Source organism: Centrocercus urophasianus, unplaced genomic scaffold (assembly GCF_019232065.1).
Source record: "Centrocercus urophasianus isolate 14NV4802_14NV808 unplaced genomic scaffold, USGS_Curo_1.0 seq_10, whole genome shotgun sequence".
Lineage (NCBI taxonomy): Eukaryota > Metazoa > Chordata > Aves > Galliformes > Phasianidae > Centrocercus > Centrocercus urophasianus.
Genome location: NW_024884142.1, coordinates 26264092 through 26387503, shown reverse-complemented (window position 1 = coordinate 26387503; position 123412 = coordinate 26264092). Strand labels below are relative to the sequence as shown.

The 123412-nt window shown below is 39.6% G+C and overlaps 1 protein-coding gene and 2 long non-coding RNA genes across 3 annotated transcripts; all 3 read left to right on the top strand.

Moving 5' to 3' along the window:
* Positions 1–6153: 6153 nt before the first annotated feature.
* LOC122160342 lies at positions 6154–22586 on the top strand. The gene is made up of 3 exons (XR_006168788.1): positions 6154–6256; positions 19028–19092; positions 21437–22586. It is a non-coding gene; the product is annotated as an uncharacterized LOC122160342 (long non-coding RNA).
* Positions 22587–33000: 10414 nt separating this feature from the next.
* Positions 33001–39185, top strand: TENT5A (terminal nucleotidyltransferase 5A). Its single transcript, XM_042818779.1, has 2 exons — positions 33001–33440; positions 34300–39185. The coding sequence occupies exons 1-2, from the start codon at positions 33018–33020 to the stop codon at positions 35077–35079; spliced, it is 1203 nt and encodes a 400-aa protein (XP_042674713.1). The 5' UTR covers positions 33001–33017; the 3' UTR covers positions 35080–39185.
* A 2984-nt stretch (positions 39186–42169) lies between these two features.
* On the top strand, positions 42170–54102 carry LOC122165777. The gene is made up of 5 exons (XR_006170594.1): positions 42170–42365; positions 52455–52541; positions 52649–52704; positions 53280–53405; positions 53793–54102. It is a non-coding gene; the product is annotated as an uncharacterized LOC122165777 (long non-coding RNA).
* The last annotated feature ends 69310 nt before the right edge of the window (positions 54103–123412 follow it).

Sequence of the window (123412 nt, the reverse complement as noted above, 5' to 3'; positions counted from 1 at the left end):
TTACCTACCTAAATGTGATGGCTATGATCCTGACTAATATTTCCTCTCTTACTACTCCCTCACAGCTGTGAGAGGAATTTAAAGTTACTATTAAAAAAATCTGTAAAAAGCCTTTTCATGTGGAAAAATGCTGATAATGAATTACCCACATGTATGCTACCTTTGTACTGTCATGAATTGCCCTATCAAATACCACCCTATTAATGGGTGTGTCTTATTGGCTATAGAAAGGCTAAGACATGACATCAACAGTTAGCAGACGTCATCATATCTTGGTTGCATTCTGGATTACCCTGTTTGTGTGTGTACATAACCCTTGGAGGATGGTATGTATGTCCAAGAAGTACATAAAGTGTCCATAAATGTTGTTCTGCCATGCTCCAGGTGTCAGCTGGGCCCTCTGCCCTCCTCATGCACTGGTGCTCAGCCACCCCTAGAGCTTCTTCCAGGGTGGATGAGGTGTCCACTTCCTTCTGGCTGAAATCATGCCCTTAGCTGAGCATCCTGGGCTGTCCCTGGATGAAAAGTAATTAGTGTCCCCACACAATCAACAACGATTGGAGAAAAATGCTGTTAATTCAACAAATTCACCCAGTCTATCAGGTAAGCCATAAGGGTCATTAGGGAAGAGGATTTCTTGTGCTGTGTGCGGTAGCTGGTGGGATGGGCTTGTGATTACTGCAGGATTCCTGGCAATATAGTAGTACAAATAATAAAGGGATATAAAAATATAAACAATATGTGGCACTTTTGGCAAGCAGCGCTTTCATTTTCAAGGCACTATGAGAGGAAAAACAACTCAATTAAGTGTTAACTAGCAATGGTGCTCACCTCATGAGTCCAAAAATCATGAGCTGGCTCTCCACCAGACTGTATGGTAGAAGTATTGAGAGATTCTTTAAATAAACATAGTATGTTATCTCTTTTTTATTTTCACATTCTGATTTTTCGGCTTTATATTTTCAAGATTTTGTCTGCAGTGTTGAGGAGGGGGAAGGGGGAGCTAAAAATCCTTCTTACAATTGTATAGCTTCAAGGGCTGAATCTTTATTGAAGCATAAAATATTGCAATTAAATAATGAGAAATAGCTGCCGCATTGTAGTTAGGGAAAGAGTATGGTCCTGCCAGCTGTGTGAGACCAAAACTCATGAAGCATATCCTAAGAAGTCATTAAGCTTTAAGTTTTCATGAGAATCAACATAATTTTTCCCTTTTTAAGGGAAAAACCTCAAGGTTTCTGCACTCACTTCAGACTCTCCAGGGTCCTTCCAAAACCATGAAAGCTGGCAATTTGCCTCTTTATAATGAAAGATGATTCCAGTAGAAGGTTCTTCCTGAAAAACACTTATTATTGCAAAAGTTAGTGACAGTGAGATCACTGTGATTTGGTGGCTTCAAGCTGCTCACCCTGGGCCTATTTTCCCATAAATCACAGTGCCTTCAAAGTTGTTATGAAAGAATATCATGGAAAAGAAACAAGCTATTGCTTCAAAGGATGCTAAGAAAAAATTAATATATTGCAAATCTTTAGCAGGCTAGACATAATCTGTTTGTCAGATTGACGCTGCAGTTCAACAAGAAAGACGAAAACAAACACTATGGGTGTTTTTTAATTGAACTTTGAGCACATTCCTATGTATTTCTCTTTTGGATTTTAACGAGCTGGGTTTTTTAAATGGAAGTAGGAGCTTTTAGATGGTGACATCAACCTAACTACTGTACTTCACTGTCATGTACTGCTCCATTGATGTCGCATGAACTACTACAGGGGAGGCAGCTTCCAAAGAATTGGAAAAGGAGATTTTAGCTGCCCCTAAATTACTGGAAATGTTGTGTTTATATGCCATAATAAAAGGGTTTATATGCAGAAGATGTTTCTGCAATTGCAATCTGCTGCAATTATAGCAGATATGACTACACCAGGCGACCAATTTAAGTGAATGGCATTCAAAACAGAAAGCCAGACTGTCCGTGGGGAATTCAAGCTCTTTTCTTCTGTAAGGACTAGTTTTCTCAGATGTCTATGGCCCTTTCTCTCCCCTCTGGTATTTCATTTTGATCTTGGTGAACCTGTCCCTGCTTAGATACAAATTTAAAGTTAAGGACTTGGCTTCTTGTGGTTGCTGAAAATCACAAGGCATTTGTACTAAGAGCAGGGACACGTTTTGCTGTGAATAGTGGTGTCTGGGGGCCCTATGGGACACTTCTGAGGGCTGTCCAGGCCACCTCTGCCGCCTTCTACGACCTCACAGACGCAATTATTGACAAAAGGCTGTCTCTGTGCCCAGGTGCATCCTGTGCTCATAGCCACTGACATTTCCAGTTCAGCAGGAACAAGGAAAGGATCTCCAGATCTTACAACCTCCTTAAAAAAACTTTAATTTCAGTAGCATTGACAAGAGCCTGCTTTCAATGAATTGTATGTTATTTTGTGACTAGGTTACCAGCAAAATATTTTTTCAGTATTGACGCAGCCTGAAAACCTCAATATTTGAACATGACATTGTTTTTGAAAAGTGACTTTGTGATAGTCTTGCATTTTTTACTTTAAAAATGAGGTGTGCCGTGCTGGTCTTTCTGCTTATTTTACCTGCCTTTGTTTTATACATGAACAAAAATATTTCACTGTGGCCTCTCAGCAATGATGAACCTCTGGAAAAATGGATTTTCTGACATAGAAATCTTCTAAAATTACTAACTGCACATGGCAGTCATGACCATCGTTAACTTTGAATATTTCTAAAAGCTTCTCTGCTATACATGAAAAACTGTTTTCAAATTACTTACAAAGAGCTGATATGTTTCTCCATAAAAAGTCTATAGGCATAGCAGAGAACTCTGTTAAAAAATTAGTTTTAAGTTGTGAATGAAAAAAAAAGAAAATAAGAAAAACTTAAGTGTATGTTTTGACAGACATCTATGTATAATTCAGAAATACTTGACAGCATCTTGCTCAAGTTTCCAGAAATGTCTCTGGGCTGGAACGAGATTTAAAGAATTTTAGTCCCCAAAGTGAATTGTTTTTCCAGAAAGTTATATGAAAAAAAAAAAAAAAAAAAAAAAAAAAAGGATTTTTTAAAAAGTCCCTTTTTTAAAAAAAAAAAAAAACAAAACAACCCAAAATATATTGCTCCCTTAAGGGGAAAAAATCATATACTACATGGTTTTGCTGCTGTGTTTAACAGGTGCTAGGAAAGTATTGCAATACCATATATTCCATATTCCTTCCTTAGAGCGGCATTTTTTCTGATTTTTTTTCTGATTTTTTTGTAATTATTTTTTATTGCAGGATTATGTTTTCATTACTGAAATTTCCTGCTTGGTGATGCACAAGCCAGAATTTTCTTGGCAGTTACCAAATCATTTGATCTCATGTTGGAGAAGGACAGAGCAAATAGCAGTTATGGGCTGGAGATGGCCTGCTCATTCCGTTGCACTGCTTCCCTTACAAATTATTCTCTCCTTGGTACCATGGTGTGAGAAGAACGTCAGACTTTTCCTACTTTGAACTGTACGATTCTTTTTTCTTGTGAAATGCACAGTTTCTAGTTAAACCTTGTGATGTCATTCCCTTCATTCTGCATTTGAGGTTTAATTGCCTCTTAGGGATAAAAACGATCTCCAGTGAGATCAAAGACAAGTTCAGCAGTTCAGAGAAAAAAGGTAGTGCTCCTCCTTTGTTTTCTTCCATGTTTATTTTTCTGCCAGCACCCTTTGAAAATGGCCCTTTTTGCCAGGGCCACAGTTTTGCTAAATGACTTAGTGTTAATATTATGTCTTGTTTGTTTGCACAAGTGGAACATGAAAGATGGGAAATACTGAAGTGAAATAAATGCAGGAGATAAAAAAAAAACAGAACAGTGACAAGAAAAACGTGAAGAGTGGCTGAAGTATGATCACATGTTTCAGCCATTCATCAGCAAGGTGGCTCTCAAAAATCTCCCCAATGGACCCATTGAGATTGTGTACTCACTTTGTTGTATCTTTTAAGTTTGCCCTGCTTGCTGCATAGCTTTCATGCAAACGCATGAAATATGCACTGGGTATGTTAATCAGAAGACAGTCAGACGTGCCTCAAGTTCTGGGTCAAGGTATGGCTTCCTGAGAGGATGGAAGGACAGATATGGAATTCTGAGCTGAGAGTGGTGTGGCCAGACCAACTCCTCAGCCTTTGTTGCAGACCTGAAGGTCTTCCTGCTCCACACCACACTCCTTGTGGTGTTCCGAACTTTAGAAAGGTTTTGATGATTTGATCATTGTGATGATACTGCTATGGCTAAAGAGGTTGGGTGGTAGATCAGTTTTCTCAGGCTATGCCCAGAGCTTTGTGGGGGAGCAGGACGGACCAAGTGACGTATGTCCGTCTATTCCTCAATGAGATGTTGAAGTAGCTGAATTTCCTGTATTCTCATCTGAATATCTTTCATGTTTCAATGCTTTATTTCAAAATTTGTCATTTTCTCAGAAAAAGTGGAGTTTATATAAAGAGTTGAACATAACTACAATTTAATCAAGTTTACATCTCCTGCAGTGAATGTTTAATAGCTTTACACTTTCATTTTCTTCTAGGCATCTTTCTCATTATGCTACATCACCCGTTATGCAATTCTTACTGTGTATATTCTCCCCTTGTTGTAAGGGAGAAAATGGTTTATGGTGCTGAAGAACCTGACCATAAGTAGAAATGGAAATGCAAAAACTCTCTTAACAATGCTCATATGAAATTCTGGCACCAATGTAAATTTGGTCACTATGTTAGCCTATATCTGAAAGACTGTTAATTCACATGTTCTGTGTATGCATACACAGACACATATGAGTGGATTCATAGGCACAAATTGGCAGATGTACTTGCATAGGGTGCTTGTTGTGAGGTGGGGGTTGACCTCTTCTACCCATATAACTAGCAGTAGTACTGGAGGGAATGGCCTCTACTTGCAACAGGTTGGACATTAGGAAATACTTCTCCCACAGAATGATCAGGCACTGAGATGGGCTGCCCAGGGAAATGGTGGAGTTGCTGTACCTGAAGGTGTTCAAGAAACATTTAGGTGTTGTACTGAGGGATGTTGTTTAGTGGGAAAATATTGGTGATACGTGGCTGGGTTGGACTGGATGATCTTAGAGATCTTTTCCATCCCTGGTGATTCTATGATATATGTGGAAATACAGTTGCATACACATATGTATTATGTATTATGTAAAATGTTACCTTTTGGGGAGAAAAAAAAAAGTGCATTTTGCAGCTGGCTGCAAAGGGAAATTCTATTTTCTGATCTTTAGCATTATTTTCCCTACACTAATCATCTGACTAGATGCAGTGATACCATCCACGGTCTAACACCTTGGAATGATACATGTCCTGACAGGCTTGTTGCAGCTCTGGGCCCAGCAATTCTGTGTCTGTTTGGGCAGAGTAGTCCAGGCACCATGGGCAGGCACTGAAGGTGTTGACAACATGCTTATTTCTTTTTGGATATGGAATTCTTTAGTCCACCTGGCCCATCTAGGTAACCACACAAATTATGGTGTCAGCAGAAGTTGATGAGGAGGATGGAGTAGTCAGGGCAAAGACTGTACTGGCCACTGCTGCAGCCACACATACAAATGGGGACCTGGAGCCTTTGGGTTGGCAGCTGTCTGACAGAGGTGGGAGCCTGCCTTGAGGAAACAAGGAGAAGACCTTGCCCTGTGCTGCACAGAGAGCAGTTCCATGCTGGAAGGAGGGAGCAGGACTGTGTTGCTTCTATGCTTTCTTTTCTCCTTTTGCTTGTGTGTGAGCTACTGAAGCTCCTTCACCACCATTTTGAATTATCACTGTTCCTCAAGAATAAATTAGAACATCACCATTTTCCAAGAAGATTTATGCCAATTGTATTAGCTCAATCTGATAAACAAATAAGCGTCCATTTTTTCTCTTCACAGCTTTCAGTTGTTTCAGCCTGAGTATGTGCCAGAACTGGACACTGGTGTTAAAACCCTGTCTACCTATAACAGAAGCGCAAATGCTGTCCTCTTCAAGCTTTGCAAAATAGAAATAAATTCTGCTTTGTCATCACTTGATAGGTCACTTGGAAGAGGAATAAATTGGATTGAATAAGGACTGCTTTAATTCTGAACAACACTGTCTTTATTCTTTCCATCTAGGTAGATTCTTTCATAAGGCTAATTGAACTTCATCCCTTGGTTTGAAAACAGTAGCAAGTTTATTTCACATGACCTGCAGGCCTATAATGTCATAGTAGTCCATGGAAGGTAAGCTGATACCTATTATTTTTTGTGGTGTTGGATAATTCTGTTACACTGAAATGCTTAAAGAAGTTCCTTACCTCTGTCTTAAAGGACAGATAGCAACTTTCTCTAAAACTCATTATGGATGGCATGAAATAGCACTGCTACTCATCCAGAAAACTTTTACAGTTTAATTTCTGTGGTTGAAAGTTATAATGCAAGGAATTAATACTGTGTAACTGGGAGCACCATGTGGTCCTTTACAGAAGAATCTGGACTATTGTTTTTTTAGATTTATGCCTGTCCCAACTGCTGGCTGCTAGTTGTTTCTGTGTCTGTTGTTGCTCAAGGTTCCCTATTAATGCAAAATTTTTCTCAGTGAGTACTTGACAGCAGTAACCTAGATAAATATTTTCATTTACATAAACATTATTTTAACATTTCAGAAACTGTAATAAATAGCCTCAAATCCCAGAAGCCATCTAGACGTTGCAAGAATTACATTGTTTTTTGAAAAAGATTGATGTATTTTATTATTTCATTGGTCATGGTCCAAGACAAGAGGGTGGATCGATGAAAGAGATGCTTAATACATCCAGGGTTTCTGTTGCTTTTTTTCCCTCCTCCTGTGTTAATAGAAGAATTACCATATTTTAAAAAAATTATTATGTACCCTTATGCAATAAAAGATAATCTAACTGGACAGTAGCAAAGAGCAGAGACCAACTGGCTTTTAAAAGCAAATCCAAAGCCAAGAAACTTCTCCATAATTACTATGAAGCACTGAAAAGAAACTAAATTACTTTCTGCCAGCTTGCAAGTGTTTTATTCAAAATGGATGCCTGTCAGAGCTCAAAAGTTTGCATGTGAGCAGCTGCAATCTGTACTTTGTTGTACATGCTCTTTGTAGTGGAAATCTTGTCCTGTAAGCTGACTTGGACTTGGATAGATTTTTCATCTATGCAGTACTGCAGCACAGGCCTGTGCCAGAAACAATGAGACTCTACAAATTTCAGAAAGACTAAAGCTAACAACAAAAAAATACACTAAATTGTCTGCATTTGTTCTCTATAACAAATATCTTGTAATATCAAAGAAAGAGACCCTTTCTGTGTGCAGGCACTTTCATTCCCAGGATTTAGCATTTGTTTTTCAAAAAAGCACAAGTATGTGATCAGACGTAAAGGCCAGATGAAACACATGGTCACCTCTAAGGCAGTCCCTCCTTGTTGCACATGTAATGTGAGCCAACTGTTATTCTTCCCAACTGGACAGGGCCATCTCCTGCTTACTGCCCAGCCTGAAGTCCCATAGATACTGAGGTTTAGCTGAGGTACTTGTGGCTGAATATATATCTAGCATAGATTCACTGACATATTGTCTTCCAGGGTTGCCATATCAACCTAAGAAAGCATGTATCAAACATAACGGTGACTATCCCGTTACACATGTTACCAGCTTCCTGAGAGAGAAGAAATTCAGCATCCAGACATCAATTCCACTGCCTCTGCATGTATTTTCCATCTCTTCTGCCCTGTGTACATTTTGCAGTCACAACATGAGTGTGTATTGAAGTAGAGTGGTCTAAGTGGTTGCATTGCTTTTAGAATCTGTTTACTCCAAATCTCAACAGCTAATCCTTCTAATCCTCAAATAATTATTTTAGCCTATACTGTAGCTGTTCAGAATTAGAGGACAGTATTTGTGTAGTTCACAAAATTTTAATACCTATTTTCTTCTTATGAGTATCCCATGTGGCCAAATGACTTTTATCCATATGAGCAAGTTATAAATTCCCTCTAAGGATGAGTCTGCAAACACATGCCTGTATATGCAGTCATCTGTGCATGTGGTTGTTCCATGTGTTTACATTACAATTTAGAACCAGCCACTGGTGTTTGAAATTCAGCTTGGGCCATGCAAAAGTTTACTTTCAGAAAGGACAGATTGCCCTATGGAAATCAAGGCCCTCTGCAAGGAATTTTGCATCCAGATCTTCATTAGTCATTTCTAGAAATCTAGGGCAGATTTCCTTACAGCCAGAGGTCCTTCTGTGCTTTGTCATGGGAAATGGGATTGAACTGGGACCTTCAGGAGCTGGAGGTGACTTGGCTTTCCTCTTCCTACTGGATGGATGCTCACTGGTTAGCATTTATTAGTTATGGTGGAATTACGGGTCTCAGAAAACAGGACAGTCATTTTATAGATTACATATTCTGCTAGCAGAAAGAGGAAAAATGCATTTATTTTTGCTTCCTTAATCTATAGCATTAAAATTATGACTACTGGCCTTAACTTCCTGTCGAATTTTGAGAAGATTCTTTCTTTCCTCCATGAGAATGGGAACGTGGCAATTTCTGCTGAATTTCTGAAGAACTCCTGCCTCCCAATTATCTTTTCACTGGTTTGAAGCTGCAGCTTGTTAGTTCCTGAACAGCCTTGCATACAACCAGGAGCATGCAGCTTCTCCCAGAGCTGCCAGGCTTTCAGATTCCTTTGTTTCAACTGGACTTTGCACACTTACAAAGACAATACGATATAATTGGGTCTTTTCTGAGTATTCTTTGACTGCTGCAGGATTTTGACTGTCCAGTTACTATATGTTTGTCTGTATTAAAATGCAAGTACTTAAAAATGAAGCACTCCATTGTTCTTTATCCTTGTGTTTGTCACTATCTCCAGCTAGGAATGGAGCACACACCCAATCACAAAGCTAAACTAGCATGACTTGGCTGTGACAGTACTGCTGAGTACACTTCATGGAGTATCATCTTTTCTTTTTGCACAGTAATTTCCATTAAATTCAATTTCATGTGTCATTATATTGTAAAGAGAGAGGAATCTACTTCTTCACAAATTGCTTTGAAGTGTCTGAGTGCAGATGCAGTGAATTGCACTAATTAGATTGCTAGAGCCTAGCAGATAAAGAAGGCTCTTTCTTGTGCTTCAAAAATATTTTTATTGGTTTTATTTCACGTAGTAGTCCTTCCAGGTATCATCCATGTTGTGCAATGTAAACCAATAAAACAAATATTTAAGCAGAATTAGCTTAGGTGGGACAAGAAAAGGAACAAAGAAAGGATGAGTTGTTTCAAAATAGGGATTAGGATTTACAGAGAGAGCCCTACGCTGAATTTTTGAAAGTTAAGTAACATCGCACTTCTGTGCTTGGATGTCAGCATCTGTGTTCAGCGTGTGGCCAGGATAAGGACAGTTCTGTGTGGCTGAAAGGGAGCCTAAGTAAAGAACAGCATTTTATGGCCAGCTATGTGTTTGCACATGCCAGCAGCCGCACTGAACGGGTCCTCTGTCAGTGTCTCCGCGCAGGGCGAGGTGAGGCCCGGCCGAGCAGCTACTCCTGACAGCTCCACAGGCCATTGGAAGCGGGAAGTGAAACTGCTCAGGGCTGCCCTGTGCTGGGGGGAGGAGGCTGCTGGGTCTCACTTTCGATTCCCGAGGTTTGCACCCAGTGTCACTGGGTGTGTGCACGCGGAAGGGAGCTGGGTATTTTCGGATACAGGCTGTTCCTGCAGATTGCTTGGTATTACTGTTTGGTCAGACAGAGGGCTACCAAGCTTAGGAGATAGCGTGACGAAATGTAGAAATTCATTTGGGAATGGTGAAATACTTTTTAGCTTGAGGCTGTTGTGTTATTTCAGAGATGAGCCAGTCCCTTACATTCCCAGCATTCGTTATCTATCAGTGTCAGACAAATATTCAGAAAGGCCTCTTGGGCCTGCTGTCTAGCTAACATACCACACATACAGCTATAGCAATACATGTTCTGCTGACACCAGCTCTCTTTGGCCGGCTATTGTACTGCTCCTGCCCAAAATACTTAAATACCGATGCAGAAGCCTCACAGCTAAACTACCATGTTGCTCCAACCATGCTACATTGCATAGATTTTTCTGGCTGATTTAAAATTATTTGTCAGAAATATCTATTGGTCATTTTAGAATTATTTAGTCTAATATTTGCAATGGAAAGAGAAAAAGGGGAGTTAATTAATGGCAGCAAAAATCAGTTGAGAAGGGGCTCTGTTGTTCTGCATACTGAAACTGCCTATCAATTCCAAAAGAAATTATATCAATTACAGTCAAAATATTTGTACATTTACTGAAGTGTGTGAACTTTCATTAAGGCTGAAGTATGTCATAATTCTGTTTTCTACAGTGTCAGTATACTTCTAGAAACAAAATGATGTGAGACATTCAGCCCCTCAGGTCCCAGTCACAAACCTCAAGGCTATGCCAAGGGGAAAATGCTGGAGAGGTGCTGCCTCAAGGGCACCAAAAAGGCCATTGCAAGTGGCTTTGCAAAGAGGCACCTAAGGCTTGGACTGAAGGCATGCTGCTTCCATACCAGAACTTCTTCTCTGCCCACTGGGGAGCAGAAACACGTCTCCAGTACTGAAATTCAGGGCTCCTATTTAGCCAACTATTGCCTTGGTCCAGGTGTTTTTTTTTCCTCCATTTTCTGACAAAAATGCCATCTTGGAACTTCCTTTCCTTTTGAAACTGGCATATGCAGCTTCTGACAAGATAACTCTTTGTGAGCTCATTCTCAGCCAGCTCTGTTAGTGAAAACAACTCACACTATGAAAACTGCTCAGCCTTGTGCCTCAAGACAATCCTCACATTCTTTCCTGAGTCCTCGCTTGACAAAATCTCCCAAGAAACAGTAGGAGTTTTGACTATGTGGTTTCTAATGTTAAGCCAAAAGTAAATGGTGTATGTTGCCCTATAGTCCCACACAAATTATCTGATCATTGTAAAAATAGAAGTTAAGAATAAAACTGAGTAGGACAATAAATAATCATAATCCTATATGGAAAAAATACCAAGTGTCCAGATTTCCACTACAAAATTGCTTTTCTTTTGCTAGGATTTTCACAGTGGCCTGAAGCTTGGCTCTGAATGAGAAAATGTGCCCCATCAGGCAAGAGAACTCAATGCCTACATGTTCTTTTTTTGTTAAATTTGGCAAGGGGAGCCTACAGCCTTAATTAATGTCACTTGTGATAGTAAGAGGCAAATAATAGAGCAACAAGTCAAACTGCAAAAGTGAAGACAAAAAAGCAACGGGGAACACTAAAACAGTTGTGTCAGTTCCTATGGATTTTAATGAGACTTACAGGCAATGCTTTGAAAAATTGGAGAAGGAGAAAAGAGTTTTGAACTCTTGTTTTGTTTTCTTTGCCGAGTCATGGGCTAATTGTCCCATGTAAACAGTTCATCTGAGAGGGGAAGAAGTGAGGTGTGTTAAGTTGTTCAACAACTTTGGTACTGAATTTATCGCACTATGTTAAATAGATCTGCATGTTTCAGACAAAATACTTTCACATTTGAGATCAGTCCAACCATCCAAAATTGTTTTGTTACATATTTGAAATTCAGCTGAGTTTTGTTGAAAAGTTTATGAGCTTTTCTGTTCTCGAGAAAAGCTGAGCATTTGAGAGAGAACTAGAGTTTTCAACTTAGTCTCGGTCTGTATCCTAAAGATTTAGCTCAGTCAGTGCTGAACTATGAACCCTGGAACACAAAACTGATGAGATTCTCATAGCACAGGGTGCTTCCTCATTTCTGACCTCTCTCTCATTGAGTCAGACACAGTATTAGCCAAGCAGGGCTTAGTTCAGGTCAAACACAGTCACAATTAATTTCAGGAGAAGCAACAACAAAGTCCAAATTTCCAGTGCAGAGGCTATTGTCCGCCTGATGGCTTGTCTTCCCCTGAGCAAACCATATAATTTCCTTCTGATTCCCAAAAATGAGCATGAGTACAAACAGTCTGGAATTCACTGGAAGCTCTCTGTCTGCCTTGGAAGTTGTATCTTACTGGAGGTTAATGAGATTACTTAAGTGATGAGAAGCTTATCCATGTGAGAGGAGGTTTAGGAAGGCTATCCCTTAACTCAGCAATGACGTTCTGCATCTGCGTCTCTAACGACGCAACTTTTATTTCTCCTTCTCAACTGTTGTACGCTGTTAGACTACTAACAGGCTATTCTTGGAGCAAAGAAGTGCCTAAAAAAGCAGTGGCTTTTACTCTAGCCATATATCCCTTGGCTGTGTTGGAATGCTCATGTAGTGACAGTGTTGGAATCCTACTAAGCAGAAGTAGTTGTCATCTTTTTTGCCCCTGAACATCTGGTCACACTGGCTACAGCTGTAGATTTGGCATCCACAGAAAATTCTCAGGCTGAAATTTATGGTGTTTATTTTAGTATTTCAAAAAACAACCCTTTGTCTCTGAAAGACTCCAGAAATCAAGAGAAGAATGGATTTTTTCCTCAAGAGTCAGTAGGAAACAGCTTGGAAAAGAAAGGCAAAAAAACCAAACCAAACAAAAAAAAAAACAACACCCAAACCAGAATCTATATCTGACAGATAATTATGTTTCCTGTAAGAGAAGAATAAGAATGAATCAGAGTTTTATCCAGGTATTCCCATATAAAAGGATCTCCTCATGCACCAATGTAAGAAAGCAAAACAGAGGCATGTCTGATTTGTTTTCTGAGAACTGTCATTATTTTCCATGGTACAAGCCTTGCCATCCATTTTGCTGTGAACTGTTATTTTTTTTTTCCAGATCCCTAAAGTGTTAGGTTCTACTACGCAAAAGCAAATATTAGTGTTTTAAATAGATGGATCTAGTTATTTAATAAGTATCTGCTGTGCAAATATTTGTGTTTCATGGGATTTTAAGTATTTCAATTTTTTTAATACATTTTGTTTTCTTTCTGATATAATGTAGTAGGAACCAACTGCTCAGGTAGTATTATATAAATGTAAACTAGTTCAAAGCCTGCATCACAGCCTAAAACTGCCAAATACATGGGTGAGGTCTGGACAGCCCATTTGAGAACATTTACAGGAGACTGCCCTGTGTCAAAGGCCACCAACAAGGTGAATGTATCTCAAGAACAGCTCAGTGGCATCACTTTACTCCACTTTGAATGTCTCTCTAGCTCTTCTTCTCAGATGCAGAGGGGACAAATCACTGCTTGAGGCTACATTGAAGCCGGGCTCCTCACAGAGAGGGGAGGGCTGCAGCTACATTCCCTGAGAGTTTACTCAAATTACTGGTGGTTACTCATTATCTCACAGAACCACTTAACATTATTATTGCTGAAGTCTACAGGGAAGCAAACATGTTCTTGATTGAACTCAGGGGGTAGAGGAGATTAAACTTTCAGCATCCTCCAAATTCACATCTTGGCTAAAATTCTTGGCGAAGACCCAGCTTCCAAGCAGACGAACAGATGGACAACCAATGTGTCAGTCCAGTTCCCTTCTTTTCTATGGTTAGATACCATTGCTGCTCTTGATATTTACTGCCTGCGGGCAGATTAACACTTCCTCAGCATGGACACTGAGGAGGCAGTAAATAAGAGGTAAAGATGTGGATAATGATTAACATACAGCAGCTGTTGATACTGCATGATTTGATTATTACGGTTTCTCAGGTAAGATGAGGCTGCACCATTATAGAAGGAGGCAAGGCAAAATAAGCAGGGGCGGTTTAGCTGGAACATCCTCTTGAAACAGTGAATTGTACAGGTATTGTATTACAACTAATGTCTTTAAGAAGTAGTGTCCCTTTGAGAAGCCCTCTGTGTCTGATGCAGGAGGTGAGGCCAAGCAGACCCTGCAGTTGCCCACCCCTGTTGGGATGCGGGCTGTCACTGGAGGTAGCCCAAGTGGGCCACTGGTGCCAGCACTGCGTGGCTTGACTCTCCCTTGGACTGGAGCCATCTCTCCATTCTTTCTTCAGTCATTGCCAAGCAGCTGCTTTAGAACTGTTTCAGACAACCAAAGCAAACACTCTCTAGAGTGAGTGGTTTCATTCTCTTGGATCCCAGGGAACACGGGGTGAAAGTGAAGGACTTGGCTGCTACACTGAAGTTGCAGCGTTGCTGGCCAGACAAGGGCCTTGTGTCAGCTCTGAGCCCCAGTGTGTGACTGTTCTGCCTCACTATGTGACCAAGAGATCTGATAAAATCCTCTGCCAGACTCCATAGTCTGAAACAGATGAAGAATTTATTAATCTGCCGAAGACATGACTGCAGTACATCTCTCTCCAAGCCAATTACTCTCTATTTGGTTTTTATTTATTTATTTATTTATTTATTTATTTTGGAAGGGATTAGTCATACCATTAAGCAGAATACACAACGGTCCACCTATTTACATCTGATTATAGCTTTGCTTGCACCACCTGAAGCATGGAGTAATTGCCCTGAAGAGCATCTTCCTGATCAGCCATCTACTGCTTTTGCAAACTATAAAATTCTTATAAAGGAAAAAAACAAAACACACCAAAACAAAACAAAACAACCCAACAACCCAAAAACAAGAAAAAAAAAAAAACCAAAACCAAAAACAGAGCAGTAGGATTCATTTTTGTGCTGGCACTCTTCAATTCAACAGTTTGCCATTCTAACAGCCAGCCTAAGAGCTCCAATTCCAGTGCAAAGCTTTGAAGGAATTTTAGGTTTTTTTTGGTTCAAGACAGACCACTTTGATTTCTACTTCACAGCTCCTTTTGAATAAATAAATAAATAAGATATAACACAGAAACGTGGTTCTACAACCTTCATTATAACTGTCTCTGTTGTTGGCATGAAGTTACCTTTCCCCATCTGTGAAGAATGTTTTTTTTGCTTGCACACATACGCATACTAGAAAAAGCAGAAGGATGAAGTATGGTTTAGTGAGACAGGAAGTCAAGGCATTGTAAACATAAGAAAAAGAAGAAGAAGAAGAAGAAGAAGAAGAAGAAGAAGAAGAAGAAGAAGAAGAAAAAGAAAAAGAAAAAGAAAAAGAAAAAGAAAAAGAAAAAGAAAAAGAAAAAGAAAAAGAAAAAGAAAAAGAAAAAGAAAAAGAAAAAAAAGAAAAATGAAAGGCCTTAGCATAATAAAAGCAAGTGGTTTTTTTGTTTGTATTTTTTTTTTTAATTTATTTATTTATTTTCTTTAGTGACAATAAAAGGTTCTGACATGTGGCCTCTAGCCATGGGAACAAAAATACTTAGCTTGAAAAATCCCATAAAAGCCTGTGTGACCAATTTCAATGCAGATGAAAAAAAAAATCTTCGAGAAAATAAGCAAATGAGCTGTTTGCAGTGCAACAAATGCCTACAGTACTAACATGAATTGTGAAATCACTGGCTGTGACTGATCAGAGTTCATTAAAAATAAATCTTGGCCCAGCAGTTTTAATAAACGAAATGAGCTATCAAGCAGCAATGATTCGCTTTTTCTCATGCAGAAAACTGTCTGATTTTGCATTTTTCACTCAGCCAAAGAACTTTTGCTGAATTAAAACTAACGCTGGCATACAAAATAAAAATTCATGTCTCATCTTTCTGAGGATGAGAAGAAGATGGGATATAGCATTCAAACCTTCAGAGCCATTTCAATTTAACTTTTTCTAAAATTCCTTCCATTATTTAAGGCTTTGTGGGGAAAAAAAATAAAAATTGAGGCCATATTTTCTTCTCTGCCTGAGGAGGCAATGCTGAGAAGGCAGGCATAAAGGAGGGCTCTGCTCACCCTGCCAGGAACAGCACAAGAGCTGCCAGTTCTGTGCTGCTCAGTGACATGAACATCATCATGCCCCTGAAGATGACTGCTAAGGGGCTCCAGCCTCTGCATAGGGCTGAGCAATCTGAGTGGAAGAAGCTCCTACCAATGTTGGGCACAGGCCAGAAAGTACCAGCTTAGCCTGAACACATTACCTTCAGCAGGGCTGTGGGTCTGAGTTGGAACCTGAAATTACAATCCTGTTTTCTGGTTCAGGAAAGAGAGGAAACAGTGCCTATGCACAGCACATGGCTGATAGCATCACGTGTTTCCTCTGGATTTTCCCCGCTGTTTTCATTTTCTTCCTCATACGGCAGCAACAGCAAATGAACAGCTTTGGTCCCAGAACACAATAACGTCTTCATATTTATGGCACAACAAATAACACAAAACAAATGCATCATCTACTCATGCTTGCATTTTTCTGGCACTGGGACACACAGCACTGTGAGTGGGCTCACTGCTACAACAGAATTCCAGTTATGAAAAGGATGTTCAGAAAGCAATAAGGGGTATTAATATTTTTGCCTCCTCCTTTACCCTTCCTTCCTTCTTTCTCTATTGCTGCTTTCCCATAGCCCTCAGTCTTGTTGCACCCTTGAGGAGCCACAGTCCTTATTTCTGTTGTGTTCCTCTGATCCTGCTGTTTAGCTCAGAAAGCCAGCTCGTGAGGTTAATACTGTTCCTGACAGCAAACATTTATTGGTAAAAACCCCACCAATTGCAGGATCTATACTAAACTGAGCATATGGAACAAGCTGAATATCAATGTGACAAAGATGAGTACTTTAAGGCAGCACCAGGCAAGCTCCAAGTGCCTGTATCAATTTCCACTTTTGGATATGGTTACAGCTGAGTTCACAGGGGAGCCACAGGCAGAGGTGTGGGTATCCTGATCTAAAGCTCAGTGGAGTGGGTGAAAAGTCACACACTGATTTCAGTGTGTTTTGAATCATGTCTGTAAGTGGAGAGAAGCAAGCACAGAGTACTCTGTGGAACTACTGTAGTGGTTCTGGATTTTGGGGAAATTTCTCAAATCTAAACACAAACTGCACAAGTGCAAACTCTGAATGCATGCGGAAGAAGTGATGTCTGGAGGGTATTGGTCACTTATACCCTAAGGAAAGACAAGGAAAGATAAATGGTTTCAATAAAGCAATGATATTTACTTCTTCACTGCAGCAAAACACCTTCATGAAAGGTCCTAGAGGTTAAATAAATATTCTTAGTCAAATACTTCACAGTTAAAATCCAGAGTTGCCCCTACCCATGAGGTCTGATATATATATATTTTTCCTGGTTATCATAACTTGTGCAGCTTTTTTGTCTTGTTGCCCCTAATGTCTCTAATTAAAGAGGGCCAGCAAATGAAATAATAAAGCAAGACTGTTGCATGTTAGCTGATGTTTTAAGGCAGTTTTTCCTTACTGCAGTCTCTCACGTACAGGGTATTGGGCAAGAACTGACCCCACAGTCTGGCAGCACACACGCAAGGGATCATCACATAGCTATTTCAAGACCATCTCTCTGGAAACTTGATTTTCTTTACTATTTCCATTCATTTTCTCATTGGTGGCAATATGGTGACTAATAAATGAGGTTATGTCTTGGTGGATTTGATAGCAGCACCCTGCTGCTAGAATTTCTGCCCTTCAACCTAGCCAATACAGAGGGGGTTTTTTGGCATGCAATCCCATCAGTTGTGTGGCCTACTCCCTAAAATGTTCCCCCTCATTTTGATTTGATAAAGATTCCTGCTTACCCATTTTATAGGCCTTAGATGAAGGACAGTTCAGGTTTATCAAACCAGGAGAAGATTGCAGGGAGGAGAGAACAGCAGTATTGTGTTTTTCCACACAACCTGTTACGGTAACAAGCACTCCCCCACAATGTTTGTTGACAGATGGTCAAGGCTCAGGAGAAAAAAAAAAAATGCTTTCAACCAATGGCTGTAGCACCACTTCTGAAATAAGTGCGAGCTCCAGGCTGCTGAGCTCAGGAGATAAGGAAGCAGCAGGACAAGAATTGAATAGGGCAAAAAGGGGGAAGAACAAACGTGCAAAATAAACTCTTGGAGCCCACAAACATAGTATCTCCTGGATAGAGGAATGAAAGAATGAAAAAGAAGGGAATGATCTGGATCAGTGACCTTCAAACATATGTCTCTGGGCTTAAACCACCACAGAAGCTGGGTTCCTTGCTGAGTGTGGTCATGGATCCTTGTAGCTGCTGAGCACAAATGAAAGTGTTCAAGGATGAGACCAGCAGGAGCTCTCCCATTAGGTGATGCAGTTTAATAGCCCTGTTGTGTCTGTGGTATAATCCTTCCCTTCCCTTCCTTTCCCTTCCCTTCCCTTCCCTTCCCTTCCCTTCCCTTCCCTTCCCTTCCCTGTTCCCCTCATTTTGCCAGCTCAGATATCTATTAAACAGGGAAAAAACACTTATTTAATCTGAGTTTCAAAGTAAACTATCTGTGCTATCACCTTGAACATATCCCTATCTTCTCTCACAGCGTGGGAGTACTTGTTTACTCACTACAAATGTTGCAGTGATTGTATGTGTACTTGAAAAAAAAATAATGAATCAAAGCATTAATAATTTACCACCAAATAACACTAGTTTTTGCAAAGCTGCATCCACATCCCTAAATACTGCATGAAAGTACATTTCCTGAATATGTGAGCTGCAGATATGTAGTTTCTAAACTGATATGCTGAAAGATGATGGTGCAATAAGATTCAATAAAATTTAGCAAATGTTCTCTTTGTTTTCCTTTTTTTAAAATTTTTTCTTTTTTTTTCCTCTCTTCTCCTATGTGCAAAGTTTTCTCTCTCCTAATAAGTTTCCCTAAAGGACAAAGTTTAGATATTTTCCTTTGCTGCTGATGAATCATCTTGCCACTTGGATATACTCAGCTGATGGAAATTCCAGCAGAATGAGCTCTGGAAGTCAGAGAAAAAGAGAGGTGTGTAACACAATGCAGAGCGCATTGTGTGTGTGCATGCATTCCTCCCTCCACATTTATGTACAATTTTGACATTCTAAAGCAATAATAGACAGGAGAAGAAATGAGGAACTATTCATCCCTTTGGCGCTGTGACTGTAGAGGTAACAGAGATGAATAGTACTAGAAAAGTTTTGAAGTTTTGTGGATGTATTTTGACCCTATCTTTTTTTTTTTTTTTTTTTTTTAATTGAATCCTTAGCACCTTAACAAGGCAACAATGTTTTCTCAGGGAATACTGAGGAAGAATATCTCAAAATGGAAAAAGTAAGTACAATTTCCATGATTTATGCCATTTACTTTGCAAACATAATATGTAGAGCAGAAATTTGGCTGATGCTAATCAGTATATTTTTCTTTGCATCAGTAGAGCAATTTCAGCATATACCAGCTGAGAATCTGGCTCCATGTGTTAAATAAAAAAAGTGGGTCTGGCTTCCTGATCTTTTGTAGTAGACACACAAAACTATTCGTTATTGAGTTTGAAAAGAGATCTCACTTCCCCTTATTGGCAGCAGGCTGAAAAAATAGGGACATGGTGTGCTGAGCTCCTGGGTAGAAGAAATGTTTTCTTTCAAACTATAATGACCTTTTTGGCCATCTTAAGGAATATGTTCAAGCTTCCTTGGCAAGCATAGGTGGGACAGTAGCCAGTTACTACATGAAGGCTTTGAAGATGGAGGGAATCATAAATGAAAAAAGAAATTAAAGAGGAAAGTCTTTTTGTTTCCATATGGGTAGCTAAGGGGAACTGTTCATCCCCCTGCTTTGCAAGCAGAGCACTAATAGAATTGGTATATCAAAATCAATACTTTTTTTGACTGTTCTGTAGCTTGGATGTTGTGTGGTTTTTTACCTGACCACAGTGCTCAGAAACAGATGCATTTATCTGCTGAGAATGGCTTTGGGTGGTATTTATTTCTGATCTGTAAATGTCTCTGAACCTACCACTTTCGAAGATGATGTTTGCTGTAATCAACTGAAACCCGGCTTGATAATCCTGACTTTCAACATTGTGGGCAACAGAAAGGACATAATTTAGGGGGAAGAAATAAGAAATTCTTGGGTGAAAACAGGAACACTGCTTTGGCAAAAATGTTATATATCAATATGTGTATTAGTAAAAGAAACTGTAATTTGCAAACAGCTGCTGTCAGAAAAAACAAGTGGAAAAGTAGGTAGAAGCTGGAGGGAAATTGGGGAGCTATGGAAATATATGTACACTATTGTTTTCTGATCCTTAAACAAACTTCATTTGATCATGACTATTGCTCAGGATATGCACTGAGAGTACTGATTCTTGTGTGTTGAAACATGAAATAAGAGTCTCATAATGTGAAGATCTTGTGAGATATTAAGGTCATAGAAAAAGTGAGCTTTATATAACAGACTTAGGGGGAAGGGATACAAAAACTTGATGGGTTTGAATGTCAAAGTCTGGTGTCCACCAACTGAATGCTTAGATGTTGCAATTGTTTGTTTTGGAAGGAATAAACTTTTGAGTATACAGAGTGCACTGTTTTGAAGATTAGATCTGTCCTTAATAAGCAATGTTTCCTTACCTCCAAATTTTATTCTATCAGAGCGAGCTTTAGAAGATGATTTCTGTTATTGGAGTTTGCACTAAACTCCTAAATAGCTCTATTATGTCCGGTGACCTCATTCTTACTAGGCTTTACAGGTCAATGGTGAATTAAGCAGCCAGCTTCCTGCTAATTAATCCTATTTTGTTAAAGAACTGTTAGACTGCATTATCTTATCTCTGTTAAAAGGAAGCTTTTACAGGATTGGCACCAGATTACAGTTATGAATGGCAACCCTGCATCCAACTCTGCCAAGCAGAATCCAAGCAGAAAGGTGGAAGAGCAGAGCACGAGGCTGGCACACAAATGCCCTCTGCTTCCTTGCTGTCCCTCCACCAGATGAGCCCCAGGTGGTTTTGAAGTGATGCAGCCCCTGCAGCTGCAGTGTGTTTGGTGTGCAAGAGTCCTGACAGAAATCTAAGTCCCCACTTGGTGTGACTACACATGGGGGAGGCAAAGTCAGTGCAGTGTTTACATCCAAAATCTTGTTTTGCTGCAGATGAGCAGTGCCCCAACCAAAACTCATCCTGAGACAGCAAATCTCTATCAAAAGAGCTGCTGCTGTGATTGCACAGCTTGCTCAAATTGTGAAGCCTGGAGAGATCCTTTGGTGTCAAGTTTTGAAACCAATGGGTTGGCTTAAATATAATGGAAATTGAGCACCTGTGGAAAATGCCTGTGAATACATAAAAGGTTGGACACTCAATAACTGAAAGTCAGATAACAGAAATGTACTTCGGGGTTCTGGTCCTTGTTGGACAAGTTTTAAACCAACAGATATACCATTAGGTTTAAAACTGCTTCTCTTTTTTTTTTTTTTTTTTTTTGATTTATTTCTTAATTTTTCCTTTTGGCTTTAACTGCCCACCACCACTATACCTTTAATATTTCATTGTTTGCTCTGGAGCCATGTGGACTAAGCCTATGATATGCGAGGTTCACCCTGCCAAAAGGCATATCTCAGGAGCAGGGCAGGGAAGGAGAAGAGGAAGGAGGGGAAGTATTTATAAATGGCTTCATTTTTCTAGATATTTACGTATCAGATGAAATTTGCAGACCTACGTCTATGAAAAACACACATTTCATAGAACAGCACTGGCATGGGGGAAGGAGATTGGCTGCTCTGCAGGCTGCTAAACAATGAAGGCATTTTCAGCTGAGCTACCTGAAATGATCCCTCAAGCTCCTGTATCACCCCACAGCAGGACTCCTGTTCTGCATTTTTGATCCAAAGCTGGGAAGATGCTCAGGGAAGGGGAGCTTGGGGGCTGAGTGGAGCCCTTAAAAACTAAAGAATGAGAAATGGAATCACCTATGCTAAGTGTTCATGTAATATCAAGCTCTTCTTTGGGACATTGGCAAGCCGTATTTGTCTGTCAGGTACTATCAATCAGCACAACTCCTTGTGATTTGCGTCTCTTTGTTGTATTAAAACAGTGAAACCATGATGCTTTAGGTGCAGTGGCTGAAAACCTGCTGGGTGTTTAATGGTAGCATTTGTACTATTGGAGATTAATAGGAAGTTCTACTTTAAAACCTCTGGCATCTCAGCAACCAAAACAAGATGTTGTTAGCTAGCAAGAAGAATGAAAGAGTCAGCTGTTCAGAAGGACTAAACTGCACATGCCTTGTGATAAATTGCTAATGTATTCTAACGTGCACAGAATTACAGTCTCTTTTCAGCAGCACAGGAGATATGTGAAATAAATTTCCTTTTGCACTGTTTGCTTTGAAACTCCTATTTCTTTATGTGGGAATGAAAACACATCCACGCAAAAAAGAGACAACAAACAAGAAGGGATTAGGAGGTGTGAGCAGCTTCTGCTGTCATGTGACTGCAGACTGTCTGGCATGTAGTCCAGAGCAGCAAACCTGCTCTTCATTTGTAGTTACAGAAGAATTATGAGCTGCAGTTAGATGTATGGTGTTTTCCCAGTGATAAAAGGAAGAATTACATCCAGCCTGGAAAAAGTAAAAAATACTTTGAGAAACGAATATTTTTTTTTTAAATTTAAAATGATATATTTTGGAAGGAAGAAAGTGTATTAGCTTACCCTGGAGCTTTGCTTCCTTCCTTTTGGATGCCTGATTAAAATCTCTCCTTACTCAACTAATTCCCTAGCTAAAATTGCTAAGACTGGAGGCATTTTACAAAAACAAAACAAAACAACAACAAAAAAAAAACCCTTCACTCCTCCCCCCCAAACACACACAAAAAACAAACCTGTAGAACATTAGGTATTTTTAATTTTGCTTGCATGATTTCTACAAAGCTGAATTTAATCACTTCTGCCTTCGTGGGCCACACATTTGCTGTGCTGCGCTGTATGAGAGCATTGAACACATGCACAGAACAACTGCTTTGAGCTGAGCAGAGAGTCTACAAGTACTTGCTTTTATCACGTGCAGTTCAATCACCTAGCTAATTCATTCTGAAATCTGCCTCTTTTTTTTTTTTTCCTTTTTTTTTTTTTTTTTCCCGTGCCTCTACATCCTAAGCTGACTAGTGAAAAGAAATAAGTCAAATCTGTGCTTCACAGCTCCCTGCAGCACAGACTTACCAAGCAGCCTATTTTGGAACTCACGTACTTGCAAATGACACATAAACCTCTAACTAAGCCTTAGATCAAGTGACTTCACAGCTACCGGCAGGGCTATTTTTAATTCTCTACCTCATTTTGCACACTAGCAATAATCTCGTGCCTGGTAAATTGGGATGATCTGGCTTAAAAGTTCAGCTGCAGCCATGTTAAAAAGACTAGAGGAAATGGATAGCTCATCTCTGGAACTTGCAGCCCTTTGGAACACAGCCAGAACTTCTTAAAAACAAATCAGCTCGGGATTACATTTTGTTAGAGGCAGAATGGCAAAATCATTTCCCATCTATTTTTCAGTCTACTGCTTCCTTTTCGCTGTTAGGAGAGAGCAGTTCTGCTCACCCCCAGCTCAGGGCATTGGCTGGGTGTGGTGTTTTCAGGCACTGGATAATCTCGTGTCTTGGTGTGTGAGCACAGAAGACAGCTCACACAATCAGCAGCTGGCTCCATTGTGCAGAGAAGCTGTGGGGATGCGTTGGGGCTGCCTGTGCCTCTGCTTCTTTGGCCCATGAGTGCATCCAGGGGCGGTGCAGTTTGTGATAAAATGCTAAGGTATCATGAGAGCAAAGCAAGGATGATTAAGGCAGTGAGTGATGAAAAGCTGCATGCATCAATTCATAAGAAAATAGAACTACCTTGACTGCCGGTGTTCAGCCACTTTAAAGTTTGACCAGTGTACTTATCCAGATGACATAATCTAAGGCAAACCCTGGAATTATGTATAAAACAAGCACATTTCTAATGAAAGACATGTGTTACTTGACAGCCATCAAGGTGCCATTTTTCAGAGCAGTAAAGTGCTGTAAAATAAAGGCAGCAGATTTTTCCCATCCTAAAATTACAGAAGTGTATTATCTGCCTCAAGCGGGCACACAGTGTGACGTGATCAGCAGACGGAATCACGCTCTGCTGGTTCCTTGCAAGGAAATGCCATGTTTAATGGCTGGAGGAGCAGTGCCTCACGTAGGGAGCTTTCTAATAATAAGAAAGCTGCACAGTGTGCAGGCCAGAAATGCAAGGCTCCTTCCTAGAGGATACCCCAGGATGGTGGGGAAGAGACCAGTGAGGAATATCCTCCTGAACAGGGGACTTCTGCATACCACTCCAGCAACAATCCAGTGCTGTTTGTTCAGCCTTCCGTTCACAAGCACACATTGTCTCTTCCTAAAGTTCCATGTATTCAGAGCCAAACCCCTGCTCTGTTATTCTAGTCTGAATGAGAGCAGCATTTGGAATGGGAAGTATTAATCTTTCTTTGAAACTCTGCATTAGGACAACAGGTCTCCTGGGCAAAGTGTTCTTTGGAAATTAGTGGCAAATGAAGCAAATGTTATGCTGATAAATAAGAACCTCTGGGGATTAATCTGGATAATAGACTGGTCCTCAGCAGAGGAACAAGAAATGGCCTAGTAATATTGGCGTACCATTTCCTCTGCTGTCATTTACCAGGGCACCTCATAGGCCTGCTGACACCTCTGTGCTCTCACATGCTAAGTGGCATGTGCACAACAAAGTTGCTTAATGCCTGGGAAGGACAAGAGGAGGAGAGGGGAGTGCGCTCAGGATAAGATTAGGTTCGGGTATGAGTAGGAGGCAAGCTTGGGGCTCTGTTTCAAAAGGATGAAATTTCACAAACTGTTCTCCATATTTTGGCTCAGCATCATGTCAAATGAGCTGTCTTAAAGATTTCCACTGTGATGGGGAACATTCAAACATTTGAGTTGGAAAGAAAGGCTCCCATCCTGCTTTGGCTCCTTCCTACAATCCCACAGGTGGGCTGAGATTACTCTCTGGGGTGTTCCTTGCCTGAGGCCACCAGAAACTTTCCATGCCCAAGAAGTCTGTGTAGGAATAAATGAGAACTACAAGTGCCATGTAGTGCTGTGGCTGAAAGAGTATTTTTGCATTAGTCTCTGCTCCTTTGTATATCTGAGAGCTTCTCAGAGAAAAAGAATGGGTACGTGAGGATTACCCTTATTTCAGTGTAAAAGTTATTTGTGCCTTACTATTTTTATCCATGCACGAAGCCAGCTTATGGCTCAGACCTCAGCTGTGCTACTGCTGAGCTCAGCAGAGTTGGGTGGCCAAGGCTGCTCTGAGAAAGGGCAGTTAGCAGCTGGGCTTCAAATTTTGCCAGAGCAGGGGGCAGGAGCTGCTTTGGTGCCTTCCAGTTGAGGAAGGATTATACCTCTTAGGTCTGGCTGATTTCTGAGCTCTTCCACAGCCGTAACAGGTCAGAGAAAATAGCTATACTCCAGAATAGCTTTGCAGGGAAACAACTTTACCATCCTGAGCAGCAAGGGTTTGTAGCCCCTCTGAACAAAAAGTGGGCTGCAGTTGCTGTTGTGCAGCTGCCAATCTCTCCCAGCAGTAAATGGTACTGATGAGAGCATTGTAATAAGAATACTGAGGTGATGCTCAGCAGGGGCTGGAGTCCTGAGGACCTTGCCTGAAATTGGTGGCAGCCTGCAGCTGTGTGAGATGGAGGCTCTTGATGCAGCTGGCTCCACTTGGGATCCCACAGGATCTCAGGAAGAGCAGTGGTAACACAGCCTTGAGCTGTTTCCTCCCTGACCCTCCTATGAAGTGGAAGCTGGACACGGTGATGAATAATAATCCACTTCAGGTACTGATCTGTAGTATTTTCTTGTTTCAGGAGAAAAAAAATCATGCATGGGGAAAAATGCCTTACCATTTTTTGGCATATCTGATATATTTATCTTTCTATTTGAAAAAAAAAAAAAAAATATTACAAAATGCCTTACTTTTGCTTTTAAATGTAATTGATAAATTGACTATTTTCTTTCCTCTGTACTCTTGACTAAATGCTCTTCTCAGGCAGTTCTTGAATCTAGCACAGGGTGCTAGATTCCTCACCAAAGAAGCACAGGGTGTGGACGAGCAAGGTTTCTCATGCAGGAAAAGGAAATCCATGGAAGAAAAAGGAGTGCTGTGGGTGGATGCTTTGCTAAAGTACGTAATTGCATTCCTGTTTATGAGAGCAGAGCAGTGCTGAACCAGGTTCTTGCTGCAGCTGCTATCATCAGCACGTGGACAGCTGGAAACAATCTGTGTCAGGAGATGGAGAAAGTTAAGGATGAAGGAAACAAAACAGAAATTGGGTGTCCTCTTGCTTTTGGGTGACAGTATGGTTGGACACCGAGAAATACACAAAACAGATAAAGAGCATATCCCTACTGACTAACCTGCAATTATGCTGGGGGCCACCCAGCTGGAGCCTCTATCCTAAGAGATCTTCAAAAGCCACCTCGATGTGGGCCGGGGCACCCTGCTTTGGGTATCCCTACTTGGACTGGGCCAGAAGTCCCTGCCAACCTCAGCCTTGATGGGAACCTTGTGAACTTTGGAAATGCTAAGACATCATTAGGAGCTGGGTACGCTAGCAAGGCACACTGGTCCAGCACAGTGGCATCCCATGGACAACAGGAAGGTTATTTCTGGCTAGGGTGTTTGACACAATCTGTGGTTTGCAAATGGTAGCACACAGGGACCACCAGAAATCCTCTGTTTCTCCTATGATGCACAAATAGACTGTGGTAACTTCCAGTTGCTTGCTTCCTTGGATCAGGATTCTCATATCCTTTTGATCCATTACTGTTCAGTGTTTAGAATGTGCCCCTTCTTGCACAGCCCTAAGATACTGGGCTTCATTCATCTGTCTTCAAGACACTTTGATTCTGTGCTTCTAACCCAAAGGTCTGAAGCACTCCAGATGACCAGAAGCCACTCTACTCTGGTCTAGTATTAAACGGGGAGGTTGGTGACCCTGCAAGTGACAGGGGGGTTGGAGAGTCATGATCCTTGAGGTCCATTCCGACCCTGGTGATTGTGTGAAATCTGGTGACGACAATTTTGTGTTAGTTGTTGGTGTGTGTGCAGCTGTAAAAAGACCATTTTTGGCTCCTCCTTTCCACAGCAGCCCACTACTTGCAGTAGTCAGATTGGGCAAGGTATGGGATATTGCCTGGAAAATTTAGCAGCTTTAAACAGGAAGAACGCTGAATATGTGTATCTCACCTTTTGATAGCTGCCAAGAATTGCCTCCTCAGAAATATATATAATTTCAACGCGCACCAAGAAAATCAGTGTGAGCAAACCCATTCTATATAATAAGCATGCATCCCAACTAGAAACATCATATGCATTTGTAAAAGTAACAGTAACTAGGTAATGGAAGACATTTTCTGCAGGAGTTTCCTAAATTTATAAAACATTTATCAAGGCTGAAAGGTGCCCAAACTCCATCAGGAGACATATACTTAACATTGAAACTGTGTGGTAAGACAGCTTTTGTTTTGTAGCAGGTAAAACTAAATTATAGCTTTGAGTCTGCAAAACCAATTCTTTCTGAAAAAAATGCTAACCCTATCTTTGTTGCTTCGTGTTTTGTGTTTTCATGATGCATCTCACTGCTCCAAATGCAGAACAGTTTGTTTAAAAAGAAAATGACATTTTTCTCCATATCTCTTGAAGAAAATACAGAATGGTGAAATCCACTGGAGTATTCCCACAAGAGCATAATGCATTGTAGGATAAACAAAACCTGGAAAAGTAAAATCAGCATACAATCCTATCAGTCATATGCAACTGAGATTGCATGAATGCATGAGTCACGAAACATCGGGTTTTGCCTTTCCCATGGGGGCATAGAACTGAAGCTTTCAAGGCTCTCCCATAGTAATGAAAAATACAGCCACTTGAAGAGAAGAAAGGCTTATCCTTGGCTCCCAGCTGAACAGGTGCACCTGGATAACTCATTTTAATTGCATTCAGATCCCCAGGGGCCAGTATTTCCAAGCAACAGGTGATCCAAACGATTCTTTCTCTGGGAGCAAATTCTGGTGGTACTATGATAGAAGATATTGCTCTGTTTAGTCCATGAGCTCCTTAGGAGGAGACTTCTGTTAGATGAGTGGCTGGGTGCCCCAACCTCCGACTTGGCCTGTAGCTACTGCAACAATGCATGTGTTGAACACTGCTATTCCATTTAACAAGCACTTTCTCAGCAGAGTTGCAAAAAGCTTCTGGCAGGCTCATCAGAAAAATCTGCTAATTTGGCCTGCTCTAAACTGCACCTTTTCAAAACAACACAGCATTTAGTCCAAATGTTGACATTTTTCCCAGGATGAGTAAAACATCTTTCCAGTAAAAACTGGCAGAAGGAAAACAAAACTAACAGGGCTGCAGTACTTTCAAAGCACAAAAATTTCTTCTATTTAATTTTGAAAAGACTATTTCCTAGAGATCTAATTTTCATTGCATTCAAAGGGCTTTGGTGTTGAGTAGTCAATGCTAACTCCAGTACAAATTCTTACTATAGGTCATTGTGTTATAAGATGTAGTAATTTTTACTGGTATCACATATGGAAATAAATGTTGGCAATAAAATATATGGAACATTAAGGTATTAGAAATTTTTTTTATACAGTCTCTGAAAAGAATTTTAAAATCAGGCTTGAATGCTCTTCCAAAAATAAACTGAAGCAAAACCAAAACAAACCAGCTTTTGAATTCTGCCCCCACACCCATGCTCAAGCTTTACCTAGACTAGTTTTGGGAAAAGAGATGAACGAATAATGGTTTGGAAAGGCTTGCAGGTATGTCCATTATAGACACCCAGGTCTTAGAGCTTACTTTGAAAGTACGATGTCTTGTTCTATTGTCAAAGGTATGAATAGTCATTTTGCTAAGGAAAGTCTCTTCCCAGCCAAGTGTGCTTTGAACTCCTCATTCTGGTGGCTGATGTCCTCTTGGCATCTCCCCACACCTCTGCATGCTGCTGGCTGCCCACCTGTGCTATGGAGGCAATGGGATGGAAGCTGCCTCCCTTAGGGATGTGGAGAGGAGGACTTTGTGGCCTGAACTCTCCAGAAATCTGGAGGTGAGCTGAGAAATCCATATGTTGGCTGGATCAAGGATAGTTAGGAACAATCTTGTTTCCAGCAAGAAATTGGGAGCCAACACAACTAAGTTTGCAGGTGACTGCTGCCCAGCTCCACCTTTCCACCTTTTGGAAGCAGAAAACAATTTTTAATGCTTTAAGTGCCCCTGGGCTCTATATGAAATGATATTACAAAAGTTTTTGTGACACTGTAGGGATAACATTTTGCTGCATCTTCCTTCTAAACTTCTGAAAGAGGTTTTTAGACTTCTCTGACTCGTTCCGGATGTCTTTCTGCAAAATCATCCCCGGACTGTTAATACAGGGTGATGAGACTGATCTTAACGAAAGCAAATACCTCTGGCTGAATTAACACTAGTTCTGTGCCTGAAGTGGCACTGCTGTTCAGGGGTGAATTCCCTGACTGTCAATCCATCCATTTGTACCTTGGCTGCATTAACAGAGCAGCCATGGACTGCAAACCCTGTTCCTTCCACTTAAACCCATCAAGTGGGGGAATGTGCAGGATGGGGATGCTCAGTCCCAGACACAGGCAAAACTTGGATGTGCGAAACCAAAGCCTCTAGGCAGCTGCTTCCAACTCCAGCCCTGCTGCCACTGCTTCTGAGTAGAAGCTCTGGGAGACACAGATGAAGAGTCAAAAGTTTTTTGCTTTTTTTTTTTTTTTTTTTTTTTTTCCATCAAAAGAGTGCATGTTCCTGTTCTAGATGGCATGTAGTGGGCAAAATGGAACCAGGATGATGTTATGGGCAACTTGCATGGAGTTCAATCAGGAAAACACAGAGAATTCTTCAATTCAGCAGAATTTACCTGGAAAGTCTGTTTGGTTCTGTGCAGCAGTTCTCACACTGAAGACTTTCAGCCAAGCACACGCGAACACACACAGAAACACAGTATTGCTAATCTTACTTTGTTCTGGAGCGAGAAGGAGAACACTGCTGGGGTGAAGGGATTAACTGAGCAATTTGGTGTGGACTTACAGAAAGGTAGAGTTCATGCCGTGGATCTTACCTTCCCATTAACCACTTGGGCAATGCAAACTGCCTGCATGAGTAATCCCACCCAAATGCTGTCAAAGAATTTCTTCTCACATTGGCAATTAAAAGTAACAAAACCTTTTCCTTCAAAAAATACTTATTTGTCATTAAAAGCACAGTGCATTTTCATGAGCTGAATTAATGCTTTTATTAGCTGGAGAATGACCAGGATCAGTCATAATTAGAATGATTTCTGAAACTCATACAAATATTTCTGAATTTCCCACAACATAATGCACCCTAATTGCATTTCATTCTACAGTTTTCAATGACTTAACAAAAATTCCACATTCGAGTACAACATAAGAGTAACAAATACAGAACACTCCTCTACTCTAAAAAACAGCCTGCACTGGTAAAGATCTATTTCCACTTTATCCATGGTATGTAGGCAGCTTAATAAAGAAAATACAGCCTTGATCTAGTGTCCATTAACTAGGGGAAGAGATGTAAAAAGAATGTGACATAGATGCAAATAATTCATAGTTTATATATATATAAAAGAGCATGATGATGAATATCCTATGTACCTTTCTGAACTGAAAAGTGTTACTCCTACTATTCCTTCACCAGAGTGGTATTCTCCAGAATGAGCTTCTGCCTACTCTCCTTCTGAAGTTTGCAAGCGGTAACAACTTGAAAGAGAAAAGAAATAAGATGCATATAAAATAGCATCAAATCCTACCAGCCTACCTAATGCTCTGTGGCGCTGCTATAATTAATACTGCTAAAGTTTCACTGCCACATGCTGGGAAGTCAAATTAAACGCTGCCTCTCACTAGCCAGTCCTTGCTCGGACTCTCAGGGATGGCCTAGTTTAAATTGGAATAAAGAGGCAGCTCGGATCCCTTCTGGGTCAGCTCTCCAGCCACTGCCAGCTGGCCTGTGGCCAAGGGCAGCACTCACTCTAGCAGATGAACACAGGTGCCACTGAGCGCTTTGGTTCTCCTGGGCAAAGTACAGGGCCCTGACCAGCCTGGCGGTGCTGTGTCCCCCATGGTTCCCTCCATACGAGGCTGCCTTTGGACACTTGGGCCCAGGGAGGCCGTGGCTCCAAGTCCTTGGGGTGCTGGGAGGCCAGAAGCCTTCAGCAGGCTGCCGCTGCCCCTCTGAGCATGTTTATTTTAATGGCTGCCAGGCCCCGCCAGCGGATATGAGATACAGCACTCCTGCTTTCAGCCTGTGCTCATGTGTACACACATCCCGATTTTAAAAGCTTCCTGCTTCTTCTTTTTTTTTTTTTCTTTTTTTTTTTCTTTTTTTTTTTTCCTCTTAATAACCGCCTTGGCACAGGACTCTGCACCGTTCTCCTCGCCTCTCACTTTCCAGCAGGCACAGGGCTCCCCAGTACAGCAATGGCTCCGCGCGGTTCCCCGGGTGGGGACAGAAGGAGATTGAAGGAGATCGCGGGCTGCAACTCGTACTTTTCGAGTCCTTACTCCCAGAACACCCCCAAACCCTGCCGGGAAGCGAGGCCATTCTGCGCGGCGGTGCCCCCTGCAGCGCTCGCCGCCCGGGAGGGGGCGCCATTGTCACGCGGCAGCGAGCGGCGGCGGCGGGCGGTCGGCGGGGCCTTCCCCGTTGTACCGGGGGTCAGCGGCACCGGGCGCACCCTCGGGGCTTTTTTGGACGGGAGGCGCCGCATGTGCTCGCCCTGTTCGGTGCACGCACATTGCGGGTACGGCAGCACACAAACCCTACCCCCGCGGGGTGTGATGGGGTGATCTAAAATGAGAGGAGCTAAAGCTGAGGAGGGTCGCCGTACGCTCCATCTTCATCATCCCCCTCCTATCCCCCCCTTCCTCCCCCACGTTGGCGGAGCGCCCGCTCGGAGCGGCAGCGCGTCACAGCGCCGGGCGCCCTCATTGGCCCCACGCGCCGCGCGTCACGAAGCCCCGAGCGGTGACGCAACGCCCGCACTCTTCCCCCCCCGCCTCCCTCCGCAGCCGCTTTCTCCCCGCGCAACCTGCGCGTGCGCTGCGCGGGGGGGGGCGCAGGAGGCGCTGGGGCGCGTAGCAGCCGTGCAGCGCCGGTGGCTGCGCGCAGCGGGATCGGATAAGGTGTGCGCTATGGGCTCTCGGAGCAGGTGAAAACCAGGCAAATAACATTGTTCAAATTGAACATTAAAAAAAAAAAAAATTAAAATTACACGTATGTGTTAAATATTTCCCTCCCCTCCGCAATCACCGCACTTTTCAGGCAGCTTCTCCCTACGCACGGCGCTGCCCCGTTACAGCGCTTCGAGGGATCTCCTCCTCGCAAAGGCTCCGAAAATCGCGTCGGGCAGCGCGCAGCTCCGAGCCGCATTCCGGCGCTCTGCTACGGAGCCGGCTGCGCCTGGAGCGTAAGGGAACGCCGCGGGGGCGGTGAAGGGGGTTCAAAATCAGGAATCTAATAATAAGAAGGGAATGCCTGGCAGCCGTGGGCGCGCACCTTGCCCCGCGGAGGGGTACACTTGTTGCCTCCCCGCTCGGCCAGCAGCCAGAGCCAGCTGGGAGGGAGGCTGCGCAGCGCTTCGCCGCGCGGTGCCAAACCGCGCCGTGCCCGAGCCGTGCCGAGCTGCGGGCCGGCCCGTGGGTGCGCACGGGGTGGGCGTGCCGGGGGCACCGGCGAGGCCGGCCATGCAGATGGAGGGGGCGGGACGCGGGCGCCGTGACTCGGAGCCCCGGAAGAGCGGAGAAACCCCGTATAAAAACTACTGGGGACCTTCCCCGGGCAGAACTACGAAAGCTCCGGAGACGGCGGCGGCGAGCGGGGCGGCGCGGGGCGGCCTCACCGACAGCGCGGGGCGGCCTCAGCCCCAGCGGGGGGCGAGGGCAGCGGCGGCTCCGCAGGTCGGGCGCTCCCCCTGCCCGCACCGCGTCTCCCGCGTTCATTTCATTTTTATTTTTTCTTTCCCTTTTTTAACCGGAGCCGTGGGTGCGTGCCCCCGGCGCCTCGGGGGCGGGGGGGCTGCCAGCGCTGACCGCTCGCTTTTCCTCTCTTGCCAGGCGCGGAGAAAGGGCAGCGAGGAGTCGCAGCGGGGCCGGGCAGCCCGCGGAGGCCGCGCACCATGGCGGACGATGAGAAGGCCGGCGGGGGTTACGCGGGAGGCTGCGAGAGCGCGCACTGCAACGTACTGAGCTGGGAGCAAGTGCAGCGGCTGGATCGCATCCTCAGCGAGACCATCCCCATCCACGGCCGCGGCAACTTCCCCACGCTGGCCATGCAGCCCCGGCAGATCGTCAAAGTGGTGCGGAGCCGGCTGGAGGAGAAGGGCATCGGGCTGCGGGACGTGCGGCTCAACGGCTCGGCCGCCAGCCACGTCCTGCACCAAGACAGCGGCCTGGGCTACAAGGACTTGGACCTCATCTTCTGCGCCGACCTCAAAGGGGAAGCCGAGTTTCAGACTGTGAAGGACGTGGTCTTGGACTGCCTCTTGGATTTCTTGCCCGAGGGGGTGAATAAGGAGAAGATCACGCCGCTCACCCTCAAGGTAAGCCCACAGAGCTGCTCGTTGAGCGTGCGGAGCGCGCAGGTGTAGCGCCCGCTGCAAGCAGGGCGTGCGGGGCGCCCCGTCCGTGCCCACCCGACACCCGCTGGTGACGTTACCCCACCTTTGGAAGCTGAGCTTGCAGGAAGGTGCCCTGTCTGGTGCTCCTCGGCTCTCCTTCCTCGGAGCCATGTAGTTTGCCGGGAGCATTGACCCACCCGGCGTGCCCGGATGCCCCGGTGGTGCGGTGCCCGATGTCCCAAACCCGAAGTGGTGGGAGGCGAGCAGGAGGCTGCCGCTGGCTCTGCTCACATCGCTGTCTGTCTCAGTGCCCCGGCGGTGTTCCCTCTCCGCATAGACAGCTCGCTCCGGTTTATTAAGGCTGCGTGCCAAATGCCTTTGAGATTTTCAGAGGGGCAGTTTGGAATCTGCGCTGAAGGAACGGGGTTGAAGAGAGAGAACATTTGCCGAGTGTTTTTTTTATTATTATTATTATTATTAGTAATAGTATTTCGGGGGAGCTGAGAGGGTGGGAAGGGAAGTGGAAACTGTTTTTTTAAAAAAAGATATAATAGCAGTGACCTTTTGTGTGCGGATGCACAGCTGTTTGGCATGCGCACCCTCGGGTTTGCATGCATATGTATTTAGAAGTGCTTGAAAGAAGCAGAGGTGCCAAGGACTTCTCTTGCACGACAGCCCCAACAGGACATCCCCATGTCATCCCTGTGCAAGGACAGTGCTCCCATGCACTGCAGGCTCCCTCCGGTCCCTACCTGCAGGCTCCTTTCATGCACTGCTAGGGCTGGGTAGAGATGGCAAGTGGCTGCGAGGGGGTTTGCTCATATTCTCTTTGCACTTGTAGGAAGCTTACGTGCAGAAAATGGTCAAAGTATGCAATGATTCTGACCGGTGGAGTCTCATCTCCTTGTCCAACAACAGTGGCAAGAATGTGGAGCTGAAGTTCGTGGACTCTCTGAGGCGGCAGTTTGAATTCAGTGTTGATTCCTTCCAAATCAAGCTGGACTCCCTGCTGCTTTTTTATGAATGCTCAGAGAATCCGATGACTGAGACATTTCACCCGACCATCATCGGCGAGAGCGTCTATGGGGATTTCCAAGAAGCTTTTGATCACCTCTGCAACAAGATCATTGCTACCAGAAACCCCGAAGAGATCAGAGGAGGCGGTTTGCTGAAGTACTGCAACCTTTTGGTAAGGGGCTTTAGGGCTGCCTCTGAATCCGAGATTAAGTCCCTGCAGAGATACATGTGCTCGAGGTTTTTCATTGACTTCTCAGACATTGGAGAACAGCAGAGGAAGCTGGAGTCCTACTTGCAGAACCACTTTGTGGGATTAGAGGACCGCAAGTATGACTATCTCATGACCCTTCATGGTGTGGTGAACGAGAGCACAGTGTGCCTGATGGGACATGAGAGGAGACAGACGCTGAATCTGATCACCATGCTGGCCATCCGGGTCCTAGCCGAGCAGAATATCATCCCCAATGTGGCCAATGTCACCTGTTATTACCAGCCAGCCCCATACGTAGCAGATGCCAACTTCAGCAATTACTATATTGCCCAGGTGCAGACAGTGTTCCCATGCCAGCAGCACACGTACTCTACCTGGCTGCCCTGTAATTAAGGATCAAAATTAGTAGACCCAGTGGGGAGAACCTTTTCTAATGCGTAGAAAGGGGCAATGAGCCCCTTTGAAATGGGGTATTTTGTGCAATGATGATCTGCTCTGGTTTTCAAGCTTGGTGAAAGCTTGTGGTTCTTCTAATAAACAATGGGAGCATGATCTAGAAAGAACCCCAAAATAATTGGATCCTACCCAGAGCACAAGAGGCCTGTCATTAAAAGCAACCAGCTTCCCCTGAGATAAGTGAGGGAGGAATGCTTGATGACAATATGGGTTGGCAGTATCTGCTCCCATAGCTTTGGCATAGAGAAGATGGGAAAGCCTTATTTCTTTTGTTTTTATTCTTACTCTAGAATGGGATCTGCAAAAGGGAGAATATGAAAGAAACAAAAAAACCAACAAAAAAAAAAAACTCAAAAAAACAATTATATATATATATATTCAGGAATTAAAAGTAGAGGCATAAAGCAGAGATAAGCTGAATTAAAATGTATATTGGAATTACTGCATTTGGGGCTTGCAGCAAGTGCCGTCTATGGATTGACAGTGTAGAATGTATAGCTTGCTTGAATAGAGAATGCTTTATCAGAAACAGCTTGCTCCAAATGAACAGTAGTAGATTGGTACAGTTAGAAAAACGGAAACACGTATGATGGCAAAGTCCATTATTTCCAGCTGTGTGTGTGCCTCCCATTTTTAAAATGTGAGAATGCAGGGAGAACAGCTGTGGCAAACTAAGTATGCTCAAGGACCAAAGATTTCACAAATAAGTTATCTGAGCAAAGAAGACACAGTAGAGTATATATATAAATATATATATATATATATATATAAAACAAAACAGAAAAAAAAAGATGTTGCTATATTTGTACACACCAATAGTAATCAAAAGTGCCTGATGCCTTCATAAAATTTGAAGTGAGAAAAATCTAGTTTTGTGATTTAACCATGCATTTTGTTTTATCAGGGACACAAGGATTAAAAAGCAAAACAACCATAAGCTTGTGAATAAGTGGTGGAGGAAATGCCCTATTTTTTTTTCTTGGCAAATACTTGTATAGAGTAAATGTTATGTCGGTGTGCTATTATCCTAGGTACGTGTGTGTTTGTGTGTATATATGTTTGTGTGTGTATATATGTACATGTTATATGTGTATATCTATATATATACACACACAATATATATTAATGTGGTCTAGGAAAATGTAGCAATTAAGGAATGTTTAAATAAAGTACTATGTGTTTTCCAGTTTGCAACAGGATGTCATAGGACAGTGGGCACTTTGCAGTGGATTTTTAACCCACACCTGAGAAATTTGGAGTAAATGAACCAGTCAGGATTAAGGTGGGATTTGGATAATGTCTTTGGTGCAAGAACAAGGATTACAGTAATTCAGTGGATTGCTTGTGAGCCATAATTCCACAAACAGAAACATATGACTAGCTGATTTTTTTTTTAAAACTATTTTGTACTGTAATGCCATTTTGACATTTAACCCACTAATGTTGTGACTGCATACCTCCATTATGTGTAATTCAGTGGAACGTGGATCAAAGATAGGTTTATTTAAACCCCCTGACAGCTAAAGGATATTGTATTAGTTGGAGATTTGAACACTAATTGTTAATATTTAAAGGAGTATTTTAATAGAATGCGTGATGCATTCCAGGACCACTAGAATTTAGTAAATGTGAAGTGAACCCTTTTTAAGAGTTGCACGATTGCTTAAAATTATATTTTATATATATATTATATATATATATATATATTTTTATGCGAATATTAAACATCTTTGATCTGGTTGTCACACTGCATTTACAAGTTCAGTACTGTACTTTATTTAAATGGAATCACTTTACATTGGAACAATACCTATTCACTTTTATTTCCTCTCCCAAAAGACCAGCAGGGGGAAAATGAAACCTCTGCTGTTGTTTTCACTTCAGTGCCATCCCTGAAGGTGTTAGATTTTTGTTGGGCTTTGAAACCCCGATAACTCAATGACACTTGACTCTGATATTTTGCTATTTTTTACTGAGGGGGGGGGGAAAAAAGAAAAGGGAATTCAGGGTTTTGAGAGAAAACTGTGCATCTTTGCATGGTCTTGTGTGTGTGGAGGCAGGAGCTAGAGAGAACAGGGCTCGTGTCCCGGGTGTGTTTTCCCTACGGAGCTACTAAGGTACATCTATTTTTGTCGCGCTTTGTACTTTTAACTCTGAAGGCAATCTAGCGGGAACCTGATTTGTTTACAGAAGCACCTTCCCTGTGAATTCTTCAGGAAATGTACAATCTGTTTCATTGCCCTTCGCTGTGTTTGCTCGGAGACCTTGTCCCCGCCAACCCTTCCTCCCCCCTGAGGCCTTCCTCCTCTCTGAGGCCAGAGCAGGGCCCATGTTACAGGGGCTGGTGTCGGCTGGCAGAGCTGGAAGGTGCTGGCCAAAGCGTTGCACTGCCGGCAGCTCAGGGAAGGTTCCTAGCGGAAGCACGGGGAGGGCTGGGGAAATAGGATCAGCTGGTAATGTGGTATGTCTTCTCTCGCCGCAGCTATTTGCAGCAAATAAATGAGTCATCTGCTCTTCTGAGGGGGCTGAGAATCTATAGCTGTGCCACAACGACAGAATGCTGATAGTACATGACACAATGTATTTTTCCATCGAAGGACCCTTTTTCCATTGCTTAGAAGAAAGTTTTGATTTACTTCCTCTCCGCTCCAATTTTATTGTGTTTTTATGATTGACAGCAGCTAGTTACCTTATAGTGCATGCAGCAGGGCTCTGAGCTAAACTGCACCTTTCAGCGTTTGCATTTTGATACATATATAATATGTTTTTATATATATTATATAGGTATTCTGGATCTGTTTTGCATATGTTAATGAGCAAGTGGTGGAACTGGTGGAGCTTTGTTGTAACTGTGATGGGAGTTTAAAAGGTGCCTGGTGTTAGAGGTGGGAAGAAGGCGTGAGCTCAGGCCAAGAATTAAATAAGAACCCCTTTTCAAAGCTGGTTTATTCCTGCGGTTTGCACACCTTCCTCTCCATAAAGTCTGACTTTTTAAAACTGTTTCCCCCTCCTGCCCTTCATTACACTGATACTTTTAAAGTTAACAACCACATTCTTGCTTTGTAGACTTCATTTTTCTCATCCAATCAGCTGCAAGGCTACAACTTGCTGCAAGAGACAGTGTCCCTTTTAAAGTGCTGAACTGATTAAAAACATTGACCTGATTACAGTAAAACTGTTTGTGCTGCAGCTGAATCTATTGCTAACCGAGAGGGAGCTAAACTTGGTTCAGTAGAGCTATCGCGAAACAACCAAGAGCTTTGAAATTGGATTTTTTTTCTTAGGTGTAGCTGTCTCCCCAGTGCAAGAACACTTCCTCCAAAAATAGAAGGGCAGTTAAAAGACCAAAAAGATGATATTTTTATAGTTCTATTGCACTTACTTAAAATATTTTTGTTTTGTCTTGCACAAAGGCCTTCACACAAATCTTAGAAACACCTCTTACTTAGTGCTTGGTTTGCATTGTGTGAGAAGCTCCTACCAGTTTCAAAAAAAGCTTTTTTTTTTTTTTTTTTTTTTTTTTTTTAATTGAGAAAATGAAGTGTGTTAGATAAAACTGCACAGAAAAGGAAAAACTGTAATTGCATATTCAGCTCTATTTGAATATATTCTTTTGTATGGTTTTCTTTATGCAGAGAGTTTCCTTTACGAGAAGGAAAATCAGTGTACTGTTTTGCTGTTGTAATAATGGTTTGCTAACAAAATAAATAGTCTAAAAAAAAAAAAAAAAAAAAAAAAAAAAGCCTGCAAATTTCAAGACAGCTTGGCTGAAGCACTGCAGGCTCCTGCAGTCCGTAGGAGTCTGTGCAGATTTGCTTTCCCTCAGATTTCCATACAACTGTTGCCTTCTGCAAGGCATCCTGTTGCAGCAAACTGCTCCTTGGATTGCTCTTTTGGAACATTTTGACTATAGGCGTTGTCAGAGAAAGAAAAAGAGCTGATGGGAAACAGACTCTAGAGGGAACAGATTGTGAATTTTGTTTACAGCATCCAATATTTGGATTTTTTTTTGTAAATAAAAAGAAGTTATTTTTTTCTATTGATTTGTGTCTTCTGTCTTCCGTGTCTGAAATAGCTCTGGCTTGCTCCTGGTGAATACCAACTTGCTTCCATCAAAAAAGGGTGAGAGCAGCACTTTGCTGGGAAGAGCAGCATTGGGCTGCTTTCTGATGGGAGCACAGTCCATTATGGGAACTTTGCTCAATTCCAATGGGCTTAGTGAGCTGCAGAGAAACCTCCCCACCAGCACCAAAACCAGTGTAGTGCTTGTCAGGCTGTGTTAAAGCTCTGAAGCCTAGCAATACTCCCGCTGTCTTCGTGGTTTAGGCAGTGTGACCAAAATTTCCTAGTGGTGCCTGGTAGTTCAGGATGGTGAAGCACCCTGCTGGCAGCCACACAAAGGTCCTCGGTGTTTCAGCAGCCCTGTAGGGCTAGGGGTGCTGCTCCCTGAATAGAAATATGGGCCCTATTGTAGCAGAAGGCCGAACACGGCAACTTGGGAGCAGGGATTTGCCTACCCACTGGATACAGCTGCTGAATCAGTCCAATTCTTCCCCAGACTCAATGTTTGCTCTCCTTGCCTGCCCTACAGTGCTGTCCTTGTCAGCAGAGGTATTTGCTGTGTTTACAGGGGAGATGCTTCTGTAATGAAGGCTAATTTCCTCCAAAGGCACTTCAAGGGAATATAAAATATTAATTTACAATGCTCACGGCAACACTTTTTAAACCAGGGTGCCTCAGTCTGGCACTAATTTGAAAAACATCAACTAAGACTCTGCAGTATGCAGTTTTTACTGGCCTCATTCATTCAGGGCTCTGGGCTTGGAAGACTTAGCACCGGCTAAGTGCTCGCTTCAATGTGCTTATTGTAATGATGAGTGAACCTGTATTCCCCCAGAAAAACAAACAAATAAACAAGCTGCTAGACTGCTCATTTATCGCGGCACAGGAGCAGCCCCCTCACCCAGCACTGGGCACTTGCACAGTGTCTCCTTTGAGAAGCCAGCCGGCTGAGGCTGAGTGATGCAGCCGGAGGAGGACACGGTCGGCATCCTTACCGCCCTGTCCTTCCATGGTGCTGCCAGGAAGGCAGGAGGACGTGGCCCAATGCTTCCTCAGGCTAGCTTGCTCAGTTCTGAAGTATTTTAGGCAGTCTGGCAGAGGTGCCTGCAATGCCTGAAGACGCAAGTGGAAATTGGAGGCCTGGAAACCATCTAAATTCAAATGTCTTTTGACATTTGTCTCTCAAAGCCCAAGCCTGATTGGATACTCTTACCTTCAGAGTTTCTCCATGGCTTTTTTTTTCTCTCTCTCTCTTTCTTTTTTTTTTTTTTTTTTGTGAGGGGGAGGGGACATGAATGCCAGCTGAGTATTGAGAATGTGGAGACTCCACCTTTCCCAAACAGAGGAGGAATACGATATATGATGAAGACAGAGCCAGCTGAATGCTGTGCTTTAGTAGGTTGGATTTTTTTTAAGGAGGGAGGAGCACTGGTGACCGCAGAAGGGGGAAATCAGAATGAGGGTGTGAGACCCTTAATCACCTGACAAGCCACGTCAAAGGGAGACCATGTTAACAGATTAAATTAGGAGTCAAGAAATGGCTCAAATCTTTGTGCTCTGCTAAAATGAACATAATCAGAGAAGCTGTCACTTTGAAAGATAAGCAACGGTCTGCAGGGTTTTTTTTGGCTGAAGCAACACATTTTTATTTTATTGCTTTTGAAAAAGAAAAATCCCCAGGAACCTCTTTGCCCAGGAAAGAAGATGAGCATAGTCTAAATCAACCCTGCATCCTCTAGTAGATATATGTGGAATCCCTGAAAGGCAATAAGTAGATAATACTGAGTTCAGTACTATAAACCTGCTCTTGGGAAACCCCCATGAAACCTCTGCTGAGATTTTTGTAGTACAGTCGCATAAGCTTTGTTCCCAAGTGTTTTTATGGATCCAGACATACCTTCCTAAAACTGCCACAACTTCCTCCCTTTATATTATTTATTTTTAGTAAAATTAAATGCAAATGGTTACATGCTCTTAGATAGAGCACAGTCTATATCTGTGAGCTGTTGCACTGAGATAGTAGTATCCCTTCTTGGAGATCTTTAAAAACTGCCTCAACATATTCCTGAGTAGCCTGCTCTAGGTGTCCCTGTTTGAGCAGGTATTGGAGCAGGTGAACCCGGAGGACCATTTGAACCCAATCCATTCTGACATTCTGTGATTACAGCTAGTGTAGTTTTGTAGGAAAACCTTCAACTTCTACAGAAGCATGTTAGAAGCAGCTCTGTGTGCGGGACCCTAATCCTTACATATGGAGCAGGAGAACAAAATCAAAATCTGCATTTTTAGACAGGAAATGCTAACTCTTCAAAGGCCTACTAAAACATGAGGAACAGACTCATCTCCAGTATAGCCTTTGGCTACAAAAATGATTGTTTTATGGATGTGCAATTCCACCATTTCATGCTGGGCTATTTCACTAGGACATGCAATGCAAGTACACGTCAGAAAATCTTCCTTTTTTTGTTGTTTTGGTTGAAAAACTTCATCCCAAATACGCACTTAAATATTGTGCACAAAACAGTTATTCTTGAGGATTAAAAGTTCCCTTAGATTCCTGTAACAGCTTGACAGACATAAATCTCTTCTTGTCAAGAGAGTAGTAGGACTAAACATGCTCACCCTTCTTTTGGATTTGGAGGTTGATAACTCTTTTGGATGAACTGTTCTCCTGATTATTAAGTTTGTCTTTCTAAGCATGGAAAAATACAGAATGACCAGAGCTTTAAAAAATAGAAACCTCAGTGTCTAAACCTACACAGGCCTATCTCTCTTCAGCTTCTCCCATGCAAGATGTAGAACTGAGTCCTTTCCAAAGTCAAACTAATGCAAAGATAGTTGCTAACTTATAACTATGTTTTGGAGACATCTAGCTTATTGATTCTGGTGTGTATGTCTAGTTACCCTCCTGCCATTTGAACAAAGATGATGGGAGGGGCCTGAAACAGGAAGTCAGAGGTTCCTGATGGAGATGTATATAGCTCTGCAACACTCTTCTCTCATTTACCTTCATCAGCGAAGTACTTTAAGAGCACTCCTGTATCTGCAGTGATCACATGGCCTCCTTTTTCACTGTAATTCCCTTGATTGAGTCTTTCCCTCAATCCAGGGCATCCATGGAGTTCCTGCAGTGCTTTCTGATGTGGAAAAGTAATTGCAAGGTAATCTTTCTGTAATTCCAACTGTTCTTAATTCAACTCAAACTCTGAGGAAAAAAAGGTAAAAACACGTTTTTTTTTTTTAAGCTTGTTTTTCTTGAGTATTTTCTCTTGTTCTCCCTTCTCTGTTGCTGTTCTTTGCATGTTTCTATGTTGTCTTTTCATCCTGATTGTTGCATCAGAAATGGAGAGGCCAGCAGTGTGAGCTCTTCAACTTAGCAGTAGTTCAGCTGCTGCCTGGAATATTAGAGCCACTGACATAATGTCTATGCTATATGATTTGTTAGCTGAGATTCAGTAACAGGTGTGTAACATATCACTGTAAGTAGAGTTTCTGGGTATCCTGCGAAATGCTATTGAGACATATTTGAGATGAAGTTTTCAACTTAGTTCCTCGTAACACAGGGAGTTATGCATGCAGGCTTGTACAAGCAGTTCCTCGGTCATTTCAAGAAGTGCAGGGCAGGGTAACAGTTAAATGAATTAAAGATTTAGCAGATCAACAATTATGATTAATGGAGAAAAAAGTATGCTGCAAGGTACTTGTTGGAAATACCAATATTCAAACTAGAAGAAAGTACATTTCTTACTCAGCTTTAAAGATTCTCTCTGGGTTGTAGGAGGTTGTTCATGCACTGCAAAGCAAACACTGGGCTTTGTCTTAAAGTACATACTAGAGAAGCATATACATTTAATCCTCCTCACTCTGTGCTTTTTCATATAGAAAACAAAGAGTACATAATAATACTCTGCTTTGTGATAGTGATGTGAACTACGACTTGACTGATTTTCATAAAGGCTGTTTATAAATAATACTATAAATGTCAGCCAGTGGTGGAAGTGAAACTTAAGAGCTTGGGCCTTACCTCTTGCCAGCTGTGAAATGCTCTCTTTCCTTTTTTATGGAACTGTAAAATTGAATTGCACATTTTTTTTAGCTTTCCAACATGCTTTTCATTTCTTCCCAGCCCTCTGCCACCAATGATGTCAATTATTCAAGGCTGGGTTTTCTCATCTGCCAGATTCATTCTGTGTCTGTGTGAGCCAAAGTCACAGTCCCTTGTGGGGATTTGCAGAGACATTTGTCCTGTGTACCGGGAACTTGGGGAGTAGCATCTGCTTTCTTGCAGCCAACATGTGTCTTCATGTCTTTCACACTGCTTAAATTTATTCAAAAATCATAGAAATCCCATTAACTTGAAACTTGTCAAATTTCATCCACAACTGAGACAGCCTCATTTTTGTCTCCAGGGTCTTAGAGATGTCATTTGCCTTGTGCCATTTGCTGAGGGAGAATATCTATTTTATATCTGAATGAAGAATGCAGCATCTGCCTTGGATTGTGTTATTGCAGTCATTTGTATAAAGGCGACTCATTAGGCAGTGGAGACTTTGCAGGACTGGGCTGTTGGCCACCCCAGCGATGGCTTCTTCTCCTATGAGGAGAGGAAAAAGGGCTTTGGGTACTGATGAGGAACTACTGACCGTCTTTCTGGCACATGCTCTCACAGTATTGGAGAGGCTTTACACTGATCAGGATATACTTATTTTCTAATGATTTTGGAGTAGTCATGACTGCTGCAGGTCTCCTGATGTATTTACTTGTATTTTGGTTAGTTACAATACACATTACCGACCAATACGTATGTAAGTATTGTTTCAAACAGATCCTCTGTGATCAGGTGATATTTTGTATAAGAAGTAGAAAGGTGTTCAGCAGATGTTCTGTACTGCCAAAAGCTTGCTTTTCAAGCTCTGAGTCTTTCTTATTGGGTGGCAATCCTCTGTCCTCTCAGAAATGCCTTCCCACAGCAATAAGAGCATCGAGGAGTGATGGAATGATGGGAATGATCTGATGGAATTCAGACTGGTGCAACAGGCTCCTGAGCTAAAGCTGCTGGGACCAACAGAGTTTTGCTGCGGATGAGGTTGCAGCATCCACCCCAGCACTCATAGAGGCATGCACACAATGCAGATTCGGTAGCTGCTCTTGACCCTAGCACTACTTGCTACTTCTTTGTTGTTGAATGTTTGCACTGCAATAGCAACTAAAGGGCATAACCAGGTTAGGACCCATTGTACAAGGCACTGTGCAAACAGTCGTGTGCAAGTCCCTTTCCTTAGAGCTTCTCCATATGGGGATTTCAACATCCTCTGTATTTTTCTTTACATTTCTCACTGTAAGTCAACTTGTTTGCTTAAAGTAAGCTCTTGCTTCTCTAAAAAATGGGGCATAAGAAAAAATGTTTCCAAAAATGGGACATAACAAAGAATGTTTCCAAAAGAGTCAATTTTCATGGAATATTATTGATTTCTGTATGTTTGTTCACTTGCTAAGAGTATTGTATCAAAGTCTCAGCTTGCCTTTGCTCATGGCTGAAATAATTTGCTCTCTTCAAAAGCTGTGTTCTTGATGCAGTGTATCTGTATAACTGAGATCTGAAATCAGTCTTGTTTCCATATAGTCAGTGCTGAAACAGATACATTTTTTTTCCCAACTATTGACTGGCAATTTCTTCAGGAAGTGAAATGAAACAACTGTTGAGTAGCAGTGTGTAGCAGTATCGTATGACTCCAGAGCCATGAGTTACAAACGCGTTGAAGAAATGGAGCTTGTACATTGCACCTCTTGAAGCTGAGTTTCCAAAAAGTGAGTGGGTCTCCTGGCAGGAGATAATGCTTTTTCGTTTCTATGAAGGTATTACCAAACTATTATTATTATTATTATTTTAGGCTGTCTACCAGAAAAGTGCATCAGGCTCAGGGGTTTTCTTAACAAGATAAACTCCATGTTGCAGGGCTCCCTCCACTAGTTGGTCAGTGAATCCCCAGAATGTATACTGACGTAAATCCAGAGAGCCTCAGCCCTGACAGCAGGAAATCATTATCCTGGGACACAGTTTTACTCAAACTGTATTACCTCCTTAATATATCAAATTGCAACATTCAGAAAAAATCTTGATATACTAAGCAGTTTATAGACAAAAGTTGTCAGAAGATGGGTTTAATGGCAGCAAACCACTGTATATAATGAGGTTGAGGGGAGGGGAGCCTAATTACAGCTCTCTCTGTAATTCAATAGAATAATTTGAAACTCAGCTGTAGGCCTGTGACTGTAGTGGTGCCCGCAGGAGCCATGTGCTGTGGTTACTGAGCAGTCTATGTTTCCATCTTCTTTGCCTGTTCTCAGGGTCTTGGCTGTAAGTCACCCATCAGAAACTGGGTGAGTCCACATGTGGTTCAGACCCACAAAGAGCAGGAAAGTCAGAATTAGGGTTGGAATACCCCATTCTGCCTCCCCCGTGAGGCTCTTGATGGTGCTAGCAGGAAGGTCTCTGGCCTGCAGCGATCTTCATGCAAACTGTACATCTTCACAGTATGATTGCTAGTTAATATGAGGTCTTTCTGTGAGATGTAATTCCCTTTCTCTATCCCAAATAAAATATAATGTAGTAAGAGCACTGGCAAAAGTTTGGCTTATGTCTCTGATGTGATAAAGATTAATGGATATTTTTCCCTGAGAGCTTGGCAAAAAATATAGGAACATATTAGAATGAGAACTTTACTTACTTCCTGAAAGACGTATGTATTTCTAAATGAGTCCATTTGGTAGGTGTAGTTTAAATAACATGACAGGAAAGGCCAGAATGATAACCTTTCTGGAAAGTATTTCAGAAGTTGCTTACTTTGATTATGCAGTAGACAGAAACATTCACATTTATGAAGGCTGGGATTGTATATATTTAGTTTGCACCAATGATTTTAGATTTAAATTTCTTCTAAACATACTAAAAACAAAAACTGGCAAATCTAACCAAAACCCACTAATTTTCTGGGAAGCAACTGCTTTGCTAGTCATTAACATGGCTATTTCACCACAATGTCCTTCTCACACTAGTGTGAACTGACTGCCCCAAAGCACACAAATAGGGTTTGGTTCAGAAAATGTGCAGGCTGGGGATGTTGTCCATCCTGTCCCTTTTGGTTTGAAGGATGTGTGTAGTACAGAGTGCAGCTTGATTGGTTATTTTCCCCTGAAACCCCCCTGCTGTGTGGCCAGAATCCATCCTTGGTGTCAACAGCCTTTGCAGGACACTGGCAAGCAGTGCCTTGAGTAAGCATGTCCAGGCAAAGGGAGACCATGCCAACCTTTTGCTTACAAAGAGGAGCTGAATTTCAATGGATCTGTAGGAAGAAATTGGTTGTTACTTGGTGGAAGTATGGATATGGGATTTTGTACACTGCTGTTGATGAGACCTGAGGTGGCCAGGGATTTTAGTTAACCTGCCTGGGCTCTTTTATTGTAACGAACATATCAGAAATTTGTGATGGTCTTTGAAATTCCAAAACCTGTACTGAAGGGAAACTAGGATGTGTTCTAAGAAGAAGGTCAGAGACTGAGAGAGAATCAAAGGTTGCATCACATCTCCTCTTTGGTCTATGTTCTAGCAGATACATGGGATGCCCTGTAGCTTTATCTTCTTGTTTTCAGTTCTGCAACCATGTCCTAGATTGTGTCAGGCATAGTCCCAGGGACAGGCCTCCATCTGGCTGCTCATTTTTTTCAGCAGTCCTTTGATTTCTGAAGTAGGTCCTTTTTCTCCTTCAAAACTCCACTCCTTCATGCCTGGCTCACACTACTCTCCAGCAGCTGTCCTCATTTTTTCTGATCTTGGGTTGTCGAGGCAGGAGCTCCACCTGCTTTCAGATTAAGTGACTAGAGAAACTGAAAACCTAACATCTCCCTTTGACACTCAGCTAAGGTCTTCAAAGGAATTGGAATGTCCCCTAGCGTGCAGAGAAAGACAGCGACCAAAGGAGGCAGAGGTGGTCTGCAATGCTGCAGAGCCCAGGTTCTTAGATGCCCCTGAGTCCCCTTGATTGTGGCTGGCCCTTGCCAACAGTGTGGGTGGTAGAGATGAGTAAGTCTAGAGCTCAGCCAGAAAAGCCTATTTAGGTTCTGGACGAAATTTGTAAAAGTTGCTGGGGAAAGGAACTGGTTTGAATGGACACACTTGAAAATGAAAAGGGAGAGTCAGTGATGGGGAAATACAGCATTGAAACAGAGGATTTAATGATAATTACGCTGCTAATTTTGTTTAAGTTTTGTTTGAGATAGTTTATTCTATCTCAAGTAGAGCTAAGTATTTTAAATGTACTTCAACTGCTTTTTTTCATATATGTAGCAAATGCAGAAATAAAAAATGTGTTTTCCACAATGATAGTTTTATTGAGTGTTTTGACATTTCAACGTCCAAATATTTATCTGAAGCTGTGTGGTAAATTTGTTTAGAATAGCAAATTTTTCTGGTTTGCCTGAGAGTGTACATGTTTGTGTATGTGCACGTGCTTGTGGCTGTATGCGCATAAAAACTGGATAATGCATTTTAAGCTTTAAATCACTGTTTTTAATTTTGTGATTCTGAACACAGCTTAGTGAATGCCTATACACTGGCAGTTCAGGCTTCTGCACTGACTGTCTCATGCTTGAAGGAAGGAAGCATGTGCCAGCGAAGCTGTCTGCAAGAACTTCCCCCACTCATCACAAAAATCTGCAGATTTAGCAGGTTATCTGGACATCTAGGACTCTGAGAGGGGAAGGTCCAAGGAGGAGGGCTATGACTGAGGGCTATGACTCTTGGGAAGTCTCTTTACTATTCTGTTGCTTTCCATATACCTTAATACACATTGAGTACAATTGGGCCCATTTGTCTCAGGCAAAGCAAGAGCAAGTTTATATTCCTTATTAATCTCTTATGGCCCAAACTTCCTCACTATTTACTCTTCATATACTAATCCTATTTATTTCCTCCTTAATCTCTAGTGGCTTTATTTTATTTTATTTTATTTTTTGTAAGTAAGACGCCTGCTGGAAAAGTACTTTTCTCCTTGTAAATGAAGTCCAAGCATTTTGGCACCAAAACTTAATTTTATATATCAAATTGATTTTTTTTTCCAGTCTACCTTTCATTCATAAACACTTTATTATCTATTTATAAGGAAAAAAACAAAACCAAAACAACCCACACAAATAGGAAAACCACGTGAATAATCTGGCACTGATCCTTTATGCATAAGTTGATTTTCACAGCCATTCCTACAGTTTTTTTTTCTCCAACAGTTATTAACTTTTCATGAAAGGCATGGGGATTTCTTTCCCCGGTGAGCACTTCCCAAATTTCTTTTCAGATGTCTGATTTTTGGCAATTACCCTCAAAATGGTGACTGCTGTCAGAGCCCTGCTGTCAAAAAGACCACGTGGAGAGCTTTAGTTTCCCAGCAAAAGCCCATCATGTCACAGAGCCCTCCATTCACAGGCTCTGTAGTAGTGTCTACTGTACTTGCTCTGATGTCTTCCTCCAGGTTCACCTCCTCTTTCTCCTACCTAAGCTCCTCTCTTCCTCCATAATGTGTACTGACAAAACTGAAATGTTGTCAGAAAAGTTAGTAAAGCTTTGGACCCTTCCTGTGCAGCGCTGCTGACCGAGCAAAGCCCATGAAAATCAGATCCTCTCCTGATACTGCTATGAGTAGCTGGTGCAGCATCCAGGCGGCTCAGGTTCTCCTTAGACAGAGCCCAAGCCTATTGCTGCAAATATCCAAACCTGCTGTAGCATGTTGGGATGGGGAGTGGATAAAGTGAAGAAAGGCTTTTCAAGCTGTTTCTGGGGATGGGAGATGTGTGTCATTGCTGTTAATACTGTCAGTCCACACAATCCCTGTATCAGAAGAAATGGGTGGGAAGAGCCCACACATTTATTTTGCATTATCCCTTTGCCCAAAGGCAGGGTCAGCTGTCCATAAAATGTTCCTTATTGTGCACTTGCATCCAAAGCAAACAAATATATAGCATATTTTCCTGTAGAAAGCCCTTCGAGTGGGGTGGAAGAAAGTTGGTTTGCATTATCTCCTCGCCCCCAGAGTCCTCTGCCCTCCCTGGTTGGTCAGGCAGCTGCAAAGCAAATGTGTCACATATACACACTTGGACCACATGAGAGGAGACCCACTGCTTTCCAAAGCTGATAGATTAGCCTTTTGTATCCAAATCTAATTGGAAATGATGTGTGCTGAGGATGGGTGCAAGTGAGGGATTAGGATATCTGATAGGAGGGGAAAGATTTCTGTTTGAACTTGTAGCAGTGCTGACAGAGCCTGGTCACTCAATGAATTTGGTTTGCCTCATCCTTAGATGTTCAAGCAGAGTTTAAAGCTCAAGTTTATTGGAGCAGTTCACTTCTCTGTTGAAGTAGTTCACTTCTCCTGGCATGCACGGTATACATCTCATCTGATGGAGACTCTCTTTTAGCGTCCACTTTCCATTGCTTCTGTTAATGAGTGTCAGTTTGTATTTTACCTGAACTGGTTGTGTTCCCAGTCTGTCTCCTCCTGTTAGCCTAGTGGAAAGTGTGATACAGCTGATAATGGCAGTGTGTCATGTCACGAAGAAAAGTGCGAAAAACAAACTAAGCTGTAAGTATAAGCTGTGAGATAAAAGATAATAAACGCAAAACTGAAAGTAACACTGAGGCCAATATTTGATGCTGTAAACTGAACCACACATGATTGTAGAATTGTGTAGACATGACAAGTAACAGTAGCATGTTGATGAGGAATTAGAATATTGCTAAAAGGAATGCCCTTTTCTGGAAAGTGGAGAAAAGTTAATAGTAAGAAATGTAGATCTGTGGGGCCAAGTCCAATGATTTACTATTGGCCTCATCAGGATCAGGGTTTGTTTCTTGTTTTGTAGTTGGAGCAATTAAAAAGTTGTGGCAAAAGCACAGTGCCTTTGGCTTCTACCACTTCTTCTCCATTAGTGTTTGGCCTCCAGTGTTCCAGAGCACAATTATTTGCAGACTCTTAGTAATTTTAGTCTCTCCAAGATGCCCACAGTTTCTACTGTGAGAGGGGAAAAAAATGGTGTGCAAACAGCCTTGCAATCCAGATCTCAGTGTATTTTCTGCACAGTTGTTTCTGTTTGGTTGTCAAAATATTTTTGTGTTCTTCTACACTCCAGAGAAGCATGCATTTAATTTCACCACTGTTGAGTTGTTGTAGTCCACAGGATCCAAATATATGCCCCAAACCTGTTGAAGTCAATTGGTTTTGAGTGATGGTTTGCTACCTGGATACCAGATCCTATTTGCAATGCTCATGCCGTATAGAGCACATACTCCCTTACATGAGATCAGACTGGCTTGCATTTCTTCTGAGATCTGTTAGGAAGTACAGTCAGAGCAGTATGTGAATCTGTGGGCTTTCTGCTCTTTACTGAGTGAGACATTTACCATCACTTGCCTCTTAGATTGAGTTGAGCAGGTTTGGATTAGACTTGGCATCTCAAAATGTGGATCTTTATGTAGGATTTATCCTGGCTATGCTCAGTTTCTTTATGATCTCACTAACCTTGCAATCCTGCTAGGAAGAAAGATGCGGGGGGGGGTGAAGGGGGAGTGGTGGGGGAAAGGAGGGGGGAAGAGAAAGCAGACTTTATATGTTCCCCTAGGATATTCTCTTTAAACAGTAGCATTTCTAGGCTGGATTTTCCAGATATGTGTTCCACGTAGGTACCTAGAGTTCCACAATCTGAGAAGTTGAAATAAAAAGCTGAAGACTGCTCGTATAGACATTATTTTTACCCGTTAGTCACTGTTTTTTCCACATTAATCACAGGGTAAAGATATCGGGCTTCAATTCAGATTATGACAATATCTAATGTCTTTTCCACATACAACTTCATATTAGGAGAAGACTTCCTCTCTTGTTTTCACGGGAATTTTGTGAATTCCAGTATGTATATTTTTCCAGCTGTAATACATTATTTGCAATTGCAAATTGCTAGTTGAAATATCAGTTTTCCTACAGAACAACTGGTAATAGTAAATCTTAGAAATGTAAGCTTATTTCAAGCACTCAGGTTAGACAGTCTATGCACAAAATGGTGTCCTGTAATGATCTGGCATCGTTCTCTATAGGTGTCAGCAGCTGGATCTGGGCTTGGTTACTCATATAGGAATCTGCTGCTGCAAAGCAGATAGGCAGGAGGTAGTGGGTTACATCTTTAGTCTAAGGTCATTTGAGGTAAACCTTTCCTTTGTAAATCTGTCTTCTGACAGAAAATAGTCTTGTTGAAGAAGTCACCTTGTTTGTTTCCTTGGGAGGAACTGAATAAAAGCACCTACTGCTCCATTCATAAGGATGACTTACTATCCTCAGGCCCCAGACTGCAGCTGAGGATTCAGTGAACATAAAATAATGCACTATATGATACACTGTATACTATCTATATCAACATGCATTTCCTGTTATAGAAGATGGTAGTTATAGACCTGCAACAAGTAATCTAACAAAAATAAGTACTCTAAATTTGTATTAGGCATTTTCCTGCTCTGGAGACTCTAAAAGCACTAGATTTGTGACATTTGTTGTCTCTTGCACTTCCTTCATGAGGATTGCTCATTCTCCAGCTACTCTAGTCCCATAGCAGTAATCCAGCTGAGCTGTTTGCCCTTCCCAAAAGCCCTGGCTGGGCTGGCAAAGAAGTGGAAGATGTTTCCTCCTGCTTGCCAATATGCTGAAGATAAAGAACAGGCTTGATTTATCCAGGAGGATTAGTCTGGGGATTTGGTAGACTGCTCAGGAGGACTGTGCTTTGCTCTGGGTCACAACTGTCTGTTTGTTTGCACCCAAAAGATTGGCTGCTCTCGAACGTGCACTGCCTGCCTTTGAGAGGCAAAAACTTTATGAAGCTGTGGGCCTCAAAGGTAGGGTTTCTTCTCGACACTAAAACATTCTCAACAAAAGACGCATTGACAAACTACTGCCAAAGGTAGGAAAAATAATGTCAGATTTCCTATTTTATGGCCATTTCAGCACAAAAGCACTTTCCACCTACGACTTCTCCAGATGGCAAATATTTTTTGCGCATTCAGCATAGCATGTATGTGCAGTATATATATATATATATATACATATATATATATATACAGCAGTTTTTATTCTTGTTGGCAATGTTTCTAACTGTTCAAGCTTCGTATTTGCAAAGCATACACAGCATGGAAACTCCAAATGCTCTCCTGTTTATTCCTGAAGTTTTGCTGAATACAGGTACAAAATATCACAGAAAACTCCTGACCGAATTCTGTTGGAACTTTCTGTAGCTGCTACACACAACATCAAGTAAGTAATCATAATTACCAGTTTTTAATGATTACAGCAACAACAAAAGAAATCCTGAAGAGTTTGGTAAATCTTTGAAAATTCTACACTATTTTTCTCCCTCTCAGTTTTGTCACTGAAGAACCGTTTATGATGAACATTGCAATTCCACCAGTTCTTCTTGGTAAGGATAATCAACTCACATTTTTTTCCCCTCGTTTTGTCTATACAAGAAAAAGAGTACCCAAATGGGCACTTTGCTTTCCCGTAAAGCTGGGCTGTCGTATTTTGTTTATTAATTCTTCCACTGTTTCTGGCTTCTTTTAAAATATTTTGGAATTTTCATGATCAGCAGCTTGGACAAGACCTATTGAAAACCAAAAGGATTATATTAAATGCTAAGAATAAGATAATGTCTCATTTAAACAAACAAAGAAGACACTTTTTAGGGACCTTTTTGTATGATATAAAGCATCTTTGACTATTTTGGAATGAAAAGCAATCCCTGAATATAAGACATTAAAAACAGATAATTTAAAACTCAAAAATAAACTCACCCCTCCTATTGGAAACAATATCTGTCTTTACTCAAGCTAGACAATTTCGTAAGTTGTCTTCATTTTTTAAAAAAGACATCCTAGAACGGCTGGCAAATGCAAGGATGGGATGGAAAGAATTTCTGGATGTTCAGCCAGTCTGATCCATGTTTTGACATTTTATGCAAGAGAATAAAAGTTGTTTTTCCCCCCATTTCTCCAGGCTGCTACTACCCATCATTTCACACAGATCTGGTTACACACGCACAAAAAAGTCATCAATGTATTGGAAGAAGACAAAGAGAGAGACTGTTCCTGTTTATGCAGAACTTCTGGAGATGCAATACAGGTGATCCTGCATTTCATAATGCTCCATTTCATAACAGTTTTCCATGGATCCAACTTAGCAGTACAGCTCTGTGCAGCAAAGCCCTGACTGATGGCTGTGACCTGGAAGTTCAAATAGCACCAGACATATCAAATTTCTCCCTGAAGATTAGCAAAATGTATCCCCCATATTAGCCAGCTCAGGCACCATGTAGGAGAGTATGACTGAGAAATACGCATAAAAATCGTACATGTTCTACAGATATTTCAGAAATCATGTCTTTAGGTGAGCTCTTAAGAAGTTCACTGAATGTGAAACTTAAAGCCTGGAGAGGGTTTTGTTTAAGCAGTGTTTAATTGTGCTCTCATATCTGGACATACATGACATTATTATTTCTTTTTTCTTCAGAAGCCTTCACAGCAAGACCCATGATCCAATACACTCACTTGAAATTTCTGGCAATGTCATGGTTAGTGACTCTCCTTCTGATACCTTTTCTAGTAGCTTCTGACTTAGCTTGCAATAAGGCCTGTGAACTGACTTTGGTGAGATGTGGATAAAAAGCTCATAATACACTTAACCAACAGCAAAGTTTCACGGGGGAAAAACCCTTTGTTGTCTTACTTTCCCCCCCCCCCCTACAGCTTTTTGAGATGAAATTGTGAGTTGGAAGTAGAGGATCCAATGAAACTCAAGACTGAGGCTTTTATTCACAGCTTGGTGGCACAGAGATCAACTTGGCCCTCTTGGCCTTCATAGGGAATATGGAGAAAATCTGGAAAGTAGCAGGTCTTCCTTGCTGCTGAACAGCATAAGCTGAGGGAAAGGCTGGGAGCTACGGCAAGCTCAAACTTAAAAGATTACTGTGCCTCTACTTTATTGGCATTGTCTGCCCCAGGAAGGCAGTGGATGAGGGCAAATGTTTGCACATTCATTCCTCGCTGCAGAGTGTTTTGTATTCCTATTCTGTGCCTGGAGCTCTCTCATACTCAAGATTAAAATGCTGCTGACTCTCCTTTTCTGATGTTTTTTTCTGCTTGGGCTCTTAAAAGCACTGGTTAAAAGGGCTTTCTTCCTGGTCACATAGGTTAGTTTCTATTTTAAGAAAAAAATGATTGCAGGGTGATCTCGAGTTCCAAGTCTCCAATAAAGCTCTATTTGGTTCCCACAGTTAGTCCTGCAGAGCTGAGAGGATCTCTCAGTCATGCACCACACTATTGCATAAGTCACAGAATCATCACAGAATCACAGAATGAGCTGAGTTGAAAGGAAAGTTACAGATCGTCTATTTCCAACCCCCTGCCATGGGCAGGGACACATCCCACTTGGCTAGGTTCAAAGTCCGATCCAACATGTCCTTGGGCATTTCCAGGGATGGGGCATCCACAGTTTCTCCAAACATCTTATTGCCATGCCTCAACACCCTCCAGTGTTCACTGGAGTCGAATGACACTACCAGACACTTAAACTTCATCCAATCCTTCATGCTGAATGAGAGAGATTGCTAACCAATCAAAACACCTTTTGAAGTGTACAAGTATTTATTTGGTTAAAAACTATCTTGACGAAGATTTTCTATATTCACAAATAATTTAAGCTTTAGCTTTTAGTCTTGCTAGTACCATTTTATTTTATTTTATTTTTATTTTTAATTTTTGAGTACTAATCTTTTTGAAACAAGAATTTGGTTATTCCCAGGGCTTACAAGGTCTTTGGCTGGGTATAAAATTTTTAGAGTGACAGAGACAGAAAGGCATTTGGATGTCTTTGCTAACATATGTTCACTTACAGTGTTTTTTGTGTCTGTTAATGAAAGGGAAGTGTGCCAGTTTAGATAACTGAGGGAGTTCAAACAGGCTGAGGTTAATGTAGCCACACATTACATGCTAACATACAACTCAACTGAATTGATAATTAGATCTTTTATAGAAATTCCATGATTTTTGAAGTATGATTCTGCTTAATTATAAAACATATATCAAAGAAATATTAGCTCACTGTTTTTCTAAGTGCTGCTAAGTAGACCAGAAAAGAATGAGAGAGAAAAAGTAATAAAGCTTGTCTTCAGTAAATTTCAGTATTTTCTGTGTTCCGTATGCAACTCAATACAATTTCTTCTTCCTCAATAACTAGAGAATTACAAATAGAATCAAATTCCTGGAACTCTGGTGTAATGACATGTTGGGAGAAGGGAGTTCAGAGACCTGTCTTCTGTGTGACATGTGAATTTGAAATGCTTCAGCGGATGTGGGAAGAATACAGATATGAAGTTGATTTTCAGCTCTTTTGCAGACCAACAGCGCAAGTGATGTAGGTTCAAGATATCCTGGATATACAGCACTTTATAATAACTGCAGTGGTTTGTGCAGACTAAAAGTAATATCTAGGAAAACACAGTCCTCTCTATCTGGAAGAAATGTCTAGGTGGCAAAAAACGATACGGGTGAGCGAATCCAAATATGCATCTACCTGATATAGAGAGTTGTCTATGTAACGTATCAGCAAACTTTTGGTTTTCATTTTCATACAAACCCGCTCAGGAGCTGAACTCTTGTCACCATTTTTCTTGAAGGCATGGCTCTGCTAGGCAAAATTGTTTGACAAAATCCATCTCAGTGATGTGCAAACAATTTTTTTCATAGCCTTTTCCCACTGTTTCTTCTTTGTGTCAATATGTCTGAATTGCTTTTGCAGACTTTCATGACTTCTTCTGCCTCACACAGTCTTTGCAAGGAATCCCAGAATAAGTTTACTCCTGGTTTGAAAGTAAGAATTAAAATGTAGACATGCAGCCTCCCTTCCAGTTATGCTGCCTTCCCAATGGATTCCACTGTGCTTCATGCTTCGTTTCTTGTCCTATATGTCCACAGAGAATAGGAGCATGAGCAGATGACATATGTCACTTGTTTTGCTGAAGCTCTGCTCTTGCCAGCTGTGAGACTCTAATGGGGGTTCCCTAGGTGACTTCAGAGGGGCAACTTTGATTTCAAAGTGAAAGCTATGATTGCTGATGCCTTGGCTTTTACCCACAGCACATCCTGGTACAACTCATTGCCACTGCAGCAAGATGGGTCCTGGAGGAAAAGACCAACCTTTCAAGCATTAGCAGGCACTATGCCACCTCCTAGCATTTTCAGTCATCTTGAAGTCTACATTACTTCTTCCAACTAGCTGCAACATATCCACAATGAGAGTTAAACTGTAATTTTGGCCCTGGCCATCCTGACAAGAGTGGCTCAAAAAATGTACACTAAATAATGATGATGAAGATGTGACTCATCCCTGCAGACACCTATGTAAGAGCCCAGGATAGTCAGACACAGCAGTTTCTTGTCCCTTTGCCCCTTAGAGCAGTGTGAGAAGATGGCACAGGACCTCTGGTTCTCTGGCTGGAAGCAAACAGGAAGGGCTGGATCGATGGAGGTAATTACAGGGAGTGACAGCAAGTTTGTGATTTTGTCTGACAAAGGGATAAATTTGATTTCCTTTCTCCTTTATGCACATTTGTTGGTTACTATTTTGGCTTCAGCCCTGCTTTTCTGTTCCTTCCTTTCATTCGTTCATTCTACATTTTCTTCTCTGCTTATTTGGTACTGTGTGACTAACCATCTCTGACTTTGTTTTTAGGCATTAACGGCTTGGTCCTGATTTTGAAATGAAGCCTGAACATACTTGGTAATGTTTTCAAATGTGTTAGATGGTTTGAAAAATCACCTGAGACTCTGACAGTCTTCAGTCACCCAAATCCTAGGGGAAATTTGGCCTTTTTATGACACATTACATGCTAAGATAAAGCACCGTGTTAGTCTTCATTGAATTATAAGATAAATAACATGGTTTGGAAAAAACAGGAACTTTAATTTTTTCACCTTTGACCTCTATCCTTGATTAAAGTGTACAAAGTCAGCATTCAGGCAAGGCTACCCTCGTTACTCAGTTCAGTGGCAAAACAGCAGACTATTTAACAATAATCTACCTTCTCTTGTGCTAATATTTATCTAATTTAGGGCAGAAAGCAAAGGAGAAAAGGATTCTGCTTGATTCCACGTGAATGTAGAGCTAGGTTGAAATAGGTGCAGGTGTTATACTGGAAAGGAATTGAGTTTGCTTGTCTTTTATGGGAATAAAATGACCAATAGTAAACTGCACATTGAGTAAGACATTCTGACTGTATGCAGGTATCAGGGAAGTCTATTATCTGGAAATGTGTTCCAATTACAACTACAGTGACCACAGGTAGAAATCCATGTTCTGGTTCAGGACTTCTCCTGGAGGTTTCTGCCTTGCTGTGCAGAGGCTGGGCATTGGACTTCGAGGTAGTTGAAATAAATTGAGATAAATATACGCCACTGAAATTTTACAAATGTTTATCCTGAGATTCTATAAGCCTTAAGTAAGTAGTACTTGCTTACACAAGTGATGGTTCACGTTGTGCAGAATCTTAATTTCTGCTTCACACAGATGGTTCCTCTTTTGCTATGCTGCAGATTTTTAAATTTCATTTTACTTTCTTTTTTGAGTGAATTTGAACTTCTGTGTTTGCTGGAATGAAAGCCTAGTTTCAATTCTTATGATACCTTGTTCTCCCCACCTTCAGGCTAAATTTATGTACCTAGCTATTGCACATCATCACAACACCTCCATAGAACTGCTTGGGTACAACCATAACCACCTCCAGCCCTACTTAGGCAGCTCTAATGATACCTGAGTACATGTATTAATGTTTGTATAATTAGAGATGATTTCCTGAACTGGGACAGAAAAAAAGAGGAAGTTTCAATGGATGCAGTGAGCATTTGATCCTGGCAGGCAATAATCAGAGCAGTGTAGATCAGGAGTTGGGCTGCCAGATTATCTGTGTGGGTATGTTATCTGTCTTCCCCCTACACACTTGACTCAGCCCTTGTCAGACTCTCTTGGGTGTCTGAGGGGGTATTTATGCCTATGGAGACAAGCTGGCTCTGTCTGTCCAAGCTGTGGGAGAAGACACGGGGGAGCCATGCGGGGCAAGGTGGGTGTACTGCTCTGTGTGCCCATCTGTGTGTCATTTACTCTGTGGATTTGTGACTAGTACAGGCATTTAAGTACCCATCTCTTTTCCCAAGTGCCATAAAAGCACAATTCAGGGATGAGTATAACAGAAGTCTTCACATATATCTCCTACAGAAGTAAAATCAGCTAAACAGTATCTCAATTGTAAGGAATAAATAGCAGCCTATGTCTTGCTTTTGCCTTTTCTGTAAGCAGTATTTGCCGTGAAAGTGAGTAGATACAGGGTATTATAGCTCAAAGAAGTGGGATAAATCGCAAAGCCAAGGGACTGTCACAGTGTCATGATGGCAAGTCATTTTATTTTAGTCTGTGAGAACTTCAGTTTTTGTGGAGGACATAACCAGCATCCAAGCCATCCAGTATGTGGAGAAAAAAAATTAAATTTATGTTATTGGGCACTGGGAATCAAAGCATGATAAACATCAGTATTACCAGTAACTTCCACTTCAAGTTGAATTGGACTGTCACCAACTTACCCCAGTCAGACTCACAGTGTAACAGCCCAGCAGCAAGCAAGTACTGCAGGCTACGCATGCTTCGTTGTTAGACTGATTCGGTGTTTGAATAGGAGTAAGTCTCAGCTGGTAAGTAAGGAGTTTTAGAAGTCTTCTATGGAATACAAACAATTTAGCAGGGAAAATGTCAGAGGAGGAAAGGCCATAATATTCATGACAAATATGCCTGTGGAGGGGTCAACTAGGAAAAACATCACTGGTCTTTTAGGTGCCATAAAAGTTTGCTGTAGAAGAACTGTATGAGGTTGAAAAGACAGGACTGAACATAACAGATTTTCATTATTTTTTCAATAAATATCATCTCAGATGAAAGTGCAATCCACTAGTTTTTGTTAAAAATACCAGTTTTTCACAGTCTTCTCCAGAAGTAGTTCCTTCTATAAAGAACAAGGTGCACTGTCAGATGCAACTGGTTTTGTATCTTTTGGCCTCAATAGCCACTGATGGGAAGCTGCCATCAGTGAGTCAGATGGCTCACAAAGATACAGCTTGATGTTAATGTGCAGGTTTAATGTACATGTTTAATGTTTGTCATGCTGTAATTCATTATAATAAATGCACCAATACACACATATTCATCATGGATGCAACTGAAATTATTAAATAGTTCAAATGGGAGGATATGTACCTATCATGATGTTTTGCAACATCCTGGAAAAGTCCCTGACCCTCTACTGAGCACAGTCCACCTCTTGGAGCCCAGCAGAGCCCTGTCCAAAAGGGCTGATAGCCCAAAGTCATGGCAAAGAGGAAGAAGCTGGTCTAGAAAGTCCTTGCACAGAGTTCTGGGGCTGGCAGCCGTCCCGCTCCAGCAGACAGCAGTGGGAATGGAAGCTGGAGTGCAGGATCCTGAGAGCAGAGCCCGCAAGCCCAGGCCAGGGATGGACAGCAGGTCCATTGCAGCCAAACCCAACAGGCCCTGAGACGATGCACTGTCTTGACAACAGATGGATATGCATGTTTGCCCTCAGTCTGAAGTCTGGTTGTGGTCCTTGTCAAATCCCCAAAAATGTTTCCTTCTGCCAGCAAGCATTCCTACTGTTTTATCTGGATCAAACCAGAGTATCAGACTTCCATCCAGACACTGGGGGCCACTCTGGAGTTACACTGGAATTGCACCAAAGTTACTGAGATCAGAGTCTGGCAGCGAGTGAACAAAACCAAAAATAGCTGCATATCATGAAAAGAAGACAAGAAGACAAAGGCATTTGTGAATGACTGTTATGTGACAAATTAAGAAGGTTCATGAGAGTGGAAGGGCTTAAATTACGTTGTATTTTTGTAAAGCTATTTATGACTGGTGTAATTTAGTGCATGAAATATACATTCATAAGTACTTGTCACTGAATTGTTATGCAACAAAAGGGAGCCCAAGCTTCCTAGATTTAAAATCGGTATAAACCAAGGACACAAGCTAGGTATTCTTTAGAGGAATGTTACAACACCAGTGTTCTTACACTTTCCTGAAGTCCTAACACTGTGTAAATTTGGCATGATCTAGCTGATAAAAAATAAATGTGTGAGAGTAGAACCAGTAGAAAGAGCATCTCAGAGACTGTGCACAACAAACCATGACAAGAAATACACCATTTACATTCCTGCAAGATAAAAGCAAATGAAACTACGGATTGGCAAGGATTTCTCAGTTCAGCTCCAAGTTTTTTACAGTAAGAAATCTTCCCCCAGGCGGAAATTAGGAAAGAAATTAAGATTATGTTCAAAGTTTATTTTAAAAAGGAGAATTGAACATTAAAGGTTATGATCTCAAACGCAGAGACAGCTTTTGAAATGAAGCCAAAAATAAAACATTAGATTGTATTATTGTGCCAAAGTGACAACTTTATTTATTGTTGGACAAAGGATTCAATTCATTAAAAATTACTTAGGCAGAAGCTGATATTTCTGATATTTCATCCTTTACACTGGAGTGAAGATCATGATTTTCTACCTGATTTAAAAAATGAAAAAGGTGCTTTAATGACTGCATAGAAGATAAGTGAGAAGTTTAAATTAGAGCATAAGGCCAATAGCCTTTTTTGCTGCATTAGGCTGCCTTAGCTGGATGCCTAGAACATTTTCAGTGGCAGATCTTGAGTAGGAACAGCTCTGGGCCAAATGTAATTTTTTCTTCTGGACTGTAATTGCAGATAATTATGGTCCTTGCACTCACAAACAAAGGCAAAAGAAATGTAACAATCATCATCCTATGCCTACTGCTGAAAATGTGCCTCTCTTTTACAAAAACTCTCATGAACCCAGCAGTTCAGCACAGTTGTTTTACCAAGATAGATCTGGAAGATACTGTAGTGGTAACTAAAGGCAGCATCAAATTTTTTCTGACTGTAGCACCTCTTCAAGCTTCATCGTGGCTGGCTCTGCTGGTAAAAGTGTTTGCTAGGGAATTTGTTTCTGCCATCCATGAGCAGAACAGAGATCAGTGAGGGCCAAAGAGAATTACACCCAGGAAGGATGCTAGAAGTCCTTCTAGTGGTGCAACTGCACTCCAGGGTGCTGTAAAGCCCTTTGTAACTGCCCATTTACTGTATCTTCAGTCATTTCTGATGATAAGAACTGTGTCAGATGGGATAAATCCATCCTTCTCATTATTAGAAAAACGGCGAGGGATATCAAGTGCTTGTCCTACACTTGGAATTATTTTAAGCATAAACAATAAAACCAATGGAAACCAATGAGATCTGAAAAGGAGTATTCATAACCAAAGCAACATATGAAATCTACTGCTGTGTCTCCTTTCTGCATTTGTACTTCCTGTGAATTATTGCTAACATTTATACTGTATTTAATGACATGCAGATACATTTCTGCCTTCCTCTCACAATAATTTCCATACTGCTTTTAGTTCATACTAGCTTGTTACTGTAAAAATATTATCTTACAGAAACAGTTCGTGAGCACAGATGTTTCTAGTGCTAGCCCTTTAAATTTGGTGGCATTACCTGACAAAGCCTCAAATAGCTAATTGTAGTTTTCTACCTTCACCTCTGACAGCTGGCTGCCCTCACTGCTCTTATCTTCCTCTCCATCTACTTCCTGGGTCTTTGTGGATTACTTCTGTGAGTCTTTTTACAATAGAGTCCTATAATATGTGCCTCTGACTGTTTTCTGTTGATTTAGAGAACTCTCTATAACTATGTGTGCTTAGAAAATTTACTATGTAGTTATCTTCATCTCTGAAAACATGTGTGTCAACAAGCTTTCTTTAGTCTGTAGTGCTCAGAGTAAGTTAACTGCTGGGCACTATAAACTGATCATGTCTTTCACTTAGGTAAAAGGAACTACAAATGTTCTGTGAAATTACAGAATAGTTTAGGTTGGAAGGCAGCCTGCTGTCTATCATTATACTCCCTGATAAAGAGGCAGATTTGGGAGACTGAAGGTAGTTGAAGAGGAGTTGGTGTAAAGATTTAAGTAGGTCTGGAGGGAAGTTCTGATTTTCCTCCAGGTTGATGGGAGATAGTGGTTCAAGGTGAATAAGGAAGACAAACAGTAATGTTTTGTTGTGATTGCTGTTCCAGGCTATGTGAAAATATAACATGTTATCAATGTTAAATAAATTGACTAAGATAATGAAAAGTAGAAAATAATTGTATGGGGAAAATGATTTTTAAGCAATCAGAATTCTTATGATTTTTAGCTAAGGTGATCATTTCAAGAAATACAAAACCATTGGAAAATCTTTTTGAAATTTATGGATAAGTGAATAGAAAACTGTGAATACAGTGGAAAAAATTATCCACGTCTGATGGACAAGCAGCTAAAAAATGAGAAAAAAATGTTACTTAGTCTCCAGTTAGTGTTCTTAAATTTCTGTAATTAGTGTCTGAGACAGATTGTCAATGAAGTAATTGATAGTTCTTGTTTGCTAGACTGAATGCTTGATGAGACTTTGGCAGCAGGATATGTGGCTGAATGAGTATCCCTGCTCAGTTATGCCAGAAAGGTTTATGAAGCTCAATTTTCAGCATGGAGTATTTGCCTGGTAAAAGACCTGAGAGACTACAACCAAAACTTCTAGTTCTCCTATGCCAAATAGAGTTAATTATTCCTTTACAATTAGTCTCCCTCACTGCAGAGATTATCACTACTTCCAAGGATGAGGCCCTATATTGTGTTGAAATAGACAAAACTGTAAGAGGAAAGTGCTCCTGTTTGATGAAAAATAAAAGCAATATACTGAGAACAGCTATGGCCTTGAAGTCAGCAGCTCTCTGAAAGAATGAAATAGATTTGTAGCTTTTGTGGTACATCAAATACCCTAGGCAGTCCTGCAGACTAACTTGGAACAGTTATAAGATGTACAGGTGTTCCTCAATCCCAGCCCTACCTGTTATGTCAAAATCCACCAATTCCATTAATTTTAGGTCTGAAAAAATACTATTCTGGTAGCTTTAGGCCTAAGCAGGTGAAGGAGATAACCTGAAGTATTGAGGAAAAAAAAAAAAAGGATTTTATTAAGGAAAATGTGTCCAAAATTGTTGTTTACCATCCATTACTTGCTAAGTAGTAATAACATCTGTGGTAATGATGTACTGTTTCTTGCAGTTTCCAGTGGCACAGATAAGTTTTTTCCTGATTCTTAGAGCTAATTCTGCTGCAATGAAAAAAATGAAGTCTCAGGCCTTAGTTTTTTTCACAAGTACAGTAACTGCAGCCAAATGTGGCATTTTGTGTGTCAACAGGAGGAAGAAATATGTCTAAATGAAAACTTTGGATTCTTATAGTCACTGATTTTGGTGGTGAAAAGCACACACTGAGTCTAGATAGGATATACTGGAGGCTATATCAGTGGCTTTGGGTGTTTGTTTTTCTTTTACGTAGCTCTCCTTTTAAACCAGAGTGCTGGTTAGGGACACAGGATTTTCACTTTTTGTATAATATGAGGTGCTGATTGAATCTTCTCACAGTTCAGGGGTGCTGGATAAAGATCTGTAAACTAATGGTCTGGTTTTCTAAGACAGTTTAGTAACAATATTAGATGAATTCAGGGAAGTGTAGGTTGCAGAACGTGAATGCACTATCCGGAGATGCCTTACTTAATGGGGGTCTTATGAGTCTGGGAGATTTATCCTGGAGAAGAATTCAGCACATGCAGTTCAATTCCCAAGTGAACTGGTATGATAGACTTAATGTTATCCAGGAAATCGGAACAAATGACCAGAACCATCCTTCCTGGATGTGGAAGACATAAAGTTACAGCTAAAAGGAATTGCTGAAGAACTAAAAGGAAGTGATCCTGCTGGGACATCTGAGCGTAAAAGAAGGATTTGCTATTAAATTTTCACTTCATGCATATTTTGAGACAGGGATAAGGTTATGATGTCTAGAAGCTTTGCAGAGGTCCAAGTAGATATCGTTTCAAGCTTTTAATGTAAGTGGCTACTTACAAGGGGATCTGGAACTATGCTAGCAAAGTCAGGCTACAAGTGCTCGATGGTGCAGGCTTTTCCATAACATGTTCTTCTGTGACATCCCTTCTTCCTGTAAATACTCATCATCTATGTTCTCAGTCTGTAATTTTTACTCATGTAGGTGTCTTTCATCTCACTGGCTATCTCTAAATCAATCATGTTGCACTAAAGACAAAGATCTTTGCTACTCTGTTTGTACTCAGCGTATGGCCCGGTGCTGTTTGAATTGTATACTGTCATTTAAAGTTATCAGACTGCATAAGTACTTTTCCTGATTTCCTTCTGTCTTTCTAAAAATAATGTTACTTATATTTGCCAAATAAGTGAGGTGTGGCTAGTGAGACAGGAAAACATGAGTCAGTCTTCTCCACTTAAAAAAATAAAAATAAATTGGTATGTAAAATGGCCTATTTCAAGTGAAACCTCCCTCTCTAAGGAGTGGGGTAGCAGGTGTCTAAAGAAATGTTTGTATTCATTTTACATCAATATAATTTCACTGAGAAAACTGCAGAATACACCTTTGCACCACACTTTCCTTTCTACTCCGTGTTAGACTTCTAATGGCTAAACAGTCCTGCGTATGGAGTATGTTCACATCTCTCACTAAATTTTTAAGTGTGAAGTGGTGATGAGGCAGGGAAATTCTCATTTTTCTTTGTCCACACATGCATCGTTTTATGTATGATATTTATTCACTTCTGGATATTCTGGATATTGCTCCTGGGAAGAACCTTTGCCACCACATCTATGTGCATCTTAATTCCTTGATATTGCCTAAGCTGATGCTATTGGAAATCAAAGGTGAGAAATATCATGAACTACAGATATGAGTAAGGATTTAATTGTGTTTCCATTTCCTTCCCTGCCTTCCTTGAATATTGGAAAATATTACTAGGAAGATAACAAATGGGATGTCTGCCTTAAAATTAATTATTATTAGATGCAAAGTTGAATCCACATAATACGATTCTGAGATCTTGTGGTGCTCCTGCCCCTGATTTCTGTTCTGTTTTAGTAAAATTTAGGAGAGTATTTGAAAAGAAACAATTATTAATATGACACAGGTTAAGAGATTATTAATCCTGTGTAGATAACAATAAACTTATGTTAGTAAACTTCATTTTGAGTCTGGCACATCTAATATTCTGGACCTGAGACACTCCTTCCAGTAAAAGTTATGGTTCAATGAACAATACTATTTGAATCAAGCTTATCTTTGCTGTTTTGTATTTGATCCAAGATCTGAGAAGATGGAGAAAAAGTATACTAGAAATTCAAATGCCAAATTGGTAATTATTATATTTCTTCTTGAAAATAGTTCCAAATTCTTCCATCACACAACCTGCTTTCTACACCGTTGCTTGCAGGCTGTATCTGTATATGCTGTGGCAGGAATCCAAGTGACTTCAGTAGAAGGAGGCCCAAGAGGGAGAGGGTGGAGTGAAAGGTTACAAGTTCAACAAGAAGCGATTCAAATCAAATTGAATCATAGTATCTTAAAATAGTCACTTAACATAACCATGCTGTCTTAAATGAGTCACCCTGAGTAATAACGCGTTGATTCCCATGCTGACTTTTTCATTCCCTATCTTGATGGGAGTATTAATGTCTTAAATTCTGATATGCAAAGTGCATGAGAAGTTTCAACTTGGTAGTGGCTCTGTGAGGATTGCTTGAAAGAAACTGAAAAGGTTATATTCAAGCCACAGAGGGAAGACACTGTTGTAAATGCTGGAATAGACTACAGTATATGTTGTTTATTCCCTTTAGTATTGCCTGTGTCTTTTCCCTATCTCACATCTCAGCACTGTGGAGAACAGCTCATTGTCCATATATTTCACAAATGGCAAGGTTCGCTTGCTGTTTGCTATCTTCTTCCATCATCAGTGAATAGATTAAATACCTTGCAAAAATCATCTAAACTGTTCTGTTAAACGTATGAGAAAATAAAGTCTGCACCACAGAAGAAACAGGAAAATTTTGAAATGCAATTCTTACAATGCTTGATGCTACTCATCACTTGTGTATCTTTTTCTGCAAGGATCATATTTTTTTTCCTGATCCTGGATGTCTCCTGAAAATTGTAGTGTGCTTTTATTATTTAAAGTAAATACTACTAATAATAGTGAAATAATACTACAGCTTTTCTATTTGACCTCTTGTAAAGATGCGAACAGCTGTTCTGGAAGAAAGCATTTTCAATGGAGCAGGCCGGCAATGCAAAGTTCCTGATGTTCACAGAATGGGTTGTGGATCACTGTGTTGTGCTGTAGTCCTTGCCTTTTTCTGTGTCTCCTGTTCGCTAGATTAGAGTGCTTTCCTTCAGAGGAATATTTCTTTGTGTTGCTTCTGTTCACTTAGAAATCTTTATCAGCGAAGATCTGGTAAAAACCTGAGAGGCTAATCAGTATTTTGTGATACTTCTTTTGTTTTGACTGCAACCATACTGTGATGTTGTATAACAGGTACCTTAATTAGACCTTCCAGTACTGAAATGAGACTCCACATATTTCAGACTGTTGAGAAAGCCAAGTGTTGGCATCTGTTCAGTGGGAGAGCTGAGCTGTTTATTGTTCTTTTGAACTTTGATGCTATGGCAGGCAAGCTGACTGTGGCTTATGAGTGGGCCCACATTTAGGTTCCTACAAGATTTGCTGGTCATCATTCTTGGCTCTTATACATGGCTTGCCTGAAGGAAAGCTCCTTCTTCCTGATCACTTCTGGATTTTGGCCAATTAAAATTGTAAAGCTAATTTCAAACCTTATTTCTGGAATCAATATAGCAAGTGGAAGGTGGATTAGGTTGATTTATGGGATGTGTCAGGCGATATGTCTATGTCCTACTGCTGTGATGCTGTGGCTTGTTTGAGCACTGTCACTGTGACTGCAGTGCTATTATTCATTTATAATGGCAGAGGAGACAGTGATAGTTATGGTCATATCCCACTGATGTGATCAAGGGCAGATTTTAGTAGAGGGTATGAAACTCCCAGCACTCTTCGGATCAACTCTTCCATCAACATGATGGGTTTTATTCCTTTGAGACCAGTGAATGCAAAATATACTCTATTAGGCTGGGAAGAGTCTCTTACTAACAATTTGTCAGAGACAGGCAGAAAGGAAAAATGAAAAGTTAATTCCAATTGGGAAAGAAATTGGGACACTATGCAAGTCCACTTGGTGTACGTTAGGACCAGAAGTTCTAATCCTTCCCACTTCCCCTTGTGCATTATCCAGAAGCCAAGCTTTAGTACTGGAGGTAAGAACCCTACCCCCAGTGGCATCATATGTGAGCAGACATCAGCCTGCAGCATGTGAAATCTGAGGCTGGGGCTTTTCAAGGAAATGTTCATACTGGGGCATATCATGGTAAAAGAACAGTGTTTATTCAGTTAGCCAGGGTTGGGACTGCTGGTAAGAAGGAATTAAACTTAAAATCCCATGGAAGTTTGAAACCATTCATATTAAAAATATACACTTTGTGCTTATTTATCTTTTTATTTTTTTAATATTCCTGCCTGTAATTTCTTTCAGGCATTTTGTATATTTGTGTGCATGAATCTAAATAAAATGTATATTTAGAGAGTGTTTTCTTATCAAATGTTGAAGCTAATATTTGGAGCTGTGCTGTCAAACTGAATTCTGCTTGCCAGTTTTGGTGTAAAGAGAGACTTTGTTCAATTGGGGCAAATGAGTAAAAACTCAATTTTTTCGCTATTTTAATTGGCTTTCCAAAAACATAATTAAGAGCCTATTAATAATAACTGAATAAAACTTTTTATTTTGAAGTAAAGAGAACCCACAAAATGGAATACTAAACCATTTCCATTATTAAATTTGACAGAACTTTAAACGTCACTAAAAACCTTAGGCAAATTCTACTGAAGTTGGTTTAAAGTCCTACAAAGATCTTTCCCTATTGTCAGTTTATTAATTATTACTGAAGTAAATTAAAAAAATATATACATTATACGCTAAAAAGGTGGTAATAATCCATCCAAATTTATACAAATACTATGAATGGTACTTTAGAATTACTTTTCTGCACGTCAGAATTTGTAGGTAGAGATGTCACGATGCATTCCTTAATGTTCATTTACAGTGATGCAAATTTAATAATAACACGTGCCAAGAATGTGTTCTGATACTAAGGACTAATTCTTCCTATATTTGGCACTCTTTTATTGCTTCATTTTTATTATTAATCCCAACTTTTTCTTAGAGTCTGGATATGCAGTTACTTGTTATTTCTTTACTTAACCCTAAATTTGGTGGCACAATTTATTTATTTTATCATGAAACATGCACTGACATGAATTCAGTGAAGCAATTTAAATATCAGTTTGGTTTATACGCTGGAACTATCGTTGGTAATGCTAACTTCAAACAAGTTTTTCTTTTGTCTCTTTCTTTGTAATCTGTTTCTAGAATTTCCAGAGTTATTCTTTCTGTTGTTTTGACTCTTGGTGAGGAAAAATAAATGATTCTCTTTTTCACAAGTAAGCCTTTAGGGAATCCCATAGTATATTTGGCAAGATTTTAGGGGATTTGTTTTATTCATGGATTTCTTGATCTCTTCACTTATAAACTCACCAAACTTGAAGTCATGAATCCTTGGAAAGGAGTTTTGCCAGTAAATGTCAATTTTAGTAAAGACTGAAATGAGCACAGGAGCCCATTTAAGAATCCTGCCAGTACCATGGCTATTATCTATGCTTTCAGGAGTGAGGAGATGAAGAGTGTATAATTCCTAGAGAATTAATCTTGAAACAGTGGGAAAAACACATACTTATTATCTGCCACATTCAAGTAATGCCAAATATCTGATTGGATGAAATCAAAATTTTCAGACTTTGATCCTTAAAAATTGGTTTGATTTTCAGAGGTTAGGTGTTCTGAGTCTTCGTGTGGCTTTACTCTGTACACAGAAGAACTTATATTTCTTCATAGAGTTGCACGCTACCGTGGAAAGGAAGGGATATTATAGCAAATGCAATTTGACAATATTCTCCTGAATTTCTATGCATGTTTCCTGTTCTTCTATAACTTCTCTTTGGTTGATGCTAGCTATTCAAGGCTTGCATCTAGGGTGGCATCTGTTCTTTTTCAAACCACAGAACTTTCTTTCTCATATCTGTTTTGATCTAGTAGTTGAGAAATTGCGTTTCTTTTTCAGTGGTTGCAACATCTTTAACCTTGAAACTGTAGGTTAAACTTAAAAGAACTCAAAGCAAAATCCACATTGAATGTGCTCAGCAGAAGCCCTTGGAGAGGCCTCAGGCCAACTATTTGATATGCTGGAGGCAGATGGATCAGGTATGTAGTACTCAGGACAGGAGGACTAACCAGTGCTATAGCCATCTATGATGCTCAAATCTTGCTAACTCTGGCAACTGTTTTTCAGAGCCCTGTGCTCACAGGGATGTCACAGGCATATTGCTTCTCTGAAATTCCCCATAAATCTGTTGGCTTAGCTTTCGTTGAAGTGATCATATGAAGACACGGCACAATCATTCTGGTAGTCACTGCTCCCAGTAGAAGGCAGATTCTGTCTAAGGCACATCTTATTCTGTCTCTGTTTGCAGTGGAATTTTGATTTAATAAAGTTTGATTTTACAACAGAAATTTGTTTTTTTTTTTTTTTTTTTTTAAGGAAAGGATTTTATCCACTTAAAAAATGAATGAGCTTCCACGTTTTCTTACGCAAAAGATTTGCTCAAGGAATTTACAGGCTTTTCTGGCTTTCTAAGGTGGAAGATGCAAGTAATGAAACTGTTTTTGTTCTGCAGGAAGTCAGGAAGTCTGCAGTTTTTTCCTTGTTTGTTTTTGTTAACTGAGACAATAAAATATCTGTGTAAGAACTCTAGGCTAGCAAGCCTGCACAGACAAAATCATTGAGTCAGGACATAAGGCTGAGTCGTGTATTCCCTACAGTCTGCACCAGCTTGTCAGCAGCACGCACGGATCACTTGGTTTCTGACTATGTTGTAGCAATCTTTAGATTTGGAGAATGTAGGTAGAAGCCCAGGGATATGACTCAAGCAGTGATGTTCTATGGGTAAGAAAAGAAATTGAATTCATATCTGAGCATACCGCTTGCATGGTTGGCAGTCTGTGATGGAACATACTTTTATGGTACTGTGGGACCTACAAAAAGTCTAGCACAGTGAGGGGAAAAAAAGACAGGGGTTAAGATACCATTTGGAAATTTACATGAATAGTTTTTTATTTTATTTAAAATGCTTTTGCTATGATTAGATAAACCATGCATTCTTAAAACCTCTTATGTTTCTTCACTTATCTTTTTACTTTCCTCTTTTAAATGTTTCCAAGATCTTCAGCCAATGTATTTTTCATTTTTAAAATGTAATGCAATGTTCTTCTGCCTTTCTACACTTCAGTTAGGAAAAAGAATAGATTTTTAGAAGCAGTAGTTGGAATTTAAAAATGTTCCTTTACTATAAAAAAAACCACTTGTCAAACAAAAGTGACTGTTCCTGTAGCAAGAACAGAACTCTGTGACCTATTGGAAATACAGCAAAGCTGTGACGTCTTTGTGAACTTCCTTGAGACAGGCTTTTAAGTGCAGATTAATTCTGTGCCTTTTCCAATTTGTGTCTGAATTACTTCATGGCAATGGAATTGTTTTGTATGCAGCTTGACAAATATGACTAGATTTTAGCCCTTTATATGAGAGCCTAACAATGTGACCTGACATGTGTCAATGCCAGAACAGTGTGTCAGTTCATGAAACTTTAAAAAGTGCCTACAAGTCATGCAAATTGTATTAGTGAAAGATTATGTTGCATAGAGAAGAGAATGCTTTATGTTCCTTTTTTTTTTTTTTCCTAATGTTTTTGAACCCTAGATTTCTTAAATATTCTTTTCTGTATTCCTTTCTCTTTAAAAATACACAGAGTGCACTTGCTTCATAGCACAAAATTGGAGATGGGTTTCCCCACCAAGATAATCAAATAATGGGGCATTCTCCTTTCAAGAGGATAATTATCATGCTTACAGTCTGTCACATTAGTCTGCCTGCCTTTGCACTGAAACTATGTTATCCTTGTGGTCTTTGCTAAAGAAATATTAATTTATTCTTAGAGTCTGTTGGGGCATGAACAATGTGACTTCTCTGATGGGAAGATGATCTCTACCAGTGGATATACTATAACAAAGCCAAAACCTGTTCAGAGGATTTCTAGCCCTAAGATAGCACTATGCCTTGCCTTCAGCTGGATCTAAGACTAATGTGTGGCAGAAAAGAGCTTTGCACTTCTCCGCTTTCCATCATCTCTTTTACTGTCCCTTTTCATTTTTGTTAGTATTGGAAGATATGAATAGTTTGTAATTTGTAAATAGCTTTGTAGGTTATGGGAGGACATGGGTTTTATGCACTGATTTATTAGAGTAATGGCGACAGTAACAATTTTGAAACATATACTTTTTTCTTTCTTCCTTTCTTCATTTTTTTTTTTCTATTTTTTTTTTCTTTTCTTTTTTTTTAGGAACAACTTCCACAGACCTTGGGAGCTCTTGTAGATTACTGATGTGATTTCTTTTTCCCCTTTGAGAATTTATTATTCAACTTCTTAAAAACAGGGTTGATGTAGCTGGGTGAGCCTAGGCTGCTCTGTGGACCCTGTGGATCTGCTATGTTTTCAGATCATGTAATACAGCAGACGTGGAAAAAAATTATTGACACACCGAGTTAGAAAAATCCTCCAAGATTATCTAGTCCAACCATACACCTACCACCAGTATTTCCTCACTAAACCCTGTCCCTTACTACCATAATAATAATAAATAATCCATGTAGAGCAGATGTGAAAATCGGAACAAAATGCTGATTTTCAGCAACTGTTGAATGCTGAAGAATAAGTATCAGAAAGCAGGGTATAGCTACCTCCTTTGACTCTGGAGTCAGGAAAGATTTGTCCTTGAGGCATTTTCCTGTTGTGGAACAAATGGCACTACTTCAAGGATCGTACTGGTGCCAACTTGTTGTTCAGCTTAGATGAGCAGGCTTTCTTTTTTTCTTTTTTTTTTCCCTCCTCTAAATGTGTATGTGGGGTATTTACCATAAAGCATTTGTAGCTTCCTTCCTTGAGGCTTATTTTAGCCCGTGACTCAGGCGTTATAAACAGTGGTACTTGTATAGCTCCTACATAGTCTGGCTGGTGCACAACCTGTATTTAAATTGTCTTAATGAATAGCTTGCTACTGTTGTGGGAAGCTGATTACCCAATCCACCTCATTGTGCCGAAAGTGAGGAAAACAAGCAACACTGATGCAGATCGTTGGTATTCTCCTCTGGCAGTACACTGTCATTTGTGAACAATACTCTCCTTGCAAGAAGAGCAGAACTTTAATGGGCCTGAGAGCTGTTGTGCTCCACTTCTTTGACGGCAAGCCAGTATTCTTATGGGATTCTTGTCTGTCACTGGGTAAGGAAATATGTGTAAACGGGATGAGCTAGGAGTCTTGGTATTATGTGTTGCTTTCCATTTACTCCTCTTCTGTAGAGGATTTTTTCTCTCTACAGTATTAAAATCTTGGAGCCTCAGAAAGAACCACCGGAGTTTGTCCACTACTCAGAGCCTTGAGTACTGCAATGAGGAATTCTCTCCACTGCTATCATCACAGAAGATGCTATACCAATGCTTTTTATCACATAAAACTTGGATGCAAAGAGAGGAATCCAGTTACTCTTGAAGAGTTAATGGAATTAAGCCACATGTGCCATGCTTTCTCCTCTTGAGACAGTACAAAAAAAACAAGCTTTTGTTGTGGTTTGCCTTGCAGAAGTGATCAAGGAACTGAGAGCTGACAGTAGCAACAGGAAGTGGGGTTTGTGGTCATGTGTGAACTCAGAACACTATGTATTGTATCATAGCACTGGTGTTCCAAACACAGTAGTTATGTAGTTTAATAAAGATTAGATATATACTGAAGATGACATCTTGCCCCTGAACTTCTGTTGTACAGAATTCAATAATTGCAAATTGATGCACTGCTGCTATGGTATTAGCTAAGTATTTTACCTCAGATGGCTATTGCCTGATATGTGTACCTATACCTTTTAATATCTTGGCTTTTGAATTATTTCTTTATTTTGAAACAGAATGACAGCATGATAAGGATTCCTTTCTAGACATGTATTTCTTTACATTTTAGTTTGGTAGTCTTGTTGCCAAGTGAATGCCTTAACATTATGCTGCTTTTCCAGTGCGTGATCTTCTGACTGATTCATTGGGAAACTGCAAGCTCAACTTACCATACCATTTGCACATCTAACAATCACAGACTAAAAATAATATGGTTTCCTGATAGATTGAGGTCACCCTTTGAAGGAGTTGCTGCTTTCCAAGTGCTTAGAGAGTTGTTCCAAGTAAAAATTAACAGTAGTTGAGCAGCAAAGTTTTCATTTCAGCACATCAGATAGAGTTACTAAAACAGACAGAGCTCATTAGCAAAATAAAAGGCCCTGATATACTTGTCACAAGACAGAGAAATTGCTCTGTGCTGAGCTGTGCCAACATAGGTTCACCTGTGAGAGAGCGCTACCAGTATATTGAAAAAGGAGCTTGCATCTTGCCAGGTGTGTTCTAGAAAGGCTTCTCTGACAGAGATGCACTGAATTTGCTCATCCTGTAGTTTCTAGTCCTTTTACCTGCAAGCCAGGTAAGACAGTCAGGCTGTCTGACCCTTTATCTGGCTGTGCTAAGTATATAGGGCAAGCTCTCGGACATCCATATTTTCTTTCTATATCTGCTCCAGCAGAGTCCTTGCAGATCAGTTCTACTGGCAAAATCCAGTGTAATCAGGGGTGAATATAGTCCTACTAATGAATTTAAGCGAATAGAATGCCTACTTTTCTCCATTTTTGCTGCATAATCTGATTGTTAGAAATGTAATTAATTGATATAGGGGATATGCAGGGTGATCTTTGGCTATCACTGACAGATCATGAAATACGATAAAAGTTTATCTGAACCATAAAGAGAAAGTTTTTGTGTCTTATACTGTATATTTTCCATTAACATGTAGTCCATAGCAATAGAGAGATTGCTACTCTCCCTCTGTTTATTTTCCTTTACTTACTAACAGCAAATACCATTCATTCCATGAGCTTCTGATGAAGAACTAAGGGAGAAAGTAGTCCTTATTGTTTGAATAGTCCTTCTGTTTCACATCTAACAATTAGAAACTGTGACATAAGGACTATTAGATAGTCTGACAGTCATGATGAAAGAGTGAGGTTGAAGAAGACTGACTGGAAATTAATGCAAGGTGGGCAGCAATGCAATAACAGCAGTAGCAAAGAACCTTGTGTTCTGTATTGTCTAATGGCAAATAAATCCTCTGCACAAACATCTATGACATCTGAGGCCTAGCAACAGTTGCGACCCCTAAACGCATCTTGCAGCGACCGGGTTTCCCTATTTTGTTATATTTAAATGCTTAGTAATGCATAAGACCTATTTTTCTGTTCTAAAGTTAAGTTATCCCTTTGTTGTAAGTTAGGAACCCTAACCAGTTGAAAGCTGGGTTTTGGTCATGGCTTCAAATGTTTGTGCTCTATTTTTATTGGTACTGAAAATTTAACTATGTAAGCAAGGCTTTTTTATGTGTTTGCATGAGCATAAAATTTTTTATGGTTTGGGAATATAAAACCTCCGGAACTCAATGAACAGTAAAATTGCAATAGGCAAAGTTTTCTAGCATATTTAGAGTATGAACTGTATTTTGGTTCTATGAAACTCTAATGAGAAGGTGTTTTTTTTTTTTTTTTTTTTTTGAGGTGTGTAGGGCATCAATTATTGAAAAAAAAAAAAAATAAATCCAGCACATCATCACTTTTAAAAATAATCTTCCAGTAATTGCTAGTACACTCAATTTAACTTCCATGTCCCAGGCAGCGTTCATTGAAAACTGAGCATTACTACCCATTGTGGGAACTTAAAAATGTGTGTGAGAAGTATAATCTATAAGGGATTTCTAGAAATTATAAATTACTGTTTCCCAGAATTATTGTAGAATTTGTCTTGTATGCATTATAGAATTACCGCACAGAGCAGAAACTACTCCTTTGACCTCGGATAGCTTCTCCTGCCCTGGATCTGGGTACCAGATGAAGTGATCATGTACTCAAGGCTTGTTATTAAAGCAGTTTGCTGCCATATTATATGTGAATCTCCTGCTTGCAGGTCATGTTATTTGGGGACCTGTTTTAGTGGGGCTTTGGAATGATCATGTGAAATAAGCTCTGTTACCACACACCCAGAATTATAAACTGCAAAAGCCAGCACTGATGCTCAATATTATTAGCATCAGTATTCAAAAGCGGGCTCTTTCTTTAGGCAGAGTAGTGTTGCAGGCTTTTGATTGTACCAGTGAAGATTTTTTTTCTAGCAAGTTCTTTTCCAGGAAATGGAGAAGTGGCAATGTGTGATAGACACAGCATTTTTTACTAGTTTCTCTATATCTGTAGACTCCATGATGATATAGTGTAGAATAGGGGTAGTACTAAGTGCACTGACTCTGTAAATGAGTCTGAAGGCTGCAGAGCAATGCTAGGTAGATGATCTTTGTCTCTTGTACACTTTACTTCTGGACAATTAATTCCTAGTCCTGAAACTGAATAATTCTACAGTTAATATGAAAGCTAACAACATGAAAATTTGATACTGATATGGAAACAATTCAAAAAAGCAGATGATACTTATGTGGAACTTTTTTTGCATCTCAACACTTGTTACCTGTGATGGTATTCTTGCTTGAGCAATGTTGATGTAGGTCAGTACTACATCTTTGCTCTATCTTTTCTTGGAGATTATCCTAATTTTTCACTGCCTAGCTTTAGGTGTTAACTTCTAAGGCAAGGTGACAAACCACTGTATTCCAGTGGACATGCAAACAATGCCTATAGCATTACCTGCTACTCTTGTAGAAGATTTCTAATTTTTCTCACAAAAATATTATGCATTTCCTAAGTGGAAAATAAAAATACCCTTTTCTTCAACACCACTTTCTCTCTAATATGTCCCTCATTCTTCAACATAACCCATTTACCCATTCCTTTTTTTTTTTTTTTTTTTTTTTTGGAAATGTAGTCTCTCTGAAGCTTTATTCTGAAGTATCTCAGACTATATGATCTCAACCAGTTGATGTAAATCACCTTAGGAAACAATCCACATATGCCAGTATTATAACAACAACAAGGTATGACGTGCTGACTCTAAGTGGAAGAGGAAATTAATAGGAAATCTATCCAGGCATTTGTACTGTTAACTTTGTTAACTTCATAGGGTGCCATTTGCCATCACAACTATTTATCACGTGTGTGCTTTTGTGTACCCCTGATAATGCAGTGCTCATGTAATGTGTCCATAGTGCCATTCTGTAAATTCAGTTCTGAGTAAGACTGTTTTTTGTATATCCTGTTCCTTTAAGTTAATCTGAAGTATTTAATTTTTGTTTTTTGTTTTTTAATTGGTGCATATAGAGATGGAAAATAGGCGTGTTTATCCACAGCAGATTAAACTCATAAATGTGTTAAAAGTACATGCTGGAGTAATTATCTTCGAGTTTCTATTTCTAGTAATACATATTGAAATTGTTGATAAGTTATATTCGATATATGATGCTTCAGAGCTGATGGAAAAATATTTACTGGACTCTGGCAGATGAAAGAAAAAATGCTAAGAGTATGGATTTGGCTAGATTGTTAGGTTTTGATTCTCTTCCTTTTCAAAGCGTTTTCTTGTCTATAACTGCTTTTACTTTGCAAGTGGTTTCTCATGTAACATTGCCATTAATTGGCTACTGATAGAAGTATGATATTTTCTGACTTCAGCAAGACTCTTTATTATTATTTCTACATTATCCAATTTTAATAAAACTTAGCATTGCTAAAAGCACCTTCTCCACTGATTTCTGCAGATAGATTTCTTCTTCCCTTTCATGTTCTTGTTCCCTTTCATGTAGAAGACCACTATTCCAGGTTGTGCACCATCTCTGAACCCACAAAGACTGCCAAGAGCCTCTAAATCCCAGAGCCTAGCATCAGAAAGCATCTTTTCAGAAACCAACATAAACATCTGATGAGTTTTGTGGAATCATAGAATACACTCATTAATGTTGGAAAAGACTTCTAAGATCATCCCTGTGTCCACTATGTCTCTCAGTGCCACATCTATGCGTTTCTTGAATATCTCTATGGATGGTGAATCCATCACTTCCCTGTTCCAATGCCTCACCACTGTTTAACAGAAGAAATCTTTCCTAATACCCTACCTGAACCGCTGAGGGAACAGCATGAGGTCATTCCCTCTAGTCCTATCTTTAGTTTCCTGAGAGAAGACACCAACTCCCACATCACCACAACCTGCTTCCACGTAGTTGTAGAGAGAAGGTCCCTCCCTGAGCCTCCTCTTTTCCAGGCTGAACAATCCCAGCTCCCTCAGCTGCTCCTCAAAAGACTTGTGCTCCAGTTTCCTCACCAACTTTGTCACACTTTGCTGGAAATGCTTCAGGGACTCAAAGTCTTTCTTGCAGTGAAATGCTCAAAACTGAACACAGTACTCATGGTGTGAATATGTACACCTTTCACCTTTTGATAAATATCTACTCTTCTGTACTCTGAATTCAGGGGATAGACTACCTCTTGGTTTGAGATAGGGTTTAAAAATACTGCATTAAAACTACTGCCAGATGTTTCATTTCCGCTCCATACAGCAAGCAGTTCACGCATAACTAACAAAACCTAAGTTGGACTGAAAATAAAGAAAGGAGAAGGAAATAAAGGAAAAACTATTATCAGTCTTTTCAGTGATATAATACTGATTTTTGACTTTTTGACTGGCAAACAATGCCAGTATGGAATGTGCAGGGAAGCAGAAATAAAAAGTAAGGAGAGTGGAGTCAGAAGGAAACCTGTAGAGGCTCAGACTACTAACACTCAAACTCTGTAATCACATGCAGTAAAGCCAGCTCAAATCTCCTTAGCAGGACAAGTAAAAGTTGAAATAGTTGACTGTGTGGTAAAAGGTATCTGGGAATCCACAGTAAGCTGGTAGAGAGGCTAGTGTGTACAATGGCTGGAAGAAGGAGAAACTTCAGGAAGCTGGGACTGAGGTGGGCCAGAAGAACGTCCCTTTATTAATATCACACCCTCATCAGATCTAACAGTGAGCCATCATTCCCCTTAGCTGACAAAGATCCTCTCACTGTCTGTTAGTAATAAATGTGTTGCAATTAGAATAGGTGTCTTAGAGATTTAATAAGTCCAAGAGAAATTAATAACTCCATTCCCCTTGATGCTACCATCTCAGAGAACTGGGGAAGCTCAGTTCTCCAACAGTGAAGAACACTTTCCATTTTGGGGAGAAATCAGCTGTTTGGAATCATAATGTGATCATTCAAATTCAAATTTGAATATTTGGGTTTTTCTTTTGTATAGAAACAATGCTGAAGGGAACTGAACTTCTAACTTCTCCACAAATCCTTTCAAGACTTCTTCTGCAAGTAACTTGCAACCACAAAATTACCAAAGGAGATAAAAGCAACTGGTGATTTGAAGTGAGGGAGAACAGTGCCACAGAGAGAAACTGTATGATAATGAGTGATGTGTCAAAGCAGAAAATAATCCAGATACTAGAGATGCAGTCACCAAATTAAGTTGTTGGAAAACATAAAATTTGTAATAATGAGCAAGAGAGTTACAGTAATTAGTCTAAAACAAAAACACATCAGACTACTTACTCATGGAAACATTAGCACTACAGACCTGAACAAAATATGGTCTGAGGTCCTGTGGTATCTCACCCAGGTTCCTGTTTTGTATTTTGGGGGTTTATGTACCTGATGAGTTAGACTTCACATCGCTGAATGTAATTGGGTCACAGTTTGTAGTATTTTAAAGCACTTACTCAGAATATGGGAAATCTAGGAAAATATTTAATCAATTTTGTAAGGTAAATGCTAATTCTTATAGCCTGCATGTTATTTATAGCACAGCATAACATTGCGTAAAGGGAAATGTTTACAGTAACTATGGGGAAATGAAACTGCTCTGGCGTCTCAAGCATCAGTATTCTGAACTGTCACGTGTTAGAAAGAGCAGTGTGACTTTTAAACCCAGTTCTTGATGTCCTTGTATCTGCTAGTGGGCTTCCCTGAGTTCTCAAAAGCAAGGCAGAACACAACTCATTTTTGAACCTACTCAAATGTTTCTCTCAATTTTTCCCTTGGATTTGAATTAGCTCCACCTTTCTTAACTCTAAAAATTGAGAATGACCATCCCATTCTTGAGAAGAATGTCCACCAACCCAGATCTTACATTACCAGAATAAAGTGACAAAAAGTATAAAGACCAGAACAAAGAGGACTCAAAAGAAATGAGAAGCAATATACAAGTTACTTTCTGGAGGGAGAACAACGTATTATAACCATTGCATTATTAAAATGGCCTTTCCCCTTTCTCCCCCTCCCCTCCCAACCCAGCTGGAGAGATTAATGCAATATTAATGTGATAGAGTATTATTCTGTGAGCTGCTGCACAGACCAAGATAGCACATTTTAGTGTCCCACTTCTCAGCTGCATCATGCAAGGATTAAGAACGTGAGGAGGAAACATGGGCTAATCATCATGCTAGTAATTTCCATTTAATATACTTAACTGAGTTTAGCTGGAGTTTACTTTAAAATTAAAAAAAAATTAAAAAAAAAAAAAAAAAAGGAAGACTACTAAGGAACACACCCCAGTATGAGTAACTTCTCGAAAGTAGGTCAGCCAAATCTGCATTTCATGCTTTGACCTGTGCAGAAAATAAGTGAGATGCTTTCTTAGTGCAGATGCAAACATTGTTTTGGGACTTTAAGCCATTTTATATTTCTTTTCAGGGATTTTCCTAAAACTCTGACTGTTTCTTTGGAAGAGTTTTATTTTCATCAATATATAAATAATCTTTTTCTGAAACTGAAACTTTTTACAAGAGACATTCCAGCACAGAGCTTTTTAATTATGTGAGCCATGTCATCTGGATTAATTCTGGAACACTCTCTCTGATAAGCTTATTGCAACTGCAGTAGTTATGCACGGACAGGTAACAGCAAGAAGTAAGGCCCCAAATCATTCCGATCTTATGGATTATGCTGATTTATTGACAATTTAAATAAAACAGAGCAACAAAAAATTGTGTATTACATATGGGATGAATAACTTGTTCAGGACCTTGCTGGGCAGGTTCTCAGTCACAAGATGAGAAGAATTCCTGTGTCTTGTATGACTATTTATTTATTTGCTGCCAAACTATAATTTTGTTAACATCCAGATGACTATATTTAAATAACATTTTCATCAAAGAATCCAAGTAAAACTGGTTTCCATTTATTCTTCCTTAAAAAATTCTTATTCAATAGTACCTATTCTTTTCTTTGTCACTACATCAATCATATCCTCATTTGGCACTGTACTTTTATTTACAATAACCCATCAACAGCAATTGAGTGTGAACTAATTTCTATATCTTTGTATTGATACAGAATTGACGGGACAAAATGATGAAGAATGCAGTACAAGAGCTGCTCATTCAGTCAAAATAGCCAGTATGGACCAACTTCCAACACCCTATCACTTTGACTAATTCATACCAATGAAACCATTGTTTATTTACCACTTTAAGCAAAAAGCTTAAGACTTAGTTTTGGGGAAGTAAAAGTTCTGTACCTCATCTGTGTAGTTGGAAATCATCTCTCTTCGCTTGTAGGCTACTAGACAGAGTTAAATATGATATTTGTAGATAGAATATTCAAATATTACTTTAAAGAATTTATAGCAGATTTTGAAGTCAAAGGAGAGGAGACTTGCTTAATATAACAGAAATCTCTTTCCTAATGCAGTTGACAAGATCTTTTCCTAAAAATTGAAGAATATAAGTTTCTGTGACAAAAGAGGTAATGTCCTTATAAGGAGAAAAGCTGTTTAAAAGCTGTAAAAACTCATTTAATTCATGGATCCTTACAAAAATCTGTTCTATGATCTATTCTGTTCATACTAGTAAATGGTTTGGTAAATAGCAACGTGTCAAAGTGTGTTGATGGCACCAAATTACTTAGAGTAGTTAAGGGTCAATTGAAAAGAACACAGGAGCATCTGCTGATACTGAGGAATAAATAATAGGTGAAGCTGGATCCAGTTAATTTTGAAACAAAGTAGAAAGAGAAACAACCTAAATCTTGACTGCCCTGTGTTGTCCTCCTGGCCAATTTGAATTGCTCTCTGAGAACAGGATTTTGGAACAAAAACAGTCTCAACAACAGCATTAGTCCATTCCTTCTCAGGGAGGAGAGCAAACAGTGCTAAGAATTACTAATCAGTACAAAATGTTAAATAAATCAGTGTTACTTCTACTTATGAAACACTTTTTTTTTGCATCTGAAGTTGTCCGCTTTAAAAATATGTTTTATGGCTGGAATAGAGAGGGAAAGACAGATGGGCCAAAACTTGATGTCTTCAGTGAGGAGAAAGATGATAGAAAACTGTAAAGGCATAAGCATTATGTGCAGGACGAAACAGGAAAAACTGTTCCGGGACTTCCTCAGTGCAACGGCAAGGGAACAGTGGGTGAACTTGACCACTGAGACAATAATTTTGTATGTGTGGTAACTCTGAAGAACTCCTTACAGGAGGATCTCATAGATATTCATATTTTTGTCACAAAATTGAGCCAAGAAACCATTAAACATGCTGAGACTGTTTTGGTGGGTGCGATTTGCTTCCTGCTCCCTCAGTGTCTGTCTGAGACATGTGCAATTCGTTCCAGGTAATGACAAGATACTGGCTACTTGTGTGTGAACTGCTTTGTAGGTAGTAAAACAGTAAAGTAATACTTCAGATTGTTTCTATGTTTAATGATTTATCTTCTGGCTTATTTTTTCCTTTTTTTTTTTTTTCTTATGATACAGGAGGACAATTAAATCTTTGTCAATAGGTATGACTCTTACAACCAAAGGAATTTCTCTCTTGTCTGTCAACCTGAATGTACTCCATCAGAACCAGATACCTCAGAAAGGAAAGCGAAGCCACAGGGAATGAATGAATGAGTAAATAAATAAATTAATTAATTCAAAGCCAAGTCATTCATTCATGATCTTTTTATCTTCATAAAATACTGTTTTGTTTTAATTTAAAAAAAAAAAAAAAAAAAAAAAAAAAAAAAAAAAAAAAAGTAAGGGAATTGTTTTCCTGTATGCTTACAAACACTTCCAAAAATGTTATTTTAAAATACCCTTTTAAAATATTCTGACCATTTATGTCTTTCAGGATGATCCAAGAAATTTAATTCAATCTTATTTTGTTTAAATATTTGGACAACTTGAGAGAGAAGAAGAATATGTTAATGTTTTGAACCTGATGTTCTGACCGTTGTATTTATTTTTTGTTTGACTAATCTGAAATGCTGTTGATAGCAAAGGGAACCCAAGGGCATCGTGGAACAAAAGGAAATGCTTTGCGAAAGAACATAGAGCTTCTTTGTAAAGAACTTCTTAATTCTTCCGGAGAAAGCTCAGATGAGTAATCAGCATTAGAGTGTGACCTACTGACTGAAGCAATAGCCAACTTGTTTGTAAGAGCATTCCACCTAACTCTTGTCAAGACAGTTGTTTTTAGGCTAATTCTATTTTTCCCTCCTGTGTATTGTCATATGAAAGGGAAATGACAGATGACTGTGGGTGAAACAGTGGCTTGGAACTCTACATGAATAGGAAAAACTGGGAATACATTAAGTAATTTGGTATATAGCTGATTATCCACATACAAATGAGAAGTTAATGAACAGCCTACCCTAATAATAACTCAGGAATGAATAGCTATTTGGATGGCATGCATTTTCTGTTTATTCCACTGAAGCAAAACAGGAAGACTTTTTTTGTTAAAATATTTCAATAAAACATGGGAAAAATATACTTTTTCTAGAGGTTTACCCCTCTTTTTGTAGTCAAATAAGCTTAAAAGCAAAACCATTTATGTTTCCACTATTAGCTTTGCTATTTGTTTTTTATAAAATTTAGCTTGGTGGCTGCTTCTTGACACAGATGGTGTAAAAATAAAACAAAAGATAATAGTAGTTTATCTTCAGCTCATGATTTGTTAAATTAGTAGCTCTTGAAGATTTAATTTTCTGGAATGTCCTTATTATGAGAGAGAAGATAAAATGCAAAGTGCAAAGATCTCTGTTCAACATCAGCATCAGTGATGAGGCCAGTTTAACATTTACTCCATTGTGTGATTCCACAGTAAGTAAAGAATCAAATTTGGACTTGGAGTGAGTTGATGGTAGCTTCTACAAGTGTAAGCAGCCAACTAGTCATTCGCATTCTTCTCTGAGTCCTGTGCAGTCCCAGAGGGCTCTCTTCATTTAGCTGGGGAGCGTAGTGTGCGTTCTTAAGATGTCTGCATAAAAATGGCCAGGGACGTGTTAAACATTTAGCTTAAAAAGAATCTCAATTTAGTGTCTATGTGTTATTATATTATTGTGCTTCTTCTGCCAACCTTGTACAACCATAAACTGAGATTTTAAAATCTGTTAGGCCTACTCAAATCAACTACTAATAATCTACCACTTTTCCATGAAACAAGAGGGCAAAAATCTGATTTTTAGAAAACAGCTTATTTAATATAAAATGCACTGAACTAACATGTATGGGATTTACTGATAAGGTACCTCATTTGAAAACAAGGAGGATATGACTTAGGGTCTGTCTAGAATAAGAACCAAGAACTGTATTTCCATGTTGAAGCTAGACAGTGGTGATTAAGTGTGTATGTTTCCTACTTGTCAGGTCAGAAGTCCAAAAGTCCTAAAGCATGTCTCTCCTCTACATGAATTATAGCTGGTAGAGATTCTGTTTGATTACATACTTCCTTGCTCTTATACTTGCTAGTTCCTGTACAGATGGGATTTACAGAGTCTAATGATTGCATCTGTTCTGATAATTTCCAATGATTATTGTAAATCGTGACGATACACGTGACAGAGATTTGTTAAATCAGATTTTCAGTTAAGTATGAGATATGTATCCAGATATTCAGATAATTAATTTCCTAGGAACATTTATCTATGGCTTAAAATTTCATAACAGCAGCCTTACGCCTGCCTTACCTCATAGATATTACTAATACACAGCTCATCAATATTGATGTGTTTTTCTTCAGAGCTCAGTAACTTCAAATCCTGTTCCGTTCTGAAGAACCAATCTAAACTTTGTATTTTTCATTCAGCTCATGAATCTGGTATAAATTATTTTCTGCCAAGTGTTCATTAGTCAGTTGTTGTCAGATTCAAATTATTTAACAGATTAAAAAAGCTATTCCTAAGTCCCTGATATAATACAAATAATAATAAAAATGGCAAAATAGTTTCCAAAGACTTTTCATTCTGGATAAGGGACACCTTTATCAACAATGACTATAATCAGATATTTTTTATGAATGCCTTTTCTTTTACATTATTTTCCTTATATGTGGTATGGAGATGACTTCCTTGAAGAACATTGTGGAGCTATTTGCAAGTGTCCTCTGTTCAATAAAGATTGGAACCTAGGAAACAGCCTGAATTTAAATCAGCTGTAAGCAGAATTCTCTGCCTGCCTTCTCTTCTGAGTGAGTGAAAATCACTTTTGAGACGAGTTTGTCCAGTTGTTTGGCAGCTTTAAATATGCATAAGCAGTCATGCAGTACCAACATACAAACAGGCAAATTCCACAAAATAAAATGCTTTGCCAAAAATTTAGTAACCCTTTCATCATAAGGAAACCTTTTGCTTCTTATAAGTGAGACAAAAACATGACCCTTAATCAGTCTAAGAAGAATGGTACTACTAAATCCTGGTTTCCTAGAAGTTTACATTCTGCTTGATTTCTTTCTCTGTCCAGCCAGCTGGTTTCATTAACTTCCCTGTTTGATTTGCAAAGGGCTGTGAATCTTATTGCTGCTACGGTATTACATGTCTATTGATGGCAACCAATGGACACACAGTAGCAGTTTTTTATTATGCAAAAGGATTATTTCCTTGCCCTGAATTCTGGCAGCAATAAGGATATCTTTATAAATTTATTCTGTCCAGGCTGAACTTCTCTTTTCTTATTTATTTATTTTTGTTTGTTTGTTTGTTTGTTTGAATTTGAATGGTGGATTTGAAAACTAATGTTAATGCTAAGGAGAACACAATGCACTTGCCTAAATTGTGTCCACAAGAAACCAGCCTCTCCTTGTCCTTCCCTCTAAAATATATGATCAAATACATGAAATGCTAAGGCATCTATAACATATAGTTCTCTGTTTTAAAGTAAGAATTAAAAAATAGTATTTTTAACAATTTATTTATTTTAAAACTGTCTTTAATGTGCAAGTAAGTTCTTTAACATTATTTATTGGATATTTTAAAATGAGTGAAAGACTTATGATTTTTTCACCCTGTTATTTTACACAACAGATATAGGTCCTACATAATTCTTAGGATGTATATATCATTGACAAAAGTGTCCACCATCTGAAATAATGAAAGAAGTTGCCCCTCTTCTAACATTTAGTCTTTAGGAGGAAATCAAGCCTACTTCTGTAACCATGTGCAGCAAGCATATTATGCTGCAACAGTACAGTGCAAAGTGAGCTAGATTTTAATTTGAAAGAAAAAATGCTTGAGAAGAAAGATTCTTCTGAAGTTTTGTCTTGCACTTTTTTTCTCTGCAATTGCTAAATACAGTTGCAAGGACAGATGTTGCTCACTAGTACTGGTGTTTTCATTCTCCCTTTGTGTCAAATGAGTGGGAAGTGCATTTGGAAAAAAATGTGGCTGGGAGTATTGCCTGTACTGTTGGATGTGCTTCTTAGGTATCATTATCAAAAATTTATTAAAGCTCACAAACTTAATCGTACAAGTATGAAAAAAAGAGAAAGTACATTAGTACTGTAAGTAGAATAAATTTATTCTCAAACAGTGATACATAAATCATGTTATAATGTAAATTGCTTATGAGTCTAGGGAAAAAATATGGTTATCCTAATTTTACTCAGCTGTCAGCTGAGCCGAAGAAATTAATCGCATGTTTTAGACCTTGGTAAATGGTAGTTAAAGGCTTAAGTTCAGTTTAAGCAAAAAAGTAATTTATTTTATATTTGAAATAGGTTTTGTGTGTGCTTGGTTCATTACCATCTGTCAGATGATGCATGGTAATTTGTTAAGAGATGGTAATAAAAATGTTCACATGATTAAAAGCAATTAGCATAGCCTAATATATTGCTTTTTATCACTTTGATATATAAAAAATGTGTTCTCCTACTTTGCTGTGCCTGCAAATAATATCAGGCTATGCATATTAGCAAAACTACTCTTGCAATAAAATCATTGTCTAATGAGGTTTAAAATCTCCATTCTTGGTGGTCTTTTAAAAACAGGACAGAAAAACATCTGTTATAGATGACGTGAGTGAAGCTGATCCTGCCTGGGGACAGGGAATGGACTGGGTGACCTCTTGAGAGCCCTTCCGGTCCCAGGAGTCCATGATTTTAGTTTAAATAACTCAATGAAATGCCACACAAGGATTTGTGCTAATTGAATTAGGTTGGCTTTTAAACAAGTTAACAGATGTTTACACTTACAGATGTAAACATTTAAGGCCTAGAGTGTTCAGTCTATTCCAGGACTTCACTGTCATTACATTTAGAAAGCTTTTCAATGAATTTAGCTGTATTTTTCACACTACTTTTATGTTTCTTTTCTGTTACTTTTATCCTGTCCATAGAGAGATTCACCTTTACTATAGATTGTTTTTTATATACAGAGTCATATGCTCTCTTCTACACTTTGTTTACCCTTTTTGGTCTTTTCTCTGTAGTTTTAGCATTTTGCATTTATTTATTTATTTATTTTCCCTTTTTCTTCCTCCAGAAAATTCTCAGGTAAATTGTAACTTCCTAGAAATGTGGCTTCCCAAACTGCATCTCATGTTAAGCTGAGGTTTTATATGTACTGATAAAACTGAATGTTATTTCCACAAGTAGAACTCTTGGCTATACATACCAGTAAGTTTAAATTATAACAGCTGCTGTAAAAGTTGTGCTTCTTGTTTTATTATGTTGGCCCACAATGCCAGATGCGGATGTTGGTGGTACAGGAACAGAGGCTGAACCTTCCCGACAATACTCTGTTGCATTTTAATGCTGTGTGACAGATGGCATCAGAGGAGCAGTTTGACACAATGGTGTCTGACATGGAAGTACAGATGTAGCAAAGATGTGTCTCTGAATTCCTCCATCCACACAAATCAACTAATAGTGATGACTATGTTGAAAAATAGTGTTTTGTAGGAGAAAATTTGCTCTATCAAGTTAAGTTCTTGTGCTTTTTGTTGTAGTGTCCATGGAAATAGATAGGAGAAAATATTTTTGGAGCAACCTACATACCTACCAGTAAATTTAAGCTTAGTTTCAGATGCATCTAAACGATCTGGATGGAGATTTTCATGCTGAGTTCAAAATGACATTCTTCAATTCATCTTCTGCCATTTAGATGAGATGAAGAACTTTGTGAAAAGTTGACTCTTGAACTAAAAACTTAAGTTTTTAATTTTTATTTTTAATTAAAAAGAAGTTCTGCAAATTACAAGGGGAATTTCTTTAATGTTTTCTATTGAGGTGAATTTTCAAAGATTAAATCAGTGTTTCACTGATACTGGAGATGGGAAAGATGGTATCCTCCCACCTGTCTTGTGTCTATTTATATAGCTTCTAAAATGCAAATAACAATCAGCATAAACAACAGTAGGTGATTATTTATCACATGGTTTGAATTGTATCATTGTTTTCTGGAGTCAGTTTTATAACCCATTTGAGTCTTTGGCTATTTGGATTTATTCATGCTCTCAAGGGAGGACTGAAAGCAAACTTAGTCAGTGTTGGGTAATTGCACTTCTGTGCAAACAGTGGCCCTTGATGGGTGGTTGGTGGCAGGCAGACATCCTTCCTGCACTTCTTTAGTAATTTCTTGATACTTAACTTCACTTTAAAGTTGTGAATCTCAGATGCTTCGCCAGTAAATCTTTCAATTATATTGAGCAATAAGCTACCAGCTTAAAAAAAAAAGTTTCTTTTAAAATGATAGGAACTGTTGTTTGAGATTATTTTTTTTTTTGTTTGGTCGCTGTCCAATTCTTGAAGCTACTGAGAACTCTGACCCAGCAGGTGGGCAGCTTGCAAACAGCCCATACCTGGTTGCATTTTTCATGTAGGAGCAGAAACTCATAATGTCAGTAGGGATCCCAGAGCTGCAAAGGGTGCATTCTCTTGATCTCTGAGAATTTATTTTCACAGGAGTAATTGCCCACTACTGCAAGAATCTTCCTCCCTTCTTATGGCATACTTGTGTTTCTTTAAGGTTCTAATTTTGTATGTGAAAGTTTTTGATCTTATTATAGAGTGAATGGTATGCGTTTTGGTGAACCAAAGCTTTTAACTGGTCTAAAACTCTGCTGTGTGACTGAGTTTTGTGCTGGTGGACTAGGTTTGATAACCCTGATAAAATTAATAGGTGTCACAATCTTATTATTGTTATCTGTAATACTTAAGAACCATCCTCCTGACAGTGGAAAAGCAGGAAAATGTCTCAGTCATGACCTGAAGAATTGTAAAATACGAGACTGAAAGGTCATATAATCTGAACGTAATCCTAAATTTCTCCATGTTGTAGAGTGCTAAGATGTAGAGTGTTTCTAAACACTCAAAATTTAAATAAGCTACAGCACTACTCTAATTTTAGTACTCTTCCTTAATTTTGAATTTGTTGCTGAAATACATTTGTTTTGTTTCTTCCTCTTTTGTGAATGAATAAATTGAATACTTTTGTGATGGGACTTTTATTCATGTAGTATTTTCTCTAGCCAACCTTAAATCCTGACCTTACAAATTGGCCTATAAATTATATCTGGGCCCAAGCAGAATTTCAAGGACTTAATGGGAAGCTGAAAATCTAGACTTACAAGATCAGTAGTTTGGTGAAAGTTTTGATCTGGGACTGTTTCTGCTTTATTTATTTATTTTTAATCTTGTTTTTTTTTTTTTTCATGATCCCTCCCTGGTCATTTATTCCTGTTTGGAATTTTTATTTAATCCCTTTAAGTCCAAAGAGAAGTCAGTGTATTAAAGCAGAGAGAGATCTTCATAGAAGCTTACAGGCTCAGGAGCATTCTATGAGGCTGTGTATGCTTATATGTGTGTGTCAGCAAGAAAAAGGGAAGAGGAAGTAATCAAAATAAGGAAGCTTTCCTATGCATTCTCACACTGAAAGTGGCATGTTTTTGTCTTTTGGTTTCTTTCTTCAGTTGCTGCTTCTCAGAGTCTCTGTCTGTCTGTCTGCCTGCATCTCTCATACAATGGCAAATCCAGTCCTCAAAAGTCAGCATGCATTTTAAAGTTTCATACCAATCTCATGCATCAGTGAACCTTTTTTTAGCCTCTTTTCATCAAATCAGCAATAATAAACAACTGGAACTACTTTAAAAAAGCTTTACAATCATGATGACTAACTAGTTCCATGGTTTCTGCTTCTTCCCACAGAACCACTGAAAGAGATCTGGAAATGGATAGTTTAAAACTGCTGTTTGTATCAGTGGTGGATATACTTTTAATGGAATTCTGGCCCTCTTTCCCTCCACAAAAACAAACTTTATTTTGTTTTGGCCTAATTTTGGTTAGTTAAAATGGAGTAGGACATGAAGTTGGATTCAATTTTCCCTCTTGCTTCAACTGATTAAGTTTGATTTAGGAGATCTGCATTGGAGCTGAGATTGGAATAATTTCTCTTTCCTCTTTAAAACAGAGGATTTTAGACATATTTTTTAATTTAATTAAAATTACAATTATTAAATTTAAATAATTTAGACATTATTTCTATAATATTACAGCTATAGTTCCAACGATCTAACGCACCCATCTTGCCTTGAGTTTCCTAACTACATTTACTTATAGGGTCCTTTGAAAGACCAAGCATCCAGGAAAAAACCTCTATAGACTCTTTCAATATTCCTGTACAGAAAGCACAAAGGAAAGAATGAGAAGTGAGAAGTTTTTAATATCAGTCCTTCCAGCCTTGCCTACTCTGACAGTACATCAATGTCTGTACTATCTTCTGTACTATAATCTGATTTCATAAGATGATTTCTAACCATGCCATGCAATTTCTAGAAGATCCATCACAGAAACACGCACAACGTGACCTGAAGCAACAAATGACTAACTGTAACTTGCTCTGCACTGAGTCATGCAACCATAGACCAGCTAATTAAAGGCTAGATTTAGTTATTTGCATCAGAGATAATCTTTTTGAAATAAGGCATTTGTTCAGACATTATCAGGTGTAGTGGAAATGCTAAGTCATGGCCTGAAACACTGATTGAGCACCTACTGGGAAGGTAGGGCCAATCCGGGGGTGCTCAGGTGCATACAATGTACCTGAGTGATCAGAAGGGGTGGAGCCAGGATCTAACGCTTCCCAGACCTCATTTAAAGGTTGGCAGTGGAGGTGAGGGTATCTTTATGGAGATTCCTCCTTACTTGAGGCCTTCTAAAGGAAAGTGGTGGGGTTTTTTTGTTGTTTTTTTTTTGTTTGTTTGTTTTTAATGGGGGGGGGGGGGGGCGTATTTTTCTCCTTTGTTTCTGTGTCTATAGCTGCTGCATTTGGGTTTGTTCTCATTTGCTGTAGTCTAGGGTTGTGTCACTCCTTTATTGTGGCTGTATTTTCCATCACGTTACAGCATTCCATCAGACTACCTTGTGGAGCAGCCAGCACTGAAGGAGAAAGGCAGAAGACCATTCCTAAACCCTCTGAGACACTGGGAGGTATATGTGGTGGAGGTTAGTTCATCTTATGGAGGTTGTAATTATTTTACTTTGACAAATCAAAGACTGACAACAGCAGAACAGTTGGGATTGTTCTCTCTATCTTTCAGTTAGACTTCAAGTATATTAGCAGTAGAAAATAATTGGGAAAACTTACTATGCATTCTTAGCTTTGGTTTCCTCCCACCCAAACCAGAACATCTGAATTATATCTCTAGGTGTATGTGGCATCCTCTGTAGTTGATGGAAGACCTTTTAGTATGATCAATGAGGCAGACAGTGTCTGCTGCCTGAAAGCATATTTGGTGCTTCTGATACTGAAATTCAATAAGATGAATTGTCTTTGGAGGTCTCAAGGTCTGAACTCAAGGGAAATCTTTCAACTTCTACCATACACAGGAACTGCTAACAATAATAGTAATAATAAAAACAATCAAGTGATACATAACACTTTCTACATATGAGCACCCAATCAAAATTGCAGTTTGACCTTTGCTGTTTTCAGTTGGAAGGCAAACTTAGAGCTAAAGCCATTGTCTCTGATACATGCTTCTTGCTTCCCAATTGTCCTGGCTGTCATATGGGGAAGAAAAAGCAGCATGCTCCTCACTGAAATATTTAAGGATTTCTGTTTTGAAGCTGGAGAACAGATGGTTATTTTACTGAAACAAGCTAGCATGTCATCTTTTGGTTTTGATTCCCACAAACCCCTTAAGATGGTTCTTAGCTGAAAATGCAAAACAGTCAGCCACTGAGGAATCCTTGCCTCGAATTCAGTGGGTAACACATCCCTGCCCAAAACAGCAATATTAGGTGTAGATTTTTGATTAGCTATCTGACTATGCTCTTTTTTTTTCTGGGTTGACAGATTTTGGCTGTTTGATTATTAATGATAATCTTCTGTTGAACACTGAGGTGCTGGGATGAATTCAGGTGTAGGAGTTTGATTCCAAGTTTAATTTCAAAGTAAATTATGATAACATATGTAATGCTTGATTAATAATAATGTATCTCAAATTACAGTGGTTATGGAAATTTACTAGCTTATGCATTAATGTGTGCATTTATATGCATTCTTTTTAAATATTAAAGCATTAATTTACAAGTTTTAAAAAAACCTACCTTGAGAAGAATGTGTATGTGTGTATATATAAATATATGTACACATTTCCACTTGGACAGTAGGAAGTATTAAAATGCTTGTAGTCAAGCTCATTAACTGTACTGCATCCATGGTTGTTTTCTCTTCCTCTTTTGCTCTGGCTGTCTGTGGCAGATATGCACCTGAGAAGATCACAGGCCAACCTTCCCCCTCTTTTTCCCCCCTCCCTCCCCCCCCCCAATCTCATTCTCCATGTATACAAGTTAAGTGCTCGTTTGAACACAGAGAGGCTAACAGCAGACATACAGATGTAAAAAATCATTTTTGACATAGAAATTCTGAAGTGTGCAGCAGAAGGAAATAGAGTTGCACTCAGTCGCAACTCATTTCTTCTGGGTTCCTGAGTCTGTGGTAGGAGGGCAGCTCTGAAAGTAATGCCTCTTATTACGCTGGCCCACATTGTCAGAGGCAGTTGTTAGTGGTATGGCGGCAGATGATGCACCTTCCCACCAGTATTTCATTACACTTTGTTGCCGTATGACAGATGACCAAATAACATCTGAATTAGATGCACATATGAATCAAAAGTGCGTGACTGTGTTTCTCCATGTGGGGAGACAGAATGGCACTCATTGAGATTCATCAGTTCTAACTGGAAGTTTATGGAGATCAGTGGATGTGAGCACGGTGAGGTGGAGGGTGGTGTGCTTCAGCAGTGATGACAGTGACAGGAAAGACAATCCATGCTCTGAACAGCCATGTAGAGTTTTATAGTAGTGGCATGCAGGCTCTTGTTCATCACTGCTGAAAGTGCATAGTTAATGGTGATGACTGAAAAATGTTCTGTAGCTGAGAATTTGCTATACTGAATAGCCTTATTGCATCCTTTATATCTTCTGTATTTTCCATGGAAATAAATAAGATATTACTTTTGAAACAGTCAGTGTATATTTTTAAATATTTATGTGCCTGAGATAGCTTAAATAGTTGCTGCATATTTTTGGCCTGCCTTGCTTCTTCAGAACTACTCCACATCATCATCATTTCTGCATGGACACGGAAAAGATAGTTGCTAATTTTGCACTCTTGTCTCACACTTACAATAAAGTACCTATGTGAATACACTGAATGGTGAAGGAGAGACCTGCTTTTTTTTTTTTGTTACTTTTTCTCCATGGAGAAATGTTTTAAAGTAAGTTTGAGCAAGGTGATATTGGAGGTTATATTTCCGCTGCAGCTGAGAAGATAACTGAAAGATAAATGCAGCCTTACTCCCTCCGAAGTCAGTAAGGTCTAGGGCTCACAAAGAGCATTTCTGCTGGTTTTCCCCTAGTGTGGCAAAGAACTTGTTTCAGGATGCAAGGAGGCACAAGGTCTGGGAAAGAATTAATCATCTAAAAATATGCTATATTTATGAATGAAATTGATGGTCTAATGCAACATTCCCCACTATTTCAAAGAACAAACCACATATTTTGAGGAGACTTGTCTTGAGAACATGTTTTCTTTCCGTCCATGATGGCACCAATGTTCTCTTCCTCCAAACAGCTACAATCACGTTTCTTCCTACAGTGGTCTGTGTACATTACAACAAATATTAGGAAACCTGATCATTTAATACAATTTAGCAGTGGGAAATGAAAGATACAGCATTATATGACTACACTGTTCTTTGTGGACTGCAGGCAAGTGCTCCACAGAACCGGAGCTTCTTGACTAATGTATTTCCCAAGTGTTGTGCAGCCACTGCTAACCTTTCCTGCCACAGAGGGCTCTGAATGCCTGATTCTGTTCTTCACGTGAACTCATTGCGGTTAGCTATACCTAAGGCAGGTAGTTGCAGTTGTTTTCAATTTCTTATAACTTCTCAAATTGTGTTTATGGTTGGTTTTTTTTTTTTTGTTGTTGTTGTTGTTGCTTGTTTGTTTGCTGTGCTGTTTTAAAGCTTTCCACAAGTTTCAATGCGTCTCGAGGGTGACTGGAAGGGGGGAAGAGAATAAGGAATGACAGAGGAAAAACAAAAATGCTAAGATTTCTGTAATAAAATGGGGTCCAGGTTGCTTTTAGAAAAATGTGCATTTTTGTCCTGCCAATCTGGGGCAAGGACAGCGGAGGGTGTTTGTGGCATGGAGGGTGATTCCTTTATAAACATACCTATCATTGCATGTGTCCAACATTCTCTTTTTGGATGGTCAGTCTTGTGACTTCTGTAAGTTAATTTCTCTGATTTTTGTTGCGTGCAATGTATATGCTGCTACCCCTTGCCATCTCTTCACTGCCCTTGTAGCAACCATATCCCAGTGGCAGAGTATAGCTGAAGACCTCTCCTCTAAGGATAATAGAGTAACATGAGACTCATTGGGCCTCACCATGACTAAGAGCTACCAGAAACTCTTGATTCAAGGGTGTGAGAATACAGAAAGAGAGAAGACCAGGCTGCTGAAGGAGCAGGGAGTTGGTGCGAGGTGGGTATTAGCATCAAGAGGAAGCGAGTATGAAGAAGGGAGTCAGGAGATTGAGAAACTTGAAAACAAGGCAGCTTGAAGTCTTGCTTCAGTTGAAACTCTCTGAATGCTGCTATTATACACCTTCTAGAGGAGTTGCTCTTCTAGAGTGGTTGTGTATACCTATTGTATGGGAACTGCTGTCATGGCCTGAGCCTCTGATTGATCCCCTGAGGCGAGTAATGAGTCAGCCCTAGGAGCACAAATGAAGGAAATTCACCTGTGCTGCCGGAAGGGGTGGAGCCTGGCTCCACCTCTCCTAGACCTATTTAAGAGCTGGCTACCAGTGGGGAAGGGTCTCTTCTGAGTTTTGCAGCGAGCACAGGATGTGGGTAAGCTTTCTATCTATTCTCTTTTTGTTATTATAATCTGCTTTGCTAAACTCTCTTGTTTATTTCATAATTGTAACATCTAAATAATCATTCACTATACACCTATACGCACAGTTATATAGTTATACTGGTCAGGCCTCACCTGGAGTATCCAGTTCTGGGCTCCCCAGTACAAAAAAGACAGGGATCTCTTGGAAAGAGTCCAGTGGAGGGCCACAAAGATGATAGAGGGCCAGGAGTATCTCCTCTATTAAGAAAGACTGAGTGAACTGAGTCTGTTCAGCCTTGAGAAAAGAAGACTCAGAGGGGGTCTGATTATTGTTTATAAGTGTATTAAGTGTGGGAGTCAAAGAGACATGGCCAACCTCTTTTCAGCGGTCTGTGGGGACAGAGCAAGGGGAAACAACCATAAACTGGAGCATAGGAAGTTCCACATCAATATGCAAAAGAAGTTCTTCACAATGAGGGTGACAGAGTACTGCAACAGGCTGCCCAGGGAGGTTGTGGATTCTCCTCTGGAGATATTCAAGACCCACCTGAATACCTACCTGTGCAGCTTGTTGTGGGGGGCCTGCTCTGCAGGGGGTTGGACTTGTTGATTTCTAGAGGTCCCTTCCAGGTTCTACAGTTCTGTGATATGGTTCTTAACTGTAGGAGCACTAATCATCTTTTCCACTTTTTTCCATTTGATTTTCCAAGCATGCCCAGTGTTCAGAGGGTGAATCAGGGCTGCACAATGACGGCAGCTGCTCTCTTCTTCCTTTCTTCCTCATTTGTTATAGATGAAGTTCAGGGATGGGGGACTGCTGAAAGAGAGAAGGTTGCTTTTGTAGTTGGTTGTGAGCTTAAGCCCATGCTTTTATTTTTTCTAATTAATTGTTTGTTGTATGGATTTTCATTGTTGTTTAAATAATAACTGCTTAATATAAAATACTTATTGTGCTGATGAACTCCGTGGAAATAAGCTTTAATAAAAGTTACTTTGTCTTCAGAACAGATTTTCAGTAATGCTATAGTAAATAAGCCGTAAGCCTACATATTTAAACATTTAAATGTTTTTATCCTTTTTCATTAAGTGTTTTTTCATTGAGAACAGTCCATCCTGTGCATTTAAATGGATAGAGACCCTGTGGGGAAAAACAGATGTATGATTTGATACTGGAATGAAACTTTGTCTTGGCAAGGAGCAGAGAGAAGAAAAATATAAGGTTTTTTTTTGCGCAAACTTATTTGGATACTTTTTAGAAAGATTAACTGTGCTATCCTACTATTCTATTCAATTGAAATTGTTTGTTATTTAAACTAGTCTGGAAGTTGTTTCACTGAGCCGTTTTATGTATGTGTGTGCTCAAACATATATGTGTTTATGTAAGGTTTATTTATTAGGTATGTATAGAAGCATGTGAAGAGAGAGATGGTGGGCCAGAATTCTCTCATTCCTTATCTGCATTACAAGACTTTCAAAACAATGGTTTCCTGTTTAGTTGTTAATTCATCATTATAAAATCCAAATGTTGTTAGTGTTTCCAGTGTTCCTGGTGTATAACTGGAGTTTTAAGCATACCATTTGTTTTGAAAAATGAGATATATTACATTGATGTAACTTCTATAAAAGGAATGCAGGATGCATTAAAAAATCACTTTCCCATCATCTGAACAGTAACTACTGGGGACAGTCACTCTATATTTTGAAAAACAGTTTTTTAAACTGATCTTATACTCAGGATATTCACAAACAGTATATTTGAAAGCAAATCAATGTGTCACTTGATTTAGGTGTTATCAGTGATTTTGCAAGGTGAGGGGACGTGCTGAAAAAGGGGGGAAAATTTGGACTGCTTTGGTATTATAAAGGTTAAGAACAGTGTTCTGTATTTGCCACCCAGCATTCTTCCCAGGCTCTTCTGAGGGCATCTGTTAGATCTGCTGAGTCAGCCTTCTCTGAAGCTCACAGAGGATTTGAGACAATAGCAGTGATGAAATTAGATGTGGGCATTTCGGTTCTTCTCCCTCCAGATGTTCAGAAAAGCACAGGTTTGGGCGGCTTGACCTTGAAATTCACACAGAGCTAATGCTGGAAATTTCAGTTTTCTCCCATTGGAACAAGCACAGCTTCTATCCTGGAGGAGCCTCAGGCCATTCCCAGACATTGTTTATGGCAAGAGTTCAGGAGGATGTGAGCCAACTCTCTTTGCTATTTGTACCGTTTATCTCCCTGTCCTCCATGCAATCTTGACTTTTTCTACTGTTATGAGGGGGGGAAAAAAAAAAAAAAAGGTTTAACAGTCTCTCTGCTTATGTCCCCAGTAAGCATAGTCTTCTCAATATGATGTGATAAGTCAGTCCTAAAGGGGCTTTCAAGTATGTGATTAGTGACCAGCCTTGTCTGTGTTTCCTCTCCACATCTTTCATTTCCTCTCTGTATGTGTTCTGCCCTCAGACTGCAGTGAATACTTGGCTGGAACATATATGTTGGTGCAGACACTGATCCCCATTTCACACACAGAGTTTGACTAGCAGCAGTCCTTCCACTGAAGATGTCTTCTATGATAACCATTACAATGATTGTGTTTCATCACTGTTTTAGCTGGTTACTCTCATTTACAAAATCTGTCTTTCGAAAGCCTTCCATGTAAGGTACAGTTAGTTTACTAGTCTGTCTTCGCAGCTTTTTATTTTTTTTTAACCTTTGTGCAGCTGAAGATTTAACATTTTCATTTCTTTTTTTTTTTCTTTTTTTCTGGAATGTATCTGATCCTATGATGCAGCATCATTTTTAGGACAAAAATAAGGGTTTAACCATTTACCAATAATCTCTTTAGAGGTTTTTTTTAAACACTTTTCTGTACAAAACTGCTTGGCATTTTTACTTTTTTTTTTTTTTTTTTTTTTTTCCTACTTTCATAAACTTTAGTCGCAGATTTGTTATTCTGAGATTTCACTGGATAGCTGGGTATTGTTGCACACTGGATGCTTCTCACTTCTCATGTTTTGGTTACAAGGGAATGTCAGATCTCTGCTAGTACACTTGAATGCTTCTTTTGACGTTAACCACACTCTGCTCCTTGATGAAAAGAAGTGTTTCACAGATCCAGCTGGAAGTCTTCTATTCTTTTTTGGTCAGCGCCAAGTCCTCAGCTGCACATCATGTTCTTGTGTGTGAGCTGTAAGATAAGAAGGACTTTGAGGAATTGGATCTGTCCTGTTGCAGTACCTGGACATCAATTATTACTTCAGGTGATGATGCAATCTATCACTTACAGATTGTGTATCTTTGTCTTTGGCTGACACTAATGCCTCTGTGGTAGTTGTCCAAAATGAACATGAAGCATCTTGAATTCTTGTTGGAAATCACACGGCAATCTGTACTCATGTTTTCCTGTGAGCCAGTAGCCCACAGATGTCTAATGGGTAAAGTCTCTATATGTTTTTGTTAATGTTCTTCCTGCAAGACAAATTATTTGAAAGATTTGAAGGAACTCTTCTTTATAGAATGCTTTAATTTTATTAATTTTATGATCAAAGACATAAGAAAAATGTTTTCGTTTTTTTTAAAAAAAAAAAGCGGGGGAAAAAAAGAATTTCTATTCCTGTTCTGAAACAGTTGAAGTAGAATGGTGAGAAATGCAAGGATAATAAAGACAGAATGAATAAAATTAATTAAAAATAAATACCTGAATGCTTGAAAAATTAACTCCTCATCAATTCTCTCCTCTGGTCAAAAAAGAAAACATGCTTTATGCAAGTTCAGTGAAATTGAAATCTAGAGAACACAGAATAAGGCCTGAGAATCCTTTCATTCTGGGTACCAGCGTTTTGTGTTTAGACATGGAAATAGAAATGTTTTTGGTCACTGCACACACCATGTGCATACATGTTTTGGGCCTGATTCTCTTGACTTGGATTCCAGTACTAGAACTACTCATTTTTAAATAGCTCTTCATCCTGTTTAGCTGGGCTGTTTTCAGAGCACGTGCAGTAAATGGCTTTCTATATGAAGACTGAACCAGATGGCTTATTTTTCTTAAGCCCCAATGCAACTTCTTAAAGTACATATTGTCCATTTAATAAGCCAACTGTTAAAAACACAATTTGAAAGAGAACTTTAGTTTTGCCTTCCTCTCTTCAGAGAAGTATACTTTCTCATATCTCCTACTGCATTGTGTAGCTTAGTGGAGTCAGATTTTCCTGGAAGAAGGAGATGGTTCTGATGTGCCACATAAAGACTTGCAGCAGAGCCAGAATGTGAAGTCAAGTGGGCTTTGTTCAAGCACATTCACTGATTGCAATAATCCTTACACTGTGTTTTACCAGTGGGCAGTTCCTTAGCTATTTAAAACTGCAGAATGGGCCTCAAACCTCAGCTTTGACTGAGAGTAAAGAGCTATAATTAGAAGTTGAAAAGGAATCAGTTTTTTCTCCTGCTCACGAACTTGGAGAAAACAAAGAATACTAGTGGCGAGTCTGGACAATTTTGACAAAACCAAGCTGGAAATGTAAATATATGACTTATACTTAGAGGACTTTCTCAAAGGACAGATATATTGCTAGGCCAACAATCATACCTTCAAAAGAACTAAATATTCTTTCTTTTCATCTCCGCAAAGAAGATTGAGGCAGGTGTGCCCAAATGCAAGAAGTATTCTGCCCATGCTAGTTAACTTTTTATTTTTATTTACCAGTACATGAAAATATGGAATTGTTTAAATAAAAGAACAAATTGCGAGTCATCACTGAGTCTTAATCAAGCTGCATATCCTAACATGAGATATTTTCTGCTTATTCCTTGTGCTTAAGTCTAAGGGATTCTGCATAGTACAGAAACTACTGAGATTTTTCAATGGATTTTGTGGACTCCAAATTAGTCTGTCAGCAATACAGCTTAGAAAGCTATCTTTTCACCTTGAACTCTTTATATAGAAGGAGAGCCATTTCCCTTTGTTATTATTTTTTATTTGAATCCATGCTACAAAGAGACAAGAAGTGATGAAAAAAAAAAAAAAATAGAGAAAAAAAATCACAGCTAAATGCAGAAATAAGAGGAAAGAGCTGAATAAACTACAAGACCAACTTGCTAAGCAGCAATTTGTTGTTTTACTGCAAGATGTTGTAAACCAAGACAAAAATCTATCTCCACACCCTATTCAAACAATGGTAAAAATTTGTAAGTTCTTTTTGTGGCTTTTTTGTGTGATTAAAGTATTTTTATATTCATTTATATTTTCTAGATGTTATTTATATGTAATCTGTGCAAATCTACATATGCTTACTCAGGTTGTCAGCAACTATCTGACATCAGAAAGCTCTGAATAGTACTTATAATAATGGAGTATTCTATTTATTTTACTACCTTCAGCAAACACTGGCCTATAAATAAATATTATGAACTTGGTGTGGTGTAGGTGGAACTTGCTGCAGTGTTATCAAAGGTCTGAGTTGCTTGGGCCTGTAAGGCAGAAATGATTGAGGTTTTATGTGCAGACTAAATTAGAAAAATAAAAATACTTGAAATGTTTGAGAGGCAATGAGAAACAAAGCAAAACATATGACTGTCAGTGCTGCAGCGTTATATTTCAAGTTACTGATGACTTATGGAGATGTGACAGCTATTTGTGAATAAGGAGATGCTATGGCATGCTGTGTTACTTAGGAGCTAAGATAGGAAGTGAGAGAGGAGCTTGCAGACAATCGTGCGCATGCCTATTTTGTGCAATAGACTGCAGAAGATTGAGAACAAACAATTTATTTTATTAATCTTATTTTACATTCAAGATGTTTACAGACACTAGTTCTCTAAATTATTACAAATTTAGGTAAGTTTGCAAATTTTCTTCTCATTCTTTTTACGTGCCCTCTACTCTTCACTCTGGATATACTAGAATATATTTTTAACAGCTATTTTGTTCTCAAAGTGTTTATTGCAATTCTTTGAATTTCCATCTAATTTGACAATGTTTAATAATACATTCAAATTAATGTGAAGTATTCCGCTGATAATATTCTTTGAAATTTAGGAATCTTTACTAAATGAAAAGTCCATGGTTTCTCTTGTTTTTGTCATAGGGTGCCTTTCACATACAGTCCAGAAATTCCTTTGACTACTGTGACAACTAGAGAGGATCAGGAAACGTATAGTATCGTCTTGTCATGGCTTAATGAAGTTTGTAAGTGTATGCATGTCTTTCTGATTTTTATGCAGTTCATCTTTTATATTTTTTATTATTATTGTTATTATTTATAGGAATGTCTCTTTCTGTTAGAGTATCTATCTGTGTTATTCCAGAAGGAGAAGGAGTATTTTTTTTCTCCCCCCAAGGATGTGTTTAGACCACTGACTGAGAATAGGAGAATTGTACTTTTTGGGTCCTAATTATTACAGTTTCTTTCAGCTGCCTCCACACGGGGTATCTCATCATGCACTGTTCACCAGAGGTACCTGAACTGTTGCCCAGGGATAGCAGGAAGAAGTGAAGGCCTACAGAAGACCTTTGTACTTCTCATCTGTCAGCTGAAGACCAGATGGAATTATTTAAGCACTGGACACCTGTGTTTGGTTTGTTGCAGTCCAGTGACACGTTTCACTTGCTCAGAGCTTTTCTCTAGAACAGTCATGACGATGTTAAATCAGTTGGAAGACTTACTGTTCACAGCAGTATCTGTGCACCACCCACAGCATTGAACTTTTTTTCTAATTCTCATTTAGGTTACAAGAAGCAAAGAAACATTTTGCAGTGGAGTGATGCCAGTTTTCACCACCTGGATTTGTATGTTTAATATTAGTTAAACTAAGGTAAATAACACATTAGGAAAATGAACGCTGAGAAATTCACCCACTGATTGTTTCTGTGGGATTTCAGTATACAATTACCTATTGATGCTCATGCTACTAAGGGGTTGATACAAAAAAAATGATTTTAAGTTATTTGCCATCTTTCTAATGAAATACTTCAGTAAAACTGTGTAAATACTTCAGTAAAACTGAAAGCATTGCCTTGATCTTGGACTGAGCTCTGCGGCAAAAAGCATGGGTTTAATTTGAGGGCAATCAGATGCTAATTTTTAAGACTCATCTTGTTTATCTATGGTAATTTACAGCAAAAGAAATTTTGACGGTAGAAGGCAAGCAGGAAAAACAAAGCAGTTTGACTCAAATTTCACTCACACTCTTTGAATGGGGGCTGTACTGTAAATCAGATCAGTATCCTTATAGTAGTGCCGAGGGGTCTAAAAGGCTCTAAATGGATGTATGTCTTACTATCCTTGCATCATTCCCACAGTCCTGCTGGCTAATGGGACTGAATTTGGCCTCTTCCTGTGTTCTCTAATCTAGCTATAGTCTTGTTCTCTTCCTTTGTGTTTGATGTGAGGGGACAGAGACACGTTTGTCCTTCTGTTCAAAGCTTCCCCCTTTATTCTAGCCTGGCAACAATGCCAAGCAAGAAGAGGGCCATTTGCGACTTAACCATTCAAAAGGTAACCTGGCATTGAGGTGAATATGGGCATTGCTGCTCTTTTAAAAAACAAGGAGTTCTTTGAACAGCGAAGTTAACAAAACCTTGTTTCTTACAGCTTTAAACACTGTGATTTAACCTCACTTTCTTCATCTCCCCCTCCATTTTATGCTTCCTTCATTTATCCTCTCTTTTTTAATGCTGCTTCTCTCCATTCCTCTCCCCAGGAATTGCAATGGAGCAGTTCTCTACACTTTTTTGTGTGCTTTACATTTGTCCCCTATTTGGCATGCTATCCAGAAACTACTTGTACACTGGATGGCCAGATACGCGCAACCTGGTGTGAGGGAAAATGTTTTGGGATAACATTTTGGATATCTCTTAGGATATTTTCTTACCAGAGACTTTCTGGGGATTTTACAAGGCTCTTCTATGAGATTGCATTAACAGCTCGAAAATCTTACAATACTGAAGCAGCAGAAATCTTAAATACATTCAATTTTTTTTCTGTGTTTGGTGTTGTGATTTGGACCAATATTTACCAAGGTCGATTTACCAGTCACTAATATTTTTGTGTGGGAAATATCTGAAGCATTATTGATGGATCAAGGAAGTAATGTGTTACTGCTGCACAAAAACTTGCTTTTTCATTTCAACAGCAACAAAAGAGCTACTTCTATGTTGGTTTTATTTGTTGGTTGTTTTTTTTTTTTTTTCCTATGAAAACTGTATGTTTTTTTATTCAAATAAGTGTTAATTAATTTTTTAAGTTCTCCTTGTACTGTAATTTGAGTGGGTGTCTGCTTGATCACTAGGAAATATTAATTCACATTAATGTCTAGCCCTTGATAAAATCACTAGCCCTTGTTACATAAACATCCGAGTGACTTTTTTATTACTACAGTAATACAACATAGCACTGTTTCTGTTTTTGTCTACAGCTGCAGATTGACTTGAAAGCAGGACTCTTAAATTATGTATTACATTAAATACTTTGGTCATTGTATTAGTGTCTTACCACATGAAAAATGATCTGTTTCTAATTTATTTAGTGGAAAGGTCTTCCATTTTACAATACTCTGTGTAGAAATATTCTGAAAGAAGGCCAGATATTCTGAAAGAAGTATCAGAAGATTTACATTTGATATTCTGGTACAGATTTATTGGCTGTTCTGTTTAGCATGCTCAGAGTGATTTTGTTATCGCTATAAAATTTAAGATTCTAAGAGTGAAAGGGCAAAAGGAGTTATTCTATCATCTTGCTTGATTTGTGGTTTCTTCATAGATTCGTAGGAGTTGGAAGGGACCTTTAAAGGTCCAACTCTTCTGCAGTGAACAGCAAAAGCTACAGCTAGATCAGGTTGCGTAGAGCCTACTACAGCCTGACCTTGGGTGTCTTCATGAATGGGGCATCACCACCTCTCTGGGCAACCTGTTTCTCACCACCCTTACTGTAGACTTTCTTACATCCAATCTAAATCTCCCCTCCTTTAGTTTGAAACCATTTTGCATGTCTTGTCATGACAAACCCTAATAGTCTTTCCTCTTTTTTCTTACAGCCAATACAGAACTACAGGTGAGAGAACCTCATGTCAGTTCGTAGCAATATTATGGACTATGTTCTTTTTTAATTCATTTCCAAGTACATCAAAGACAAGGAGACAGTTTGAGGCATGCCTTCTATGGTCAAATACTTTCAGTGCTGGATGAGCAGGGAGTAGTAGATGCAATATTTTGACTTCAGTGAGGTTTTTATACTGCCTCTGTCAATATCTTCATTTAGAAGGTGAGGGTCATGAGGACTGGATGAATGGACTCTTGTGTGGCTTAAAACAGGCCAGGCTACGAGACCTTGATGAGTACTGTGATGGGTGAATAAATGCAATGGATGAACACTGAGGCCCATATTGTTCAATAGCTTTACCCAGACTCTGGAGGTTAAATAACCATAGACATTTTTATGGGAAAATTGAATGTGTAAAGGACAACATTAAATTGGTGTTGAGCTTGAGCTTAACATTTTCTTGTAGAAAGAAAATGAGTGGCCAGACACTCACAAACCCACAACTGACTTGGCTTTGCACTGTGGGTTACTGTATACTGGCCAAGAAACTGGAGTTGATAAGATCCAAGTATGACTTCCAACAATGATTCTGTGATGTATGGTTGTTTTTCTCTGTATCAAAGTAGCAAAACATCATACATAGTCATTCAGATCTCTGAATCGTTTAAGACTTCTTACTCTATCAGTAAACTTCATCACCAATCTGTAATATGTACTGTCAAGTTATTACTGATTATGCTGAATGCTCCCAATGAAATGATAAATTGTTACTTTTTTTACGTGTGATTTATCTATTTGTTAACTTGTATCACTGATGAGGTGTTTTTGTTTGGTAAACAGAAATGGTTTATGTTTTACATAAGTCTAAATATAAAAAGTATACAGATATCTTTCAAATATATAATTTCCCCTCGAAAATTAAAATCAGATCTGTTTCTTTGACCATTTTTCAATAATTAGTACAGATTAGTACTGATTATCTTCCAAACTTCTTGTTTGGCTTTAGTTTGTCATGAATACTATCCTATGTCAACTGTAGCTTCACTTTGCTTGATATTAATGCCAAGTGACCCTGAAACTTGTGCTGCTATTTTGGTAAATGGCCTGTAGTTTGTCATTCCTTTGAAATTTTTCTTGTGTTCCAGAGCTTAGTATACGTGAATATCAGTAGCTCTGATGAGTCTTAAGCTCAAGTTATCTGGGCTAACCGATCTTGAAAACGTTTAGTAGATACATCCTTAGTTTTGTGGAACTGGCACCATATGAAGTGCTTGCAAGCACACGGGCGTGCAACCTGTGGATACCCTTCTTTGCTTAAAGTTTTCATTATACACGGGTTCTTTTTATTGATTATAAAGAGAGATGAAATACCTATTTTGCACAGCTAGGTGCGTCATAGAGTCATATTATTCTCTCCTGTTCCTATAAATGTTTTTAATCACACTTTTTTTTTTTTTTTTTTTTTTTTTTTTTTTTTTAATCCAGATGCATCCTGTAATGACACCAATTTTCTTCGTGGAAAAAGTTAACCTTGAGGAGTAGTTTATCTTCTTGTATACTTTGGTTAATAATCTTTCTTCTACTTTGATCAATAGCTTTTTCTTAGCACACTGATCTGTATTTGTCCAAATTTCCTCAGACATGAGTTCAGTTTGTAAGCTTTTGTTTGCACGTACATAATATATATTTATGCATTTATTTGACTATTTATTGCATATTTTTTTCTGAAATAAATTATAGCCAGTGATATTTAAAGATGAGGCTTTTTTGGCAAAGAACAGTGTGCAAAGATCTAGTAGTGTAACTGATGAGATGAAATACACAGTCTAAGTTATTTATATAATTGTCATTAATACAGCATCTCAATTTGTGTTTTCTATTTGAACCTCTTAATGACCCTTTTTTGCATTATTGGAAAAATCCTAAACCATGGTAAGTTTTTTAAGTGATAACATTAACCTTTCATTGTTTTCAGCATTCCAGTAACAAGCGTTGTGTAGGAGGAGTTCTTTGGCCCAAGCTCTTTCTTACCATTCTTTTTACCAAGGAAACATTGTACGAAGGCATTGAACTGCCCCAGCTCCTCTTCCTTCTCTACAACACTTCTCAACCACTTTGCTTAAGAATGAGGTACTGACCCTAGGACTTAAAGAAGAACAAGTCACTTTTCTTTTTCTCCTTCTGCTATCATCAGAATTTTCCAAGGTGAAGTTACTTTCTACTTGATAAATATTTCTAAATATTTAAATATCATTGTTGGTACATGTTAGTTCTCTGCAAATACTTGCCATAATACAGGAAAAGACACAGAAGGGCAAATGGAAAAGAGTTGGCTGTAAACTGAACTGAAGTCTGTAAAAAGAGTTTTGTTTTACCTTAATTATGTAGGTAGAACATTGTACTGCTTTATTGCCCTTGTTCCAAGATTTTGGACCGCATCTGATTAGGAGAGCATTTAGAAATCTGGATGACCTCACTGCAGTAAAATGCTTGAACTTAAAGAGAGAATCACTAGCTAAATAAAGCGGTGAACATTGCTGCTAATTGAGTTGCAGAGTTGTTAGTTGAAATTGTCAGATCTAACCTAGGTAGGAAGTATTTACAGGAGCAATGTCAATGATTATTCCCTTTGGCCAGCCCTTTCAGTGCTACTGTTTAGAAACACTTGAATTTTTCCATTTTGTTTTTCCCTTTAAAGATATTTTGGGTCTGGTCTAAGTTCAGGATATTTGGTGGGACAGTGAATTTATCAAGAGTAAGTGAATATTGTAGTTTCAACTACACATTTTCACCTAATCAACTTCCGGTTCACACTTCTTGAATTTCTTCTTAACCTATTTACTACTAAAGATTTTGAAGTGTTCTTTTTGCTTTTCCTCTCATCTTAGTTATTCCTCATGTTTATGGTGATGACAGTAACATTCAGCTATGGGCATCTATTGCAATTAAACCTAAGATCTAAAAATGGAGATGCTGCTAAAGTACCTCAGCAATTAACTCTTTTGGGCTTTTGGAAATGTATTGTTGCAACACTTCCAGCCTCCAAATTCCTTCACTCAAAGCTTGCTCAGAAAATTTACGTGCTCTCTTGAAGATAAAGCCCAGAATTCAGCTTTACTTAGAAACTGCAGTTTGGTTGCTTTTGTAGAAAGCTCCATATGGAATGGAAAGAGCTTTGAGTGTTTTGAGAACATGCTTTTACTTGTCACTTGTGTTCCAGTAAATGTCAGCATAAATGAGATCTTCATGATCAATGTCTGGGCTTTTTTACAACTTTCCTTCTTTTTATGCATAAATGCTTCCTGTTCTGCCTTCTAATCCTGCCCTGGAGATGTATAACTGTTTCTTATGACTATTCCTTTTTCACTCTTTTCACTCTCATCTCAGTCCAAACTCTTTCAGCTGTGGTAAGCACACTATATTTGTAAACTTTTTCCTCTACAATAATGTTCTTCCTCACATATCTTTGCATATGTTGTGCACACTGCTACTCAAATACTTACATTGCCAGTTCTACAGTTTATTGGTACATAAATGGGGTAGTCATTATCTGCCACTTCATCATTTTTGGTAAATGTATATGGTTAAAAGCATCCTGATTCTACCTTTGATTTTTTTTTTTAAGATTCTGTTTTGTAAGCAGGATGAAAAGCGAAAGGGAGACAACAAAAAGCCTGTTTTATTGACATGATCCTTTCTTAGCTCTGTAACAGAAGACATTTTTTTAGAAAGGTATTTTCCAGTCCAGTCTTATGTTGAGGTTGATGTGAATTTGCCCTGACATTGGGAAATATTTGAAAAAACTGGTGAATCTACTTTTTTTTTTTTTATATATATAATGGCATCTTCTAATATCCTCTCAATCTCAGTTTCTGTTGTTCTTTTAGCCGTTCTTTTCTAATCCTTTCTTCATGTACACACACACACGCACATAAAGAGAGTCTTCTCTTGTAATGTTCTCATAGCTTCAGATGCAATCTTTTGCTCACAGCCTATCTTCTGTGAGATTCAAAAGTGAATCAACTGTCCCAATGAAATGGAGAGTTAATGAGGAGATAATGTAGCCCATTCTACTTCTTTTCCTCTGTTAGTAGCAGAAATTGAGTTATTCAGAAGCACAGACACGGAGTCACCATAAACCAAAGTATACTTTTTTCTTCACACCTTCTAAAGTGTTCTTTCCCCTTTCATTCACTTTGAGAAAAAGCACAAACTCCCAAGCCAAATCAACAATTTCTCCCTTCCTTTAAAATGCTTGTTGATGCTGTGGTCATGTCCTGGATGCTTCCCGGAACCACCTCTTCTGGCATTACTCTCCTTCCCTTGATCCAAAGCAGGAATGTTAGGACTGTCAGCTGTGCAAAACCACAATGGTGGTTTTGCACACCTCCACATATGCTTTCTTTGTTCTACTGACCTTCAAATTCTTTTTACCACTTTGATGAATTTGTGCAGATATCACTGACCCTATTAAGTGTAATTTATAAGTCTGTTTCACTTCTTTATCACTTGCTCTCCTTTGGATCAGAAACTTCAGTCTGGTGAATGTCTCTCTTGTGGCAGTGAGCCAGCACCTTTATGGTACTGCAGGTCACTGCTCTCATACAGATATCATGAAACTTTTCTGTAATGTGGTAGTTCTAAACAGCAACTCATACCAGAAGTTTTACCAGTGATGTACAGAGGCAAAAAAAGGACAGATGAATTGTGCTATAGGCATATGTTCAACTATACCTGTTCTTGAACACTGTGTAACAGTGGTGGGGAATTATTTCATTGTTTTATTTGTTCACTGTTCAGTATTCTTGTAGTGTCAAAGGTTTAACTGAAGTCTGATTTTTCTTTTTCTTCTCCTCAACAATTAGAAGACAGAAATGAAATATGTGGAATACATTTTTAGAAAAGTAGACATGTTATAGATGCAACTGCAGACATATTTGAACCTGAGACAAATTTAACTTCTCCATGACCACGTACTGATTTTACTCTATCCCTCCTGAGGCTTATATCTGCAAACACTAATTAGTTTTATAGACATAATTAATTTTTTTCTGCCTCTTTTAATTAAAATATAGAAGGAGGTGTTTAAGGCCAGGTTGGATAAGGTCCTGGGCAACCTGAGCTGGTGGTTGGTAACCCTGTCTATGGCAGGGGGTTGGAAATAAGTGATCTTCGAGTTCCCTTCCAACCCAAGACATTCTGTGATTCTATAGTTCTACGATTCTGTGATGATTCTATGATTCTATTTTATGTAAATCATAAGTAAAAACATACACTTAATTTGATTTCATCTTAATAGTACCAATGAGAAATAATAAGAGGTACTCAAATTTGATTAAATACAGTTCTAGCACTCTTGAGGGAAAACTAAAATATATGCAACTACAAAATGAGCGGGAAATACAGAAAACAACACTCTCCAAACAAGAAAAACAGCAATAGAGACTAATGCTCTTGATGTGACTTGGCAGAGTAGTACAGATGCTGACGAGCATAACAGTACTCAGCTCAGCAATACCATATTACCCAGACAGGCAGTGATGGGCCTGATGCACTGATTTCATCTTTTTCTATCTGAGGTAAAGAACCGCATTACAGATTAGAAGGAAAGTAAGTGAAATGCAGGGAGCGTTATAGAGAATTCTTTTAAAGAAAACTCAAAGACAGCAAAATACATCGCTATTGCTCAGTCAGACCACAGGGAACAAGGTATGAGATACCGGAATCCTGAAAAGATCAACAGCGTTGGTGTATCTTTGCCCTTAACATAACATCAGGAGCATCAGGCTGGGATTAAGGCAGGGTTATTTTGATAAAGCCTTAGTAGAAAAAGTTTTATTCCTTTCTCCTGCCGTGTAAATGCAGAATTTATGTGACAAGTCATTAATCTGCTCAGATCTTTGTCTGTTCAGATACTGGGTGGAAAATGTATATTAAGAAGTAAATTTCTGAGGTATTCCCTACCCATATTTTTGGTTATTTTCCTTTTCCTGTGCTAATCATATACCAAAAACCTATGCACTCCTTCTTTTAGTCATAAGAGTTAATGTTCTAATTGATAACATCGAGTATCTAGGTCTCCTACTTCTGTTCCTCACAGAATCTTAATGCTACTCCCAAATTAGAAGGTAAAATTACTACAGTTCAGAAACTTCATTTCAGGTGTGAAGGAAGAGAGCCTTGGCATATAAGTTCTTCTTTTTGTCTGCTAAAGTGATGCAGACCTTCTAGTGTATTCTATGCAACACCAAATCTTTCCCTCCAAAGCTTTTGTTGTAAAGGTTGTGGTTTGCAATATATGGGAAACTGGTGTGAAGTGCTGGTAGAAATTTCAGTTTTGGAACATGTCACATTGAAGATGTTGCGAGAGTTATTCTGACCTTGAAATTGTTCTCTTAACCTCACACGGACTGGATTATTTTTGCAAAACTGCTCGATTAAAAACAAGTGTATGAATCAGACAGAATACAAAGGCAATCTTTTTCTATAGAAGAACATACGACAGGCATCTGAAAGTAAATGAAATTAGGATCTTGTAAACTGTGGCAAGCAGAGCTGGGAAGGGATGTGTTGAAATCTTGTTAAATCATCAGTGATGTAGAAAACGTGAGCAAGGGGGGTGATCAGTCTTCATTTTTTGTGGATGATCTAGTGGGCCTCACTGAAATTGTCCTGCAGCAGTTTTAAAACAGAGGAAAATCTTTATGATAATAACTGCATTCAGCATAATTGAATTGTAGGAATCCTTTGGGACATGATGGAGGCCAGAAGTATGGACAGATCTGGAAAGGAACTGGACAGAGTAATGAAGATTACGTCCATTTGTGGATGTTTCTTGTACTCGTTAGATGTAAGCCTAGTGTCAGACAGTCCCACTGATCGCTGGAAGTAGGGCGCTTACATCAGGAAAAGAGCCCTTTCATGTGTGTTCTCTTATTCCACTGCTCTGTAAGCATCTGGATACTGAATATATGAACCTTCTATCTGGGAAACAGCAGAGTCACTTGTAAGAAACAGCTGATAGCTTTCAGGAACCCAGAAGGATGAGGCAAATCTTCAGTTGGCTCTGTTTCAAGCAAATAATTAATGTGAGATTTGGTGTCAGCTTTACAACTGACAAACATAAGGCCATTTGGTAGTAACATTATCATAACTGTATCTCCTCAGTTAGCTGCAGTGTACCAGGTGATATATCTTTCAGCTTGGAAATTATAACATTAGTTTACTTTCATAATACTAGTATTAATTATGCATTAATAACAGATGCATAACATGTCCATTGCATATGACATAAATGAAAAAACAAAGATTCTTATTGATGTAGAAATTCTTTACTGGTGTTCTGAAAGTCTGAGGAATTGAGAAAGTATCAAGAATTTTTTTATTTTTTCCAGATGCTGACATTACAAAAAAAATAACATTGTTTTGTATCAGAGACAGTAAAAGGCCCCTATATGTGAGTTAGTTTCCCCTCTGTTTTAAAAAGGAAAAGCAAAAAATGCTTTTCCACATCCACAGTGGGGAAAATTTTGTTTCTTCTCCACTTTTTTTGTAAATAAATAAGAGTTAAAATGGAGAACTGATGAACAACTTCCTGAAGGGAGGTTGTGGTGAAGAGGGATTTGGCCTCTTCTCCCAGGCAACGAACAGGACACAGGGCAATGGCCGCAAGTTGTATCACAGGAGGTTTAGGTTGGACATAAGGAAGAACTTCTTCTCTCAGAGAGTAATCAGGCACTGGAATGGCTGCCCAGGGAGGTGGTGGAGTCGCCGTCCCTGGCAGTGTTCAGGAGGTGTCTGGATGAGGAGCTGTGTGATATGGTTTAGTGCTTGTGGTGGCAATGGTGATGAGGAGACAGTTGGACTGGATGATCTTATAGGTCGTTTCCAACCTTGTGATTCTATGATTCTATGATTCTATAACAGAGGTGATGTCTGGGGCTGTCTAAGAGGAATCTTGAAGTGTTAGCATGGCATCTACTCATGCACAGTATATGTTTCAGGATGTATTTGTTAAGCCAAGGCAACTCCAATGCAGTTGAATCATGTGTTGTGCTCTGAAGAGGACAACCCTTAGAATCATAAAATCGTAGACAGGTTTGGGTTGGAGCAAAGATCATCTAGTTCCAACCCGCCTGCTATAGACAGGGACATTTCCCTCTAGACCAGGCTGTACAAAGCCCCATCCAGCCTGGCCTTGAATTCTTCCAAGGAGGGGGCATCCACAACCCCACTGGGCAACCTTTTCCAATGTCTCGCCACCCTCACAATAGAGAATTTCTTCCTAATTCCTAGTCTAAATCTACCCTCTTCCAGTTTAAAACCATTTTCCCTTGTCCAGTCACTGCATGCCCTTATAAAAAGGTTTCCCCGCCCATTTTTCCCATAGACCCTTTTCAGGTAGTGGAAGGCTGCTATGAGGTCCCCCTCAGTGGGACCCCCCCTCAGTCGTCTTTTCTCTAGACTGAAGAGTACCATCTCTGTCAGCCTGTCCTCATAGGGGAGGTTTTCCAGCATTCTGATCATCTTTGTGGCCCTCCTCAGGACCTGCTCCAACAGATCCATGTCAATCTTGTGTTGGAGGCCCCAGGTCTGGATGCAGAACTCCAGGTGAGGTCTCGTGAGAGCAAAGTACAGGGATAGGATCATGTCCCCCAGCATGCTGGTCACACTTCTCTTGACATATCCTAGGATCTGGTTGGCCTTCTGGACTGCAAGTGCACACTGCTGGCTTGTGTTGAATCTTTCACCAATTGACACTCCCAAATCCTTCTCCTCAGGGCTGCTCTCAAGCCATTCTCCACCCAAATTCTGTCTGTGCTTGAGACTGCTCCAACCCGGCTGCAGGACCTTGCACTTATCTTTGTCAAACTTCGTTAAGTTGGCATGGGACCAATTCTCATGTGGTGCAGGTCCTTCTAGATAGCATCCCTCCCATCTTGGATGTCAACTGCACCACTCAGCTTGGTGTCATCTGCAAACTTGAGGGTGCACTCAATCCCGCTGTCCATGTTGCCTACGAAGATCTTAAGTTATACTGATCCCAGCCCCAATCCCTGAGGAATGCCACTCATCAGTGGTCTCCACTTGGACATTGAGCCATTGGCCGCAACTCTGAGTGCGACCATCCAGCTAATTCTTAACCAGCAAGTGGTTCATCTATCAAATCCATTTTTTCTCCAATTTGGCAACCACGATGTCATGTGGGAAAATGTCAAACACTTTGCACAAGTCCAAGTAGATGACATCAATTGCTAGCAGGAACAGGGAAGTAATTGTTCCCCTGTACTCAGCACTGGTGAGGCTGCACCTCAAGTACTGTGTCTAGTTTTGGGCCCCTTGCTGCAAGAAAGATATTGAGGCCCTGGAACAGGTTCAAAGAAGGCAACAAAGCTGGTGCAGGGTCTGGAGCACAGGCCATATGAGGAGCAGCTGAAAGGAGCTGGGATTGTTCAGTCTGGAGAAGAGGAGGCTCAGGGGAGAATTTATTGCTCTCTATAACTACCTGAAAGGAGGTTGTAGTGAGCTGGGTGTTGGCCCTCTTCTCTCGTGTAACTAGTGATAGGACTAGAGGAATGGCTTCAAGTTGCATCAGGGGAGGTTCAGGCTGGATGTTAGGAAATGCTACTTCTCTGAAAGAGTAGTCAGGCACTAGAAGGGCCTGCCCAGAGAGATGGTGGAGTCACTGATCCTGGAGGTGTTCAAGGAACGTTTGGACGTTGTGTTTAGGGATAATTTTTAGTTAGTACTATTGGTGACTGGTGAATGGTTGGACTGGATGATCTTGTGGGTCTTTTCCAACCTTGATGATTCTCTGATTCTGTGAATTGCTCTTTCTTTATCCACTGACACTGTAACTCTATTGTAAAAGGCCACCAATTTAGCAGGCATTACTTGTCATTATTAATGCCATCTTGGTTACCAGCAATCACTTCGTCTTTATTTTCCATGTCCCTTAATAGAGCCCTCAGGAGGATTTGCTTCTTGATCTTGCTAGGCAGATATGAGACTCACTGGTCTGTAGTTCTCTGGGTCTTCTTTTTTTCCTTCCTTGAAAATGGGGGTTATGTTTCCTCTTTTCCAATCAGTAGGAACCACACTGCCATAACCTTTCAAATGTGATGGATAGTGGCTTAGCAATTTCATCCACCTATTTCTTCAGAACCTCTGGATGGATGTGGTCAGGTCCTGTGGACTTGTTCACCTTCAGGTTTTTTAGATGATCTTGAACCTCATCTTCACTTACAGCAGACAGATTGTCCTTCTCCCAGTTCTTACATTTGCTTTCTGCAGCCTGACCAGTGTGGCTAGAGCCCTTGCCAGTGAAGGCTGAGGCAAACAAGTCATTGAGTACCTCAACTTTCTCCATATCCCTCATGACTCGGTCTCCGTTTCCTTCTGGAGACTGTCCACATCTTCCCCGGCCTTCCTTTTATCACTGATATACCTGTAGAATTTACTCCCCTTTATGTCCCTGGCTAGATTTAATTCTGTCTGGGTTTTAGCTTTCCTAACCTGATCCTTGGCTGCTAGGACAACTTCTTTGAAGTCTTCCCAGGTAACCGATTCCTGTTTTCTCTCTATAGACTTTCTTCTTGTGCTGAAGTCCAGGAGCTCCTTGTAGATCCACAGAGGCCTCCTGGCATTCTTGCCTGCCTTCCTCTTTCTCAGGATGTACTGATTCTAGACTTGGAAAATATGGTCCTTGAATACTGATCAGCTTTCCTGGGCTCCTCCTTCCTCTAGGGCCTTTCCCATATCACCCTGCCAAGAAGTTCTCTGAAGAGGTCAAAGTCTGCTTTCCTGAATAGACTTCTCTCTCAACTCTTAGTCAAATGTTTGTTTTCAATAACAAAGACAGCCACATGTTAAGGCTTCGTTCTGCAAATTCTTTTCTCCAACTCTTCCCAGATCTGCCTGGGGAGCTAACTGCTGAAATACATCTGCCATTTGCAGTTGCATCTCATGGGCCTGGAGAGAAGCAACCTCTCTGTTGGAGAGTACGTGCTGCTTGAACTATAGGATGCATATGGGAACAGTAAGTGCTCTTTCTCAATGTCTGGCAACATTTGCACTACTTAAAGGCATAGTACCAAGCAACAGCATGTATCGAAATGCACAAATAATTTACAGCCGGATATGCGAGATAGAGCAAAGCATTCTGGGTCAGGTGATTGAGGATAAATGCTTGCAGGACACAATTAAAAAATTATCTCTCTTTCTTTTCTTTGAAACACATTCACTTTGGCAGTGTTTGCACCACTCTGTTTATTTTAGAGCACTTGCCAGAAACAAATCTACTGGGAAGAATTTTTACAAATCCAGTGAAGGTCAAGTAGCTATCACATACTTAGAAAACAAAATTTGTAATTATGATAGTTGAGAGTTTATGCTGAAATGGAAAAAAGCTTATTCCTTAAGATATGGGACTTATATAGTACCATGTGCTCCCAATGGTTTTCCAAGAGGAAAAAAGGTCTAATTTCATCTAGCAAATAATTTCAAAAGCAAGTGCAAAATTATTTTGAAAGTAGTTTTTGAATATGAGTATGACATTTTTTGATACGTTTCAGGCAAAATAAAAATTCATATGGAATGACTTCTTTCAGGGAGAGTAATTCTTCTGACAGATGATTCACTGTACTATGTTTTAGACATTGAATTGATATCTCTGTCATGCTGTTGTGAACTCTGAGACAATGAGTAAGATATAAAGAAGGCAAAATATGTTCCATTATTATGGGATTAGAGCACATGAAACTGACCTCTATGAATTTCTTTCCTGGAGAGCTTGATCAAGGACATTGTCTAAATGTTAAGTCAGTACATGGCCATCTGATTTCTTTCTGTTTGGAATTTAAAGATTCCAGGAGAAGATTTTCTGATTCTCCATGCAGAATATTTTATAATCTGTATTTGCATGGAGGTGGTACAGTGACAGATATCAAATGGGAGCAAGTACAATGAGGAAGCATATTTGTTGTACATGCTGTGCTTCATATACAATGGTAACATAAAAATAATCTAACCTAAACAAACCCCAGTTCTACCTCTTCTACCCAAAGTACCTGGTCCCTGAGGATGTAAAAAAAGCTTCTGCATTAATCAGTGTTTGCTATTTTTTTTTTATGATTCTGCATTAAAAATAAACAAAACCAACCAAACAACAACAAAAACTACAATGAAAAGAAAACCGAAGAATCATCACGCACTTATTTGCTTTTAAAAAATATTGTACTATATATACTAATTATATGTATATATATATATACACACATATATGAATTATATATTATAAGAAAGTTAAAGAAGGTCATTACTTGTAAGTGCCCAACATAACTTCATCCTTTGGCATGAGTCCATAAGGCAAGATTATCCAAAAGTATTGAAAATTACATGCAATGCATGCAATGCACACAAAAGTCCACTGAATCCTAAATATCTGTTCCTGAAGTTCTATGGGGAGGAAGACAGCAGGAAGATTAGCCCTTAAGCTTTTCACCTTACTGGTGGCATTTACTTAATACTGTGAAGGATGGGAGTAGCCGTTCCCAAATTAAAAGTGCAGCTAAAAACAATTCATGAAAAGAACTACACTTAAATACATGGTAGTTTGGAATCTAGTGTTCTGTATCTTGGCCTTGCTCTCCTTTGCGGTCTTGGGGCTAGAATGCACATTTTGTTCCAGCAATTAAACTTTCATTCATGTTTCTTAGGACCAAAACTTCTGGCTGAGAAATTGCCATCTTCAGAAAGATTTTAATTCAAGGGTGGAGCATGAAATTGAATAAATTGTATGTGCTCTCTCAGAGGTTCCTTTTGTGTTCTGTACTCTATTATACATCCAGCCTGAAAATAACATTTGCTTTAAGTAGGATAAATTTACAATTTTGATTCATTCTTTAGGAGTGAAGGACTGCAGAGATCACATCTGAATCTCAGTTTCCTCTGAATTCCTTGATTCTTGGACAGAGTTGGCATTTCTCAGGGCTCAGTTCTTATGGATTTTGAAAAAAAGATGTGTAGAGTTCTGTCAGACTGAGATTATGGAAGATCAGAAGAGAAATATTGGAACTGATGGACCTGCTTGACAAATTTATGAAGGTCAGATGTTTTTTCTGCTGTCTCATTGTTTTCCATCCCATGGTTGTAGAAAATGTTAGGACAGGTAATCCGATCAGCCCCTCATAAGCCCTGTCATTCAATGAAATCTAATGAACTAAACAAAGTGTTTTCACTTTCCACTGTCTTGTTCAATGTCAAAAATATAGTCAGTTTCCCTTACATATCATTTCTTATTTGTCGTTTTCACATCTGTGTTACTTGTTCTGCTTGGTCTCATCTTCTTTAAAAGGAGGGCAGCTGTGCTGTGAATGTAAGTGAACACTCAGTTTCTCAGCTTTTTAGGTCTCAACATCTTGGAGCTCATGGTCTAACATGTAGACAACCTAGTAAGAAGAGGACTGAGTGGCTCTGAGTACAGGTCTGAGCAATGCTCTTGAATTTAACACAAAGATTGAAGCCTTCACACTAAGTTTCACAGAAACCACTATTCTATTTTTCTAGAGATGTTATGGGGAGATGTCAGCAAGATGTATCAAACTTGGCACATATATGCTCAGGTAATGCCTAGGTTCCAGATTCTTTGAAAAAGCTGATTGATCCATGGGATCTATTGTGAATTATGTATATCAGAAATCACAGAATCATCATAGAATCATAGACTCATAGAAGGGTTTGGGTTGGAAGGAACCTTTAAGATCATCTACTTGCAACACCCTGCTATAGCCAGGGACACCTCCCTCTAGACCAGGCTGCTCAAATCCCCATTCAGCCTGGGGGTTTCATTCAGCCCTTGAATGCTTCCAGATTCATCCACAGCCTTGTTGGGCAACCTGTTTCAGTGTCTCACCACCCTCACATTAAACAACTTCTTCCCAATACCCAGTCTAAATCTACGTTCTTCCGCTTTAAAACCATTTCCTCTTGTCCTGTCAGGGGGATATCCAGACATTGTCTCTGTCTCTTGAAGAAAGGCTCTTTTCTATACCTTATTTACAAAATGTAATACAACTTGGTTGTTTTCAAGCTGTACACTTCCTGAATGGAGAATGAAAGAGCGTGTGATGGCAGTATGTGTTGATCTCTGTTTCCAGAGTGCCTAAAAGCCTTTAGATACTCAAAATGTGACTCCCATTTACAAGAAAGGTCATAAGGAGGATCCGGGGAACTACAGGCCTGTTAGCCTGACCTCGGTGCCAGGGAAGGTTATGGAGCAGATTGTCTTGAGGGAGAGTATGCGGCATGTGCGGGGTGACCGGGGGATCAGGCCTAGCCAGCATGGGTTCGTGAAGGGCAGGTCCTGCTTGACCAACCTGATCTCCTTGTATGATCTAGTGACCCATCTGGTGGATGAGGGAAAGGCTGTTGATGTGGTCTACCTAGACTTCAGCAAAGCCTTTGACACTGTCTCCCACAGCATTCTCCTGCAGAAGCTGGCAGCCAGAGGCTTGGATGGATACACTCTTGGCTGGGTAAGGAGCTGGCTGGAGGGCCGGGCACAGAGAGTGGTGGTGAATGGAGTCAAATCCAGCTGGCGACCGGTTGTGAGTGGTGTTCCCCAGGGGTCGGTGCTGGGGCCTGTCCTCTTCAATATCTTTATTGATGACCTCGATGGGGGCATCGAGTGCACCCTCAGTAAATTCGCAGATGACACCAAATTGGCTGGAAGTGTGGATCTGCCTGGGGGTAGCGAGGCCCTACAGAGGGACCTGGACAGGCTGGAGAGCTGGGCTGAAGCCAATGGGATGAGTTTCAACAAGGCCAAATGCCGGGTCCTGCACTTCGGCCACAACAACCGCAGGTGACGCTACAGGCTTGGGGCGGTGTGGCTGGAGGACTACATAGAGGAAATGGACCTGGGGGTATTGATTGATGCTCGGCTGAACATGAGCCGACAGTGTGCCCAGGTGGCCAAGAAGGCCAATGGCATCCTGGCTTGCATCAGAAACAGTGTTGCAAGCAGGAGCAGAGAGGTGATTGTTCCCCTATATTCAGCACTAGTGAGGCCGCACCTCGAGTACTGTGTCCAGTTTTGGGCCCCTCACTGCAAGAAAGATATTGAGGCCCTGGAACGTGTTCAAAGGAGGGCAACAAAGCTGGTGAGGGGTCTGGAACACAGGCCATATGAGGAGAGGCTGAAGGAGCTGGGAATGTTCAGCCTGGAGAAGAGGAGGCTCAGGGGAGACCTCATTGCTCTCTATAACTTCCTGAAGGGAGGTTGTAGTGAGCTGGGGGTCGGCCTCTTCTCTCGTGTCATTAGTGATAGGACCAGGGGGAATGGCTTCAAGCTACGGGAGGGGAGATTCAGGCTGGACATGAGGAAGTATTACTTTTCAGAAAGGGTGGTCAGGCACTGGAACGGACTGCCCAGGGAGGTGGTGGAGTCACCGACCCTGGGGGTGTTCAAGGAAAGGCTGGATGTTGTGTTGAGGGACATGGTTTAGTAGGAGCTATTGGGAATGGGTGAATGGATGATGTTTTGGGTCTTTTCCAACCTTGGTGATTCTATGATTCTATGATACTAAAAGCTCAAACTCTAGGCAATGCTCTCCTTTGGATAAGTGGCAAAAACAGTCTTCTGGGATGGTCTCTGACACATCTGAGTAGTGCCTACTTTCACATCCTGGAAGCGATACAAGAGTATACAGGTTATTATTTTTATTTTATTTTATTGGACTGTGATTTTATTTTGTTTTATTATATTTATTTATTTTGTGCATGTTCAGTTATTCTTTTTCTTTCTGGTAGATCACACTGATTACAGAACTCCTTTGTTGCTTGAAAGAGGAAACTGATGGATGTACTCATTCAATCTCCCTGTTGCTGAACTTGGCTGAAAAGCTGTTCATGAGTCTAAACAGATGTTTAGATCAATGAAACATTTATGGAGACTGTGTTTATCTTTCAAAAGAGAATGTTTAACTATTGATTCAGACTCAGAATTCAGTCTTTTCTGGAGAATTTTGAGTGCCTAGCAAAACCTGATGATCACATAAAGTTATTTTTCAAATAGCATAAAAAAGTATTTCTTTGAACAGCAAAAATTAGAAAGTATGGGAATTGCATTCCTCATTACTATTTTTTTTTTTTTTTTTTTTTGAAGAACCAAAGCTGGGACCTAAGCTTATCCTCTCCCTCTCCCTCTCCCTCTCCCTCTCCCTCTCCCTCTCCCTCTCCCTCTCCCTCTTCATTTATTCTACTGGTTTTCAATTGTGGTATTTGTTAAATAAAAGGTTTTCTTTTTGTTGGTGATGGATTGTAGAACCTGAATATAAAATATGTTCCTTTCTTAAAATAAACAAATGCCTCATTCCTGTACTGGGAAATATTTTTAAAAGAATTGATGCTTACAGAAGTGATCAAATATTTACTTCTGGAAAGTCTGCTTGTGTGTAGTTCTACAGTTCAGTTGGGAAAAAAGAAAAGAATAGAAAAGGAAAAAGAAAAGAAAAGAAAAGAAAAGAAAAGAAAAGAAAAGAAAAGAAAAGAAAAGAAAAGAAAAGAAAAGAAAAGAAACCCCTAAGCCTCCTTTTTATCCAAATATTATGGGTTATTAAAATTAACGAACGAAGGCATTTCTTTGTAAATTACCTGAAAATAAAAACATGCAAACAAACCAGGAAAAAAAACAAAAACCAAAAACAACAATAGCAAACAAATAAACCCACACATAATTTACGCATAAAGAAGAAATGTAGTATTGAAAGTTTAGTACTGAACTTTCTATTTTCCATTTATTTTTGCCTTTTCTGTGATACTTTGTGCTAGTATTTACCCAGGGAATATTTCATTCTTCTTCAGGTGTTGAACATTTTAACAAAAAGCATTCAGTTTGTACATAAACTTCCTTTTGAATTATGCTGATATTAAATGAAAGAGTCCTTGCATGACAGACAGAGTAGGCACCAATAAAACTACAGAAAATAAAGTCTCCAAAATGAAGTGATTTCATAATAAAAATGTTACTATCTTGGCAAGTAAGTATCTGGGCTTTGTTGCTGTGTGCAGCAGTTGAGTTCTCTGCTTTGTCTTCTATGACGAGGAAGCATTAACATGTGACACGATTGTAATTTCTTGAAATGATCTCTTTATTATGTTGCAGAAAATGTATATGCAGCAATACAAAGAATGTTTTATCCACAGAGAATGGGCTACAGAAGGGAGGCATCTCTCCAGAGTTATGTGACCATCATGTGCTATGGGAACCATGCTCCAAGCTGGGGAGATGCAAGCCTGCTCTTAATGCAAAACTGCTCAGACACTTTAGTGCCTGTTCTCACCAGTTCACCTAGGAGTCAGGGTTAGTTAGCAAGAAGCAAGATTATTCACCTCAAAGGATTGTAAAGATGAGCAGGCTCCTGTTTAATTACCTAAAATTATGGGCAGAGGGGTGTGATTTGTTGATGTGTTTAATGGTTATGATTCTTAAATAATATTTTGGACAAACATTGTTGGAGGGGGTTTGAATAAGCAGATGGATAATTCATTGCAAGGGGTGAGGATGTGGAAATGATTGCTGGCTTCACAGCATCACAGAGAGCAGCATCGGTTGTACTTGACCCTTGTACTGCAGGACAGGATTCAGTGTATTCTAACCTCAGACTGTTTCTGGAAGAGCTTGCAACTAAAGAGAGAGTGAATCAAGCACCAGCTGGGATGGCTGCATCCTTATGAAGTGAATACGTATTGCAGTTATATACATGGTCCATTGCTGACTACTTCCATATTGCTTTGCCCACAGGAATCCTAATTTGTCAGATAAATTTTTGTCCCTCTTTCGTTGTTTCAAGACACACACACAAAGAAAGAAATCATTCAGTAGAGGCTAACCTCTTATTGTACCAAGGCTGGTGTTAATCCAAAGCATTCTTGGGAAAGGTGCTTAAAGGAAGTAACAAAAAAAGCAGCTGACTATCTGCCAGTGACCTGGGCTCTGATATCTGTGAAAGGAAAATTATAAAAGTGTATTTCCTTCTCTGAAGTCTTGGTGACTGGAAGCCAGAATACATTATGTAGGAGAGTAATTCAATACTGTATCATATTTTCCCCAGATACTTTTTTTTTTTTTTAATAGAATTAACTCATGAAATAGCTATGAAACTTAGCAGTGTCATAACGTCCATTTGAAGCAAATCCAGATGTGAAGTCAGTGATTTAACTCAGGTTGATAGGAGAGAGCTGAGGTTTAATTAGACTTGCAGATCTATGTGAAATACAACAAATCTTGTTTTGTGTTGTGTGTGTGTGAGAGAGATTTTCTATTAGTCCTTTGATCTATATACTTTCTTCTTCTTTTTACTTTCCTTTTTTTCCTACCCTCTTTATTTATTATTTTTTAAATAGAAGAATGAGAACCCAGAGTACATGTTGTAGGAGTCTTGGGAACAATATCTATTAAAGCTCATTTATCTGTGATACTAATTTACCTCCTGTGGAGTAATTCTTGGTCAACCCACCAATATATTCTCAGAACCTCAGTACCACTGCTTGAACACAGAATGCAAACAAAGTCAAACAGTGAGGAGGATATAACTTAAACAAATCAAGATTCAACCATGTGATTTTATCTATGTGCTTGGCAGAGGGAAGGAGAAAGAACTCATCTTATGATTAGACGGTTATTTTAATTCAGCATCTTGGCACATTAATAAAAAAATTATTAAATGCCTGTGTTTGGAGTAATTCATTTTATTCTAGAAATGTAGCATTCTGCTTGTAGGAGTCTTGAACTCCAATGAAGAGTAGCCCTTTAAATCTTGAAATCTGACTGCCATTTGCCTGGTGGGCTGTCTTATCTGATGGAACCAAGGCCAAGTGAGGGTCTCCTTATTTGACCTTAATCTTACTGTTAACCACCTACATCTTCAAGTCAAGATGCCAAGAATTTTCTTGGCAGACTTCCACATACTGCTGGGCCAGATTTTGTTCCTAGTTACAACAGCATAAACTTAGGATCCAATCTGTCCTTTACTCCTTCAACCTCGTCTGGGTCTTAGGCCTTTTTCTGTTCTGTAGATCTGACATCTCTCAATCCCTTGAGACTATACAGACTATAGCTTTTTTCTTTTTTCTTTTTCTTTTTCTTTTTCTTTTTCTTTTTCTTTTTCTTTTTCTTTTT

Coding starts and splice junctions, on each gene's coding strand:
- TENT5A (XM_042818779.1), top strand. CDS start 33,018: ATGGCGGACGATGAGAAGGCCGGCGGGGGTTACGCGGGAGGCTGCGAG. Junction 33,441..34,299: donor TCACGCCGCTCACCCTCAAG/GTAAGCCCACAG, acceptor TTGCACTTGTAG/GAAGCTTACGTGCAGAAAAT.